Source organism: Poeciliopsis prolifica, unplaced genomic scaffold (genome assembly GCF_027474105.1).
Source record: "Poeciliopsis prolifica strain line A6 unplaced genomic scaffold, Auburn_PproV2 SCAFFOLD021, whole genome shotgun sequence".
Classification (NCBI taxonomy): Eukaryota; Metazoa; Chordata; class Actinopteri; order Cyprinodontiformes; family Poeciliidae; genus Poeciliopsis; species Poeciliopsis prolifica.
In genome coordinates, this window is record NW_026562396.1 from 5,112,986 (window position 1) to 5,234,881 (window position 121,896).

Sequence of the window (121,896 nt, forward strand, 5' to 3'; positions counted from 1 at the left end):
AACAGACATAACACTTGCAGGACAGCGGGTCACACTCGCAGGCAGGCACATGCACGCTGTCACAGAATAATATTCCCTGGTGCAATCAGGAGATTTTTGGACTTGTACACGCCAGTTTACTTTTTTTGGCACCTGATCTTAAGCTTTGCTTCCATATCAGCATCACACCCACTTTCCCTTTTCGCCAAACCAAAAGATAAACATTACCTAGCTAATCCCCACGCAATCACTCTTTTGCTTTTCTCTTTGTCCTCCTGGCTCTTTGCAATTAGGCAAATGGGTCATTAATTAATCGCTGCAGGCAACAGGACACACAAGGAGTTAATCAGGCTGAATGGATGGACTGCTGGGAAACACGGCGACACACATACACACCCTCGAATGCCGACTATTGATATTTCAGAGAAGGGAGCCTCCAGTAAGATGTGCATGAATAAAATTACAGCAAATAGCAGGAGCTGATGAAAAGCAGCTTGATCATTGATTCCTGTTGTCAAACTGTGCTGAGTGGCAGTTTTTACCACACGGAAATTTAGCTTGAATTGTAAAAAGGAGATGTTCTCTTGCTCCTGATGGCGTTCGGCTGAGCTTTGGGTGTTACAGCTAAACCACGCTGACAAATCTTTGTATGCAGGGTGTACAAATAAGACTATTTTTGGGAGAAGCCAAACAGGATTTCTAAAGACTGGATTTATATTGTTCAAAGTACAGTACTTGTAAGTACAGCTCAGTGCTGAGGCATCAGTTTGGGAGCAGAAGCTGAGTTTTATTGTGAATGCAAACGAATGTCTTAAAGTGTTTCCGACTTAAAGATGGGCTTCTGTACAGACACATTTCACAAGGTTGGCATAAGGCTGACCATTTCTTTTTGGACGATCTTTCGTCTATGTCCTCTCTTCTGCTCTTCCATTCTCATCTCATCCGACAGGTTATCTCTGTTAATTTGGGTCATCATCTTGCATTTTCACACCACTGGTATGGTCTTGCAGATTTTAATTTAAAATGTGCTGGTATTTCAAACACACTTTGCACACTTGATTTTTGATAATTTATTTTTAAATAACAAGGAATGTGTTTGAGATACAGTATCTGGACTGTCAGTCAGTCATCGTTGGATTGGTGGCAAAACAACAAACTCAAAGGCAACCACAGTAATCCCTTTATGCAAAACAAATGGATTTGAATTTATGCAGACTATATCAAGGTTTGTGAGGAAGAAAACTGGGCATACAGCATCACAGATCCTTCAACTTACTTAACAAAGAGCATTGGTGTTTTTCCATATGCTTTTCATTTGGTACATGCCAGACCCGACTAGAAAATTAAATGACCCGCATTTGCACTGGTTGGACAGAAACGTTTTTTTTTTTGTTTTTTTTTACTTGGCTCGCTTCCTAAACATGTCCTACTAAACAAGAAACTTTAGTCCACTTAAAGTGTTATTTCTATTATTATTATTATGAGATCTGAAAAATGTAGGTTGGTTTTTTTTATATGTGTATGTATATGTTTAGTTAAAATTATCCTTGAAAAGACCTTTATGTTTTAAGTGCCAATAAACGTAAAAATTAGGCCCATTTTTAAAACTTGCCAATTTGGCACAATAGCAGCAAAGATACTTGTTTGTAAAGTAAGGAGAAGGACATGAATCATGCTGTTAACTGAGCTGATGAGGAACTTTATGGGTCAAAACAGAGGAGTAGGTTTTCACTAGAAAATTTTCACATTTTAAACAGGGCGTGCTAAAGTGTGCCACGCTGTAGAACCCAGCGTCTGAAGCTAAAAAATTGCATCAATGCTAAAGTTAGCTACAATGTACTCAATAGCATGTGGAGAGTCACATGTATGTTGAGTAACATGGACTTACTTCATTTAGTATGTTAAAATTAGTGTATAAGCTAATTATACACTAACGTTAGCCAAAATGCTAATGTTAGCCTAAATGCTGCTAGTGGCTTGTGGTGTATCACTAGCATATTGTCTTCCATTTAGTGTGCTAAACATGGCTAATAAATAAATAATAAAAAGCTTACTTTATTGAAAAGGCTACAGCTAATGCAGGCAGTAGCTACATTAGCAATATTTAAGCCAAACATTGCAAGCCCATCTGATTTTTACTTGTGCAAGTAAAAATCAAGACGTTTACTTTGTGGCACTTCGTTACCAGAAAACGTGCTCATCTCTTAGCAACAGAATAACAACAAATACTGTTATTGTTCAAAAAACTAAATTTTTTCTGTTTTTTTGAAATACTACTTATATAGTGAACTTAACAAGAAGTCTGCAGTTGGTGAATTTTGCAAAAAGGTGATTAATTGGTGGTAAATATATTAGAAAACAGACATTCAACACAAAAATAAAAGGCGGATTTATAGTTGGGCAGTTTGTTACCAGAAAAAAACAAACACTAATCTCTTAACACCAAATTAATTATTGTTTATAAAACATAAGCTCTTTTGAAATACTCTTTTTCTGCTTAGACACAAGAAATTTTACAGTTGGGAAATTTTGCAAAAGTAGAAATCAGATGTTCACTTCGTGGCACTTTGTTTCCAGAAAACGTGCTCATCTCTTAGCAACATCTAATGATAACAAATATTGTTATTGTTCAAAAAACATAACATTTCTTCTGTTCCTTTAAAATACTAATTATTTTTATACTACCTAACAAGAATTGTGCAGTTGATGAATTTGATAGAAAAATTATTTTTTTTAAAACTTTGTGGCACTTAGCTACCAGTTTAATCAATTTTAATAATCAGGTATTCCAAGTCTGCTCTTCAATAAACGCAGACTTGGAATATTGAATATTTACTTTAAGTGTAAAATAAAACATTGCTTAATTAAAAGTTGATACAAGATGAATAATGTGTATTATACTTTCCATTTTAAAACTCCTTTAATTGATCTACATCTTTGGACAGCCCGGCTCCAAAAAGCAGAAGATATAAGATATAACAATTCTGCAAAGAAGAGTAGGTCAACATTCCCAAACAACAATGGAAAAGACTCATTCCCAGTTGTTACAAGCGCTTAATGCCAGTTGTTATCAACTGGGAATCATTTTGGGTTTATGGAGGAATCACTTTTTATAACAGGATCATATTCATGTGGATTGTTTATTCCCTTGATAATCAAATTCAGCTGACCTGCGTTGCATATTAAAACTTTGTTGGATTATCTAAAACATTTAGGGGATCTAGAGTGACAAAAAGCAAAACCAACACATTTGAAAGGTGGAAAACTCCTTTTCACATGCAATTACTTTTCTCCAGTAGGTGGCAGGCAAGAAATGTCTGTAGTCTACTAAGGATTCCTAATAGTCTAGATTTAATTGTTCAAATGAATGCAGCGCAGCAATAATGACAAGAAGCAAACAAACAGATGATGAGGGCCAGCTTTTTCCACCTACTACGCGGTTCTCTCGCATTGTGACAATGCTTCCTTCCATTGAGTGAAAGGGGAAGAGATGTCTCTTCCTCAGACATCCTCTGATTCGCTTTGACCCCGCTCTCCTGCCCTTTTTCTGTCAGCAGGAAAGAAAGAGCAGAGCGGACTGAGGCGGGAAACATGTCAAAGGACCGGGCAGGAGGGGGAAGTAGCAACAATGACACAGGATGAGATTTGCCCTGTCCGGTGCACTCAGCAGTATCTGTTCTGCTGGACAGATAACAATGGGAAGGAAGAGCTTTAAACCTCAAGTGGAGGCTATAAGTTTCCCTCCTGGACAAAACCTGAAATTCAGCACCTGCAGTTGGTTCGCGGCATGCATGCGTAGATGATACCAGCAGCAAAGCTACAGTTTAGCCAACAGTATGAGCGAAAGCTTTGTGTGGCATTCTTTGTAACTTTATTTCTGTGCATTTTCACTTCATTAGTAAGCTAATGAAAAACACGTTGGTTCCACACAAACAAGAGGATTGTGATCCATCAGTTTATCTGAGCAGAATATAAATGTTTTTGGGTTTGTAAATTACTCACTGCATGACAAAATGGATCCATTTAGGTCTGACTGCACTTTTGTAATCTAATTTCTCCCCCTCGTTTAGATAATTACTAAGACAGTCTGGGACGAGAAAGAGGCTGAGACAAGACTTACTGTAATTTGATTAGGAAGACTGTCTTTTGCCCGGCTGAAGCAGCGCAGCAGAAACAGAGACCGCACGCAAATATGCGCGTGCGTGCGTGTGTGCTCAAGCAGAGATGAAAATGAGGGAGGCCTGTGAGCTGATTTAAAGTTCACGAGAAAAAGATGAAGACCGGCACCCTACATAAAATTAAGTTTTCTATTTTTACTCCAGAAAATGTGATTATTCTGTGCATTTTGACTAGAAAATCCCTTGATATCTCGACACAGCAAAAATAGAAAGGCCAGGCAGTTAAATGCATTGAAGGTCATTGTCCACCAGGTGGTGCTGCAAGACAGCCATAACTGCATCCACAGAGAAGGAAGACCTGGGTTTGAGTATATTTAGACATAAACACCTCTCCGTTTTCTGTCTTTGTCACCCGGGTGCAGACCACCATTCAAGTTTATTTGTTGACAACTGAATTTTATGTGCTGTAAAAGAGCAGATAAGCTGCAGTTAATTCCAGTATTTTGACTCTTATCAAGAAACTGAAGGTCAAGTTTGGAATTAAGGCGCAGCCACCAACCACTGTGCCATTAAATGAAAACCTTCTGACTCAATTTTCTCCTTAACAACGGCAATAAATCAGAGGAGCGACGCTGCTGAGCGGAGCAGTGCCTCTAAACCCGGAGCTTGCCAGTGGTTTCCAACCCAGCCAGTTAGTTCGCTATCGATTCTCTGTCTTGATGTTGTGCCACTATAACCATCTGACCTGGGAGCGCAGGACTCACAGCAGAAAACTGAAATTCAGAACATGCTGCCCAGAAAGGAAGAGGAAACGCCATGAGAGGCGAGACCCACATCTGTGCTTTCCGACTGTAGTGTTGTCACAGGAAACATCTTGGCTTGTTATTCTACCTGCTGCTGCCTCAACACCTCTCAGCCAACGTTTCTCAGCACTCGCACAGGTAGCGCTGAAATAAATCAACATCTGACTCGTACCGAAAGTCCCTGAGGCACAGAAAGTACTATTTAATAGGAAATGATTGTGCGTGTGATCTTCGCCTGGAGTCTGTGACAGGATTGGTTAAGTTGAGAAGCACAAATAAATCAGCAAGAGGTTGTAGTTATTCTTTATTTGTTTTAGTTTATGGATAAACAGGTTGTTGTTGCAGACGTGTAAATAGTTAAAATCCCATTATTCATTCAGTACGCCTGATTGGTGCATTTCTAAACTTTAAAATTGTGGATCCTTCTTTGTTTCTCAGTGAAAATGTTTAAATAAAATTTAACAGCCAGAAACATCCCTAAAATATCTGACTGCTCACCTCGTATTCACACTTGAGGTAGTGTCTGCAGCAGAGTACTGTGCAAAAGTTTCAAATCAGCCCTTTTTAACTATGCTTCCAAGACAAATCTTAATTAGAAGGCCGTGGTACAAGTTGTCTGGGTTTTCTGGAGATCTTTCAAAGTGCATTTTTCTCTAGTCTGATCGTGATTATGTTTTTTTTTGTTGTTGTTGTTTTTTGCAGCGTGCTGTGATGGCACGTGAGAAGGCTTTAGTCCTTGACGCGGCCGTCGCAGGTTCGAATCCCGGCCTGGTGACCTTTACCACATGTCACTAGAGTAAAAAAAAAACCTTAAAAAAAATAAGAAGTGCAGGAAAAAAGGGGAAGAATAAAGCTTTAAAAAAAACTGTCTGCATGACTTGCAGACAGCAAGTCATGCGCTTGAGAAATTTATGAAAGATCTGACAGACCACCTGAGAGCTCTGTCACTTTAGTTGATCATAATCTGCCTTGTGCTAACGCTTACGGAGTAAAAAAAAAGCTGCCAACCTCTAAATAAATGAGAAAGCCTGTGGAACTGTTACTGAAGGTCACATTAAGGGATTACGGTTTTGTCGGACTGTCTGGAAGCCAAACATAAGGAAGGGAGAACTCAAAGAGTTCTGCATTTGTGGCCACAACCCGTGACGTTACAAAATAAACAGTCTGAAGAGCAAACACCACCCACCTAAAGTTCTTTAATAAATTATTACCAGAGGCTTTCATAACCACCCAGGTCTATTAGAGGCTGGACTGTGAGGACACTCAAGAGCTTGACAGAAAGCTCATGGAAATATTATGCTGCATATCTCGACCTGTTCTGTCAGGCCCCTTTCACTGGTGCAGTGCGATGATTATCCAGCTCAAGCTCATGGTTTCTGTTCCCACCTGGGCAGAGGTAATTATTGTTTCCCAAGCTCTCCCAACGGCTGAACCCAAAACTCGCTAAGTAAGTGAAAACGTTACCACACGCACACACCTTTCTGATGCACACGATACACTCTCCCCTCTTTGACACACAAGTCCGTGCAGACATCTGTTGTTCAGAGTTGGCCTCATTTTGAGGGATTTATTGAATTCTTATAAACATCAATGTGATTTAATACAGAAGTAATAGTTGTGTTTACAAGTCAATTTAAGACTCCTGGAATCTGTAAAACACCTGTGAAAATAAATCAGCAACAGGAAAGGCCTATTAAGTACCATATTCAGCACATTCAAACCAATCAAAGAAAGAAGAAAGCTCCATCATTTACAGAGAAACATGTCTATATTGAGATTCATATCGGCTCATTAAGAGGAAGACCAGGTGAACCAAATAAACTCTCAAATGTCAAATGAAAACCAGGAAGACAGAGATTTTGTGCTTGGAAATCAGTTCTTTAGACATGGAAGATTACACAAACATTTTGCATCGCCTTATTATAATAACAAAAAATGTATATTATAAATTAAAAACAGGCCCAAATATACATTTAAAGAACAATAATGCATTATTTCCCCACTATAAGAAGAAGACATTCATTTCACTGCCATATTTAGGCTTATGCCAGTTCCAGCACAAACATTTCCAAAGCTCCACAGCTTTCAGGTGGTTTTTTTTCTGTTGTTTTTTTTGGTCGTAGCAGTGCAAAGTGAACCATCCTGCTTCTCCACTCAAGGGCGTGATCACCAGGGAGTGTATGTAAATAATGTGCTGTTGCTTGAGTCAAAATGGAAAGACCTAAACCAGTTTTAACAGGGACAGAAAGAAAATGAAACAATCAAGTTTGTCGATGAATAGACATTTGGTTTGCTCATGAGGATTCGGTGAATTAGCTGCAGAGAGTTAACTTGAGCTACAGGAAGAAATTTGGCCACAACAGCAAACAGATATTCAAATCCTATACCACACCTTGAGTCCATAAACATTGCCGACTGTGCTTGCTATGCAAAGCAGAAAAGTGACACTTGTGTCACTCTGCAGCTTATTGGCTTTCATTGCCATCTACTGACTACCATTCTATTACTCATTCATTCATGCTTTATAACCAAAGGAATAACATAGCAAAACCCCAATTAACAGCATCTTTACTCTTCACATAAATTCTTCAAGTTGTTTCTGTTTTAAGTATGTCTGGATTTGAAAAATCCTTCTTTTTTTTATGGGAACCTTGATTCCACTGTCCTCGTTCATTTCAAAGGATTACAGTTGTTATGGTTCATTGTTTTCTTCCTGTTGTTTTTGCTCATCCTCTCGCAGCCTCGGAGTCTTCCTCAAAGGCCCTGTTGTCATAGCGATGTTGCTGTTGCTCTGGTTCATGGCTCCTGGGTTCGTTCAGTGGGACTTCATACAGAGCGTCTCCTCCTGTCACTGTGATCACAGTGACCTCTGGTGGAGAACTCGTAGACATGTTGTCTTTGACGTCCTCCTCCACTCCCAGGGCCTTCAGGATGTCGCACTTGCACATGGGGCAGGTCCTCCTCTCCAGCAGCCAGGGTTCGATGCAGGCTTTGTGGAAGATGTGGTCGCAGGTCAGCACCGTCACCACCTCGCCCGCTTTGTAGGACTCAATGCAAACGGCACACATAGCGTCGGACGTCGTGAGCTCATTCCCTCGTTTCAGAGTGATCACCTCCAGGCGCCCAATGGCCTTCTTGGCCTCGGATTTCAGCCTCTTCTCGGTGCGCATGTGCCTGCTCATGCTGTACAGACGGTTTGCGGAGATGAACACAAAGTAGGCGATCGAGGCGGCTGTCACGATGAAGAAGGCGATAGACAGGAAGTAGAGCCAGTACGTGTCCATCCAAGGTCCGTGAGCACTGCCCGGCTTAATGAACATTTTCACAACAGTTCCATTTTGCACCAAGTTGGCGATCTCTGTGCCCTGCAAGTTGCCAATCATGATAGCGATAGCATCACCTGTGTCTGGGTGAGACATGAAAGTGGTGCTATTTCCACTGCCCTCCACATTGTACACCACCACCCCGGCTGCTCCCTGCTTCATGGCAATGTTGATCTTTTCGCTAAAAGTACAGTTGCCCCTTTTCACCAGCGCGATCCAATCCTCGCTGGAGTTCCGGCCGTAGAAAATGCCTGAGCGACAGCCAGTGGGATCTCCTTTGGGAACAGCCACACAGCCTGAGAATGGCACCGCTTCAGAGTTACGGCCATACACTCCACACTCACAGGACTTTACCACGGTGTCATTGCTGCTGTGATAATATTGTGTTTTCAACGAGGCTGTCCAAAACACGAAAGCAGCAGAACGAGGAACAAGCCCCGACATACACAGCAAAATCAGCAACAACGACGGTTGCGTCTTCTCACCCATGGTAACTCTCACCTTCAGACAACAGAAAATCTGTGAGTAGTCTGTGAGAAGTCTGTGAGTTGTGAAAATCTTCTCAAAAACTCCTCTTATTAGTCCCAGTTCCTGTTTTGCTTCAAGTCACAGCGATCTGAAGGCAGCTAAAGTTTCAGCCAACCTGCTGTCTCCGGTAATATGATCCTCTGGTAACATAACACAAGCTCTGCGTCAGCCACTCACCTCTCATTATCTTCCTGAACCTTGAACACTAAGCAATCCACGTAGAGGGCGGGGTGGTGCTATTCAACAAGTCTGAAAAAATACAGTCAAAGGTGTGCTGTCAGTGAAAGAAACGAAATGATGTTCTAGAAGAAACGCTGGGATAAGTCCACTGATAAGGAGAAATTTGTAGATCAGTAACTCAGAGCAAAACATTAGGACTAATAAAAGCGCCTGACTCGCTTTTGTAATGATGAGCAAAGCAACTCGACCAGTTTTTCTTGCCTGGCTTGTTTCCTTCCCCTTTTTCTCTGAGGAGACTCATTGTTCTGTGGAACAAACTGGCAAGTAGTACAGTGACTGTTCACGTCATGGTTGAGCCAAGCAAAGGCCGCCTCCACTTGAGACTTTATTAAAATCCTTGGTCTTTTTTGCAATCATAAAATTGTATCAATGACTATGAGTTACTGAGACGAACGGAGGCTCACCACCACGCTGGTGATAACTGAGATGGACCTGGGCATTGTTAAGTTTCCATTGTATCTTCTTACACAGAAGTGAAAACACACGAGCAGTGAGAGAGAGACACACACAGAGGCTTCCAGTGACAGATGAGCTGGCGAGGTTTTCTGCCAGGCTCATATTGTACCTCAACAAGAACACAAACCACAGAAGGCAGTAGGCCTGAATATCTGGCTTATAATAAAACATGACCGCAGAAATATCTGCAAATAAAAAAAAGTCATGCGTTCATTCTTTGTGCAAGTGCAGCTCAGACCTCTTGACAAAAGAAACTATGTTGATACTATGACCCTCAAATTCCTAACAACACTGGTTGTGGCGGACAGTGAATTAAAACAACAATGTTTCTTTCTCTTAATGAATTTCTCTTGGTGTGTGGAATTAGATGAAACTTTTTAGATGATCATCACTAGTTTCTGCAGAAATGCTGGCATCTGCTGGGTTTTTGTAATGGCCTGGACTAGGGCAATAAACTGTTGTGTAAGCCACACTGAGAACGATTTGACCAGATAAGGATCCCTGGCAACGGAGTGGTTTCAATGTCCAAATATTTAGAGACATTTCAGTAGCTTGTGCCGCTCATTGAAATGGGGCAGGCAAGAGAAGCAGGCACTTATAGGAATAAAGATAGCAGAAATTCCTCTGGGCAAGAGATATAGAAGTGAAGAAATGCCTGAGTTTCAGAGACAAAATATGGAAAATAGCAATATTTTTTAGGTCCCATGTTGGTTCAAATAACGGCAACATGAGAGGAACCAAAACCAAAACTGGTGACCACACTGAAAGACAGTTACTTTAACTGGTCCAATGACTAAGCTGATTGGATGTTAAGAAAACCAATGACAGAACTGAAACCAATTCAAAGACATCTGGGTATTAAAGTCCAACATTCAGCTATAAAAACCTATAAAATAAAGGCCCATGGTGTTTCTCAAATCTCTGTCAAAATGTGTTTGTTTTGTTTTTTTCAATAAAAGAATGTGTAATGGCAAATGATTTCAAATCTTTTGCTTACCACTTTTGATGTGTAATATTAGATGAAAATGCAAAAAGAGTTACAGTATAACCCGGCTGAATGAGATGAGATTTTTAAACCAAAACTTTCTTGAAGCACCTTGTAGAAGCAGGACTTCACAAAAACACATCACATGTTGTCTTTACATGTAACGTGTGACAATACACATTACATGTGTATGAGAGGTGTTACGATACACATGTAGCATGTGTTACAATATTTTACAATGCAGCCTATTGCAAAAGTTTCCAATCCTCTCAGGTTGTGTGGGAATCTCCCCTCTTCAACCGGCCCAACAAGTTTTCTGTCTGCTCTAACGCTGCTCCAGCAAGTCTATTCTAAAAATGGACTTTCTTCTGGTGAAGCCATTCCTTTGCTGGCCCATATATGCATGACTGAAATTCCAGAGCATCACCACCATATGATGTATGTTGTGTAAAGATCATTTACATCATGATTTATTAGACTATAAAATGATCTGTAAAGATCATTTTCTGTTAAATATCTCCAGTATTGTTTTTGTGCCAGACACTTTTTTTTTTGGAGGGGTGGGGAATCTTTTGTGGTTCAATCGTGGTGTGATCTCACATAATAAGCCTTGTGCACCAGCAATGGGGGTCTGTGGATGGAGAATCACCGAATCAAGCATTTCTCTGTGTTTCAGCAACAGACCGAGCGTCATGACGGTTCAAATCCACTAGGGGGCGCCGGTGACTCAGAGATGTTTATGAACCGGAGGAAATGCACACCGCTGTTTACGTACAGACGTGCATTACCGACCCATCACAACACAACAAGCGTGCGCTTTATGGACAAACCGACATGCAACACACACAATGAATGGATCAATGTCACTTCTTTCAAATATATTTAGGCTGATATTATATGCTCCTGCAGTCCAAGCCACAAGCAATCTTAAGAGTAACTCGCATTGGAAACTAACAAGCAAACTCACCCACCACTTCTGTGGATCAGTGCTGCAGAGCTTCACTCTTTGCTGAATAATTCCAGATGTTACCAGGGATCTGGAATGAGAGCTGTGGAGAAGCTGCCTGCTGACCTGAGGCATGTCCAAGCAAGTCCTGTCCATCAGACTCTGAACACACCCCCTCTCCTGACACAAGGCTGGTAGTAAAAAGTATATGGCCAGGCTATCTTACAAATAGTGTCAGGAGTTTGCTTTTATTGTCAATAAGGCGACTTTGCAGGATGTTGTCTCAATATACGCCAAGATAAATCCGATTGCAGAAGATATGGAGACCATAAATCATTATTTGTTCTCATTTTTATGGGTTTATGCCATCAGTTGGGAAAAAAGGTTAAATCTAACCAATGGCAGTGTTAACCCCCAGAACTTTCACTGCCACTCTTTCACCACTGAAAAAATAACATGTTTCCGCCTGTTTAAAAAGTGGTAGATCTGCACTCAAGCCTGCTTATGAGGAATTACACCCTCTGATGTGCCTCAGGCAAGAGTCCGTTCAAGTCAAGTGGAATGACTCGCAACTCGTGATCACCCCCCTCACTCTCACTGTGGTACCACCAGACCTTAGAGGATGCTTCCCCCACTTTGATATCCTCTCTGTGCAGCTTGTAGTTTAGAGTAGAGTTAGATGCAGCTTCAACAAGCAGTTCCAACTTTCTTTGAATCCCTGCAAACGAATTGAACCAAGACGACACATGGTTCCCTGGGAGAGCTGCTGATTCCAGTTTGTTTTATTTATTATTATGGATAAAGCTCCAGCTGTGGAGAACAAAAGGAGAAAGGATTTCATACCTTACTTTTTGGGCTTTGTGCTTTTTTTGTATGCATGTGTTCATCTTGTGTCATTTACAGCAAAAGCTGCTGAGGAGAACCAGTCGGTCAGGGTGCGCCGGGCTCTTGGTAAGCACATGCAAATATTCTGATTTGTGTGGCAGATTAAGGTTTTGTTTGTTCATTAAACCCTATAGAAATAGATTTTCTTCAATTAATTCCATAAGATGTTTTTTTTAAAGCAACATGTGAATTAATGTGTCATCATTTTTTTCTTTTTAAACTAATGGAGCTGGAGTAACTTGGCTAAATTTCACATTTAGAAAATATTGTTTGTTCTAAGTTTTTTGACCAACTTGTGAAATGCAATCATCCTTTTGAGACTGAAATGGAATATTCTGTTGTAGCTTGTTGTTAATGGTTTAAACAACACAGACAGACTGCAGCATCTGGACCTGCTCTTACGAAGGTATTTTAGAGAGCTCCCCAAATTCCCTTAAACACATTAAAGACCAGATTTGCATCGTACCAGTAAATGTGCCTGTAAAAAAAAACAATTAAGGAACATGGAGATTCATCATAGTAAGACAAAGTTGCAACAAACAACAATGCTATAAAATTCTCAGGAATAGTAAAAGAAAGTTGGGAAAAAAGATTACAAGAAGGTGAATATTAGGAGTAATGGTTCAATGGAGTTCTTAAAGAAACAGTAGCCATATTTTGTCATATTGGCTTAAATTGCTGCACTTACACATACACCTAAGGGAAACATTAAAATTTATTGAAACATATAAATTTGTAGTCTACTTTTAAGCCTAGTCCTAATTGTTTTTTTTTTATCCGATTGATAAAATCGGATAAAAAAAATCCAAAGACTAAGATTTATTGAGCTGAAATAAATCTTAGTCTTTGGATTTACCTGACATTTGCTCATTTACATTCCAGCTAAAGCTGCATATTTCAAATAGGTTACAAAGAATCAACATCCATCATTGCACAAAGATCAGTAAGAGGAAGGGAGCAATCTTGCTTTGCGTTTTCATTTGTAAAGTGTCATTGAGTACTTTAAAATGGGCCTTGTGAAATAAATATGTTCTGAAAACAGAAATGTGTAAAAATCTAATATTTTATTTATTTTTCTTTTCCACAATCAGTGTCCTATACAAAACATGCAATACCCCTGTCATTACTTATCACAGACTTTTCATAGGACTTCATATTCAGCAGTTCCGTATAATAACAGCTAATTTGTAAACCTTTTGTACAAAGAGCACGTTTAGATTTTTCCCTCAGAAACACGTGAAACATAACCAAATCTAGGGTTGTTAGAAGATTTAATCGTGGGCTAAAGATTAGCCTGATATTTTATTTGGCACAGAGTAAATTCCATCAAGAATTCAGACAATCTTCCCAGATTCCCCAAACTGCTTGAGTTGTTTGATTGAGCAGATTGTCTCAGTGGTGGCTCTGAAGGAGTGTGTCTGTGTGTGTTTTCTGTCGTTTTAGAGAATGAAACAGAATGCGTCGCACCGCAAGCCTCTGAGTTTCCTGAAGGCTTCTTCACGGTGCAGGAGAGGAAAGATGGGGGCCTGGTCATATATTTCATGATCATATTCTACATGCTTTTGGCTGTTTCCATAGTCTGTGACGATTACTTCCTGCCGTCTCTAGAAGTGATAAGTGAACGTAAGGGCCAAGATTATGTGATTGAAAATTTGTGTGCTGAAGATGTGCAAATGCCACATCATGTGTTTGTAATACATTTAGTCCTTAAGTTGTTAGGCAAGCAAGAGTTTATTGGATTATATTTTTAATCAATAAATTATTTCCTGTTTAATCAATTATTTGAAGTATTTGATGTTCAAAGTAAGACAAAAAAAATGTCAATGCTTTTACTTAAGAGTGGTTATGTTACTTTGTGTTACATGTTTGCTTTATTAAGTTAAATCGATTTGGTGTTCAAACTGCCTGGCGGCCTGTGACTTTCATTGATAACTGCTGTGCCAGGACTAAAGTGAAGCTGATTGTGTCCTTGGCATTGTCTTGGGACTTTTGCTTAACCTCAGTTTATTGGCGCTGAAGTTCCTGTTCAGCCCGTCCCTCACCAGCCACCGCAGCGCCGACCTTTCTGAAGCCTGATCATTTGCCCATTGTGCATTTCACACAACCACTTAAATGATCTATGTTGCATAAAGTTATTGTTAAACACTTGCGATTATTAGCTCACATTACTTATTAACTCACTTGCAGTGATTAGAAGATCCCAGCTGTAACAATAATTGTGAAGATAAGATTGTTTTTCTGACATAATCATTTGGTGTGGCAATACAGGTTTCTCCTCTCCTTTGAAAAGGAGAAGCTAATTATTCATACATTAAGTTGTAAATAATTTATTACATGATTTACAAGACAATTGCCTTGGAAAATCTGATCCCAGCAGAGAAGGAAGCAGCAGAGCTGACTACAGCTGCAGTGATAAATTATGACCTCTACAGCACACTTATCAAACTATGACATTTTTTTCTTTAGAAGTTTACAACTTCTGCATTATCGGAATATTTAAAATCTGCTATGCAAAAATCATTAAGCTTAAAAGTCATCTTATTTCTCAAACCCATGTGACACGAAAGCAATCTTTGTGGTGCCCTGCTTGATTTCAGTATGTTTTGGGCCGGCACTGCAGATAAAAATTCTGCATTCCTGCTTCAGTAAATGGATTTCAGTGGAAATCTACACATTATCTTTCTTGCTATTTTTTTTTTTCAGACAAATAGCTTATTATTTTTTTTTTATTTCTCGGGTTTCTCTCAGGTCTGGGACTTTCTCAGGATGTGGCAGGAGCTACGTTCATGGCAGCAGGGAGTTCTGCACCTGAATTGGTCACAGCCTTTCTTGGTAATCATGCAATCAACATTTGTATGTACATTATACTCTATGCAGTTTGGATATGTGTTCCCCGACCTGGTCTGGCATGCTATTTGTCTTTTTCACTGTTTTTAGAAATACTTCCTCATTGCTCCTGGATCCAACATCAAACTTTGCTGTGTGCTTCTTTCATTAGGGGTGTTTGTGACCAAAGGGGACATTGGAATCAGCACCATTGTGGGATCCGCCGTGTACAACCTGCTCGGAATCTGTGCAGCCTGTGGACTTTTGGCCTCTATGGTACATTTTAACAACAAACCCAAAGATCCCAGCAGAGATTACCCCCTTATCGCTTCCTTGTGTATGAGAGCAGCGTCTTTACTAGGTCAGAGATTGTCTGGCTATGTTGCTTTGTATAAAATATAAACCATTTATTTTTGTTTCCCTTATCAGGCAGGGCGTCTCACCTGCTGGCCCCTGTTCAGAGACTGCCTGGCATACGGAATCAGTGTTGCCGCTGTTATTGGGATCATTTCTGATAACAAAGTGTTCTGGTGAGTTTTTGTGCTTGATTTATGTCTCAGCACCTGACGGCTACATGATCTTCAGACCTTGCACAACATACGATGGTTGGTTATTAAAGACAAAAATAGATGTTTATTGCAAAGCTGTGACCTAAAGAATATGAAAATAGATCACAAAACGAATGGACAGTCTTCTTACTAACCTTCTAGTATCACTTTGACTGCTTAACAGTCAAAAATAAAAAATAAAACAATCAACATAACAATATAACTACAAACGTGTAGTAAAAGATCAAAAGATATGTATTACTTTGTATATAAGCTAGAAATAACTGCATATAAAATCCAGAACAATAACTTTTGGACAAAAACGTTTTTATTGTTTAAAGAAGCATGCATAGTGAGATGCTGCCATAATTTTTGGCTTTATGTTTGGTTCAGTTTGCCTCAGATCTGGGAAACATTGTCAAGCCAAAGTTGTTTTGGTGAAATGTACTATTAACTGTTTCTCTCTATTTTGTGGATTCAAAAACAAAAATAAAAACATTTTGATGTATATAGATGATATGATATGCATCACTGCAGACCATCGGTAGTGCTGATAAATAGTTCATACCTGCACCCTTCACTTTGTTGTTTATGTGAAACAGCCACATCGAAGCCTCTCTCTTTACCACCCTGTCCAGATTGGAAAGCTTTTCCCTTCATATCATTTGAAAACGTGTTTTGTATTTATCCATTTTGGGTATTTGTATTTGCCTGATATTCAAATTAGTTTGATCATTTGAAACATTTAGGAGTGCCAAAACAGTATGCACTTAAGAGAGATATGAGAGGTGAAAATCCTGTTTTTTATGGCACCACATGTCCTTTCTTTGAAATAAACCGTAAGTTATTGGGTTCAAATGTCCTGGAAACTATATAAATGTAGACCTTGCTTTTTCTGTTGTGATTTGGAGTTGCACCAGTTCAATCTGGTTTCTGAAAATTTCAGTGCCCCAAAATTAAATTCTTACCTGAAAATATTCCAAAACTAGCTTTTTAACTGAGTAGACTGTTTTGTTTGTTAGTGACTTGGAGTTTATGGATGGCAGGACCAGGTGCATTGGGCTCAAATAGTGAATAACTGTAACAGCACAAGACAGATGAATGTTTGGGTTTTTCTGAGGAGAGCATCCCGCAGAGATCGATTCAGATATCAATTCAATTAAATTTATAAACCACCAATTCTCAACAACATCCCAAGAGACTCACAGCAAAATGAAAAGTCAATTTAGTCCCAACACACACATTCAAAGTGAAGTACAGACATTCCAATTGTAACACTTATCAATCCAGTCAAGTTCAGTTTATTATCCAAACTGGTTAAAAAAGTGTTTTGTCTTGGAAAACCCAGCAGACTGCATCGAGTCACTGACTTGCAGTGTTCACTTTATTTAGATGAGCATGTAGGGACAGTGGCCAGTCACATGCCTGGTCATTGGCTTTGAGGCAATCCCTCACACTGACCATTCATGTTGAGAAACTTGAGGGAAATGTTTTCCTTAAAAAAGAAGAAACCCAACTAAAAGACGTGAGGCTCTCCATGAAGCACATGCTTAAGGGATTTTTCTCCAGCCAGTGTTGAACGTTTGCGTCCATTCTGCTGACAGGTACGAGGCAGCCTGCCTACTGCTGGTCTACGGGGCCTACATTGTGGTTCTGTGCTTTGACCTCCGCATCAGCGAGTTTGTCCTGAGGAAGCTGAGCCCATGCTGCACCTGTCTCGGTTCGGGTTCTGCTGAGAAGCGTGAGACGCAGCCCCTCATGGGCTGGAACGATGATACCAGCCTGCGAGTCCGTGGACGTTCCAGAACAGACAGCGGCATCTTTCAAGACGACTCCGGGTATTCTCACCTGTCGCTCAGCCTGCATGGTCTCAATGAGATTACTGAAGGTACAAAATACAAGGCCTCCTCAGCGTGATGTCTTTGACTGTAACTCTGATCCCGAGTCTCAGATCTTGTTGTCAACCTTCATCCCAACAGAGCAAAGAAGTGTCTTTGCTGTACCGCAGAGCGACCTGAAAAGGATCTTGTGGGTTTTGTCTCTGCCAGTCACCATTCTGCTCTTCATCACCATCCCCGACTGCAGGAGACGCTTCTGGAAACAATGGTTCATGATAACCTTTTTCATGTCAGCAGTCTGGATCTCAGCTTTCACATACGTGCTGGTCTGGATGGTCACAGTTGTAGGTAAGTTGCCTGTTTTAAGGTGATTTCAATACAATTTTGGAAGATCCTCACTTTATTTCAGTGTTATACGAAGCATTTCTCAAAATTTAAAATTAGACTACCAAATTCAAATTATCCTGTACTCCATAGTTGTAGGTTTTCAGTATGAGGAAGGCTTAAACCAGCAGGATCTTAAGCCATAGTGGATCACAAGTGTTTGAGACTTGTGAGAAAAACGTCTACTTTGCAGAGTCACATGTGGGTCTGCTGGTTAATTCCTGGGATGCCATTGTCCCAGAGAATGGGGGGTTATTACAGTGTAGCCCCAGTGGGCTGTGCGCCAAACCAGTCATAGAAGGATTATGACCCTGAGGAAAGCAAGTCATGTGAGCGCAGAATGTACACACAATACCCAGCAAGTGTTTTACGAACAGATTCAGTCTCTAGTCACAATAGGGATTTGAACTACAAAGCTGAACTAAGATATCAGGACAGATGTCATGCAAGAGCCATGGGTTCCCTGAAGCATATTGAGATTAGTAGTCCATCAGACAAGAACAGTGAAAACAAAAGGGCATGGACAATAATTATGTGTTTTTTAAAACTAATGAACCCCAAAACTTCAGATGAAAAAGACATCAAACTATGAAGACTGATTACATGACTGGATGTTCTATTAGATATCATGCTCTGGAAGGTGTGTAGAGAATCAATAAGATTTATGGTAACTCCTTCCAAGCCTGCTTTTGTTGGTGGAGATGTAATCTGATTTCTTTTTGCAGGTGAAACCCTTGAGATACCAGACACAGTGATGGGACTCACTTTACTCGCCGCTGGAACCAGCATACCAGACACAGTTGCCAGTGTGATGGTGGCGAGAGAAGGTAATACTGTCAAGAAACCCGGCCAATGGGAGTGGAATTGGAGCAGCATCCAACCACATTTTCTGTTTTTCAGGGAAAGCTGACATGGCCATGTCCAACATTGTGGGCTCCAATGTTTTTGACATGCTGTGCCTGGGCCTGCCTTGGTTTATCAAGACTGCCTTTCTGGACACCAACACCCCAGTCGAGGTCAACAGCACTGGCCTGATCTTCATTTCATCGACACTACTTCTCTCCATCGTCTTCCTTTTCGTAGCGGTGCACGTCAACGGGTGGAGGCTGGACTGGAAGTTGGGAATTGTCAGTCTTCTTTGCTACATCCTCTTCGCCACTCTGTCCATTTTATACGAGTTGGGGATTATTGGGAATAATCCCATACGGTTGTGCAGTGACTGAGACCTGACCTTCTTAGGACTGAACACGTTTTGTGAGGCCAACAGCCCCAGCACACCACCAAGAGTGTTAAGCTGTTGAGATCAACAAATGTCAAGGAGCAAAGGCCCCGGTTACAAAACTACCAGTCTACAGAGGCACGCTTGGTTACCTCTTTAGATCTTTACCATGTAAGATTTTAACAAAAGGTGGAAGTGTGACAAGTTCTAATAAACATGTCCAAAAATAAACTGAAGATATCATTTAGTATCCGCTTTCAATGTGTTGAGTCAGAAATGCAGCCTGATAAGGTTTTATCACCAGGGAGGACAAGCTATAAATAGTAAAAAAAAAATCATTCATCCCGTTACAACCATCTTAAACTCTGACAAGTCATTCATGTTTATGACTGGAAGTAAAAAATCATCAAGCGAAATGATTAAAGAATGGGAGTTTATCCTCCCCCACTTCCTCAAACATATTAAACGTTACTAATTTGAAACTGACACACAAGGGTGTTGAGAAGTGACACTCATAAGAGCAAAATCTTAGGTCCAACTTACAAGTTGAAGATGTTTCCAAGCACACAGTTTAAAAATTAAAAAGTTTATTTATTCAAATAAACTGACAAATCATAACTGGGTTTATAAAACAAAGATAAAACAGCTATGTCGTATACCAACAAAACAAATGAAACATGAAGTCATAGTGTTTTTAAAACAAAACAATGATTGGTACGGGGGTCTGAAAGTGTAAAGTGAGTTACGAGGGGGTTTCTACAAAATCTCTAAGCGTTGCGATCAATGCGGACGTCCACCTCCCGGCCGTTGATCTTGGTTCCATTCATCATCCTGCAGGCCTTCTCTGCGGTCTCTGGAGAATCAAATTTCACCGTCCCGCAACCCTTTGACCTCCCATTTTCCATTTTGATTTCTGCAAACAGCACCTGACCTGCAGGAAACAAGAATCAGCAATGACTGAATGACACAACTAGCATCAATCACAATGAAATGTCAAAGGATCAAGCAACAAAAAATGTAATTCATACCACAATGACTGAACTTGTCTTTCAGTTTTTGCCATGTCAGGTCATAGGACAGCTGCAACACAGATTTATCAATCAGCATGTGACAAAGAACAGTATGCAGATGCTGAAAAGAAGTATGTAAAATAGAGATGCACCAATGCTTTCAAAGAGAGATTAAGATTAGCCAATTTTCAAATGATTAGCTCCAACTCGTGAGAGGAAGGTCAAATACTGAAAAATCTGACACCTCAAACATACGAGTGCTACGAACATTAATAAAGTGAAAAAAAAAAAAAGAATCAGTTAGCTGAAACTTTCATTACTAATATTTACTAAATACGATTTTAGCAGCCTTTGAAGCCGTCAGCCACACTTACATTTCGTACAAATATCTGGCAACCGCCTTTGGACCCTGAGCTCCTGTCCGACATGCCTCCACCCATGTGTCCACCACCTCCGTAGCCTCCAAAGCCGCGGTTCATGTCCATTCCAGACATGCCTACACGGTCGAAGCTGGGGCCCATTCTGTCCATGGACATGGTGCCCATTCCACCACCTGTTATACAGAAATGTGAACGCTTTACCAAGGTAATGGACTCCAGCAGTGCACCATCTTTATGTTTCAAATGACTGGGATTTTAATACTAAATATCACTGGACAGTGCCCAAATAGACTTTTATTCTATTTGAAATAACCAGGCCCCAATGTTTAGTTTGAAACATGATTAAATATGAATAAAAATGTAGAGGGATGGAAACTGCCACACAAATAACATTGTTTTGCAATAAAAATGTGGCCATGAAAGCCATATATTATTACACGAAGGCTAAACAGACTAGAGTTTTACATGTCATGATGCTTAAATGACTTTCATAAAAATATTTATTTCAAGTTACACCTGAGAGTTGTGAAGCATTCAAAATAATTGTTTTGAGTTCTTACTGTACCTAAGCCACTCCCCATGTGTCCCATGCCTCCTCCAAAACTACCACCTAAAGGACAGAAGGTACATATTCAATTCATTTCACAGCTAATTTACACAACTTGTTGGTTGCGATGACAAATTCAAAGATGTCATGAGACAAAAATTTATCAATTAATATGAAATCGATGGATGAATGTCATTCTTACCCATTCCTCCAAAAGAATCCCCGAATCCTCGGCTCATGGGCATGTCAAAGTCCCGATCCAATCCGCCCATTCCTGATCGATACAGATCTCCACAGATTAAAACCTTCCCTCAGCCTGAAGTGGCCAGTACATCTGTATGTGACTGAACTGACCCTAACCTGTGTGCATTTTGAGTGAAAATGCCCACTTACCTCCCATTCTGCCAACTGGTGCCATGTCCCTGCTTCCAAAGACCCCCATGCTGCCAATGCTGTCCATGCTGCCGTAGCCGCCACCCCCACTCATTCCTGTTAAAAACAACATTAACTGGAATCAGTTTAATCGTTAACAGGGACAATCACAACTCAACCCGAAAACAAAATCTTACCTCCAAGCCTGCTCATTCCTCCATAACCTGAATCCATAGCTGTGGCAGAAGAACGTCTCAGTGAGGCCACATCAAAGCGATGCACAAAAATGTATGTATTTATGAAAACCTTCTTTAAAAGAGTTTGCATTTGCATCAAAATAGGGAGAGTATGAAGTAACTAAAACATGTTTTTGACTGACCTCCAGGTCCCATGGAGCCCATTCCTCCTCCACCACTAAGGCGGTTTGCATTTATGGGCTGCCCTCCCGGCCCCAGGCCCATGCCAATGCCACCAAGGCCCCCTGAAACACAGCAAAAAAAAAACAAAAAAAAAAAAACATGAAAAACAGTTGAAATTTAAAAGCACTTCAGAGATCACAATGAAAATATCCTGCAATGGTGCTTTCCGTTTACCAACATCTCTAATACTTTCAACATCTACGTTAGAATTTTCTGAAGTACAAATGGAGCGCAAACAATTCACTTACGGGGCAACTGTGGTGCTTTTTCTACTGGGAGGAAATCATCAGGGGGAAGAGACTTTTCATCCTACAAGTCCATATATAAAATGTTAATTTTTTTATGATCTCTGCCAGTTCAGAAGCAATAATTTCAAACAAGATTTAAATTCAACATACAATTTTAACGTGCATCTGCCTTTCAAAGAGCATCTGGCCGTTGAACATGGCTGAGACAATAGTTAAGGACAAAAGTAAAATGATATATTTACAGGGCTGTGTGTTTATATTTAGATTTTAAAGGATACATATGGCCTGCACAGCTTCCAGAGGCTGATCAAAAGTAACCGTTCCCATTCCACGACTCTTCCCGTCTTTGTCCTCCTTTACATCAGCTCGCTTCACCACGCCTGCCATGCTGAACACCTCCTTCAACTTCTTCCAGCCCACTTTGAAGTCCAGCTGCAGAACACAAGCACAAATGTACCTTCAACTAAACCTTATTTACTTGGATGGTTCTGTGGTTCTGTGCTTACATTAGCCACAAACACAGTGTTTCCTAGTCTGCCAGCCTGCAGCGCGTGGATGACCTCAGGCGGGATGTTGGGGTTGTTGGCAATCGAAGGAGGAATGTTCATCCCACCAGGCACCATGTCCTGCCCACGACCCCCCTGCTGACCTCCTCCCATGCGCTGCAGAGCACGCCGGGCGTGTTCACCGTCATAGTCCTGAAATATAAAACATATTTCAAGACAAAATAATAAATAAAATTGAAAACATAATCTCCAACTAACGGCTTAAAGTTTAAACTTAATGCCACTTGGCAAAAATTAAATATATCAAATATAGTTATAAAGATGTTCCCTTATGTGAACTAAGAGTGACAAAATAAAGCTGAAAAACTATTCAAAATTTTAAATGTAGCCTTTTATTACACTGGATGTGACTTGAAGGATGAATATTGTCACTCAGCTAAAGAAATTTGGAAAGTGCAACAATTTTCTATGAGGACATCAACAAAGTGGTCTTAAGAGCAATCCATCATGTGGAGATCAGTTTATACAATATCAACATGATCCATATTCTGCTGCAGATTCCACTGCAGCTACAAAAAGGCTTCACTGATAAATCAGACTGTTTTTACAAACACAAAGGTTTTAGCCTGGCATTTATGCATTTTATTTATATTTGTGTTTGAAACGTGGCCCTAAAAAATCTGAGAATTATACATGCATAAAATATGAATTTTTGCAGCTATCATTCCTACATTAAAATATTCTACATGATTAACATTTATAATCTTTAAATTTTCCTAGAATATAATTTGTTTTTGTGAGCCACTATAGCTTTATGTATCGTTAAAGCCACATTACAAACTTAACTCCAAATTTGAAATCTGTTATGGCGCCCACAATGATTTCCCCTTAAATTAGGACGCTACTAAAAGTAAACCATGAAAACATTTGGTTAAAACTCATCACAAATAAACTGTTTAGACAGAAAATACTTTATGCTCACCTCTTTGATGTTGAGCGGTCTTCCACTTAAGTCATGCTTATTCATCGCTGACACAGCTTTTTTAACATATTCTTCGTCTTTGAACTCTACTACACTGTTATAAGCAGATAAGAGGAGAGACATGTTTTTTTTTTCCTTTTTAAAAAAAGGGAAAATAAAACATTGACAATCAATTTGAAAATATAAAGTAGATTCTTACCCACAACCCTGATCAGAAAGCAGCAGGAGAATCCAGGTGGCACCCAAGGAGTAAACAAAATACATTTAATATCATGTTTAAAGTCAAATGGAACAAAATAAATGTAGTGTATGCATCAACAGGTTTCTACAAAATTCAGAGATGTATTGTCATACTATGCAAATTGGTTTGAGCTGGAGGTTTTTGGTTGTGTTTGTTGAAAACATTAAAAGCATCATTTTATAAATATTGAGCTCATCTGTGATAATATACAGTAGAGTTTAAAAAGTAGACATGACATTTTGGTTCAAATTCATTGAAAAGGCATTCATATGCACAGCATATTACTATCAGTTAAAGCCTTTACTTTGCAACACAGTTACATTAACAAAAAAAATGATTTGAGCAACTAAGGAAACTTACATTAGTATGCAATTACTTTCTGAAATGCAGTTGTGCAAATTAATAAAAAAAACACTGAGAAAGAAAAAACAAATGCTCAAAACAGTTTCGCTCCACTGAAGAGAAAGCTGTGCCATATTGTGAAAAATAAGATTCTTTGACATGAGGCTCAACCAATCAGATAAAAAACCCACAACCCACATTCCAGTTTGGAGAAATGGCCAAAAACAATCAAACTTTTAAACCAATTGAAATGACAACAACAAATGCAAAAATTTACTCGGCAGAGTTCTTTGCGCTACATTTTCCAAAAGTCTACAGGACATCTCCCATTTAAATGAAAAATCGATCTTTATCCGTCTATTAGGCTCTAAAGACAACATACAGTATCTCCAGTTCAGTAGAGCCAAAGGATCAAAACCTAAAAGAGCACATGATTAATGAGAGCCTGCTGAGGGCATTTAAAACCTCGTGCAGCAAGTTGGCCACATCACTTACCCTTGACTTTCCTTCAGCATCCTTAAAGAGCTCCACGTATGTAACCTCACCAACTACATGAGACATACAAAGGAAAAATACCAAAAGAACAAAAGTAATTTAAGTCACCAAGTCTTCAAGTCGCCGCTGGCCTTGGCAATGCCGCTACGGATGGAGATGTCCCATTAATGATCAACAGTCAGCCCAGACCAACATCCCACCAGACAACACCATGCCTTTCTGGGCAGTGACTGAGACACCCAAAGGCCAAGGCCAGAGAGAAACACAGCTACAATCAACCTGGGAAATTCAAAACACTTCAACATGATCAGTTTAGCAACAGATTCCATTCATGGCAGTAAGAGTGTTTAATGCTGTCATTTAAGCTCAGAAAAGGCTTCTTGACTCCCCCCTAAGTTAAAAGTGAAAACATTACAATATTTTTGATTCACAATCAAGATTTGCCTTGCAGCACATACAAAAAAAAGTAAATAAACATTCAACAATCAATTCTAAGACTGGTTTGGAGATTCACTTTGGAGCTGACAATCCCAAAAAAAACAAGTGACAATGTAACCAAGTTCATCTCCCAAACTGAATTTTACTAAAACACCATTAACCTAAAAATCACACTGTCGTATTTCTTTATTTCTTTATTTATATATATATTTTTTTGCTATAAGAACTACCACAGAAACTACAAACTAAAAGACTAGAAGGAAGATGTCCCATCTGGTAATCAGAAGGTCCAGAACTTCTAGTCAGATCAGATGATAGAAGGGAAGACGCCATCCCCATCCCTGGGGACATTACCTTTATCACGCATCAGATCTTTAATTGCCTGCCACTTCATGTCATAAGGTATATTGCTGATGAACACTCGATTCCTATGAGCACTCTTCTTCTCCCCTCCATGTTTCTCCTTGTAGGGATGATAGCGATTCCCTCTTTTGCCGGAGGACGATTTCTCTTTCCCATCATGCTTTTCCTTGCTTTGCTTGCTTTCTTCGCTGTCCCTAAGAGGCGACAACAGCCAAACATTAAAGAATAACCCATCGACAGACAGACAACATATCGCAGTCATGCAGTCATATTAGGCAACAATATGAGTATAAGTAATTGCATTTTTTCTTATCTTTCACTTGAAAGCCAGTGCATTTTAACAGTACTTTTGCTTTATACAGTATGGGTGAGAAAATTACAATATAAGTGATATATTTTTAACACTGCTGTGCTGCCAATCCCAAACCAATACATTTAGTCAACATTATAATGTCATATTAAGTCTCAATTCAATTAAAATTTACAGTCTACTTTCCCAGAGAGTTGGAGACATATTTGTTTTTTGTTTTGGTTTTTAATTACAGATGCTGATATTATTTAACAATTCTATGTGACCAAATATAGACACAATCAAATATAATTTGTCTATGTGTGTGAACATTTTTTAACGTCAATAATGTAGAACAAATGTTTGAAAAAATACTTAAACTGAATTTTAACATATCTGATAAGCGGTCTCATTCTCATATTTTCGGTGCGATTTGGTGTGTGGTGTGGGATTTTGACAAACTAACATGCTAACAATCTGCTAGCTCATCATCACCGGGGAGCTAATCTTTGCTACCTGGCGGCCACAGAAAATAAACCTCCGAGTTAATGCAGCGCTGCAGTTGCGTGCTTTCGACCAACACATTTTTATCTACGAGCCTGAAATACGTTTATTATATCGCTAAACAAGATTTGTTTCCAAGCACTGAATTTTAAGTGTTTGCAAACCCTTTTTAGCTCAAACGAACTGATATTTAGCATAGCATACCCATTGCTATGCGTTTTAAATCAGCACTACGGTCTTAAAATCTGTGAGGCAACTCTTCTGACTTAAGATGGTGTATAAATATAATGTCCGCCACACAATCGAAAGTATAGATTTTTTGGGGTTTTGCAGCAGAAGTCGGTTACTTTTAGGGCAACAATAGTTAGCACCCGGAGCCTCCATCTTAGCTCATGTGGTTAGCAGCTCCTGAAGGGAGGAGCACAACACCATTGTTACTCACGTTTTCACGCCGTTGGGTGTTTCCTGGGATGTCTCGTCCGTCTCGGAGAGGACCGATGCGGTTGTTTCCTCTTGCTTTGGCTCCTCGTCAGTAGTCGCAACGTCTGCCATGCTGAGATTTTCCTAAAGGAATCTCTCACACTTCACGAGATGCTCCTACGCAGTTGAAATGTGCAGGCTTTGTTCCTCTGCTTCGTGGCGCGTGAATAACTGGAGGTTTGCAAACCAACTGAAAGGCGCGTTACCGCCACCTGCCGGGAGGAGGTCAAATTCATTTACAAAAGTATTACGGGGGAAATGTTGTGACCATAGTTAGTAAGGATTAAAAACAATTACAAATCAGACATATGGCATCCATTTAGGGGGCAAAGGTAAGCTTCTTGAACAGGATCAATCTAAAAGACAGCGGTTATATAAAACAACATAAAAAATGCAAGCAAGAAACTCCAGAGTCATCCAAGGAGGCATCCTGATCAGACGTTCAAACCACCTGTTGATCCAGGTTCTTCCCCTGTATTACAGGAGGAAAGCAAACACAACTCTTGCTTTGGTTGTGTCGGGATCTATATACATCTGGACTGGACAATTAGTATGTGACATTATAAAATCAAAACAAAACAAACAACCTGAAATGAAACCTTGGGGTGCCCACTTTTGAAGGGTCGCTGTTGGCAAACACACCATCTGGCTCAACGGACTAGCTGCACTGAAAGCATCTATTAAATCCTTAAAACCTTTTCTGACACAAGTGAGAACCCCTTTCCATTTTTCAACACCTTTTATTAAACCATCATAATTTTGATGTTTAGGTAGGTGAATTTGTTTTATTAGTGTTTCTTCACTTCTTCTGAAGGCTGTAAACACCATTTGTCATGAGTGTTGGTTTATTCTTATCTAAATTGGTAGTTCAGACATTTTCTTTGTTTTTGGTGGATTCAAATTGCACACAAGCAAAGAGTAACCTGGATTTTGTAACATTTCAAGAACGGGCAGAGACTGCTCTGAATATTCTCAGAAACTCTCTTCTCAGGCTTATCTTCAGGGGGCAATGAGACACTGGAGTCTCTCCTCCTCCACACAAATCCCCTATTAAGGTATCTGTCCAATTATGCAGTAAAGACAGTAAAACTCCTGCAATAAGAGAAGAAAACAATGATGTTATTTTATTGACTTTTCAGTAAGTAAACATAAAATCTTTTGAAATGTTGGGTGAGATTTGCCTGAAAAAATTATTTTAAAATGAAACGAGTTTCTACTTTGCTGCAGAAAGAGCGTGCAGAGGAGATACGTTCTGCACTGGAATAAACCTTAATACAGCTATGCCTAGTGCCAGGAAAGGTGACCCCTCCTTAACTGCTTGTGTAATAGGTTGTAAATTATATTTCATTTATAATACAACAGCATTTTAATTTCCCTTTTGGGAAATATAAAAAAAAGTATTTAGGTACTATTCTATTTGTTTTTAGTTTCAGAAAGTAATTCATGCTACCAGCATTTCCCTAAGCCTACACTTAAGCAGCACAGACACAGTGTCAGTTTAAATGCTCTCGTTTATTGATTGTAATGCACTGCCAAGTCAATTTATAATTCCCAAAACTATTGACTGATGCATTTTTTCTTCACTGGAGGAATAATTTCAGTTCTTCTATACGCACAGCTTTCATATCTACAGAGGCCTGTTAAACAAGTCAGAGAAAGCTCCACTGCCAAATAAATACAGTTACAGCTGACTTTTCAATTACCAAACAATTGTTCTAAACAAGAAATGTGACAATTTCATAACAGCTGCAAGGAGTAGCAAAAAACAAATCAACTTAGTTCATAAGCAGAGTGATGATTATTAGATTAGCATCGGCAAATAAAAAGGTAATACATTCATCCAAACTTGACCTAAAGAGAAACTTTCTTCATAAGCCCAGAAGCAAGCGATGCACAGGACAGTAACATTTTAACATGTAAGGTACATGCATGACTTTGTAAATGAAATTGTAAGGTCAATAAATTGACTTCATGTTTCATGATTCACAAGGTGTTTTCTGAGTAGGTATTCTGCAGTTGAATGCTGCACACTGAAATAATATCGGCTTGCCTGACAGATAAACCTGATTTGCGACCCTGGAGTGAAACTCAAAACTATTGACTGAAACTGAAAATATTGTCACATTTGCAGATAATTAAGTCTTAATACTTGGGGAGAAACCATAGGGGTGGATGTAGATCAGACGTCTCACTGTGATTTGTTAATAAAATACCACTTTCAGTTGCAGCCCTTAAAACTAAGTCTGCATAATATTTATTTCATTACAGTCATACATCAAAATGTTTTAAAGCTTTTTCTTTTTCTCAGAGCTATGTATATTTGATGAAGCTTGGCCAAAGTTAGTTTCATAATGGCTTCAATTGTGTTAGTGGGGGTAAGGGGCTGACGATGCATTTAAAATCAGCATTTGTCTTTGTACTTGCTTGTAATATTTTATTATTATGCGGCATAATGTCCACTTAAAGAAACCTTAAAACAAATGTTTTAAGGTTTCCAGTATCAGCTTTGTTCCCAACCTGTTTGAATAAAATAAAAGTCTAACAATCTTTCTCCATATGTCCTCTGGATGCTGGATAACACTGAAGTATACTTAACGCAACAAGTTTGTGGCCCTGCAGTTTCTCTTTCAGTGTCAAAAGATTACAATCTCTGCACTGAGACACAATGAAGAAGGCGTTCTCCTTTTGTCTACTTGCAGAAAGGAATGGACCAAGGTTGAACTGGGTACTGAGGAGAAACTGATTTGGGAGCACACCTTTGGATAGGACATTTGTCCATCAGTCACTACAGCTCAGTCTTTCTTATTTATTTTTACATGGTAAGTAGCCTGAATTTGTAAAGTGCTTTATTAAGTTCAAGGAATCCAAAGCGGTTTACACAAAGATTAGTCATTCACCCATTGGTACACACATGGGTGTGTACCCATGTACAATTTCTCCTCTCTCCCTGTTTAAATCATAACTTTGACTTCCCGCTGGTATAGTACAAACGGTGCCAGCTACATTGTAGCTTACTGCCATATTGGCTGTAGTAAGCTACCCTGGTGCAGACTGATAAAAGAAAAACTGACATAAAATCGTTGCTTCCACCAGGATTTACAAGTGTCTTGCCCAAGGACACATCCATGGAGACGGATGGAGCAAGGGTTCGAACCAGCAACTCACATATACAGGACAAACTCCTTTTGCCCTCACTACATTTAACCAGTGAACCAACAAGGAGTTCCCTTGTTATTTGACTACCTAAATCAGACTGTATTATTTGCCATCTAAAAAAACCTGGAGTGTTTAGGAAGGTGAAAACTTTACATAAATTGTTAACTAAATTCTGATGAGGCTCGTTTGTCAGATCAAACGTATCTTTTTAAATACCAACTATTAAACATATCTTACATTAAGCCTACATTTCTGTCTTTAACTGAAGTGAAGGCTTGAACACTGTGTGAATATCTTTATGTAATTAATCTATGTAACATGTTTGACTTATTGAAAGAAATTAACTTTTCCATAATTTACTAACTGTTTCAGTTTGACCAGATCAGTTTGTTTCTCAGACACACACATTTGCAGTGTGCAGCGTTTCAATCCCAACTCAAAGTTCTAAAAGAAAGAAACAAATTTAATTGGTTGTCCTTTCAAGGATCTACGCAACATTGAGCACAAAATGCCAATTACTTTACAAACCGTATCAGTGTGCTCGAATGTGACCCTTTTTGGACATGAACATTAAAAATGCTGAGCTGCAAAAAACCTATAACTACCAACACAATGATTAATGAGTTGTGTCTTTAAACATAAGACACATGTCAGGTGTTGGGTGTTTCTTTTGGCATTTGGTATCTTCTTGCTTCTCTTCTTTTTCTGCAAGCAAATTATTTCATGCTTATGTACCTGACAAAACATAATCATGACATGTTTTGTCAGTGGGGGCAACCTTTTTGTTGAAAGTATCTTCTTTAAGTACACAGATTATGTGAGTTTCTTTCTTTTTATCTGCACTGCAAGTAAAAACAAGCAGCCTTTAATTAAGCAAAGTAAAAAGAAAAGTATGTTGCTAAGAGCTTCTTGATTTTCAGGATGTTTGTGACCCTCCTTACTGTGATAACACTGAAGCCCAAACACCATTTTAATTTATGAAAATATATATATTTGCTGATAGCTCAAATTTGCAACTTTTGTGAACTGCAGCCATAAAAGCCATTTTCTCCTCTCTCCCTGTTTAAATCATAACAACTTTAAGTGACTTCCTGCTGGTATATTATAAACGGTGCCATCTAATCCCATTTTCTTGGGGCAAGCAAAAATATTTTCAACAGCTGGTTAAAATGTGAGTTGGTAAAGCAAGCATGAAATGGGCCCTTGGCATCTGCATTCACACTTGGCTGGAACACAGGTTGGCCACAGAAGTGGGGTATAAAACAAGAAAAACTACAAATATACGAAAAGGTGAAATGACCAATGAAAAACGAAACAAAAGCTCTTGAACATACTGTATACAGTATGCTGTATGGGCCCCCCACCCGTCTGAGGGACATGAGCATCGGCTCAGCTCGCTTTGCTACTGGCCGGCTCTTCACATGTTATCAAGAAAACAAATAGAAATCTGACCTAATTATAATCTGCTTGCTCATGGCAATAATAGTAACAGACTACTTCAAGCCAGTCTCGAATGTTCACTCACTGTAAAAATAATTAATAGTCTAATCAAAATAGTTGACCATTCATTACTGCAAGCCATAAACTGCAAGTGTTGTGACATCTCATGACGTCCCAGTAAATTACAGTGTAAAACAGCCTCATTCTGTTTCAAGAAAAGTCTGTGAGTTGAATGTAAAATCGAAAGGCAGCTCGTTTGTTCGTATCCAAACCTGCAACACAAACACACACACACACACACACACACACACACACACACACACACACACACACACACACACACACACACACACACACACACACACACACACACACACACACACACACGTGTATATATATATACATATATATATGTGTGTGTATATATGTATATATGTGTGTGTGTGTGATAATTACTGACGCATAAACTTGAAAGGGAATATTATCTCTGGGAATCGTCCAGCTGTGCACATCTGAAAAATTAATGATGCCATGAATTATTGTACATCACATCCAGTTTTATGAGCACCTCCCTTATGACATTTGTTATCTGTAGAATAGTATCATTCAATTCGAAACTCCTGACAGCAGACAAATTGCTGGGTTTTTCTCTCTGCTGCAAAATCTTGCTGTGGACAAACAGCTGACCTGCTGTTTGGTTTCCTGTGTGATGCTGCTTTTCACCCCCTTCTGAAAATGCTCCTCTTTTTCTCCTCAGCAGGTTTAGGTTACCTGCATCTGTAAGTCTTTTGAGCTGGGATTTGGTAGGTCTAATTCAATTTGTCCCCAGACAACTGCACCAATTACGGACACATCATAAAACCAGGCTGTGCTGTACCAAAAATACCTTTGCAGCAGGTTTTCGTGGGCAGCAGCAGCCAGGGATGCTTTCCTTAAAGCGTAATACTCCTGTCCTACAATACACAGAAAGATGCAGGTTGCTTGTTGTCTGCCGCTGCATTCGTCCTGGCATTGCTGAGATGGGTGTGGGTTGTTTTGTGTGTGTGTGATCTGTTGTGAATGAGTGAGGCAGCAGAGCAGCTGAGTGAGACTAACAAGTGGTTGCCATGCAGCAGGAGCAAGCGTGCGTGCTTCTAGAGGGAGAGATAGAGAAACAGAATGATAATGAGCAGGAGGCAGCAGCAAGCGCTAGGACAGGAGCCGCATCTCTCAGGAGAAACGCGTAGAACGGATTGATCCAGCCCCACGCCTCTGCTCCTCTGTCTTCTCCTTTTTTTTCTTTACCCTCAGCTTTTTTTAAATTCATTTATTTATTTATTTTTTGCTCAGATGTGAGCTGCTAGCCTGGCGCATCCAGCATGCCAGCAATGGGTGGATTAACTGATACACGTCTGAGAGCTCCAAGGAGGAGGAGGAAGAGTTGCTTGCAGGAATCGGCAGCAACAGGTCTGTAAGGATGGCATGGAAATGATGGTGAGGCATCTGCATTTTCTTCCTCAGACATCCTAACTAGAGAATCTGTCAATGCAGTGCTTCTCTTTCACCCTTTCCCCACTCCCGACTTGTGCAGTGTCCTCCTCCTCCTCCTTCTCCTCATACCACTTCCTTCCCCCCCTCTCATCTCTTTGTGTGTATTTCCTAGCCAATCCACCCCACCTCCCATTATAACTTCACCCACCTGCTGCTTGCCATAGAAGCAAATTTGACTGATGGAGGCAGACAGTCCACTGGTGTGACTGAGCCAGTTTTGTGATTATGTGTGGTCAATTACAGTCACTCTCTTCTCACTGCCTTACAGAATTACACTGTCTAGTAGGCATCTTGCTCACACGCAACAGGTAGAGATGCGATCCTCCACAGCCAAACAGATGCAGGGCTGCATCTTCATGAGAGGTGACGCTTTTTGTTGTTGTTGCTGTTTTTTTAAATTCGCACATCGGCTCTGTTTGTGTTTTAACGGCTGGCTGTGCACTGCGACACACTGTCATTCTAACCTGACCTGAAGGAATGCATATAGCCACACAACCTTGGCTCATTTTCCTGCACCCAGTTCGCAGGAAGTCTTTATCGCAGCACCTCTGTGCTTGCTGCTTGCAGCTTTCTGCAGAGAAATCCCCAAAGGGGCAGAGCTGGACAGATCTCTGGACATCTGCTTGATGTCTAAATCAGAAGAAGCTATTTAAAGATACCTGTAGTGCTTCATGTTTTATTCAGATCTGCATTTAAATAAGAAAGTTCTGCCTGCCTCTCACCACGTCAGCACTCTTATTCCTCCTCATGTTGTCAGTGCTAATTGTGAGTTATGAGGTGCATTACACAGATCTCCCCCAGACAAGAGGCAAAACAGGACTAATCCGAGTAAATCCTTTAACCCCTGTTCAGGTGACATGCAGGCTTCGAAACGCCTGATCCCATCTGTGAAGAGATGAGGCACCTAGACGTGGGCTTACCATGAGCAGCGTCCACTTCAACCACTCCCTTGCTGCCATGAGTGGAAACGACATAATGGCGCACTCTCTGACTCTGGAGCAGAAGACGGCATTTGCCTTCGTGGGGATGCTGCTGGTGTTCTTGGGACTGCTGATAATACGCTGCTTCAGGATCCTGCTGGACCCCTACAGCAGCATGCCCTCCTCCAACTGGGCCGATGGCATCGAGGGGCTGGAGAAAGGGACGTTCGAGTACGCCCTCACCTAACGATGGGACAAGAATACACACAAATTACGAGAAAAGATGCCCAAGCCTACACAACCACCGCTCCCGACACTCCCATTAAGACACCCCCAAGTGATGAACCAAGCTCAAGCTGCGAAGCTGTTGTGTGATGTGCGTGAATTGCTCGGTGAGAGAGCCTTTACTGTATATGAATATATGCAAACAGTGTGTGTGTCTGACTGGATGTGAGGCAGATGCTGTGTCACATTGGGTGACCTTCTGCCAGAGGGCGTGTATTTTAGCTCATCAATTGACACAGAACTTGGCTGTAGCTCCCTTTAACCCACACCAACAAGCTGAATGTCATGACGAGGTGGATTTCTGTGGAACAGGGTGGGAGACTGAAGACTCAGGGACAAGACGCCTATCTCGAACTTAGAACAGAAGACAGCGCGGTTGCACTTCTGCACAAGTGGAACAGTTCAGCACAAGACTGCACCTGGATGGATACAGGGTATTATGTCATTCTAGTGCTTTGTGAGTTATTCAAACCCAGTTTGTCGGGAATCTAAAGGAAGCAGCCACTTTTTGTTGGATCAGTCGTTTTTCTGGTGTCTTGCTTCCTGACGTCCTGCGGCAAATAAGCAAACTGTGACCTACATTGTGGTATTCCTGTTTCTAAATAGTGCAAAATGAGCTCAGATTGTACCGCTCCTGCGTCAGAGCGATGGTGAAGTAAAAGTGGCCAAAGTTATATGGACTGATTGATGAGCATAAGACAAGAGACTTTTTTTTTTTTTTTTCCACTCTCAGCACTGTTGTTCCAGATCACTGGGAGGAACTCACTCAGCAGAGGTGTCATATAAAACAAGGATGGGATGTTTGTCAGATCCACACTTGACCATATTTTCAGACCATCCCAAAACTCCCTCTGATCCAATCTCTTCCTTCCACTTGGAGGAAGACGGAGCGGTCCGGTAAACAGACCGTTTAGAGTCTGGACTGTTCCGTTGATAATTTTTACAGTCTACTGTTTCTCCTTAGTGCTGTGAATCTGCCTTACTGTGACCTTCAATGGGTTTATGTGCCTTCATCTAGAAACATTAGAGCACCTGTTTGTGGGTGTGTGGGTGTGTGTCTGTGAGTGAGTGTCACATCATAATGACAGGCCAGTTGCTTGCTCCGCTGGTGATAGAGATTTTGCATTGATTTCATTTGATTTGATGATGTGAAATAAAAAGGATTTATTCACTTTAAATGTTGCAACTCAGTGTTTTTGCTTTTTGGGTGATTAATGAACATGTTTACTAGCATATCCTACCATGGATGTATGAAAAGCTTTTTTAAAAATCTGATTTTGCTGCAGTAGCATGTTCTCATATAGAAAATGTAAAGAAAATCACACAATTTAAGAAGGAAGGAATCTATAACATGAAGAAATAGCTATTTTTATCATTAGTGCTACATAATTGTCACGTTTGCTGCAGATACTTTATATTTCCCCTTTTTCCTGTTGGACATCACATCATCTTCTTCTATGTTACTGAAAAAATTGCTTGATTTACATTTATTCAAAAAGGATACCAATAATTGTGCGACAGAATCGTATTTCTTTCAGAAATTTATTTTCTTTAATCCTTTGAACAAATGCCTTGAAACTAAAGGCAGGTTTCTCCAACAGGTCTTAATATGAGATTATATGAGATTATCCTATTTAAGTAAAACCTGAATCTCTACCAGAGCTGCCAATTAATGCAGCAAGCACTTTATAATTCGTGGTGTGACGGTGACCCGTTCTACATCAAAGTTTCACATTAGGGATTTAAATATTTGTCCAATAAGGAGAGAGTGAAAAAATATTTAGTTTTCGTAATAATCTTCATGAGGCTACAAGCTCAAACACAATAAATGTGAATTCTGTGTAAAACATACGGATCCTGTGGAAGAAAGCTGAGAGGGAGTCACTCAGGTCTTCATCTATCTGCAATAGGACTCATCATGGGCTCGTCCCATGCACTCCTCTCGCATCATTAGTCAGGAATGCAATTGTTATTGCACCATTGTGTATATCACTCATGTGACATTCTTATCTTTAAATATTTGCAGCAAGATAAAAACTGTTTTTTTTCCTCTACTGCAGCAAGCCTGAATGAATGAAACAAGAATTACTGAGCCATAAATTTCTTCCTCCTACATTTTCTTGTTTCATTTTAATTAAGTTGGAAACTTCTTCCAAAAGGGAAATGAAATATCCATGTTCTTTGAGATCCAATGCCGGTGAGAGGAAATGACAAAGTGAGTCGCTGAATTACTATCAGAAACATTTTTGTAGAAAAATCTTTGTGGCTTTTATGTTGGTTGGACAAAACCAAACTTTCATTTTAATACAAATCTCCTTTTAAAGATTTATTGCACTTTCCTTCATCACAACACATTTATTGGATTGTTTTAGTTACAATTTACTCTGAAGATAAAGTCTTAATACCATATAAAGGACTCTTAAAACTAAAGCGAGGCACGGTTAAACTTTAACCTAGGTTTTTTTTTTCAAGCTTTTTGGCTTTTTACCCTGCATAGTTCAGGGACACAATTAAAAAGTCTGAGCTATAAAATGCTCTGCTAAATTTAGACTTTTCTCCTGTCTGAAGTTCTCGCAGGATTTTCCAAGAATAAAAAAATCTAACTGATCAATCAGACTTCTGTTAGAGATGACAGAAATCTGAGATGCACTTTACCTTACTGTCTGTAGACATGCATAGGTATAGAAATAACACACTGACTGAGATCATGTGGATGTGTAACGATTACTAACAGTGATTCATAGGGATATAAAATAGGATTTCCATGAAGTCCTCAAACACTTTGAGAGTGGAGTTGTTTTAAGATAGCAATCTGCTCCGCTCTGACCATCGATTGGTCGCAAGGTATTTGTTTTTTTCTCCAAAACTCAGCTAGTTACTTACTGCAGGTAAGATAATGATTCCTATGACCTTCTCCTTAAAATCTGACAGAAAAAAATGCTCATGCTGACCTTTAGAAATGAAACTATGAAGTTTAATGTTGCTAATCCATTAGAATCTGTGATTCTTTTACAATTGAATATCACAGATTGATTAAATATATTTTATTTTAAAAAAATTTCTTAATTTCATTTGCAGGTAGACATTAAATTAATGACCAAAAATCTACCTTTGTTCTACAGTAACTAAAACCATAAATGATCTGTTTTCTTTTATTGACTGAGTTCAAAGCTTCCAGAATGAAACAATAGCATTTTTAGTCTCTCTCACTGTTCAACACAGAGCAATTAATTGCTATAATCCAACTCTTCTGAACTTTTGTTTATCTTTCTGCTTATTTATTTCTTATTTCTACTTTGTATTGCTGTGCGAAAAATAATTAATTTTCTGTAAGAGCTCATGAGAGCTTCTTGTTTCATAGAGCAGGTTGATGAGGTGGCAGAGTAATGGACCTTAACTTTGCTGATTATCAGGCATTAGCTTTATTACTTGTGGTCTTAGAACCTCACAGGTTTTGTCCTTGATGGGTTTTGTGATACGGCCAGCTGATATAATAGATATTGTATTACTTTAGTCATCAAAAGTTATGTGATTCATCTATTTATAGACTTACCACGGCAATTTAAAAAAATAGGTATTTTGCTTGAGCAGATTAGTACGGTAGTCAATTGCTAAACCTTATCAGGATTTGTTTTGTTTTGTCCAATCAGATAACAAGCTACTGGTTGCTAGGTGAAAGGACCTAGTGAGACAAGTTGAAATCTTAAATCAATCGAGACTTTGCTCAATCTGATTTATAAACTCAACCCCTCCAGTCGCCTCTGGAGTCCTGTGAGGATAGATACATAAATGCTTACCAACTTTGACATATTTTCATGTTTTATAATAGGCATTAATGATTAGAAAACTGTTAAGTTTAATTATTTACTTTAAATCGATTCAAAGCTACACTTTTCCTTGAGCTAATACATACTCTTCTTGGATTTTCTGCTATGTGGCTTTTGGCCATTACCTTAAATGAATATTAACTTTTCATTGAAGACCTTAGAGTGAGCAATTTCAGAGAGTTTATTAGTATTAATACGTATACGAAGCTTTAAAATGACACCAGATTCTTTTTGAAGATGTGTGCGTCTCTATGTGAGGTGCATAGCTGAAGGGTTTGTGTTATTTGTTTTTCTCCTCTGACATGCACTGGGCAACAACAGCAAACAGAAAAGTGATGGCATTTTACAAAATCTTTAAACCTTTGTAGTCTTTTCCGTCTGTTATCTTCTGCTTATCTGGGGTTGGGTTGCGAGGGGAACGACGTAACTAGGGATCCCTAGATATTAAATTATAGCCACTTGGGCCAGCTCTTCAGGAACAATCCTGAGGTGTTCCCAGGCCAGCCAAGAAACGTAGTCCCTCCAGCGTGTCCTGGGTCGTCCTCTAAGTCTCCTCTTGGTGGACGTGTCCAAATCACTTCATCCAAACCAGATGCCCAGGTCGCCTCAAACTGGCTCCTCTCAGTGTGGAGAAGCAGTGACTCTACACTGAGTCCTTCCTGAGTGACCGAGCTTCTCACCTTTTCTCTAAGAGAGCCCAGACACCCTGTGGAGGACAGTCATTAACTCATTTCAGCTGCTTGTATAATCAGTCTTGTTCTTCTGGTTACTTCCTAAAGCTCATGACTATAGTTGAGGGTACGAATGTAGATCAACCAGTAAATCGAGCTACCTCTTCACCACGACAGAGTGGTGCAGTCACCAAGGTCACCAACATGGATCTCTTCAACATCTTGAGTGGATCTAGAAATTTTGTCCATGAAGATTATGAAGACAATTAATGACAAACGGCAACCTTGTTGGAGTCCAATTCTCACTGGAAATGAGCCCGACTTATTGTTACAAATACGAACCAAACTCTGACACCAGTCAACTCTTTCTATATGAGGAGTAGCCTGACATGTACTAAGATAATTTGCCCTATGAAAGATGTCATACCATTTGAACTTTTTCACATTTTGCCACAATACAACCAGACATTATTGTATTGGTTGAGATTTTATGCGACAGACCAAGAGAGAGTAACTCTTAATTGTGATCTAGGTGAGTTGGAAAACTAACACGCATTGCTCTTGAGGCAACATCGTCATGGTTGTACAGATGGTGGCACCATTATACCATGGGAATGGTTTTCTTCCACATGAAATGGTGAATAAGGGACAGAGAGGTGTTATTGGACCAAGGATAGTGAGAACTATCTCATATCCCATTACTTAGCATTGCAAAGAACAGGGGAAGGTTTGGTGAATCAGCAAAAGTCTTTCCTTCCTGGCACACAGCCTCAAAACAAGCTCAAAATATAACAAAGCAGAGCATTATTCACATATTTGTTGTGAAAACAAACTTCCATGATCTGACTGAGAAGACGAATGTTAGGAGTTGTGCTGAAGCAGTTAGTCCATTATACGCTGACGTCCTTCTTTCTCCAGCGTGACTCGGCCTTTATCGCCTTTGCAGAGAATCATCCCGACCTTGTTTTGATGCCGATGAGTCCTGCTGTACACTTGTTTTTCTTCTTTCAGTATTCACATAAAAACACCTGCTGGAGCGTGTTTCTTTTGTCAGCCATCAATACAGCCAAGGTCAGATTTCAAGTTTTAGTCATTAGCCAGGCTTTAACTGTGCACATAAATCACCGTGGTGTATCAGTAATAAGGAAGTTTACCTGTTAAGAGGGCCTTTAATAGCTCTTTAGAAGTCATGTGAAGTGCCTTGGGCATATTCCTGTAATTTGTAGTCTTATATTAACTCTCATTTTCCACACAAATGAGGACATTTCTCTTGAGCCAGCCAGCTCTCTCTAAATTTCTTCTTGCAATAAACTGAGTACAGAGAGTCATTAGAGACATTATTCAGTCAGTTATATAATTATTATGGATTCAATATATTAGTACATGTCAGGCTACTCCTCCTGGCTTTATCTTTAATGATTGCATTGGGATATATACTTAGACAGAAATACAAGTTGTAAAAATGAAGACTTTTCTGTCAACCAATATTAGTCATTCGTGTTTCTGTTTTAGTTGCAGGCATCAGAAAACTTTGAAACTTTTCCGACTGTAACGTTTCAGCGTTTTTCTGGAGATTTCCGAACATATGGAGATGTGTTTGAAAATTTCCATATGTTTATATGTCCTGGTAAGTCATGCAAAGAGCCTCCACATCTGAGGAAATACTACTCACAGTGCCATAAAGTGCAACCACAGAACAACATGTGCCATTCAGCATATAATATTAGTAATCAATTTTCCAGAACTCGAGCAATGAGCGCCTTTATCTATCGTTGCCGTTTATGACTTTGGTTAATGGTTAAGCAACGTCTTTGTGTCCCTTAGGATGGAGGACATATCTGACCCCCTTCGTTAAGTTTTCTGAGGGTTGATCTGAGGAGTTAACCAATAGCTGGCAGTCGGCGTATGACCATGAATATAAAAGTGGACCGTTTGGGAGTTGGCAAGTTCATGCATTAGAAGCTCAACACAGCTGCCGAGATCTCTATCAATCTAATCACTGCCTAGTTTTTGCATTCAATAGTCAAGGATCACTGATACTCAGATTTGCACCTGCTACTGAGTCGTTGGATGTCTGAAGACTGCAGTTTTGCTATTTTCACACTGACCTCTGAGAATCTTGTCCAGAGTTCATAATGGAGAGGTTGAAGTCAAACGGAGGGGGTCATGTCAACTCGGCTTATGATTCCACCCTCGGTGACCCTCCAATCTACGAAGAGACCGAATTCTCCAACAGTGAGCACCGGACGGTCAGACCCTCTGTGATGAGTGCTTTCGGACACGACACTTTAGACCGGGTGCCCAACATCGACTTCTACCGTAATGCCGGCAGCGTGAGTGGTCACCGGGCGGTCAGACCATCCCTGCAGGAACTCCATAATGTTTTCCAGAAGGTGAGTCTGTTGGAGTCATGATACTCAATGTGAACTAGCTGACTTTTTTTTTCTTGTATCCTCTTTTCTCTTTTGTTGTGTCTTCTTTTCACTCTTAAATGTTTTTGTTCTTCTGAAACATTTCCTCAGTTTTGCTTCTGAGATACTCAGAGTAGAGTGAGTGTTGCTGCTTACATGATAAAATAAATTCACAGCCGTCTGCAGCTAACTCTTTACCTTAAACCTTGTAAAACTAAGCTGTTAAAATTTTATTTTTGAAACTAAGCAGCAAACAGCACACTTGACACACTTTATTTGCTTTTATTGCTGTTTATTTGGCCCTATTGCCTAAGACATTATGAGGTCTTGGGTCATTTAGATTTATAGCATCATACTAGATAATCTTTTATGAATGGACATAAAATTATGGATCTTTGAGCAGGAGCGCCAAAGACAATTATGGATCTTTGATTTTTGGAAAAAAAACCTCTATCATAAGATGTTAATGTTTACCATCCAAATATCAAATTCACATCCAAGAGATCTTAGAAATTTGAATAACAATCCTTAAGACGTGATGCACAGAGGGAAAGGAAATATACAAACTTCCCTTCACGAAAAGACAGAGGACAAATGTGACTGTGAATGTGTTCGACACAGATGAAACAAATTTCCAATGTAACTACTTATTTTTATTTTATTTTATTTTTCTCTTTCTTTTAAAGAATGGGGCAATCTCTGTACCTGAAACGGTGACAGACGATGGCGAGGGGAGTGAAGGGACCCCCTCTGATGATCTGGAGTCTGCTGCTCCGATTGATGTCACCAAAGGAGCAGTGAAGTTTGGTTGGATAAGGGGGGTTCTGGTGAGTTTTGCTCTTGAAGTTCCTTCTGAGTAACACAGATCTGTGCAAAAAATGCATTTGCATATTTGTCATAATGACTCTGTGTCTCAAAAACTGGAGTATGAAGCAAATTGACATTATTTTTATGTATATGTTTTTCTGTAATTATGGGTTCTGCTAACAGAAAAATAATAAATATGTCACACTTGCCATAGAAAGTGCTTTAACAAATCTTGATCTATGCTATCTAATTATTTTATTTTGCAGGTAAGATGCATGTTAAACATCTGGGGTGTTATGTTGTTCATCCGTCTGTCCTGGGTTTTTGGTCAGGCAGGCTGGGGTGAGTGAACCATTTATACTCTTTACACAGTCTTCACATTTATTACTACTTTCTTTTTTCTACTGGTGGCTTTCAAATCAAAGCTTTAGCATTTTTGATGAGTTTTATTTGACTTTCTGAGTCAAAATTCTGGTTCAGGTTCATAGTGTTGTCCAGTTAAATTCTCTCAGAATAATCAGAGGTGCTAGGTTTTTGTAAATGGAGAGACTAGAAACACTACAAAATTACACATTTTAAAGCTGAAATCAAAATATCTTGGAGCAATTTTTTAATTGCCTTTCTGAGCTCCACTCAACATGTAAAAAGTTTCCTCAGTAGCATTTAGTGAATGTGAATGATTGAGATATTATGGTCTTTAGAATTGCATAAAATGACTTAAGAATATTATTCAATAATAGTTTCGGGTTAATGATTTTAAAATCTAAAATTTTGGCTCTAAACAAAAATGAACTCTTCCAAATATCTATAAGATAGACTTTTTTTTTTTTTTTACATAAAACACTGTTTTGTTTCTTTCTTGTTGAACATGCTGGTTGAGTTATAATTCATCCTAATCCTGACGTGTGTCATGCTAACATTTCAGGTCTGGGAATCGTGGTCATCGCTCTCAGCTGTGTGGTCACCACCATCACAGGCCTCTCCATGTCTGCCATTTGCACTAACGGAGTTGTTAGAGGAGGTAGGTCAGCAAATCAGCTGCCATACAGAATATTCGGAAAAGCACAGTGACGGGATAATTTAGCGCAATTATTGACTGGCCTTCCATGCTGGTATTTTATTCATAACTTATAAGTGCTACCACAGCCAGCCTGGACGAGTAAAACATTATTTATAAGTATTCGCTGCGATAACGCACCCTCTCTGTGACACAAAATCTTTCAGTGGGAGAATGAAGTGACCAAAAGAACAATGTTCGCAGATAAAGTCACAAAGCCTTGAGACTACATCTGAATGTCACCTTTCCAAGCCTTATTCCCTTTTTTTACAGCTTTGCATTTACATAAAATCAATCAATCAGTGATTTAGTGATTAATCATCCACTACCAATATCAGTCTTCAGATGTGCAACGATCATGTATGTGGCAAAATACAACATGTGACTCTGTTGCAGATGCCCTCACCAGCCAGCAGCTCTCACACTAAGTGTTTAGAAATATGTCAGCGACTGAAACAAGGACTCTACTGGTCATTTGACGTACTATTGATTTTAAACACAAACTCATAACTAAAATTATTCAATGATGACTGCAAGTTTGGTTCATCGTCTGCAACTATATCCAAACCAGCTGCTGTTACAACTGTTTCAATAAAAAACAAAAAACGAAAAAAAAGTTTTTAAAGCTCAACAGACAAGAGCTTTTTCTAAATTGAACCCCCCACTTTTACTATATAATGCAGTCTAAAAGTTATTCAAAACCCACAAGAGCACTTTATGATCCAGTTTTGGAAGATTCTTGAACAATTGCTGCCAGAGGCAGGTCTATAAGTCTACATTTAAATATGCACACAGTTTTCTAAAAGTGTTTACTGATATTCTTTGACCAAAAAAGCAAAAATATCACCACATTCTCATAATCATCCACAATTGTATAAACCCTTTATTAATGATTGTCCTCATCAATTTATAAAAAATTAAAAGCAATCCTGACAGTTTTATTCATATTAAAGGTGATGATAACAGGAATATTACATCTCCACTGTTGATGGAGCTGATGAGCTAAATTTCTTTTCTATATTTCCAAAATTGCCTAAACTTAACCTTGTGGCATTATTGTCATACACACACATGAAAAGATGTATGACTTTCACACCCACGTTTATTTTTTAGTTTAGTAAACACATGTTTACTGCTCCTTCGCAATCACAGAATAGGTTTTCTGTCTTCCAATAAGTATATTGATAATTCTGTTTAATTGCATGCACTTTGTATTATTTACTGCAAATTTTGTTACATCATCTAATTTGTTTTTTATGTTTACCTTTAAAACAAGCAAAAAACACCTTCCATGACAGAACATTGGAAAACAATCATTTAGTTTTAAGCGAGAGTTTTTCTTGAAATTAACTAAACGAAGTAAACTAAAAAAAATCTTTCTGAACCATTTTGTTTCATCAGGAGGAGCTTACTACTTGATATCACGCAGTTTGGGACCAGAGTTTGGAGGGTCGATTGGACTCATTTTCGCCTTCGCCAATGCAGTGGCTGTGGCCATGTATGTGGTGGGCTTTGCAGAGACGGTGGTGGATTTGCTCAAGGTGTGTAATGCTTTAACGATTTGAGTGCTACAGAAAACTCGAGTGCTTATTTACCTTACCTCTATTTGTTCTGCTCAGGAATATGCCCATCTGATGGTAGATGAAATGAATGACATCAGGATCATTGGCTGCATTACAGTGGTGTTGCTCTTGGGCATTTCGGTGGCTGGTATGGAATGGGAAGCGAAGGTGAGGCATTAACATCGTGCTTCTCGTGATTACCCTGGACTTGTTGTTGTAAAGGATTAAACTTAACTCAAACCTTTTCACGTCTTTCCCCCCCAAAAGGCCCAAATTGTTCTGCTCGTTATCTTGCTGGTGGCCATAGTGAATGTGTTTGTAGGAACAGCAATTCCTGCAACTGAAGATAAGAAATCAAAGGGCTTTTTTGGATACAAATGTAAGATCCTATTAATCTACCTCAAACTTATCCCGAAAAATATTAACATTTTATGCACCAAAGTCTAAACTAATACACTCTTCTTTTCCAAATGTCTATTTTTTTAAACAGCAAAAATTTTTATGGAGAACTTTACACCAGCTTTTAGGGATGGTGAAACATTTTTCTCAGTGTTTGCCATCTTTTTCCCTGCGGCCACCGGTATCCTGGCTGGAGCAAACATCTCTGGAGACTTGCGGGTAATTTTTCAAAGCAGATGTTTCTGCGGAAGTCAACATTTTTAACGTTTCCTCACACACATGTGTCGTCTGCTAAACTACAGGACGCCCAGGCTGCCATACCCAAAGGTACACTGTTGGCCATTTTGATCACTGGTGTCACTTACCTCGCCGTGGCGCTTTGTGTCTGTAAGTGACCTGCTGTCCTTCCACCTTTCACACTGTAACTTGTTTCTCTGTTTTATTAACAAACTGAGATTGACTTTTCATAAGATTCAAAGCATTTTGTCAAAAAACTCACAGGCAAAATGTTTGTCTTTTGTACTTTTTTTGGTCAGCCGGTACCGTTGTCCGGGATGCCACAGGAAACATGACCGACATTGCTACTCCTGGGGTGCCTTGTAACGGCTCATCAGCAGTTGCCTGTGAACTTGGCTATGATTTTTCTTCTTGCGAAACAGTGCCGTGCAAGTTTGGCTTGATGAACAACTTCCAGGTAAGAAACCTTTCAAACACATTGGGGTTAGGTGATCTGACAACAGAAGGGCACCCTTCCTTTGCGTTTTCATATAGAATAAAAGCCTTTTTGCTCTCCCCTAAAGCGCTTTCGTCATCTCCCTACTTTCAGGTAATGACCATGGTGTCTGGGTTTGGTCCCCTCATCACTGCAGGAACCTTCTCAGCCACACTTTCGTCAGCCCTGGCCTCTCTTGTTAGTGCTCCTAAAGTCTTCCAGGTAGGGAACTTAATTTTTTTAAATACATTGTAATAATTAAAAAAAAAAAGGTAATTTTGTTGTTATCAATGCCTCTAATCAAAGTTCTATCTTCGTTCAGGCTCTGTGCAAAGACAACATCTACAAAGCTCTGCACTTCTTTGCCAAAGGACATGGAAAAAACGATGAGCCAATCCGAGGCTACGTCCTCACTTTTGTTATTTCCGTCGCCTTCATTCTCATTGGTCAGCAAATTAGTCCACCAACATCCTTACACTGCTGTTACACAACATCCACATCTCTTATGACGCTCCTGGTGAAGTGGGAAATCCCACCTTACATAATGTTGTATAAACATGGAAGCCAAACTTTTCAGCATGCTTATTGAGGAGGAAGGGAGTTGATGTTCAATCAATGAGCATCTCCAAAGCTCATTGATTGATTGATTTCACAGTGAGGTGATAAAAATAAATGGTTGTTTTTTTTTATGTGTTTTACATTTCTTTACCAAGAGGGGTGCCAATGAACCTGAAGACTGTTTCAATTTATCTTTCATGCAAACCTCAACTATTTGCTTTATTAACACTGTTAAAGAGCTTTACTGAATATAAATTGAGACAAAACCCTTAAATCAATTTAAGTCAGTTATCATTTAAGTTGCATGTGCACATAGAGACCTCATGTCAGTAAATTGGCTCCAAACCCCAGCAGACCGTTTATCTTAGTAACAGAGCAGTTTGTGTGACGAGCGTCACAGAATTTTTTGAATAAAAAGAAAGTCATCCAAGCACACTAATTGAGACCTTTTGGTTTTTGACAGCTTGTGAACTGTTTCAGTTCACAAGCTTCTGCTTGTACGTTTTAAGATTTAGTCCTTCTTTGTGCAGGTGATCTCAACACCATCGCTCCGATCATCTCAAACTTCTTCCTGGCATCTTACGCACTCATCAATTTCTCTTGTTTCCATGCTTCCTACGCCAAGTCTCCGGGTGAGTCTCCATCAAGGAGCTGAAAACTCAGAAGTATTTTATTTAGAAAATACAAAGTTGTTTTAAGTTTGAGGAACCAACCGCTTTGCGTGATGCTTTCCCCAGGCTGGAGACCGGCGTATAAATTCTACAACATGTGGCTGTCTCTGCTGGGAGCCCTGCTCTGCTGTGTGGTCATGTTTGTCATCAACTGGTGGGCCGCTCTGCTCACGTATGGCATTGAAATTCTGCTCTACATTTACGTCACAGTCAAGAAGCCGGGTGAGCTTGTTTGCGAGCCTGGCAGTGCTTCCGGCATTGCTGAATATTATTAGAACTAACCACTGATGAATCTAAACCTTTGTGTGCAGATGTGAACTGGGGGTCGTCCACGCAGGCGGTGACCTTTGTGAGCGCAGTCAGCAACGCTTTGTCTCTGTCTGGAGTGGAAGATCATGTCAAGAACTTCAGGTAACAATCTGCTGCACTTTTCCCCCTTTTATACATAGATACAACTCGCCAATGTCGACCTTCCTTTGCTTTCGGCTGACTAAAAAAATGTTCACCACGTCATTACATCACCGCCTGCCTTGACCACTGACACAAGGATGACGCATCAGGGCTTTCACGTTGTTTATGTCACATTCTCACCTTGCAGCTGGAAATGTTGCTGCAGTTTTTCAAATCTGTTTGAAAAAAAAATAAAAATTGGTGAGCCTGTGTGAATTGTAGCCTCAGTTCTGCCGCTGTAATCCATCTACTTCAAAGTTTTATGTGCTGCAGAGGCAGAGGTGGTATTCCTCAGGCCTAGTAATACGTGGCTATTTAAGCTCCTTCCATTCTGGCTTGACATAAATAAGGCACATTTGTCCACACAGCAACCACTCACTGGATATTTACATTTAGATGCCTAAATGTATCGATTGGCAGAGTCGTTACTTGTGATAAGAAGCAATTGAATAAATGTGCCTAATAAAGCAGTGCGTAATATAATGGTATAACAAAAGCATTACACTTGATGATTATCTGCAATGTGACATTGACATGCCCCTGTTTCTTATTCAGGCCTCAGATCTTGGTTCTAACTGGGTCAGTGCGGGCCAGGCCAGCCCTCCTCGATCTAGCTCACTCCTTCACCAAAAACTACGGACTCTGTCTCAGCTGTGAAGTTTTGGTGGTAGGTTACAAATTAATTTTATTATTTACAAATCCCCCAAAATGATGCAACAGTGCTGATTCCACACAAAGTGTTCATAGAATATCAAGCAAGAATGAGAAAAATGTAAACGCTCTGGACAATCAGAGACTAACATTTCTCTCATTTCGCATTCGGATGGGAAGTCTTGCACTCAGAACTGATCCAATCTTTACATTTTTTGACTTTTTTTTCTATTTCAGGGTCCAAGATTAGAGATTCTGCCAGAGATTAACAATGGCATAGAAAAGAACCAGCTGTGGCTCAATAAGAACAAACGCAAAGCCTTTTATGCTGCTGTGGCCTGCGACAATTTCAGGGAAGGTGCAGAAACTCTGCTGCAGGTCAGTGTGGATGTCATTTACACAATATGTCTGTAAAGAGGCAGGGAAACAAAAGCCAGTAACCTACATTTTCCACAAGAACAATGTGCAATCAGTGGGATCTCATCAAAGGAACATGGGAAATGTGTAGGAGCATGTATCACTGTTTTTACTGCCTGTGAATTACTTTGTAATGACTTATCTTGAGAAACTTGTCAGGACATCGAAGCAGCAGGTAGAAAAGTAGGGAGTTATTGAGAAACAGTGAAACATTCTTTATGGCTCTGACTGTCATCCTCTGGAGATAAGGCCTCTGTTCATTGCCAGGATCACTCACTTCAAACAGCACAGGAGATTAAAGGCTATAATTGATTGACGTTGCAGTGGACGAGTCCCTGCAGACAAAGAGAAACCTGCTGGCTTCTCTGGTCATAACTTCTGGCTGTAAAACAGTCACTGCCTTCTTGTGTATGGGACATTTTGATCATTTCTGGAAGTAGTCTCAAGTCCATCAGCCTTTCGTATCACAGTGTGACCAGGTGTCTTATTGTTTCAGCTATCGGCTCGACCCGAGCTGAGATTTTAAGAAGGCTTTTGTTTTGTTTGCAGGCTTCTGGTCTTGGCCGCATGAAGCCCAACACGTTAATGATCGGCTTCAAGAGGAACTGGAGAACGGAAGAAACAAAAGCAGTGCAGAGTTATGTGGGAATACTGCAGTATGTACCCAAAATGAACACGGAAACATGTTAAAATCAATGTCAGCAGTAAGAAATTTCAAACAGATCTGAGTAATAACCATTGTCGGTCTTTCCGTCAGCGATGCATTTGACTTTGAATATGGGACATTGGTGCTGAGGATGAACCAGGGACTGGATGTGTCGCATCTCGTAGAAGAAGAAGGTCAGCATAAAGTTACTGTGTGATTTGTGATACAGCATTTCAATATTCAAGTTCACAAGTAAATCTTTTAGGTCAAGGTTTTGAAATTACCTTGGTTCACTTTGTAAAAGACCAGTGAATGCCTCAACAATTACAGTTTATTAGGTTTTTCACTAACAATACTGGCTAGATGTAGGATTATGTGATGAGCTAATGGTTATTTACCTGCTGCTAGGATTTGCAGCACAGCTTCTTTCCACAATTCAATAGAAATAAATTGAAACTTTTCAACAGAGCAAATCTGAGTTTCAGGAACAATAATAGAAATAGGTGTTTCACTTTTTTAAACATTGACAGATTTTTACACCAAGTTGTTGGGAGAAATAATTAATCTACTGGAGACTTGGGGAAACAAATATGTTGCTCTTTGATTCATTAAAAAAATATTTCCAGTCTTTTTGGATCTCTGAGATTGTTAAGGTACAAAATAAAATAATAAAAAAAAATAGTAAAGAAAAAGTACAAAATAACTAATCCGAAGGCTGAATTCTACAAATTTGTATGTATTTTTTAAAATAAAAGAGGAATTGTAGTTTACTTAATACAAAAAGCGCTTTTGTCATAGAACTTTGATCTGCAGATTACAGAATATCTACAGTGGTCGGTCTGTTTGAGATAAAATAAATGACTTGCAGTGATGCCATAAACCAATTACGGGTTAGATGTTTTGTCGGGTCGGTTTCTTCAGCTGCACAGAAATTTCCGCTTGGCAGCGAATACAGTAATCCTTTACCAATCAACATCAAAATGTAAATGCGGAAACTGTCCAAAGAAATATCTATATTTCATAGGAACTCTCAGATGACTTTTGAAAATGTAAAAATATTTGGCTGTAAGCTTATGAAAGCATTTTACATCAAAAATTAAAAGATGCAATGAAAAAATATAAGCAAAAGTTCATAAAAGAGCTGTTGCTATGTACTTTATCTTGTGTTATATATTCCGGATTCACCAGTATTTGGTAAATCAATGACAAATGTCCATTTCTACTAACTCAGTCTTCATAGTATTGTAAAATTTGTTTGTACTTTCGAGGAAAAAGTGAATATTCAGATATATATTAACTTTATGACCTGTAAAATGCTCTGTTAAAGTTGCTCATTTTATCAGATCAGTAACAGAAATACAGGTTCCCAAGTGGGAAACTACAACCAGATCAGTCATGATCTTCCCTTTTCTTCCCTTCTGAGAAAAAGAGATGGCTTTTAGTGGAACTTGTAAAGATTAGATTTTATCCCTATCGCTGTTACTCATATAATTCTTTGAATAAGATTCAAATGTCAGAACTGAAACGCAGTAAAATATATGAAAAGAAAGCAGTAAATCCATTATTTCTAGCTAAAATGACTTAGAATGGAAGCCGAATGCAGCTTACCAATAAAAAGCGGATAAATGCCCTCAGGCACTACATTTAAATAAAAGTACCTTCTTTCTTGTCTGTGTAACTCTGATTAATGACACAAGTACCCTCAGTATCTGATCGGTTACCTGATTGTGCTTTTCAGAGGAAATGCTGAAGGCAGCGAAGGAGCAGCGGGCCCTGGATAATGAGATGATGCCAAACGGGGGGAAAACAAAGGGACTGTTCAGGAAGTCCAGGCATTCATCTCAGCAAGTGCTCACAACTAGAGGTATGGACCTGCATGACCTTTCAGCACAGACAAATCCATGCTACTTAAACAGAGGACACATCCATGTAAGATTTTTAAGTGTGCGTGAAAACCTCCTTCGACACATTGCTGCTAAATCAAAGAATGAAATAACATGCTTTCAACAAATGAAGTCACTGAACTCGCATCGTTTTCTGTGGAAATTTTCCCCACATTCCGACTGAGGTGTAATTGAATCAGCTGCTCCTACTAAATATATTTCTGTGGGCGTAATCCAATAATATGCTCCCATTCGTTCCACTTTAAGAAGCGTCTCTTAAAAGCAGTCCTGTAAGCCAGACAGGAGAGGCTACCTGCAGCCTCCCTCTCCAACAGTGAGCTACATAATGGAAAGACAGTGAAACTCGTTGGTATATCATCTACATCCCCCAGAGAGATGCTTGTGTCAGTCCATTAATGACCGGTCCACCTCAAATGTCCCACTGACACCATCCAAGTAAACTCTCCATGTACCTTTTATATTTACTGAATCTCATTTCCTGTGTCGTCTCTCCCTCTGTGTCTGCCAGTGTCGGTGTGTGCACCCCCGCCTGCTCAGGTCGCCAAAATGAACGAGAAGCTGGTGGAGGCCAGTGGTCAATTTAAAAAGAAACAGCCTAAAGGCACCATTGACGTGTGGTGGCTGTTTGATGATGGAGGTAGGTGTCACTTCTCTTCTGCTTGGAACATTTCTCACAGAGTGTGACAGATTCAGCAGGACAGACATCAGATCCTCCCTGAAAGCCAAAGTGGCAAAAAGAACAACAACAAAAAAACAGGCAAACAGTCACAGTTAGTCAATAAAATAATATAAAAAATAAAGGATTGCAAAATATATATATATATATATATATATATATATATATATATATATATATATATATATATATATATATTTTAATATACACTCAAAAAAATCAACCAAAATATTTTTTTTAATTAAATTATTTTCTAGTTAACTAAATTCAAGTTTAACGGATCCCACACAAATTAATTAAGTAGACTTAGCTTAATTTTGTTATGTTCTTTATTTAACACCTGAAATCTTACACATTACATTATTTTAACCAGGTTGACACTGACAAGAACACGAACTGACAAACAATGACAAACTTTCATCTTCAAATGTGACGTATTTGACAACATCAGCAAATTATGTGAATTTTAAATGCAAAATCCATTTTGCATGACAAAACAACCGGAAATTTATCAATTCATTTCAATTTAATTCATTTATATTATGTAGTTTTGTTGCACAATACAAATAGATGATCAACAGTTTTGCACACTTTTTTTTTCTTTTTACCACAAACCATGTGTTTTGCCTAGTAAATGTTTCTTGTTGTAATTACATATGTGAAGTTGTTACTTCTGAATTAATTATACTGAACGGAAAAAAAAGTGAACAATTTGTAACTTTTTCTACTACAATTTGTAACAATTTGTAACTTTTTAGCCAACGGTCCAAAATGCACCTTGTAACACAACAAAACAAAATGTTGCTTTATTTTGTAAAAATTTTACATCAGCTCTTATCTCATAATTATATGAGATGTTCAACACAAGGACATCTTCTATTCAACATAAGGTGTTGAACTTATAAGATGTTCTTATGTTGAACATCTTCAACATAAGACAAGTCAAACAAACAAATTCCATATTTATTTGTTGTGTCATTTCAAAGTGTTTTGATGGTGCGGTAATAATCGTAAAATGTCATATTTAGAAAAGAAGCATTTATAGAAACCTTGAGAAGCACTAGCCAATGCATAAGTGCATAATATGGTGTACTGTGCTATTACAGAATAAATTCAGGAGGTATATTACATTTTCTGAATTATTTAAGCAAAGTTGAAGTAAGACTACTCACCAATATGTTTCAAGTTTGTTGATTTCAGCATTTATTATTTTGAAACTTGTCAGAATATTAGCTGTCCTGTGCCAATCACCTGAATCCTTTTAAAAAGCACGTTGATTTTTCATTAACTTACCTGTGATATAACATTTTTGTTCTTTTGTGATCAGCACAGAATAATGTCTGATTTAAGATTAACTTTTACACAGTCTATTCAATGCCAATGAATAGCGAGAAAAGGATGGTTAGAGGGAATCCTAGGAAATGGGAATAGCATTCAGCCTTAATTCCTTTTTCCTGGAGGCAAAGTTGTGTACTAGCAGAACAAGATGATAAAAGAAACACCTTACATGTGTTTTATGGTCTTAAAACTATGTCATAAACCGGTACGGTTGCTTGGAAAACAATACCTTGTTTTCAGTTCAAGTGTCCTACTTATGTTTCCTTCTCTCAGGTCTGACGCTGTTGCTCCCCTACATCCTCACCACCAGGAAGAAGTGGAAAGACTGTAAACTAAGGATCTTTATTGCAGGGCAGCCTGGACGAACTGAGATAGACAAACAGGAGTGAGTAAACAAACTCATGTGGCAATATCAGTGAAAACGTATCATGTGAACATAAAGATGCCAGAAAAAACAGCATGTGTTTGAATAAAGCTGAATCTGTTTGCTTGGTGATTTGGTTTGCAGGATGAGGTCCCTGTTGCACAAATTCAGAATAAAGTGCAGTGACATCACCGTCATCGACGACATCCACATTAAACCCCGCGATGACAAGTGAGTAGCTGCTTTCTGCCGGGTGCAGTGGTTCGACGGGTACAGTCAGGTTTAAATGCTTAGCCATCCACACGTTATGAAAGTCGGCTCACCCTCTTGTCTGCCGTTCGTCCAGCATAAAGAAACTAGAAGACATGATTGAGCCGTTCCGTCTGCGCGAGGGATCTAAAGGCAGGGATCAGGCTGCGGGGATCCAGAAGGAGTATCCCTGGAAAATCACAGATGCAGAGCTCAGCAGCTTTGAAGAGAAGGTGAAGAATCATTAATTACGGTTCTTTCCTGGTGATTCAATGAAATTTCATTAATAAAAAAAAAGAAGAAAAGAAACAACATTTCTTCTTCTCTTTCACAGACGCATCTCCAGGTACGACTAAACGAACTCCTTCAGGAACATTCCAAATCGGCCAACCTGATTGTTTTGTAAGTACAAGTGTCAGACCACCAGATTATATCCAATTGCCTATTCCACTCCGAAAGTTGATCTAATTTAACGTTTTTCTGAACGGTTGACCCTCTGCAGGAGCCTGCCCATCGCTCGTAAGGGATCCATCTCTGATTTTCTCTACATGGCCTGGCTGGACATCTTGACAAAGGACCTTCCACCCACCATTCTCATAAGGGGCAACCACAAGAGTGTTCTTACTTTCTACTCGTGAGCGCCTCGAAGGCCAAACTCCGAGGAACAATGTTGCTGGAAGGGGGATCACAAAGGCAATACTTTGAACTATATATTCATAAAGGGTACAGGTACATGAGCTAGACTGTCTTCCAGACCCACATCAGTCATATATTCATGCTCTGATTATCAATTAGGGAAAGTAAACCAAGAAAACAAAATAGATTTTAAAAAGACAAAGGAAGTAGGATTTAGACGGTGTGCTTTAGTCAATATGACAGCTATATAAGCTGCTTGATTTGGAGTGGCTACTAAGAAATGCAACTATTTTTTTTATTGTAAGAGAGAGAAGACAGAACCAGCACACAAGACGCTGCTGGAGAGCTTAAACCGAGTGACTGTGACTGTAATATAAATGTAAATAGGACATTGTAGTGCATATTTTTTGAAGTCAAAAAGCTTTAATAATTACCAATAATAATAATAATGATGATGATGACACATCAAATTTACATATCACTTATTATTACACTCAAAGAAAAACAAAAACAACATAAAACAAGTAGCTGAAAATTGAGAAGGGGTTTATGATGGATGTGCCAGATCCATCAGTAATGATTTGCAGGTGGGTGAAGAGTCTGAGTTGCTGATGTTATGAAGAAGACAGTTCCAGAGGGGAGGAGCGGCGGCAGGAAAAGCTTGACGCCCGAGAGTACGATGTTTGGTTCTGACAGGGGTTGGGAAGTTACAGTCAGAGGAACGAAGGAAGCGAATAGCAGAATGGTGGCAAAGAAAGTCGAAGAGAGATAAAACAGAACGAGGTTATTAATAAGCTATGAAACTGGCCACTTTAATATTAGTACCTTCTTCACTGTGGTAGTACTGCTTTAATTCTTTTTTGTACATTGTTCTAGTTACTTTTAATATTCTTAAAGTTAAAACTGCATCCTGTTGTTCACCCATTCCACCTAAATTTGCTTCAACTTTTTAATTTTTTTACCACGTCTCATTTCTTTTGCTTGAAGAAAGCCGAGTGATTCAAAGGCACGATTAAATATCTTTTTTTTTTGTGGTCTTTTTATTCATCATTTTGTGATTATATTTAAATAAGTGGGATTGTTTGAAATAAAAAAAATTAAAAACTTGATTATTTCTGTTTCATGTTTTTTTCCCCATGCATGTGTTTTTTAAGTGATTATATATCAAAAGGATTTTTCCATATTCTTTTTTAATCCTACATCAGGAATTGATGCAATCTAACTGTATTCAGAATTCGCCTAAATAGTAAATGAAGTCCATCTGCCTTTAATTTGTTTTCAGTCCAGATGTTCCGGACTGAATTTGCTTAAATCCAGATGTTCTGGAGAGGCCTCAGAGGTAATTTTGAGAACAATTAGCACAATGAAGACCAAGAAACACTGCAAACAAGACAGGGATAAAACTGTGAACCTGTGAACGAGTGTGTGGCTATAAACCAATATCCCAAAACGCTGCACATTACGGAACACATCATCACCACAGGGAAACAATTGTCTGCGTTGATAAACATGTGCTTCATTTTGTCGCATGTCAGCGAAGGGCAGATGGATGAAGCTAAAGTGGGTGCAAAATTATTGAGGATGGGTCAGACATCCTGCAGGAGATATTATGACAGGAATTAAAAGTTGAATGACTGAGATCTAAAGCAGTTGGATTAATGCCCGATTCTAAACTCAATCGGGAATTTGTCTCCATCCAATCTGACTGATTTCGAGCTACTTTGCAAAGAAGAACGGCAAAATAGCACAAACGTTTCAGATTTGTTGACACCTGTCAGACCAATGGGTTTCTTCCCACTAGTGCACTGCCATGTGTTGATGTGTCAAATAAAATCTCAACATAGCATACTGAGTGGATTACACAAGATATGGTATATTTTTGCAAAACCGCCTTTATACCTCTGAAAATATTTTTTTATTATGATACACACCAGCATGTTTCGAGGAATACATATATTTTTCCAACTACAGGAAAATCTTCGGAAATAAAAATACCCTAAAAAACTGGTGTGCTTTTAAGACATGTGGCATTTCTCCCCAAGCAAGAAAATGTTAAATTTAACATAGAACTGGCCGTGTATATAGATGCATCTTAGAAATAGAAATTCACGGTGAACTGACACAACTATTCATGCGTTTTAGCGCGTTCAGGTGAGGGAGCGGTGCGTCTCTGTTCATTGCTATGCAGAACGCCTCTTCTGGTTGCGTGTTCAGGAAGGGAGAGAGGGAGGAGGATCCACGTAATGTGAGCTGCTGTCAGGAAACGAAAAATGACAGGAATACAGGTCAGAGTCAAGGACCTCCTGCGATGCTTATCGGTGTCCAAAACAGCTTCGCGTTTCTCTGAGAGACAGCGTCGCGCGCAGATGCTCTCTCAAAACAAAGGCAAGCAAGACGGAAACGCAGCGTTAGCTCAGTTAGCCTGCCTAGCATTTTGTAATTGACAAGCTTTGTTTTTTTTGTCTCATGTCTCAATACATGTCGTGCTCAGACAGTGTGTTCGCCACCTTCTTCGTTTGATTCTTGTACGTCATTTACGTGAAGCACATCTGCAGATGTTGAAATGTCTTGGTTTGACACGAGAAGCTAATGTAGCTTTAAGGTTTAGTTTGTTTACGCCCGTAACTGTCGCGAGAATCTGTTTAGCGTCATCTGTTGTTGCTATGGTAACCACGCTTCGTTGTGATTTCGTCACGTTTTTAGTTTTATTTCTTGGCCAAATTAGGACTATGTGGTTTTGTATTATAGCAGGTTATTCGAGACGATAAAGGTGAAAAGTTAGCATTTTGTGTTGTATAATTCTGTGACGTATGCAGACGTGACGTAAGGCGGGCGGAAGCAATTTGTTAAACGCGGGAAAAAGGATCTGGGGAAGCAGGTCATAGTAGATGAACAGTGTAGTTTTTAGCGTTAATTTTGCAAACACGTAGTTGCTTTAGTCAGATTAAATCAAATATTTTGCTGTCGGTTGTACGCTGGGATCACATTGCTGTCATGCCTGTCCTGGATGTTACAGATGTTACTGCAGTGTCTCCATCCAAGAGAGCAAGAACAGAAACAAAGCCTGAAGAGGCAAAATACGTGCTTAGATTTTCTAAACTTTCGGAGCATGCCACAACACCGACACGAGGTTCTGCAAAAGCAGCAGGATATGATCTCTACAGGTTGGTTTTAATTGTTTCGCTGTGGGGCTACTCTGTTTTCTTTGCAGCTATTTTTAATTCAAGATATCTCACATTGCTTTAGCAGAATAGACAGTCTTCTGTGTCCAGAAATCTTATTTGTTGCGGAGTTTTCTGCACCGTCACGTATTGAACCTTGTGTGAAGCTGTTTCAATGCTTTCTTTAGGGATAACTGCATTGCTTTTCATTTGACACAACAGTGCTTATGATTACTCCATTGGTCCCCTGGACAAGGCGATTGTGAAGACAGACATCCAGATTGCTGTTCCTCATGGCTGTTACGGCAGAGTTGGTGAGTTTCTGACATGCAGCTCGTGCTCCTCAGTCACACTTCCTGTTTGGCTCATGTGAATTCAAGCTTTGATATTTCTTCCTTTCAGCACCAAGATCTGGACTGGCAGCTAAACACTTCATTGATGTTGGTGGTGAGTCTGAGCAGAAATGTGTGCCTCTGATCCGCATAATCAGATCATGCATTTATGCATTTCGACTGCTTGTGTGTGTGTGTGTGTGTGTGTGTGTGTGTGTGTGTGTGTGTGTGTGTGTGTGTGTGTGGGTGTGTGTGTGTGTGTGTGTGCGTGTGTGTGTGTGTGTTCACAGCTGGTGTTGTAGATGAAGATTACCGGGGTAATGTAGGAGTCGTGCTCTTCAACTTTGGCAAAGAAACATTTGAAGGTGAGTTCTGTCATTGGTATGTAGGCGTAGGCAGGTTTATCAAAGGTCCCCTCAATGACAGACACTTTATGTCATTGTTGGATCAAATTAATTTTATGCCCCCTGGTGGAATACAGTGGCAACAGCCTGAAATGTTTCCCCTGGTGGCAAGTTTTTTTTCTTTTGATCTAAAAGCTAGAATGTTCAATCACACTTTTTGTAAATTCGATTTAATGTTCTTCGCATGTGTTGTGTTATCTAAAAGGTCATGTAAAATGAATGCAGACTTTATTGCAAATAAATCTTTTAAATTTTAAAATTGTCAACATTTTGCCCATGTCACTGATTTAATTTAATTTGTGCCTTTCACTTAACTCACATCTGTATTAAAGGTTTGTATCCACAGACGCATGCTGTTTATGTGAAGTAACTGCCCAAATGTCCAACAGTACAATAACTTTGCTTTATTTTTTTTTTTTCCACCAACCAGGAAATTGATAAGGTGCAGAGCTTACTGTGCTGAATGACATGAAAGGACATGCTGTCTATTGTCCAAGTTAATAATTGTCTTGTGTTGCTCCTCACAGTGAAAAAGGGTGACAGAGTTGCTCAGCTGGTGTGTGAGAAAATCTGCTACCCAGATCTGGTGGAGGAAGAGGTAAACTGCGACCATTTTGACTTTCATTTACTCGCATCCTAACCCTTTCAGATGTTAGTCAAACTGGACTAACTTGAACTGAAAGTATGTAAGGTATGAACTGAAAACAAGGGGAAAGTTCAGTCTGGTTGCAATTTTAACTCTTTGCGTCTTGATGGTTCCTCCAGTGGAAAAAAAAACAGAGCTATTATGCATCAATCAGAAGTTATTTAATAGCATCACTTTTACAAGAAAATCTTCTGGGTTTTTAAACATTCTTGCACATACATTTCCAAATTGTCTATATAGACACAAGTAAGCGAAATAACTTTTATTCGGCTTGTCTAATTTGCTCAATTGTTTTTCCCCAGACTCTCGATGAAACTGTTCGTGGTGCTGGAGGTTTTGGATCTACTGGGCGCAACTGAGGGCTCCATAATGTTACTGTATCAGCAATAAGTTGTTTTTCTATGGTAATAAAAACTAGGTGCTAATAAAGTCATTTTTGTCATACAGAAAAGTTTTTATTTTTACTAATTTCAGTTAATTGCAGTCGTGTCCATTCAATAGCCCTCCACAAGGCGAAAGTCTTCCAAACCGCCACATGGGGGCGGTAGTAGACAAGAATTCAAACTTGTGCTTCAAATCACGTTGCAAGTGCAGTTTTTCTCCAACATGGGGTGAAAGCGTGAGATACGTCAGCGTACCACATCCGGCTCTTTGACTTAATCTGACTTCCAGTGGCCAAAACATTCCTCACTTCGATCAAACAACTGCAGAGGAGGAACGTTGCGGCTCGGCTGTTATAACTTCTTGCTATTTTGACCTGGATGAAAAAGGGGGGAGGAGGAAATAAAACCACATGCAAACACAAAAAAATATGTTTTTATTGTGTGGATTTACAGCTAAACCCTCACTGATGTGAACAGAGAACAGGCTGGTCTGTAACAATGCAGCACTGATTTTACTTGTGAGAGAACATGTGGCCACAGAGACCTCAGTGCATAATCATGAAGGCCCAGGTTTGGCATCATCAAATGTGGTGTGTGTGTGTACTGCATGTCTGTATACACTGTTTACAAAGAAAGTAGTTGGTCATTATAAGCACCATTATGACCCCCTCTATTCCAGGGGCTTCCTATAGTTTACAAATGCTTTATAGATTAAAAGTGGCACTGATTATTACAGTATAAACACAATTTACATACACAGAAGAGAGCGGACAGGCTTTGATGCTAGTTGTTGCAGCGGCAAGGACGCGGAATCTTCCGAATGACCGTCGGGATCGTATTTGACTACTAAGGTTTTGGGTTTGTAGTGTACTGCATTCAGAAGTCTGTAGATGTGTTGTTAGCACCATTATGGATACGGATTATTGGATCAGTGGGAAAGCAGAGTTTAAATAGGCAGTAGGATTCATTCAAGCTCAGATGTGGTTACATCTCAATAGTCCACAGTGGGTTCCTTCCCTCTCCTAAACATTTTCAACCATTTTCATCGTTCAGCATCTAGGGAAGAAGACGTTCCTTAACTTCTCAAGGGGATGAAATAAATTGATATCAGACTTTTGTGACTCAACCCATTCTTCTCTTTCGACCAAGTAGAGTTAATAAAATAGCTTTCTGCAACCCACATGCCCTTCCAAGTGGCATCTGATTCCACATATCATCATATGACATATAACAGTAAAATAAAAACCTATTCACACTCTCGATAGTGCTCTAAACACAGCTGGAGATGTGTTTCCTTAGACTTCAAGCGAACATTTCCTCACTTAGCTGCTATTCCTTTCATAGAATGTGTTTCTATGATATGTAGAATCATCTTTGGTGATCAAATGGTTTCGTAATCCCCCCTTCCCACTTCGTCTCTTTGGTGGCGAGCCCCTAGTTGCCCCTAGCTACTTATTCAGAGTCTCAATTGTTTGGCCTTTAGGGCAGCGTGAGCATGACGCTGGATCAGCAGCTGCCAGCAACATCTGCCCCTCTCAGTCTGGTGATGGTTAATGGAGGATGAGCTGCACCCTCATCTTCAGTACATCTCCCAGCTGTCCTGTGAGGTAGTCTTTATCGTGTTGGTCCTCCAGCTCGGCCAGCTCTTTCTTCCTGTACAGAGGCACGCTGCTGATTTGAAGGTCGTACGTCCCCGGCGGGAGGACCTTCTTCTTACTCAGATGCAGGTAGCTGACTCCGTCCCTCTGGTTGATTTTGAAGAGACCTTCTTTGTTCCCATTGTCGATGCTGTAGCGCACGTGGTCGCTGAGCGCGGACAAGGCCGGGGTGAACTCCAGGATGTGCTCGCGGTTGCTGAGGTCGCTGACGTTCAGGTGCAACTGGAGCGTGTTTTCGATGTCCATGCTGGCCAGGCTTACTGTGTTATCCTCAGTGAGCTGAAGAATTAAAACAAAACTTTGTGAAGTTCGCCTTTCAAGAGAACTGATTCTACAGTCAGGTCACACTCTGCCCATTTCAGTCATGCACCAACATGATTTTATGCTTATTTGTAATTTTTTAAATGAGATTTGGTTCAGTGCTGATAGATGTCATCATTAATTACTTAGCTAATTGGTAAATCACTTATCAATTAGCTAATCACTTATCAATTATTGCAGTCCAACCGTTTCTTGTGGTCTGGAGTGATGCCAACTTGAATTTGGAACACACAGGTGATGCAGTAATATAAAAATAAAATATCCACCTCACCCTGCACACACCATCCCTACAGTTATACACGGTGTTGGCAGTATTTGTGCTGTGTAAATGCTCCTTTTTTTTGTTGTTTTTGAAACAAGGACATGTTTTCAAGAAGAGATGGATCTGACCAAATCCATCATTTCAGCAGATTTGGTCAGATCTGACGTAAAGATGGATTGAGCAAACACAGTCTAGCCCGTTAGAGACAGCAGAAGAAATAAGGGGTTAAGGATCCTGTTCCAGCAGGGCAGCAACTCTGGAAGTACAACTGGAGCACCAAAGTTTGTGATTGATTTGGGACAAAATATTTTTGGCAGAATGGTGCTTTTCCAAGGTACTTTAGAGTTTCTGGTTTCTTGTTTGCTCCCGTCATGCTCGATATGTGTGAATTTACAATAACGTATGTCTCATCATCATACATGTTTAAAATGTGTCAAAATAAAAAGTTCTTCATTCATCTTAACAGAATACAAATTCAATGTTCGAACCAATGTGTCAGAAATTAATATTTTCAGCACTCAAATCCTCCTTGAAAGGGCTTTTTCATTTGACAGACTACCAACACTAGGTTAAGCATGCTACCAGTCGAAGTTTTGAACTAATATCCTCAAGTTTTCCAGTCTTTCAAACAAATTACCTGCATGTCTTCCCCAGCACTATCATGTGTTGAGTTGACACTGCGACGTTTGCGTCCTTTCTTCGGGTACCCGTTTATCTTACACTCATAGCAGGCTTCTGGAGAGAGTGAGTTGTCATCCTCCTCACCTCCCTGTCCACCACTCACACTGCCACTCGTGAAGCCAAGACCTGTGACACAGTGCCTGGAGCAGAATCAAAGCAATCAGTCAAACTGAAAACGCTCTTATTTTTTTCGAATGTCTTAAATGTACCCTTGTCCGGCGCGGTAGTATCCAGGCGGGCATCCACAGAGGTAGCCCCCGTCTGTGTTAGAGCAGCCAAACTTGCACGGGTTGTGGCTGGTGGAGCACTCGTTGATGTCTGCACAGCCTCCACTGGACTGCTCGTAGTTGAAGCCGGTGGGACAGAGGCAGCGGAAGCTCCCCAGGGTGTTGTGGCATGACGCTCCCCCACAGATCTGGCTGTTCAGACACTCGTTCTCATCTGGGTCAAAGGAAGTTAGCGGGAAGCAAACAAACATGGGGGGAGGTCATTCCAGTGAAAGGACACAAACAATGCTGGGAAAGTCTGTTCTAAATCTCGTCAATATGTAGAGAGCTCTAAACTAGAAACAGGGGCCTGGCTTTAAAGTGGTGGAGAATCTCGTGATTCAGTTTTGCTTTTATTATTTCTATCTGGGGAAAAAAAATGTTCAGCTTAATGAGTTGTTTTAGAATATTATTTTGTCAATGTTTAAATAGGTGAATGACAATGTGTTTTAAAGCACTTTGGGTCCTCTGATCCAGATGAAGTGCTATACACTTACAGGTCATTTACTATTTAAGTCATAAAAGATTTTAAGCAAAAATAACAAGAAGGCAGAAAGAAATGTTTTCCAATTTTTTGTGACACTGAAAACATTTGAACAGCTCATTCTTAAAACACAGCCTCTGTTTGATATTTTAGCAACTACATCATCCTATGTCACAAAAGGTTTTTACGTTGCCATTAAAAAAAACCACAGTGCTCACCAACACACTGGTTCCACTGGTAGTGCTGCAGGTAGCCTTGGGGACAGCTGCACCTGTATCCACCCACTAGGTTCTGACAGCCATGCTGACACCTGTGGTTTCCGTCGCACTCGTCCATGTCTGCCAGGAAGCAGCACAAATCACCATGACTGAAAGTGTTTCGTTTCTGTTACCAGTCCATTGATTGCTCTTTTGTCTTTCAGACCTTCACAGCTCTGTCCACTGGGATTTAATGAGTATCCCCGCTGGCAGTCACAGTTGAAGCTACCCGGAGTGTTCTGGCAGACCCCGTTGGATCCGCACAGATTTGGGTCAGTTGAACATTCGTTGTTGTCTGTGCAGAGGGAAGAGGAGGTTCAGGCAGGGGAGCGAGCGGGGAGACGATTGTGACCTGGATTTACAGCTGAACTCATACACTGTGTTCACTGTTTGAAAAGACTAAATCATTTTTTCTCTTTCTGTCTGATATGAATCCAGATAGGATTTTTACAGTTTTTATGTATGCAGTGCAGGTGTAGGCAGTGCCTGGATTCAATATCCACATGACTAAAAGTTTGAATTCATCCATTCATTCATTTGTATCACGATGTATGTAGCCGAATACAGCATATGAAAATATCTGGTTTTACATTGAAATATGCCAATGAATCTGTACAAAATATGTATTTCAAGAAGGGGGTCACCACGAATGCTTCGGCAAATTAAGGTCCTCTATAAAACTGACCAGGTTCTAATATTGTTCTGAAGATGGAATAGTTGTAAATAATTTTGGAATCTGGTAAAGATTATATCATTTTTGTGTGTGTTTGCATAGGTATAACACAAGAATTGAAATATAACTTGCTTTCTTTATAGTTCTGGATCTGATCAATTTGTCGGTGTGAACATTCATCAGTGCTAATATAAGGTTGAAAAACAACAATATCTTTTTCAAACTTTTGATAAAAATGTTCTAATTGAACCTGAATGCTTCGTTTTATTCAACAGTCTTAACCATTTTCCGTAGAATGAACAAACATTTGAACGCACGAGTCAAAAGTGCAATCTCAATGTTTTAACAGCTGGTCGAGATTCCAGGTGTCCACGAAAGAGCTTTCACATGAAAGACCCTTTTGGTTCTTAAGGTTGCAATTCTGTCAAGAAATAATTTTTATTATTCATGTCACACCCATATTTTTCTAACCTCATTACTTGTACATTCTCAGACCTCAACATCGTCTATGGGGCCTTGTTGAGGTCATTCCTGATGTCCCAACTGAGGGTTCCCTGTGCTAATTTTGATATGAGGTAATGCAAGCTGCTACATTCTCAGGTTAAAAACATTTTTTAAAGTTATACTGTAGATATATACATTTTTTCTTCTGTTTTTCTACACAACACAGAAGGGACGTACAAAAAAAGGGTAGCAGCAAGATGGCGGACTGTGATGCCCTTCAAGTGCCACTTCTTTGTTTAAAAATGTTTGTTCAAATAAATCCTGCATTTTCCATCTGTTGAACCAGCTCAGCATATGGCTTCTCATTCTGGGTGCTTGACTTGGGTTTATTCTGAAACACTGGACAATGTAATCAACTGGTGGACTTCCTGAGCAGACCGTGTTTTCCACAATGATTGCTGTTTCTTTGTGAAGAGTTAAACCGGCCTCTGAGTGATGCAGCAGTGATGTCATGGCTTGCACTTAAAAACTAGGTATTTCATGATGGTTGAACCATATTTGGCAGTCAAGAATCTCATTCTTCCATTGAAAACACAGGTTCAGAATCACATTTGGGAAGTGGGTCGAGCTCTGGAAAACGCTGTCATTGGTTTGATCCTGATCTTTGTTTCTTCTCACTCAAAATCTTGGTCTGGTCTTAGTTTCAAGTTAGACTAACACCAGTAAATACAGTGACACCGAACTACCTTTAGTTGAGGTTTTCATTGCCATTTTACAAACATGAATGTTATTAAAATGCAGGTGGATGATGAGGTAACACTTACCAATGCAGGCGGTGTGGTGCTGGGTGAAGCCAGGGGGACACTTGCACGTGAAGCCGCCAATGGTGTTAACACACAGGAACTGACAATTATGCTGCTTGGTTGAGCACTCATCCAGATCTGAAAGTGCAAGGTTCAACAGGATGAAGCGTTTGCTTTTCCAGAAAATTCAAAACTGCTTGGATGTTGAACTGATGTGCTTAAAATACAGTGAAAAGACCTGCATGCTCCTTTCTGAGCTAAATCCCTGTGCTTGTACAGCTTTTGGCCTACAAATGAACTGCAAAGGCAGCAGACACCGGACACACAGAGGGATACTGCCGAGGGGGGAGGACTGAAGCTACAGTAAATAAAGATGAAAGAGGCCCTCAAAAAGGGACAGCATGAATACACTTGTTTAGACTTGTGAAAAAGCTCGATAAACAGAGACACAGACGGATGCACTGCGTCACAGTTCCTGAACACACACATGCTCTCACCTGGAAGCTAAAACATGCAAGGGTTCTTTGATTATTTCGGGGTTGTGTTTCACTGTATGTGTATGCATATTTTGTGTATCACCTCTGCAGCTCTTTCCGTCTTCCTGCAGGATGTATCCTCGGGGGCAGGAGCAGAGGTAGCCTCCCTCTGTGTTCTTACAGATGAAGTTACAAGGCTTAGGTGCCTGTATGCACTCATCCACATCTGAAGCGTGAGCAGAAAAAAACAAAGAGTGAAACAAAACGGCAGAAGAGTCTCAATGCTGCCCCTAGCAACTCCATAATGGGGCATACAGAGGCCGGCAGATCTGGGTTGGGTTCACCAACAGAGTTTCAACTCTTCACCGGACAGCAGAAACAAGAACAAGAGGAAGGATTGGAGTGTGTGAGGATTAAACAATTGGAGTGAAGGTCATGCTTACCCACGCACTGTGTGCCAGAGATGTCAGTGGTGTATCCAGATTTGCAGACGCAATTGTAAGAGCCCAAAGTGTTGAGGCACCGACCGTTCTTGCAAAGGTTTCCCATCACACGACACTCATCAATGTCTGGGAGGAAATAAGAAAGGTTTACCCCACAGACATTTACGAAGCTGAGATATGGGACTAATGTGCAAAACTTTTGACTTTGGAATACCTCTGCCATCAGTGGTGAACCCAGGTCCAAGTGGACACATCTTCTTGTACTGGGTGGTGGCAGGCAGGGGGCAGAGCTCACAGGTGGTTCCCCAGCCTCGACCTCCGTCGCAGCAACACTCCGACTTGGTCACCAGGTTCCTGTTACTAGAACTCATCTGACACAGTGTGGTCAGAACTTCGGTGAAACAGAAGCCTTCGCGGTTATCTGAACAAGGAGAGAGGCAAAGAGGACGGAAACATGAGGGAGAGACCAACAGAGCCTGTGGAAAGCAGACGATACCACCCAGACCGGACCTGACTTCACACGGCAGACGTAGATAGATAACCCACACGCCTCTATCACCGCTGTCTGTGAGGAGGAAGATAGCTACACAGACATGAGATTTAAAGTGTCCCTCAGGAGCTTTTCTCACCAAGCTTAACATGGTACAGCTGCCCAGACATGCATATTCAGACAAGGTAGGAGAGCTTTTCCTTGCCTCTGTCTGGATAGAAGCAGACAGAGGAAAAAAAGGCCCCACTTCCTACGAAGACAGCACAGCCATTTCAAGAACACTCAACGATGTCACAAGTAAGAGCAACGTCTGGGTCTGAGCATCGTCCAAACCATGATGTGAAACGCCAATGAACTTAAGACCATGAGGGTTAAAAAGGCATGCACAGTGGATTAATTAACAACTACATACCGATACATTCTGTCTGCGTGGGGTTAGCAACGAATCCTTGGTCACATCTGCAGCGGTAGCTTCCAACCGTGTTCTCACAGCGGCCATTCTTACAGATCCCTGGCTTGGCTGAACACTCATTGAGGTCTAAGACAAAATCCACAACAAAAGGCAGAAATTATGTGTTGTGTTGTCACGTTTACTTAATTGAGTGTGCTAAGATAAGATTTTTATTATTATTATTATTCCAGGTTCTGGGGTAAAGCTGTCACAACACACTGCATTCCCAAAGAAAGTCTTTAATGTTCTTTCAATATGCTTGGATTAGATCAGACTTCCATAAAAGTTACAGTTGGCCCGCTGTTCCTGTATTTTGCTTTATCTCTATTCTTAATGAGTCATCTCAAAAGCTATTGCTGCATTTTCCTTTCCAGTCTGGAGTTTTTGATGGCACTATCACTGACATTAGTTATGTATTCTCTTTTTTTTCCCCCTAATGGAAGTGAATCACTTTATTCTTTGTTTATTCTGCCTTCTCAAACCTATGGCTTCTCCTACTGAGCCTAAACTTTTCTTCTCGTTAAAAGGGAGTGGTTCCTCTCCACAGTGATGATATGAATGCATAGAACTGGAATGAATTGAAATGATTTGGACTGAATTTTGACCAAACAGAGCAATATATAAATTGGCATTGGATCGACGTGAATGGGAGCTACTTAAATAAACTGAAAAAAATTGAAATGAACAGCGAACATATGTTGTTGTTGTTTTCTGTTAAATGTTTGGGGCAGGTGTGTAGAGACATTTCTCTAAAGATTTTGTTTTCAAGTTCTTGTAATCTGGTCGCCAAACTTTGTAAGAGTAGTTGAACAGTCCCAAAGTTAAAAACTGCACATATGTCCGAAATTAGAAAATTATGATAATGTCAGTGAAAGCAGAACCAGAGCCGTGTCATATTTACCCATGCATCTATCTCCAGTAGGCGCCCGAGTGTATCCAGGTGCGCAGATGCACATGTATGTACCAATCAGATTCTTGCAAGTCATTCCTCGGCTGGCACAGTCATCTATACCGTCTTCGCATTCGTTTTGGTCTGGAAAGTCAGACAACAAGCATAAAGTCAGAAGAAGAAGCAGAGTGTTTTTTAGGAACTTTATCAGTGGCCTCACTAAGACACTCCTCAACATACTCCAACTCTGAGGTCTTCGGGATCAGCAGGCATGAAGTTGCAGATTTAACAACCTGTTTGAAGTTTTACTCTAAACAGTGATGTTACGATATCTGATGGGCTCCTCCTGTTTCAGTGCTTCTCCACAAATACATCTGTTGCTATGGTACCTAAGCTATTTTAGAGAGTGGATGTATAAACAGGGACTTGACTGGTTACAGTTGTCAGACTGTTTTAAGTTCATCCCAGACAGAGATTCACTGAGTATCTCGCTTAGATAACAAGTTATGCAACTTTATAGGTGGGGCCGCTACGTCTGAGGGGCACAGAAAGTTTCCGACCCACACTGCATGACTTGTTAAATTGACCACATACGTAAAAAACGGTGAGACTGAGTGGTTTCATTGAGGTACCTTTACACATCCTCCTGTCCTCGCGCAGGACGTAACCCGTGGGACATTTGCACTCGTAGGAGCCGATCACGTTGACACAGCGGAACGCACACAGCAGAGGATTCTGGGCACACTCGTTGATGTCTAAGGAGTCAAGAAAAAGTCAATTGTCAAGACTGCAGGACTGAGGATGGACTGGCGCCGTCTCTCATACCTTCACAGGTCATCATCGGTCCGGGCTCGAAGCCGTCATCGCACGTACACTCAAACCCGCCGACGACGTTAGCACATGTGCCGTTGCCACACGGATTTCCGATTTCACACTCGTTTTTATCTGCAACGAAGGGAGTTGATTAAACCTTGGCTTACAGGAACGAGGGAATGAGACGATTGGGTTACATGCTGACAATGTGAAACCAAATAAACCTACCTTCACATTTGATTCCGCTGATATCCGTGCTGTATCCAGTTAGACATTCACAGCGGAAGGATCCGTCTGTGTTGATGCACTGACCGTTAATGCATGGATCGTTGAGGCATTCATCGATATCTGCAATTAAAATGAATAAATAAATCAGCACAACTTCATCATAGAGCAGGAATATAGAGCAGATTAAACTTATTGTAGCTTTTGCGTAGATTATGGTCATGAACCTGAAGGGCTATCATCTGGTCCCCGCTTATATCCCTCATTTGGACACAGAACACGATAAGCATCTGCGAATAAAAAAGTAGGAAAAGTCACAAATTAAAGATAATATCTGTGCCCTTTTCCAACATTTGTATGTTTTGCAGATTTTAAATGTGTGTCAGGAAGTATATTCACCCTCATCTTTCCTGGGGCAGATCTCACAGGGACTTCCCCATCCTTGGCCAGGCATGGAGGTGCAGCAGCATTCCGCCTTGGACGTGTTCAGAGCCTTCGGTGCCAGGCAGCGTCCGTTTTCGAACTTGGTGTAGCAGTAGCTCACGCGGATGTCTGAGGGTCAAAACCCACAAAAGAGAACAAATGTAGCAGACAGAAAGGACGTCTACTGATTCAGCTTTACACAGTCCTACAAAAAGTTTAGAAAAATATTTGTTTGGAAAACTTTCGGAAACTTTTCCTAGATAGACCCAATGGATGAGCTAGAGCTGCCATCATCCAGGCGTACTTTAACTAAAATAGATTGAATTTTATTTCAAGTTGAATTAAAATGGATGCATTAAGAAAAATACTTCATAATGCTCTTGATTAAACTTTTTTTCATTCTAACTAAAAAAAATAACTTTTTTGAGACTTCTTGGTCTCACCCAGTGGATCTGAATCGGAGCATGTAGTTTGACTAAATTGCACTGAATTGGATTGATCTGAACAGGATTTAGACTGAATTGAATTCAACACGACTGGATCCGACACAGATGGACAAAGTGTTTTCAGATGACATTTGTTGTCAATTAGCACTCTATAAATAAACTGAGCTGAGTTTAATTCGGAAAACTTCTGTTAGGTCTTAGAAACATGGCATTAGTCATGCTGCGGGACCAAACAGAAGGCCATTGTTTAACTGTGTACAAGCAACATTCAATTGCAGCCCTAATGATAATGGTCTTGTTTCTCATGTGTATACATGTGTATTAAAAAAAGTTTGTGTTTTTCCTCAATAAATCAAATATGTTTTAAAATTTCCCCCTCAAGAACATAAACTGTATAATTTTCTGCACAGAGTTGTGTGTTTTTCTTGTTCTTTGACTAGGCAGCGACTTTCTTGTAATGAGAAGCACATGGCAGTGCCCTCCTGCAATCTCTGGACTTCACTGAACTCAACACAAATAAGCTTTCTTCACACACACACACACACACACCCACACACCCACGCATACACGCACACACACACACGCACACACACCTGGCTCAGAGGCAAAAACCACAAACATGAACACCTGGTGCTGTGAGAGAAATGTTCAATAGTGTCACGTTTCTTTTCGCTATAGCCGTGATTTTTCAGCCATTCCTTTGGGAAGCCTGATGGAGCTTTATGACGATGTGGTGAGCAAAAATGTCGATAACGACAGTTTTTTTTTAAAATCGGAAGCAAGAACAACCTCTTAACGGGTAAAAATAAATAAAAACCTTAAAATGAGGTTTTGAAATAAATGCAAACTTGGAAAAGAGTAGAAGGCCTGATAGTGATTGGTGACAACTGATGTAGAAAACCATGACTAGTGGTAAATCAAAACATATTAAACACAATCAGTAAAAGTTGAGCACATACCAGTTTGTTTGACATCAGAGATTGTGACGTACTACCTAGGTTTCTTCTTTACAAAGTGAATATATCGAGATCTATAACTGAGGATGACTGACTCTTAAAAATGAAAATCTGAGTAAATAACAAAGGATTTCACCATCCTTTGGAGAAGAAATAGTTTTGAGCATGCCACTTGAAATGTCAACATATTCGTTTTCCCCTAGTCCAACGATGCAGAGATTGACATATTTACACAAAATAAAATCACAAGAATATTTCATGCACAGCTGTGGCAGAAGTTCAATGAAGTGGAACCAACCCACTAGAACTCTGGTTCAGGAAAAACATAAAAAGAAAGACCTCAGAAAATTAAGTATATGACATAAAATCTACCATAAACTTTATAAATCTCTGTGATCTTAGCAAATACCTCCCTGTCGTTATTAACAGAAACACATTTTCTCTGACAGCCAGACTTAGGCTTCAAATTTTAGCACTTTCTAAAACTGTAGAGAAGAGGAACGCAAGTTGTAAAATGATGAAGTCATCACTTCAGTGTTTGGAGAGGGAACTCCCTTATAGAGAACTCAGCACAACCCCACCCAGCCTAAGAGCTCACACCATGTATGTGTAAAGGCACACATATACACACACCCCCCAGCACACACACACGCAAGTGAGGAAATGGAAAATTGATCTGCTCAGAGCCACCCTTGGTCTCGTCGAGGCTGAAGCAGCAGAACCAGCTGGAACAGAGTAAGCCGACATGAAACACCCAGAAAGCCTTACTTCATCTCTCTGCTGAGAGCTTCCCAACCTTGTCCCGTGAAGCAGATGCATGCAGTAGCGTCACAGTTTCTCTTTTCATCCACTCGCGCGCTCACCTAAGCATCTGCGTCCCGTCGCAGAGAGCTGGAAGCCCTCGGGGCACTCGCAGGTGAAGCTTCCCTCGGAGTTGGTGCATTTTCCCAACATGCAGATCTCAGGAGACTGGGCGCACTCGTCGATGTCTGACGAAGGATTAGGAATGTCATCAGCCACAGTGCTTAGAAATGAAAACTTTGAAAACGCATTTGGGATTACATTTATTTAGGAATGATTCAATGTCACAAACATTTGTAGGATTGAAATGGGCAAAATCAACAGCTAAATATGTATTGATATTATTTTATTCTACTATCGTTTCTTTGTCTTTTCACTTAGTCAAAAAAGTTACATAAAAACAATGAAATGCTTATATATATATGAAGCAAGCAGGCCATCCAACATCAAAACCATGTTTAGGGACACAATAATAAAGACTTAATTACTTTCAAAATTCATACAACCCATCCCTAATCTATATGCATTTTTCTCACAAAACCTTATTTTTATGACTATTTAAATCTGTTTAATAAATGCATAATTTTAAAGGCACACTGCTTTGTTTTCATACCAAAATTAATTTATGAATGTAAACATTTGAATAATTGAGAATGAGAACATTTTAAAAGGATATCTAACATAGTTAGGTATGATTTATTATTATTTTATGAAGTTATGAAGGTATTTCCACAGCTTTTTTTTTTTTTTACAGAATTGATGATTACAGTGATTTCAGCGGTGCATATATGACAAATGTGAAAACAGATTAATATCTGAAATAATAGGGAAATTAAAGGTATATCACTGACAGTGGTTGCTATATTTTGTTTATTTGTCTAAAAGACAAAATAAAAAACTCCTGGTGCTGCAGAGAAGTCATTGCAGTTCTCCTCCGCTTTCAAGAACAAGGCAAGAAGCAGGAATGCGTTTGGGTCTGCTGAATATGCAGAATTGGTCCAAGATCAGATTTGTTCATGTGAAAATTATCGCTTTGTGTGTGTGTGCTTTTTCTCCACTTCATAGATCCCTGCTGTTACTTGTGTTCAAGGCTTTCTGTACCTTCACATGTTTCCTCGTGGAGATAGTAGCCAGGCAGGCAAATACACCTGTAGGTGCCGTCCATATTCACACAAGTTCCTGCCCCACAAGTACCAGGATTCACTGCACATTCATTGATGTCTGGAACAAAGCAAGACATTTCAAAGAGAAATATGTAAATCTAATGAAAGATGTGCTTAGTAACAGGAGAAAAAGGTAAAGGTCATTACCTGTACAGAGTCTGCCGTCTGAAGTGATCTCATAGCCGTCGTTGCACACACAGAAGAAGCTTCCCACCGAGTTCAAGCACTGCCCGTTTCGACACAAGCCCCTCTGCGTGGAGCACTCATCGATATCTGATCAAAACAAAGGGACGTGTCAGAGACGTGTCAGCCGTTGTCCTCACTAAAGTGATCAGCGGCGCCCACCGATGCAGTCGCCGTTGTGCGAGTTCTGAAAGCCGACGTAGCAGAGGCAGTTGTAGGAGCCCACCGTGTTCTTACAGGTCCCGTTGCCACAGGGCTGCCTCTCGCACTCGTCCACGTCTGGAAAGGTTTAATCACAAACAGCATTCAGTGAAGACAAAACCTGAACAACAAGCGCAAAGAGGAAGTAAAATACGTACCGACACACATCGACCGATCGGGAGTTGTTTTGTAGCCGTTGGGGCAGAGGCAGCGGTAGCTTCCCAGCGTGTCGATGCACTGGCCAGGGTTACATATGCCGGGGTTCTCCACGCACTCATTACGATCTGAAGACATGAAAGACAATTGTCAACACTGGGTTAAACTGAGGGGCACTTTTGAAAGCAAAAAAAAAAATAAATAAAAAAGTGAATAAATCAGCTTTCATTTTTTTATTCTCTGTATTATGGATTAAAACCTTGAAATAAATTCAGCCTTTAACACATTAATATATTCTGACCCATAAAGAACATTTGTTTTTTACCAAAAATAATGAGGGCTTACATGAATAGCATCCTTAATAAATCCTATTAAGTAAATCTAAAATTATTAATGTTGATTTTTTTTAAGTGTGTTGAGTGCACTCTTTGAAATGGAGAGGATAGAGAAATGTATATTTATTGTTAGGAAATAGCAGTGAAAAAACACTTAAATGTATCCATATATATAGTCAGAACAACATTCAAGGTTATTATTATGCAAATTTGCTAAAATTTACATAAGGATTTTTACACATAGCCATTTTTACAATTGATGCTGATAAATGTGACAAAAAGGAAACAGAAGAGGAAGTCAAAGTTGATTCAAATCAATGAAAAGACCATTTTATGAGTTTCTAAATTAAATTATTGTCACGGTTGCAACATAAATGCACTCCAAATCTGTTGGAAGGCATTCCAACCCTGAAAGCTTTTTATCACGAGTCTGTTTTGTTCTTGGGAACTTCATGAAAAGCAGGAAGCAAAACAGGATGTTGATTTAACATTTTCTTATCGCTCTGACAGCAACATGTTTCAGATATGCTGAAGCACATGTTCGACAGCTCAACACATGCTTCGCATTCTCTCCTCATTAGCATCAACACCATGAAAAACTCCTGTTCGGCGCCAAATGTTTGCTGCTTCAACTCTGGCTTATCACGTGAAAGAAAATAAAGTTCAACAACTTTCTCATAAGTGAGGAAGACGAGACAATTTTTTTGGAAATAAATTTGTCCCCAGCTCATCGAGGAAATATACATTTCGGCTCTTTCGGCTGAGGGAGGATATGAAGGAAAGGAGTAGAGATAGGCATGTTCTGCTGTTTCTGGGATTAAATATCACTGTCACAACACTCTGATTTGATGTCAGATAACATGGTCAGAAGGTTAAAGCCTCAGCTGTATCTAGAGGATGCATTCATCGTCTCTGACTTTTGTTTTATTCCTGGGCAGAGCTGCAAACTGCTGTCATGGAGAGGAGGCTCTCGTTCTTGCTTTTTGTTTGTGAAGCGGTTCTTCATACGCTCGAGCGAGTCACAGCCGAGTGTGAAGCGGATGAGTCAGATCTTTCAAGTCTGAGGGCACAGTCAGAAAATGGGCCGCTACCTCTGGGTCAGCAGGCTGTCTCCGCTTCAAGTGGACGAGATTAGATATCCTGGTGTCTCAACCGCCCTCCAATCACAGCTTACATTTCCTCACAAATGACTTACTTTGCCAATCACAACACTCTTCTTGTCAATTTAGCTCCTTCTCACTCCATTTAATGCATAAGTACTATCATACAGCAGCTTATTTCCTAGAATATTTGCACATTTTAGCCTTTAATTCCATGTACAATTTAACATCCTTACCCAGACATTGTCCTGTGGGGGTGAAGCGATATCCGGCTTTACATTCGCAGCGGTAACTTCCAGGCATGTTCAAGCAATCTGCGTTCTGCTGGCACACTGGTCCGTTCTGGCACTCATCAATATCTGGCATCCGTGAAGACAGCATGTTCACACACATTAGACTTTAGCTGACCCGAATTAGTCAGTCTCCTTTGTCTAAACAGAATTTGTAAGAACGTGTGGGTGTGGACATCACCTTCACAAATCAGCAACTTGTCGTTGTAGATAAAGCCGACGGGACATTCGCATCTGAAGCTGCCTATCATGTTGATACACACTCCGTTCTCACACACACCTGGGATTTCCCTGCACTCGTCGATATCTATGGAATGACAACAACGCAGAGGATAATTTTAAAAACTTGTTTTCCATAAACAAGCAGTAGGATGAGAACATCTTACCAATAACCCGACCGGTTGTGATGTCAATGTAATATCCTGGCCTCTCACTGCCGCAGAGGATGGCAAACTCATCTAAGTGGACATAAATCATGAATTAACTCAGGAAAGACAATGTTTATACCAAAGCAACAGACGCTGGCATCAGAGCTCACCGGTGCTGGGCACAGGACACTGTTCACACGGTCTATTCCAAGCACGGCCGATGTTGTAGGAGCAGCAGCACATCTTCTTCGTCATGTTGAAGGTCAGCTCTCCATCGCAGGTCCTGTTGTCTGAGTAAAAGTTCCTGTAGCAGTAGCTCTTCCTCATGTCTTTGTGTGCGTACGGAGAAATAAAAACAGCCAAACGTGAGTTTGGCACCAAAGGTCCGAGACATTTTTCCTGCTCCCGTGACGCATTCAGACTCACCCATGCAATTGTGGCCGCCGTTGACCTGCATGTAGTCAGTGGGGCAGATGCAGGTGTAGTTGCCGATGGTGTTGTAGCACTGGCCGGGGCCGCAGATTCCCGGTTGTTCGCACTCGTTGATATCTTCATCCGGAAACAGAGAGGAAATGTAATTGTCTGGTTTGCACTTGTTGAAACACATGAATAACAACCAATAAATATTTCTATTATTGATTTATTGATATTAGCAGCAGAAACTCTGATGTAGGTTGCAAAAAAGTTTCCAAGATTATTTCGATTCAAGTTTTAAGGAACATGATATTTGAGTTTGATTTTGGGTTTGATACATCAAAAGAACAGAAAAATGCTTCACCAGTGCAAAATGGGTCAATTTGTAAAATAAATTTAACAGCAAGGGACAAACAAAACTATATATTTTGCAGCAAACTTTCTAAGTTTTCCATTACACTGAATTAAATTTGGTCTCTACCTCTTCTGGATGCAGATGTGCATAATTTGGCTGGGAACAAGATTTAAGTACACAATTCCAAAACAATATGTTTGAAAATAATTTTTATAAGCGCTTTCACTGAATGGTTACAAAAAACTAACATTTTTTTGTCCTCAGGTTTATAATTTTTTTTTGTGTGTGTGTGTGAAAATATTTAGAAGCATTTAAATACCAGTTTTGTAAATGTGATGTAATTTCCTGCAAAGTAAAAGTGGAGAAACTACCTGACAGCAATGCTAATAATTCAAACTGAATTTGACTGGATGCTAATCACAGTCACTAACAATGTTAGTTATTCCGCCATCAGCATTACTGCAGTCACTTTACTTGCAGGAAAACAAAAGAAGCATTTTTTAAACTTTTTTTTTACTTAAGAATGAACGGATGTGGTGTCCTCATTTGCTCTTAAGAGTCCAGCAAACAAACATGCGCACATAAAAATGTCACCATTGTCCTACCCACAGGTTCCTCCTTTCCCCTCTGGTCCTATTACTGTTTCTAAACACCCTATTTATTTATATTTTCCCCTTGATCTGCCATTCCTCCCATTTTCTATCATCTTTGGCCTGTCTTTCAGAAACCGAGTCCACCTCCCTGAAGAGAGGGCTGACCACATCAGAGTCTCACCCCTCCTCTGAAAGCTATGAACTCAGCAGCTTCACCCTCCTGGCCGAGCACTGCTGGGATCGCAGGCAGGAACCAGAACAGAGACATTCTGGGATAGACTCAGGAGCAATAGCCAATATTTTTATTTTCTTGTTTACTATAATCACCTCAGTTTTCTCACGAAAGCATCCTAGGGCGATTAATTGAGAGGGAGAGGTTCCCTGTGTAGGTGTATGTGCGGGTGTTCCCTATGAGGGTGTGTGCATGCGCAATACCTTCACAGACTCTGGTTTCAAGATTCAGGGCAAAGCCTCTCGGACATTCACACTGGAAACTACCAAATGTGTTGATGCACCGTCCTCCCTGGCACAGGCCAGGAAGTTCTAGACATTCGTTGATGTCTGCAGAGGAGGAAAAAACAACAACAACAAAATATCAGTGGCACCGTGTTTGGCTGTGGGCTTGTAGATAAATGACAGCATGACTTTTTCTGACCTTCCAAGATGACTGTGACAGGGTTTGGTCTGAAGCCTTCTCCTCCAGGACACAGTGTCTTGTACTCAGCTGTAACATGTAATACCAAATCACAATAAACACCGGCCACACAACGACCAAACACCAGTAAAAGTTTGCTGCATTCCAGGATCTGCCGGGAACAGTCGCCTGAAACTGGGTCACATAAAAGATGCTCTCTTTCTTTTTTTTTCTAATCAGACGTCTGAGATCTGCCAGTGAATATCGGAGTCTGGTGGACTGGACACGACTGCGACTTCTCCGAGATAACTGTCTGTTCTTGTCCCAGCAGCCGGCGTATCTTCAAGCTGAAAGGGATGAGTCATTGCCTGCATTGTTTTGGACCATCTGGTGGTAATTTCCATGTTAGCAGCACCAAGCTGTCTCATCTTTACCAGCAGCAACAATTACAGCGAACCTTCATCGCACGGCATGAAAACAGCTAACTTGCACTGAGGAGAAATTTACATTTGTGTTAAACTCTGGAGTTACTGCTAGAAATGATAAATAAAAAAGGGGAGGAAATGACTGCACTGATGGCTGAATGGGTTTTAAAACGGCATCTTGAATGAGTAGTTTGCCGAGTAACCATCATCCAAAACCTTTGGGAGTAACACAAAACTTTTAAAAAAGAACTAACTTGCTAAAGAAAATACTGAAGCCATAATATATCTTTGTCTTCATTAATTTATCTATCTTTTCAATACCTTATAGAAAAATTATGACAGAACTTTGACATTAATTTGAGAAATTAAACATGATATAACTCTTAAGGTTCAATCGTGGGAGTGTTTTTTCTGCTCTTCCGGATCCGTCTATCTTTGCTCTTTAAGTCTATGTAGCAAAGTGTGGACTCACTTGAATTTCCAGGTGGGCATAATTCACACGGACTCCCCCAGCCGTGGCCTTCGGAGCAGCAGCACGACGCCTTGGAAACCCCGACACCAATCTCATTGGAGCAGTCCAAACTCTCAGATGAATCTCCACGAAAACGCACATCACGGTAACAGCTTCCAGTACGAGTGTCTGTCCACACACACACACACACACACACACACACACACACACACACACACACACACACACACACACACACACACACACACACACACACACACACACACATACACACACACACACACACACACACACACACACACATATATATGTATGGGGATTTTTCTAGATTTTGCTCCTTGCTAATCTGACAATAAACATCACTGATCGGTTGAGATGATGCGTTGAGTCTCACCTACGCAGCCCGCACGAGTGGGGTTCAGCTGAAAGTCGGGTGGGCAGTTACAGATGTAGCTTCCAGGGATGTTGACACAGATTCCACTCAGACAAATAGCTGGATCTGCACATTCATTTATGTCTGAGAGAAAAACAAAGAGAACCCGATGAAATCCCCCATTTCCTCAGCTCAGTTATGGTTCCCTTCTTAATGTGTCTTGCCTGTGCAGTTGCCTCCACCCCTGTCCAGCTCATATCCAAGGTTGCACTGACATCTGAAAAGTCCTGGGATATTTTGGCAGCGTCCATTGACACAGATGTCATCAAAGCTGCATTCATCTATGTCTATAGGAAAGACGGAGCGAGAAACGGACTCTAGGTTAATCAATCCCTTTAAAAGCTTCAGATTGTGTCACTTATTTTATATCTTTTACACTGATGTACTGAAAAAATGAGTGAAATTGATGTAAAGGGAGGATTAAAATTTATTAGACATACAAGTACTGACATGTAGGTGTGGTTTATGTGTTGCATTTGATGCACTCCTGCTCTGAAACGTGTGTGTGTATTGAAATCAACAGTGTAGGATTCACTGTGTTCTGCTGCATCATGACCAGGAAGTTCACTGTTCATTGAAATCACTGTCTTCTTTTACATTATTTCATTTTTATGCTTTGTCGATCATCTTACTAAATTCAAACTCTTTGGGTACCAGCAAGAAAACCTGGCTACGCTAAATATTAGTGGATGTAATTTAAAAATAGGTCATCTTGTCAGGTATAAGTGAAATTTCTGATTGATCATTATTGTTAATTTTGAAACAAGTCAAATTTATCAGTAGTCCAGTCTATTTTGTTGCACCAAATATTGTCAATATAAAGAAAACATATAGAAAATATACTTTTAACTTTTATAAAACTTTTGCATTGTTTTAGACAGCAGATCCAATTTTAAATTCATATATATATATATATAAATATATATATATATATATATATATATATATATATATGTGTATACGGTAAGTATAATTAATGGTGAACAGACTTTGAAGTTTGACATCAGTTACTCCGTTGGCACTTTACATGATAAACAAATTACTAAAAGTGAGAAAACATCTTTCACAGATTATCGATAAGTTATGACTCTTAACTTTTCAGTGCTCAAAGCGATCATTTCTCAGTACTGACTGGAACGCTGGAACACCAAATCATCACCCATATTTCAAAACAAAATGAGGCAAGTTTCATTTGTGTCACTCCCAAATCAACAACTGAAGCCACTTTAATGCTAAGCACATTGCAGACTTCCTGTGTCCAAAACTCTGTTTTATGAGTCACATTTGAAAAGCCCCGTTCCCGTTGGACTGTCTGTTTCTCTAAACGGGAAAACAAACAGCCATTCACAGGAGTGACATTTTTAACACTTGAAACAAATATGGCCAGAAACTCAGAGGTGCTGGAACCAGAACGTCCATATTTAGCGGCGCCTTACCCCCGCAGGCCTTCCCATCCGGAGTGGTGATGAATCCCATGTCACACTCGCAGCGGAAACCTCCCGGGAGATTCAGACAGTGGCCGTTTTCACACAGGTTGCCGTTGTCCGCACACTCGTCGCTGTCTGCGGAGGTCAGCAGATGGACTTTATCGCAATTGGGCTTTTAAAAAAATAAAATAAAAGTTGACGGAACTTGTGTTTTTTATTTTCTTGTGTGACCTGAGCAGTAGAATCCATCTCCTGAGAAGCCTTCCTTGCACGCACAGCGGTACGAGCCCATGGTGTTGAGGCAGTTGGCGTTGTTGCTGCACATGTGTGTCCCATTTGAACACTCATCCAAATCTAATGCAAAACACAGAATAACAATGAAAAAAAAACTCATATTTTCAGCATTTCTTTTGAAATTGTCCATGTCCGTGATCCTTTTTATTCTATAATAATTATATTGCCAAATAAAACACAAAAATGTCTAGTGTCTCCTCCTTGCAGTAAAAATACGTTACATGTAAAATGTATGTGCAGAAATATAAGATATTTAAAAACATACCATATCCACACCTCTGCCTGTCTCCTTCAATTACCTGTGCATTTGAGGCCATTGCCAATCCAACCTGGCGCACAGTTGCATTTGAAGCTGCCCGCTGTGTTGGTGCAGGACGCATGCCGGTCGCAGTTGTGGGCTCCAATCTCGCATTCGTTGATATCTGGCGAGAAATAAAAAAAATTCCAAGTAAAGAAAAAAAAGAAAAAAACAGGCTCTGATGGTCCGCTGATTTGGGTCTTTTTCTCTGGGGTTTTTGGCACGGTGTCCAAAGTTGACGCTCTGCTTGCACTGCATAAAGAGACAGGCGACAGATCTAAATGTTCCCGGCTCGCTAGTTTGGTCTGATGAGAGCTGCATTTCAGGCCACAAAGACATTGTGGCGTATTCTTGATCTCTGATACTAATAGCCGTCCTATGAGGATTTAATGAGCTGGAAATTGATTGTTGAAGCGTGTCAAGAGAGAAATAAAGAGACATGTGGAGGAACAGCCGCCCTGAGGCATCAGTCTGTCTGCTTCCCCTGAACTGGTATTACTGAGGGTATAAGGATTTTTCGCTTATAAACTCTGCGCTGCTCAAATTACTTTTTATAATGTTGATGTCCTTCTTTTCTTCTCCACATTCCAGATGTTCTACATGGAAACAAAGTTTTTCCGAGTCACAATTTCTTTGAAAGTGTGATGTGAAGACGTTCATTTCAACGAGAAACCTTCACTTGATGCGAGGGAGCCCTGGACTCTAATAAACAAGTGACAGTAAATAACAGGAACAATTACTTTTGACTACTATTAAATTGCGCCCTTCCTATAAAGCCCTGAACATCCTGTAGAGTAAAGCTAATAAAGACCTCGCTGCAGCAGCTGGTGGTGATATAATGAATGGAGTGCGTAACTCTTTCCTCTCAGGGAACTCTCGGAGGAATACCTAAATACCACAGTGGGGAAAAAAAGATTCTATTTACGGCCACAACACACAACAATAACGACTTCTAATCGGAGCCCCACACGACCTCGTGTAATTGGATCCGACACAATACCTGGCCTTGAGGATAAGGAAGCGGCGCGACTGCGTGTCCTCCGCATATCAAACGCGAGCCGTGCTGCGAACTCAGTCAAGATGTTGGTGATTTAACAGCCAGAGAGACGCGTTCCCCTCTCCGCGTGTCGGTCTCTGAGAGGGTAGTAATTCAGAAACACTGTCAATTAAAGATTATGGCGCTTCTGGTTTACATTCTTCCTGAGGACAGGGTACAGTGTATTTACTCTGCATTTGATCATGGAGTTAATATGAGGCCTGGCAGCAAGCGAATCTTCCTGGATTACAGATGGAATTAATGATCGTTTCCCCACCGAGGCTTTGATGACAGAGAGCGCACAGCAGACGCGCAGACACACGAGAGGAAAACGCAAAGTGCAACTCAGAAATTGCTGCATGTGAAAAGCGCGTCAACAGTTATAGTTGAATCTGGAGCCTGCCTCTCTGTGTGTTAAACCCAGTTGATACAGACGCTTGCTAAGTTTGAAACTCATGCCTTTTAAGTAAGCTCACCCACACCTTGTCCAAACTTTAGAAGAAACATAATCACAACACAACAGTGCTGAAGTTTGATGTCTCTGCTATGGAGCAAAACAGGGGAAAGCTTTAACCACCAGCTGGGCCAAATCTGGGTCTTCAATAATCTTTACACAAATCAACGTGCCGGTAGGAGGCATGTTCCACAAAGAGTAGCAGATTTTGCCAAATTGTCTGTCAGACATCTTGCCCCGCTGAGAGGAATTAGAGCCGTATTTCTCCAGTCTGGGGATGAAATTCCAAACGGGTGATTCACACCCAAACGCTCTGCTGCGACACCAGCTTTCTCAGGAGAAGGAGAAATCTATATGGACATTTTAATGGGATTAGAAACGAGCCAGAGTGTTTGTGTGTCTGTCTTTGGAAGCACTCGTCATTGAGAGTAAGTGGGTTCAGTACGCGTCCAAATTCTGACAAAGGTGTTTATTTGTGTCTTAAGTGAGACCTGCTGCTGCTGCTCATTGACTCATTTTAAAGACAAAGCCAGAAAAAAAATCACAGACCAAAGTTACAACTAGCTTTTAATCACCAACTAAGTGGTGTTATAAATCAGGCCTAATTCTCGTTGGATGGTAAGTAGCTCCAAATTAGCAAACTGTCGAAGCAGCCGGACGAACTTTGTACGTATGTGTTCTGGAGCCGATACAGGTGATTACGTGCCGCTGAGGCGTTCCAACAATCACGTAATGTTTAACTGACCTTAATGAAAGACCAACCCAGGAATAAACAAAGGTGCAATGTGATGCATGCATCTGATGCAAGATAGTGATCTCATTGCTCCTGCTGCTGTTACAGAGGGCACCTGAGTGCGTTAACGGTGTGTTTATCTGCGTGTTTCTCATCAAGTCAGACAGAAGCTTCCAGAGTGGAATTGGTGATGTTGGCGGCACTTCTACTAACTCTGCTAGCGTCCTGCCCTGTCTATCCTCGGCTCTTTCCTTCCCACAGGGCAACAGAAAAACACAAAGCTCGTGATTTAAAGCTGGAGCATGCAAGTTTTATTTAAAAAATATATTTATATGTGTTGTGTACAAGAGACAGATAAACAGTGAAAAAAATCGAGCTGCTCTGTCTTCTTCCAGTGCTCCCAATAACTTTTGTGTATGCGCTGCTCACACCCTCCCCATTGCGCTCTGCTAAGCTATAGCTTCTCGCCCGTCAGCAGAGCCCACCATGAATGCTCAGCCGAGGAAACTTGGACAAACAGTTTTTCTGGAACGGTAAGTTGTTTATCCGTCGTTAGCACATGAACAATAGACGGGTTGATTGACAGCGCTAAGTTGGAGGAGCTTGATTTTGTCATAGATGCTCGTCTGTTTCATGTCATTGTGACTCGGCATGGTGATATTTTTAACAACCATCAAAAATCATTTTTTATTTTTTCTTTGTTTTTTTTTTAGAAAAGTTACTCAACCCAACTTTAACAAGCAGCAGACCTCTGCTCACACGCAAACATCCTTTTCACCGCCATCTGCGATTTCCCGGCGGCAGGGTGTGCAGTCCCACATGCTCACACTCACCTGTGCAACCCGTGGTTCCCTTGCGGACAGAGTATCCCAGGTCACAGTGACAAATGAACGACCCCTTAGTGTTCTCGCAGTTTCCACTCAAACAGATGTTGGGGTTCAGCTCGCACTCATCCACATCTAGACAGAGACGGGAAAGAAAATTGCAGGAAAGCAATCAAGCATGGTACTTTGCTGAAACAGACCTACAATAAAGAGAAGGTTTATGATGATTAATAAAAGATTTTTGAGACTATAAATGTTGTTTGTTTTGAAAAACCCAGCTGTGTGTAAGCGCAGATACACGCCTTTATACGAGGCGTGTATCTACGCCTCATGCAGGGAAGCCAGACGTCTAAATGTGACACATTCCTCCTTCCTTAGCGAAAATAACACAATGCTCACTAGCCCATAAATCAACAACAACTATAAAAAAGACTCCCTGCTCTGAGAGCCACACACTCACAGAAATGAGTCATTAAAACTCATTCTCATGACTCATACTTTGGATACCCTTGAAGTGGATCATTACGTTGTCTCAGTAAATCCCAGAGAATCCAAACCTCCTGGATTTAATAAGGTCAGGGCTGTAGCGTTCGCCCGCTCACCCAGGCAGGTCTTCATATCCTCCGACGACATGAACCCATCAAAGCACAGGCACTGGAACGTCCCGGGGGTGTTGGTGCACTGGCCCCCATCGCAGACCTCAGGGCTCTCCTCGCACTCGTCGATATCTGAAGATTAAAGACACAGAGGCAAATCAAAGTTGCAACACAGACCCTTCTGGCACAAACGCTGGTGTGTGTTTAGTCGGGTCAATTCAGGAAAGAGCATGCGCCGCAAATTAAACACGACACCGAAACGATGCTCTCAAATTACCACTGTAAAGCCTTGAATTCTGTTGGAAATTAAAGGAGTGAGAGCAAAACTGTGAACAGGACATGCAACCTGCAGACGATCCAGCTTTGAAGCTAGAAAGAGATAATAGCGAGGGAACAACATCTTTCATTGCCTGAAGACATTTCAAAGCAGGAAACAAAAGAAGACATTTCTTTAGATCTGTGGGTTACATTTTGAGTGCAGGTAACCATGTAGCAACATAATCACTACAGAATGGCTTGCTATTACTACTCTTACTCTCAGAAATATAGAAGAACTTCTGTAACTTTGCAAACAATGATAATAAATTGAAGCATTGAAGAGTGAGAGTCAATCCGCTCCTTATCTCATCTCAATTTTAGAAGAAGAAAGTAGAAATAAATATACAAATTAAATATTATAATCCATAAAAAATAAAAACAAAAACTTTCTCAGACACCACAAAACAAAATACACCTACTTACCAGTGCAGGTTCTTAGATCAGGCATGAGCGCGTAGCCGCTGTTGCAGCTGCACTCGTAGCTGCCCTCCGAGTTTGTGCAAAACGACTCGCAGCCACCGTTCTCAATGGTGCACTCATCGATGTCTGAGCAGCAGAATAAAAAGCAAGATGAGTAAAAGAGGTTTAATAAATCAACAAAGCAGAAAGAGTCTGAACCAGTCACATATTTTACCACGTACCAACACAGGCCAGCCTGTCCTCGCTGGATTTGTAGCCCGTGTTGCATGTGCACTGGTAGCGGCCGATCATATTGACGCACTGGCCGTTCCTGCACAACCTGTCACTCAACTCACATTCATTTATATCTGCAAAAGAAGAATGCCTCAATGAAAACTGGGCAAATTTAAAATGAAATAATAACAAAAAAACCACATGGTTTGTTAAGCAGAATTAAAAATGAGAACAGTAATTAGTCATAGAATAGCATAAAAAGTACATGTACTTGCTTATGTAAAATAATATTCACAAGCCATAATTCAAACAAAAGACCAAGAAAAACATTTACATAAATCCATATATGGTACAAGGCAATAAGTAACTTTTCTAACTTCCAATGGGAGTTAGCTTTGCTGCAGCACTAACTGTAAATAAAAAAAACAACATAGATGGATTTTTTATTCAGCCATATTTACAATGGCTACAGCTTTTAACATTTGGTTCTCATCTAACTGAGAATATTTTTGGCATTTTTGAAGCAACATTTCCATTGTTTACACATTTAGACAACACAATGCGACTGAATATCCGTTCTGACATCTTAGTGCTAATGTCAGTGGCTATTTAAGTCTTGCTGGGATTTGCAGGGTACTTTTATGAGAAAGTGCTATTTTGTGGTGGGATGGTTCCAAACCTGAGTGAAGTTGGCCCAAACGAAAATATTTGCTGCACAAACCAGCGCAAACGTTTGACACCAATTTTGTCTGATTTGAAGACAAATTCACTCAGGTATAACACCACCATGCTTTTGATGCACAGAGCAATGTTGTACCAAAAAATGACTATAATTATTTCAGAATTTTGCTGGTGTCAGAATGACCACATTTCAGATCAGAAAATTAGACGACCAAGCTTGAAAATACTTAACTTATTTATGAAAACAAAATAATTAAAAGTAAACGCTGTAAAACAGTGAAAAGTACTTAAAAACATATATTTATTTTAGATGTGAATATATTTACATTTTAAATATTTAGCAAAAAATGTCTTATCTTCCTAAAGTATATTACTACAATAGGGTTTTGTTGGTGCATCATTCACACTGATGCACCATCAGCGCATCTGTCCAATAATATACATCACATACATTAGCAGGTGTTGCAAGGCTCAGTGAGGCCACACACACATGCACACACACGCACCCCCCCCCCCCCCCCCCACACACACACACACGCACACACGCACAGAGACAGAAACCCAGCCAGATGTCCCAACGCTCCTTTTTGACAGTCCCAATTGGTAACTTCATACTTTCTGATCATTGTCCTCAGGACCTTACACACCTTAACAAAAAATCCCTAAACAGCAGAGAGAAAAGGAAGTTGATGTTATTGCTCACCTAAACATGCAGAGCCGTCAGGGGCGATCTCGTGTCCTTCGGGACAGACGCACTGGAAGCTGCCCTCGTTGTTTACACATTCACCTCCACGGCACAAGAGAGGGTTCCTCTCACATTCATCAATGTCTGGCAGCAGAGGAACACACAACACAGGCAAAATAACAGATGTGTCAGACCTCTGGCTCTGACATATTTGTTTCACAACTTCAAAATGTCAAATATTAACTGGGTTGAACATCTCGGATTAGCTTTAAGGAAGCGTCAACAGCAAGGAAGTATTTACCGTTTGCATGTTTTGTCGACCTATCTAACCCGATAAATGATTATAATGCTACACTTATTACTTCCCTTTCCAAAAGCCAACATTGCCTCAACATTGTATCAGCTTCTATCTTGCTGTTTCAGATGAAAAGTCTGTAATTTATGAGAATAACAAAAATGCAATTGAGTGCCATCGATGAGCTGAGAAGAAAAGCAGCATGCAGAGTATTGTCGAGCCATGACAGTTTGCTCCATCTTGAGGTCCAGTACCGTGGATTGTCTTCTAATAATTATAAATCTGGACCGCCCTTATGGCTCTTTGCGGCGACATCTTGGGAAGTCCAAATTGGGGCTTTTCCAAACACAAATCAGGTGGAAGAATGCTTTTAACTCCCATTTTGTATTACATACATGCTCTAGCATGCTCTAGCATGTATGTAATATGTGAGTAAAAACAGCCAAAGTAATACTAGGTGACATCACCCAACCCAAAAGTGGGCTGCTCCACATTTGGCGTAAGTGCTTATAAGCACCTCATCAGGAATTTATGAACCTAAAGGGAGCTCTGGTGCTGGCTCTGTGTTGCAGGTCCTCCCTGTCGCTGAATACAAGCTGTAATAGCTCCCTGCTTTCAGATCCTACTGCTTTGACCACGTTGAAAAGATCACTCCTGCTCTCAAACGAAGCGACCTTCCACAAATGAGGCGTTTCTGCACTCTGCTCAATCGATTTACCAGCAGCAGCAGAGCTGATCTGACTTATGAAATCGAGTCATTGCTCACCCATGCAGTTTTTCATCATCATGAAGCCACTCTCGTAGCCCTCGAAGCATTCGCACTCAAAATCTCCGGGTGTGTTAACACATCTGCCCTGGCCACAAAGGTCCGGGGATATCCGGCACTCGTCGATGTCTGCAGGGAAAAAAAAAGAGAGAAATACATTTTAGATTCTATCAAACATACTGAAAACAAGTTATTCACTTCATTTATTTCAATCACTTGTCAAAATATTTGAAACATGGCAACTCACTGTTCCTGTAAAGCTACGAGCATGAAATGGACCAAACTCAGATTCCTCAGTTTGTCACCCAAGTGAACCCACTCCACTGCTTTAGAGATCTGCGACGGCATGTTTGCACAACTCCCTCTGGTTCTGAAAATTCGTTCTACTTGGCTATTGAGCTGATGTGAAAACCAAACGAAGTTTGGAGGTTTAAGGCTTTTCACTCTGCAGATAGTTGGTGACTTCAGCACAGTGTGGTCCTCGGCGTTGCTCTGTCTTCCACTCTGGGATTTTTCCATGACTAAGCGAGCGAGGAAGTTTCATGACCCGACTTATTGCACAAGAACTATTAAGTACTACACTGGAATTCTCAGAGTACCTCAGACACAGTTTGTTGACGCAGTCGGCGGGCTGAGTGTTGGATTTTCACTCTTAAAACTGAGTGTAACAATTGAATTCAATGACTTAGAAGGAAGACGCCATGGAGTTGGTGATATAGTTTATATAAACACTTATTACTACTGTTTGTAGCTCTAGTACCCTGTAGGAGTCAATTTATGCCATTACCATTGATCTATTTCTTCTGGCTTATATTTTCATATGAAACTATTGAATATTATGGGAAATTAAGCTGCTGTAAAATTTTAGGAAAGTGTACAAGAAGAAAAATTGGTTTCTGAATTGGAGATAAATTCCTATTTTGTTAAAAAAAAAAAAAAAAAAAGACTAACACAAAAGTCCAAGGCAGGTCGTTTCCATGCCGAGCTAATGGATCGTAAAAGTTCAAATTAGCTGAAAAGAGACTTCTGCAGGAACAGCATACCATAAAGTGAAGTTAAGCAAAGATACGGTGGCTCCTCTCTCAGATTCCTCGCCAGTCTAAAAGCTTTGACCTTTTCGATTTTAGGCCGCACTATAAAACCCTTTACACTGAGAAATCAGGCTGGAATCTCACTCACCTGAGGTAACGCATCCCAAGGATAATTTAATTACTTAGAGCCCTTAAAAGAGCTCAGAATCCATAAAGTGTAATGACATTTAAACCTCAAGTGATGTGTGCACATTTCAGTTCAGCAGAAACGCAGTTCACCAGACAGCGTGGGACCAGCTCCAGCGTATCCCCAGCAGCCAGGTTCCCATTAGACTGAATGAGCTGAGTTTAAGTCATGGCTAAACATCGCTTTACCGTGATTAGAGCAGGCAGAAAGATGGGGTGAAAAGAACCGATGAAGAAAGGCTACAATAGTTGAAAGCCACCCAAACTGAATAAGTTTCAGACTCCTAACGTAAACATAGAAGCTAAACATACGTCGAAAGGCATTTTGAACCATCAATTTCTGAATTTTTTGCAGAGTTCCTACCCATTTTTATATCAAAATTTAGTATTTTTTTCTGATTTTGATATTCTTTTGGCCAGTTTTAAAAGAACGAGTATGAAACACAATGAATTGTTGAATATTTCTACAGATATTAACCTTTAAATGTGTAATTAGCCAAAGACAGGTTGTTGGGTGGATGGGCAGACGACTGGATTGTAACAAATGTGATACAAGATGTTTCACATTTTTCTTTGACAACTTTCATAAAAGTGGCTCACCGGTGCAGTTCCTCTCGTCCGAGTCCAGGGCGTAGCCGTTGTCGCAGCGGCAGCGGAAGCTGCCGATGGTGTTTCTGCATCTCCCGTTAGAACACAGAGTGTTTATCATCCTGCACTCGTTTATGTCTGAGGTTTAAAGCGGAAGGAGAAACCGGTCAGGGTTCAACCGGTCAGGGTTCAACCGATGGGACACCTTTTGTGGGGTCACACTCTACCAACAATACCTTTGAGGAAGGGTCTGCCGTTGATGAAGTCCCCTCTGTGCGAGAAGCCAGGGCCCCGCGGACACAGCTGGTTGAACTCTGGCGTGCCCTGTTCTGGACATTCATCACATTCGGGCCCCCAAGCAACACCGACGGAGCAGCAGCAGGCGTCCACCCTGTGTTTCCCTGATATGGGCGTCCCACAGCGCTCGTCGTCGTGGGTAAGGTAGCAGTGCTCGGTACGCAGGTCTTTCGATCACAGAATGTCAACATGCGTTAGATATCTGAGTTTAAATAATACACACGTCATTCAGTGACAGAACGAAAGCTTTACCGATGCACATCCTTCCACTGATGTCAACAGTCATCCCTGGAGGGCACTGGCAGAAAAAGGATCCCTGTGTGTTGACGCACTTGCCATTTATGCACACACCCGGAAACACTTGACACTCGTCCACATCTGAGAATCAGCCGGGAAAAAAATAAAAAAAGAAAACAACATCGAGAGCCGAGCTGAGTGCTCCACATTACTGAACTCAAAGGTAAAACACAATGTTCTGCATCATGAAGTCCTCACAGCAGCCCATTACCTTCACAGTTATTTCCTCTGACTCTGGCAAAGCCTTTACTGCAGATTGGATCTGAAGAGAGGAAGGAGTACAATGCCATGCAAGTCATTAGCGGTGTCTGATTGAAAACAAGGACACCACAGGTTGATGAAGTCAATGTTGGGCTAGTCAAAGTAACCGTCCTGCTCACTATGAGAGCCGCACTGCTTTGCTTTTTACAGCTTTGGTTGTTTTAAACTGGGTTAATTATTTCTGTCGATAGCAATAATTACCAAGGTTAGGAAATAAGACCTACAGAAAAAAACAATTTACCATTAAAAGTGTGGTTAATATATGCTAATTTATAAACTTGCTATTATGAAATTACCTACATATAAAACACTTAGAAATGGTTCAAGAGTGATTTGTTCTACACATGCCTGGGCAGATAACAGTGAAAAATGTAGATATGAGTCGTACTGTGTGCTGGTCCACCTTTTCAGTATTTCAGTAGCTTCTGATGCAGAATGCACATGTGTTACATTAGCAGTTGGTTTGTCAGGCGCCATATGGTGGAATATTTCCTCAATCAACATTCAGAAATACCGTCAGTTTCCAGCTGGCGGTGTTGTGTAACAAAGCTTCGGCATCATGAAAATACAGAAAAGGCTGATCACCTTTTTCACACTTAGCACATGGGCTGTTCCAGGCTTCTCCCAGCGTGGCGCAGCAGTGCGATTTCAGGGTAGCGCCGTTGATGTTGACCTCACAGCGATCGTTGACCATCTTCAGCCAGCAGGTGCTCTTAGCCGTCTCTGTTTCATAAAAGAAAATCTCGTAGTGAAGAAAAATACTTTAGCGTGAAGGGGAAAATAAAGTGCACATTTCATTTAAGGAATATTTGTGGTTTCGGCGTTGAAATGAAGCCACTCTGTTTACCAATGCACTCCAGTCCAGTGCTGTCCAAGGTGCTGCCCACTGAACACGAACACACGAAGGAGCCCTCGCTGTTGCGGCAGTCTCCGTTGATACACGGGGAAGAGTCACACTCATTGACGTCTGTGGACACAAATAGACATTCACTATCGTTCAGAGAAAGAGACAATCTATATGTGACGATGCTTTGCACCAGGGATTGAGCTTTGGTCTAACCTTCGCAGACAATGGTTTCAGTATCAAAGCGATATCCTTTCGGACACTGACAGGTGAAACTCCCGGGAGTGTTCCTGCACAGGCCGTTGTCACAGAGCAGCCTGTTCACTAAACACTCGTCAATATCTAAAGGACAGATCAAAAACCAAGACACGCCATCAGTTTTCTCCTCCGGGCTTCTGTTAGCACACGTTTACTGAAGTTCACCTACCAACACAGTTTTTGCCCGTGTGGTCCACCTCAAAGCCGTCGTTGCAGTTGCACTTGAACGACCGCAGCATGTTCTCACAGACTCCATTCTGACAGACGTCAGGGTCCAGGGCACATTCGTTTATATCTGAGAAGGCAAAGAACAACCTGCTGAACGTGTGAGAGAAAATGATCAGATCACAAACCACTTTCAGCTCACGCAGCACTGCCTGTCTGACGTGCAATTGTTTGTTATTTTCTTTAACCGGGACAACAGCTCAGGACAAGTCTGCGTTTTTCTCCTCACCTCTCCCGTCGCCTGCTGTGCCGGGACCACTGGGACACAGAGCCAGGAACTCAGCTGCAGCAAAACACAAACACACATTGGATGAAGAAAGCAAATAATTTACATGCAAGAAAAAGCAGCTTTTACCAGAGTTTAAGAAAATGCAAGGACCTTTCATACCGTACCATTATCCATTTACATGCATTCTTATTTTGCTGCAATGTATATAAAGCACCTTTTATGTGGTGTTTCTCTGGTGTCCTTTAATTTAAGCTCTTTAACTGGGAGGACTAATGAGAGGCAACTAAACAAATTATATTGCAAAGCAAGAAATACGAGATATACACAGCTGTGTCTTCTGTTTCATGACCAGATGACATGTCTTTCAGCCAAGCTCAGCAGGTGAGCTAACGCTGAACAATTGACCTGATTTGTAGAGTGCATGTAAAATTTATTTATAAAAGTCAATATAGAGTCTACTGCCCGGATTTAGACCTATATGTCTAAGTCTAGATTTAGTTTAACGTAGGCTGATGAGTTAAAAATAACTTCACATCTCTAAGGACAAAAAAAAAAAGTCGGTAACCATGTAAACATTTCCAAAAAGCATATTCCACATTATAGATGGTTATTGAACATTTTATCTATTTTCATTCATTCAATTTACTGAGTGACACATAGATGAATCACACACAGGCTAATGTTTTCAAGCCTTTTCTGTTAATTTCATAGTATTTCATAGTGAGCAGCTAATGAAAACATCACACTAGAGATTAGAAAATGACATCAAACTGAAAAACGTAAACACTTTTTGGAGGCTTTATGAAAACCATGTTGATTTTCTACTTAAAGATTATTAAAAGATGCTTTTATACAGATATAATGGGTCAATTTTTACAAATAATTATATTTTTTCTTCATTTTATTGTAAAATAGCATGTCAAAGACTATTTACATATTGGCAATTGCAAGCGATTAATTGTACATGTGAACATACCAAAAAGCGCTGTGATAGTAAAAGATGTTTGAGTTTGTAATCAGCGCAATTCATTCTTTATTTTTAATGCTCAGCTAAAACAGATCTACATTTAAACGTATCTAATGTATGAAAAACAAATTCAGATACCAAAAATAACTTTCGCTTTTAAATCAAATACAAACCAGTTTCAGCCTAAAAATCTTTGAGGCATTTAGACGTCGTTTGTTTGGATTTTCAACAGGAAAATGTTCACTGAGGATTGTTTCATCTGGTGATGGATTCTAGTTACTCTGATCTGAGTAAAATTTATTAAATGCACTGTGCATAGAATGCTTTCAAAGTCTGTCTGAAGAAGGATCGGGTATAAAACATCTGCAGGGGAAAAGAAATTTAAGTTCCAGTACCAGAGCTCTCTGGTGGGCAGGGCTGGCAGGGCTCTCCATAGGCGTATGCCGTGTTGGCACAGCAGCACTCTGACTTGGTCACCGCTCCAAATAAAGGTCGGACACACTGCCCGCGCTTGTAGCCGCCGTAACAAGAACTGCGCATATGTGTGTCTGTTTTGGAGAAGAAAAAAACACGACGGCATATATGTGAGAAACCAAAACTAAGGTAAAAAAAAAGAGAAAGATCTTAAAAGCAGATGGAAATAGACCAACACAGAGAGAAATGAATGGCAACAGTCAGCAACTCCAGTAAACATTCACAGCAGTGAAAACAAATGGCTGTTCTATCTGCTCTCTCACTGGATTTAAGGCATTCTCCTGCACTGATATCATTTTTATGAGTACCCACCCGGAGAACAACAGCGTTTCGACATGTCTCTCAAATCATAATGCCGTGTTATTTTGGGAAATGTTGAAAACATGGAGGCAGAAAACGTTCTAAGTTTCCAATAAGCACTCAACAAGACGTAACGCTCAAAAACAATCCATTCAGACAGTTGGCAGAAATCCTTCTTGTCTTCATATTAAGCTTCCCTCCACTGAAAAGGAATCATCATAAATGTTGGGATATATTAATTTTAGTAGAGAATGACAAAAACACTTGAGCAGATCTGCTTACATGTCTGCAATATTCTGGACTATTGTCGGGCTCGGAAGAAACCGATTCTGTCTACAGGTGCAGCGTTTATTAAGAGAGCTCAAACAGTTATTTCACTCTGCGGCATACAATTACATTTGTTGGATGTCAGAATCAGTAGGTGATTTGTTTATTTTCCTCACTACGGCATCCTGAGAGATTAAATTGGCCATGAAATCTAATTTAACAACAATGGCGAAACATGTTCACTTGTTACATGCACTGGCAGGTCATCTCATCTAGTTTAGGGAAACTGATCAGAGAAAAAGGATCAAATTCAGGGTTAGAAGTCACAAAGAATTAAAACTGTGTACTGATGTATTAGAAAACAGTTTAGTCAGCAGTGACTAAGAATCTAGAGATACACAAACCTCCAGCATCCCTGTTGACAATAAAAGCGTAATGAGTTGATGGAAACGGGGCTGCATGGTGGAATAGTTGTCAGACCTGTTAGCTCACAGGTGGGTTCACATCCCAACCCGTGTTTACAGTAAGTTTGACCATTCTTCATGTGCATCTGTAAATTATGGCAGTGGCCCTGTGATGGTATTTCACACTTCAGAATATCAACATCACTTAAACATGTAGAATAAGTATGACTGAACCACATCAATCATTTAAGACGATGCACTTTAACCATGCGGCAGCGAAGAAGTGGAGTCAGATTTCTGCTTGCCACATTTTATTTCACAGTGAAGGAAATGACTCACATATCCAATCAAAGCTTCTAGTATGGTAGCTCACCGACACAGACTCGTCCATCCAGACCCACCGCCATCCCCGCCATACACTCGCAGCGGAACGATCCCTCTGTGTTGACGCAGTGTCCGTTCATACACATGCCCGGAGTTTCACACTCATCAATGTCTACAAACAGAAGCAGAACATTTATTTTCTTCTCCGCTCATTTCTGCAGCAAAGCCTCAGTGACACCTGTGGCATCTCGCCGTTGAACGGCAGTCACAGTCATAATTCCCGGCGGCGATGTGGCCTGTGTGCCATTATGTTCATGTTTATGTGGAAGGAATTGAGCCAGATTTCACTGAAACACAATGAACCCCTCTGCCCGCCCTTCTCTCCCCCAGGATTCTCTTAAGCTGCACATTTCATTTGTGACTGCATACATGAGCACACTTCTCCCACGCCCTTGTTCTGTTTGTTTAATCAAATATGACTTGATGCGCTCAGCGTGGGGAGTTAACCCTGGAAAGACACATTTGAAGGGAGATTGTTTTCCATTTATCTAGAGCATGTGAATTTCATTTTTTGCATCTGATACTGTCAAGTAAAAATATGTGTATATCTGTTCAAGGACTTCTATAGTCATTTTGTTGTTTTAATGTTAAAAAGAGGCCAGGCACATTTTCTCTTCGCTCCAAATAGATTTAGACAGGCTGTTAGAGGCAGAGTTGGGCAGAAAAAGGCAGATCCTGATTGCCGACATGTCCAGCTGTCCTGTCAGGAAACAAAAGGGTTTTTTTCCCCAAGACATTTAGGGGGATTTTTTGCTTTTTACCCCGTCCGTTCAGACTCATTTAACAGCAGCAATAAAATACCAGAGAGTCAGCCACCCAGCAAACAACATGCTATGCAAAAGGAAAAACTAACAGAAGCTTTCGGCTGAACAGTAAACCGTCCCACCAACACACCTACACACATGCGTCCGCTGGTGTCCAGCAGGAAACCGGGTTTGCAGATGCATTTGAAGCTGCCGTCCTCGTTGATGCACAGCCCGTTGAGGCACATGTTTCTGATCAGACACTCGTCCTGGTCTGTGGGAAAACAGAGGCTGTTAGCGAAGGCTCCAGGTAACGTCATTTGAATGAGTCTGAAGATCCAGCCAGTTGGGGAAACTTGCCTATTTTCATCAATTAATGGGCCAAAGTTTGGTCAACTCAGGCAAATCACCATTTATTAACAAGCCAACAGAATTGTAAAAATACACTAAACCTATGAGTAACTTAGCATGGTTACCTAACAAACTCTGAGGTTTTGTATGGGCAGAGCTGCAGCACCAGCAGAGAAACCATTTTATACCCGAAGGCTTCAACCAGGGTTTGCACTAACAACAGTGCCGCCTCATGGTTCCATATATTTTCTCTACAACATGTTTGTCACCAAACCTGCTCGCTCGATTACATGTAAAGTGAAAGTAAAAACATCCAGAAGATCAATAATCGAGAATATTTTCATAGAAAGTACTTAAAACTCTCCTCTGTGATACAGGCATGTAGAAATTAGAAACTTACACATTAGTGACATCTTTTTGTGAACACCTCTGCTCCAATAATAATTTGTCTTATTAGATCAGAGGGAAAAATAGCTAAACAAATAGATTGTCATATAATACATAGACTACAAAGAAACTGCAAGTTTTCAGCTCAAATGGTCAGAAATGCAAAAACATGACCTTTTTGCTCTGTGGAAAAACTATATGTTTTTACTATGTTCTGACTTATTTAGTGCACTGTGCAAAAAAGACTCAGGGTTAGATATTTCCTGACAGTGTAGGCTCCTTAGAAGGAAAGCACAGAGATGTAAGATGCTACTTGAAGCAGAGGTGTCCAGAGTCAGTCCTCAAGGTCTGGTGAATGTTTCAGTTTTTTTCTTGGTTCAACACACCTGAATCAAACAACAGCAGGTCTCTGCAGAACTTTGTGGACTATTAGGATCAGCTGTGTTTGGGCAGAGACTCATCTAAAACTGGCATGACAACTGGAGCTCACGATTTACAGAAAACAGCATTTTCTATGGTATGTCGAGGCATGTCTGCAGTTCATTCAGAAGGTTGGGGGGAGTGAAAGACACGGAGACTCTCAGCCGATAGCAGTAAGAGTAAATGAAAAAAAAATAATATATATATAGTAGAACTGTAGAACTGTTGGACTTTAAAAATCAAAAAGTTAGAAGTCATCATTTTGTAAGGAACACAGACACTATTATACTACTTTAATGAAATGACAACGCCAGCAGCATGTCATTTTACCCTTCAACCTGGTTGAGGGTTTTTAATGTTTTGCACTTAGTTGTTGGATGAAGACTAACAGACTGTTGAACCAAAACAAAGAAAGACAACCTCATACAAAATAGCAACTAAGCAAAGAGAAAGTTGTAATGCAACTGAAACCCAAAACGTTCACATTAAGCCTACCTTATAGTCGTGGACAATAAAGGATTTCACAGTCAGCGAAAATAGTGCAAGTATTTCCATAACATTAATTACTCTGGTAAAGACTTTTGCATGTCCTCTTTAAGCTCATTGAGCTGAAATCCACATAAAATTCCCAGGATGACCTTTTAAAATCCCACCCCTCTATTCCAGACCCTGAACGAATCCCTGCTCCATTAAAAATAAACGTCACACCTACTGTGACCATTAAACCCAACCACCCTTTAAAACCTGACTCTGCTGCATAAATAAAGGTCTCACAAATTGACGGACCTTGACAATTTTTGCCATCTGGTGAAATTTCGAATCCAGCGTTGCAGACGCAGTGGAAGCTGCCTTCAGTGTTCACACAGCGCCCGTTGTTGCAGATGCGTCCGTTGGCGACACATTCATCCAGATCTGCAAGCAGCAAAAAGTACAGTAAACACACGCGGCTTCTTAAAGCGTACGCCTGCGCTTCTGCAGGGCGGGTGAGTGCGGGTGTCACCTCGGCACTCTGTCCGAGTCGCAGTCGTCTGGAATCCAGGAGGACACTGACAGATGTAAGAACCAGGGGTGTTCATGCATTCACCGTGTGGACAAGGACTTTTGCCGCATTCATCGTCATCTGTGGAATACACACTGGGCTTCAAAAAGCTTTCTCGTGTAAAACAAGCTGAAAAAAGAGGCAGCTAAACAGTTCGTACCGATGCACTCGCCCCTGGTGTCCAGCTTGAATCCCATGTTGCACTCGCAGCGATATCCAATGCCCGGCATGGGAACGCACCGGCCGTTCAGGCACAGGTTACGGAAAGCCTGGCACATGTTGGTGATATTCTGTGTCTGGATGATACCAGGACCTGACAGAAACAACAACAATGCACACATTCCACAACTGGCAATATCAACCTGGTATCATACAGTATAACAATCTGCGCGGTACCAAAAAGCATTCAGACAAAGTCAGAGCTGTGTTGCTGTAAAAGGTTGTTGAATCCAAGTTCAAGTTTCTAAGGATGTTCAAGTTTATAAGTTCGCCCGTTATAAACATGGAAACTGAGAAACAAAGCCATCAAATGAAGCAAGCCAACATACTTACATCAAGCATACGTGTGTTATCTAGAGTTGAGATGAACAATTATTAATTCTTGAAATAAATTATTTTGTCTCTATGAAGAACTTCAAAACTTATGTTCATAAGGCAACAAGTCTCCAATTTTGTTTGTCCAAAATTCACAAGACAAAATAAGCTGTTTCAAACAAAAACAGCGTCAGGACTTTTTAATGCGATAAACTGTATCTGAAATGTCCAAAATTGAATTCACAAAAAAGAGCAAGCAACCTTATATTCCTACAATTAATCATTTTTGATATAATAAACATGGAAGACTTTAAAGACCATTGAAGGCTGCAAAGGAAAAACCACATCGTACATTAATCAATGTCTACGTCCTATTGATACCTTCAGGAAAATAAACTATTTGTCAACAACACATTACTGGTTAAGCTAAAGATCAATGCTCTTTTCTACATTAGCATAGGAAAGAGCATTCTTATGGAACAGACCAGGAATATCCAGAGATGATAAATTATGTTTCCAATATGAGCTGCCATGTAAATCCGCCTGCTACTCTCACACAAAGACCAGATCATGTAAACCATGTCCGATCATTAAATTAGACACGGACTTTTAGCCAACTTGGAAACGAGGCCAATAAACAGTTCTTCCTCTCCAACAACTAAGAGCTTAAATATGTGAAATCTTCCTCATAACATTTAATCCTAAGACTGTCTGCTAAGTGTCCTTTGGCACATCTAAACCCGCTTTAACGTGAACAAAAAGCAGGTTTATGTCAAAATGGAGACATAGAAGTAATTCAGTACTGCACCAAATAATAATTTCTATACAATTTTAGTAACATGAAATAAGGAAACCTCCGTGCTCTCCTGTCTTGTCCCATTTCAGAGAGCGTAATGCAGCTAATGGCTTTTCTATAAGCAGAACAATTGAAGAATATTTTGGAAGCAAATGCGGACAGAAGAGCAAAAAGTCTCCAGAGATGGAAGGCTGGTTTATTCTGCATTTATAAAATAATTCAGAGTTGCACAAATGGAAATATTAGTCTTCAACTGTTTTAGACATATTCTGCCCATAAACCAGTTTTATGACCTCAAATGCCTTCTTGTCCGTGAGCTTAAGCAACAAACTACATCTTTTTTGTAAGAAAACCAGAAAGCACCTGGAGGAGGAGGAAGAGGTACTTGTGGTTGATACGGCCCTGGACCTTGGCCTGGAGTTATGACCGGTCTTTGACCGGGAACCTGGATGGGAATTTGACCAGGAATTTGACCAGGAACTTCTCCAGGTATTGGGATTGGGTAGATGCTGGGCAGGTCAGGAATCCCAGGGATCCGACCGGGAATCACCACTCCGTTGTTAGAATCGGGTATCTGGACGCACAATCTCTGGAACTCCTCTACAGCGATCACAATCACAAACAAAATGTAAGTAAAATATTTGGGTTATTATTTCTACTTTTTTTAAAGACTTTGAAATCACGTGTGATCATTCGAGACTCCACCTGTTCCACGAATGGGGCACATCTCCGGGGTGGAGCCATCAGACCAGCAGCGCCCGCTGTCACAGCAGCACTGCATTTTAGTCATCAGCTGTGAGTTTTGGCTGGCACAGCGTCCGTCCACCAGGCTTCCGTAGCAGTATCCACCGCGAGCGTCTGCGAAAGGCGACACGCCGTGAAGTGAGTTAAACAAATCACGCTACATGATTATGACCGGCGCTGTCCGCATGTTGAGAAACTGGCAGGAGTAGAATCAAACAGAGGTCGTCGCTTCAGACTTTCCATTATTTGGGGATGGAGGTAACTTCCAAAAGGCATCAATTCATATTTTATGAGAACTTTCTCTCCATCCTGCAGTTTCTGGCTCCTTGCTCCAGCATGAGTCACACTGAAGTTGCCTATCGACATAAAAATTCACGTTTGGTTTCATAGCCAGCTAAACTAATGTGCGCCAGCATACAGCCGTTTTCCATCACCTGATCGTTGGTTAATCTGAATGATTCCAGGTATGCATGAACTGAAAAGTTAACATTAAAAAGAAAAAGAATCTGTCCTTTAGAGTCTAGACTTGTAGCGTTGCTGCATGGGAAGTAGACTAAAATGTTTGGCACTGCAGCTTTTTGGCACGGAAGACTCAGACATTCCTTCCAAGCATGCTCTCCTGAGGGGGGTAATGCGAGCGTGTGTTTGCATATGTTTCTGTGTGCATGCATGCGAGTGTGATAATGCGCTTCAAGGTCAAATGGATTATTCCGACTCGCATTCTTCCCTGGTCTGTTTTGGTCGAAACTGAGCTTAAGGAGGGACTTTTTCAGCTTTTCTGGAAATCATCATCGCAGTTCCGGTGGACTGACAGTCAAACGCACGCACATTTCCCCCAAAAAAGCTTAAACTTGCCTTTTTTATTGTTTGCTTCGGAGAAGCCAGTGTTTCTTAGTATTACCCCAAACTTTCTGAAGGTTAATCGAAATCTGTCTTCGAACTTTGTATGCTTTTTTTTTATTGATTTCCGATCCAATCTTTGAACATCTGCTGACAATCTACTATATGTCAGATTTTAGGGACTGAGTCAGATTATAGCACTGCTAAGTGATTCAGTTTTGTCTGAACAACTGTACTATCTTTGATCATTTTCATAGAGGGTTAGGGTTAGATAATAGAAACTTTATTTGTTTCTTGACAGAATTCTGGTAAAAACATTTAAAAAAAAAGTTTAAAGAGAACAAATTTAGTTGGCTCTTTAACTGTGTGGTTTGGGATTATCGCTAAATATTTTAATTGTGACTCAAGTGCAAAACACAAAAACAACACTCTTTAGTGTTAGTGGCACTGGACTACAAATTAAGGAAACTAACAGCAAAAAATTTAAAAGAAAAACCTGATAAACTATTCCTAATGCTCACTTAATACAGCAAAAGTCTAAAGATGCATATATATAAATCAAATAAAGAACGACCAAAGACTTTTGCACAGTACTGCAGTCCATTGTTGTGGAACTACAGACAGGCACTTGACTACTGACCTAAATTCTTCCAGATGGAACGATGGATGTGTTTCAATCTTTTCTTCCCTAAGCGCCAAACATAGGACTCATGGAAAAAAGGAAGAGCTTGAAGCATCACCTTCCTGACTGAAATGTTTTACTTCCTGTGTTTGAGTTGCCAGAAACAAACAGCGTCAAAGTGGACGACACAATAAGCCTGTTTGTCCTTTACCGGGGCGTGACAGTCGGTGTGACCTGGAACTCACCCAAACACCTGGATCCGTCGACAGAGGTGTAATATCCCTGGGGACACCTGCAGAAGTAGCTGCCCACGGTATTATAGCATTCACCCACGCCACAAAGACCAGGAATGTTCGAACACTCATCCAGATCTGCGAAGGGGAGAGGGTGGAAGCGAGACATGGTCACAGGATATTAAATCCAAAGGCCACGGCAGATTCTCTCCTGTGCGAGCAAAACTCAACTTTCCTTGAAGCGCTCATAATCAGACACGGCATCTTTTAGAGAACACACTGTAACTTAGACGTGTTTCAAATGTGTTTTACACTGTCCAGAGGTTTTCCGGCAATTATTATTGGGCATAAAATAGCACATATTCTCTCTGAAGAAGAGTGCCAGAATAACAGATTTAAAGCTGGTCTGGAAATGATCAAAATTTACGCGCTTCAGAGCCAGTATTTCTCACAGACTTACTGTTTTCTTCAAGTCATGACGAAGATGGAAATATTAAACACGTTCTGGGTCGTTCTGAAGCCAAATTTAAGATTAATAAAACAGGGTGGAATTAAAATAACAATGTTCAACAAATCAGGTTTATCAACACATGCATAAAAACTTTATCTTTTCCATGTTTTTCTCATTTAACGTTGAGAAAACTCCGCAGTGCAAAGAGGGCTGGGCAATATGGTCTTAAACTGTTTTTCACAACATTTTGTGGTGATATTGTGGTAATATTGGTGTATCTGTTACTTCTTTTGTTGTTCACTGTGTTGCTGTGATTGCAAGGCACATCAACTGTTTCCCAACAAATACAAATATTGTTCTTGAGACCATTTGTAATAGTTTTCTTTAGGACACCAGTCGCACAAAGAAATGTGACTGGTTTGCAACACTAGACTCTTCATACCAAATCCATTTTATTCATCTTTTTTATTTTATTTTTTTACTTTATTGGTATTTATTGATACACTCATTGAAAAAAACAGAAGAGAAAATAAAGTAATCTTGACAATATGGACAGTTTTTAATATTATTATTATTATTATTTGGAATTCATAATGACAACAAAAAATCTAAATTCTTATCATAATAAGAAATTTATCACAAGTAAATGCGATGCGATAAATGCCCATCCCTGAGTACAATACATATCTGCCACAGGTGACACAACCAGGTGAAAGTTTTTTTTTCCAACAGACCCAGATCCATTAGGACAGTTTTCGCTCTGAAGAAATTAAATCAGCATTTCAAAACGGCTTTTCTTGTTTTTTCCTCAGCTTAAATTTGCCTGATCGGAAATATTTTTAGTAGGACAAACAGTGAAAACAGAAGATCTGAACAGTAACTACGAGGGAACTGTAATGCAGAGCAAAACGATAATAAAGCAGCATTTCCCTAAAACCTCAGCTTTAAGAGCCGTACAGCTGACAGAAAACTGACTCCTACTTTGGTTTAATTAAACTTATTTTAAGGGAAAAGTGTGTGGTCTTTTCCCCACAAAGTAAAAACCCAAATACCATTACTGAGATGAAGTAAACCACACAGACGGATGTGGTTCTCTCTTAGTGTTTAGGCTCTTTTAAATATTTTTTAGTGTACTCTGTCATTCAAGCTGACTCTGAAAGTCAGCCAGTTCACATGATCCTCCCCACCACAACTCAAAGCTTAAAACTCACCTTCGCATTTCTGCGAGATCTCGTTGAATTTGTGCCCAGCGGGGCATTTGCATTCAAAGGACCCCACTGTGTTGATGCAGTTGCCTCCTTGGCAGATGCCAGGGATGGCCTGGCATTCATCCACATCTGGACAAAGAAAAAACAAAAAACATGTAATTAATGCCTGGTTCCCATTTCATAGTTACAAAAAATGAACACATTGGGCAGCATACATCTTTTCTGGGTGTGTCCTCCTTTGACTTTTCTTTGGTCATCATTGTGATGACGGAAAAAAAGGAAAGAAAGAGAAGATTTCCTGCAGGAGGAACAGAAAGTGAAGCAAAGAAAAGTGAAGAAACATTAGCAAAGTATTTGAAGCAGGGTGTCGAGTTTAACAGAGGTTGAAGGGATACTCATCGCTGAGACAGTGCAATGGGTTTACGCGCTATGCTGATGACTCAATTGAATTCATTTAACAATTTTGAGCAAATAAAATCACAAAATGAGGCAGAAAATCTGCAGGACCCTTTGACCTTGAGTGGTCTCAAGAGTTCTCCATGTTCCAGTAGGTCTCTGGCTCAGGTCCGCCTCCCCTGCAGAGGTTCTGATGTTATTGGGTCTGACGCAGCGAGGCACAGAGCCGTCTTACCAGAAACGAGCTCTCCCACGTGGCACTGCCACTGACCCGTGTTACCAATTCTGACAGTCCTGTCACAGCGGGTGTCTGTGGGCATTCCATGCACATGTGGGAGGCACTGCCACCCACCCAATTTAACCCAATTAGCGCTAATCCTCTGCAGCGGGGGTTGAGGGCATGACAGAGAAAAAGAGGGGAAAAGCAAGTTAAGATAAAAAGGGACAGAAGTGGCTGCGAAAAGAGACAGAGGCAAGGAAACAGGACTAAATTAGAAAAAGAAACAAGAGATTCAGGCTTTATGAACAGACTTTACCTTGGCACGCCCCGGTGCGGTGGTTTGGTATGAACCCTCTTCGGCAGGGGTGAGGCTGAGCGGGGCACATCTCGCAGGGGTGACCCCACGCCCGTCCGACTGTGGCACAGCACAAGGTTTTTGTGCAGACTATCCCTGTGAGCTGGCCTTGGCACATCTGGTTGTTCACGGAGGCAAAGCATGGCCCGGTTCTGTAGTCTGCCACGAGAAACCAGCAGTATATTTTAACTCAAGACGTGTAGTTACCTCTTTACCGTCAGCACTAATTGCAAAGAGGTTAAAACACTCAGCAACCGGTGGGGCATGTTGACACAACAAAACCCATCCAAACTGTGATAAGAAAGCCAAAGGAATATGTCAGTGGGATTGAAGTTGGACTTGTTGAAGAACTGTAGCGATCCGACTTTAGAGTTAGGAGGAAAATCTCCTGGGGGGAAAAGCAAACACCATATAAGGGCCATATAAGAGCAAACTCCTTCCAGCTAAAACTACTGAAAATGAGAATCTTACTGCGGTTTGACTGAACTACCAATTAAATACTTTTTAAATCTCAGTCAATATTTGATTAGAGTTGTAATAGTAGTTTGCTGTAGTATTTTCTCAACCATGTGTCCTAAAAAAAAGACATTCTCCGCCTGGAAAAGCCACTGAAGAAACCTCTCACGATTTTAAATAGCATATTTAAGTATTTTTGGCACTTTGGCAAGCCAAAGAAATTATTACAGGATTAGAATCATTTAGAAGCACCGTGAGAATCCCATGAATAGGATTGAATAGATTATTAATCTTTAACAGCAGCTAATTTAGCATCTGCTTTTGACATGGGGACTTGAACTCTTAATGTTTTCATAAAACCTTTTCAAAACAAACTAAACCAAAACAAGATTTTGATTCCTTCTATATTCTGACCCCAATGTCAGATCTGGAGGTTTCATACCACCCTACACCACTTCACTATTCAGACAGTAAACCATCAAAAAGCTTTTTCGGTAGATTACAGGCAAACGTAGTAACTATGTCAGGCATAAACAAAAGCGCTCAGCCTGAATCCAACTTCTGCAGAGCACTTCCATCAACCGTGATGAAAGGGCCACAGATTGTATAGGAAGGCACTCTGTAATGAACTCATTGTCTGTTCTTGACATTTGAACTGGCCAGACTCTCAGGTGCATGTAACGTTATAACATTGCACTTGTCTGTCTGTGTTTGAGAAAACCCAGAGATAAAGAGGAGTTCTGGATAATCTTAGAAGACAGCTGCAAAATGTAAGTATCACCTAAAAATGTGTGATCCAAGGATGATTTCACAACCATAGTTTGTTTTCCCCACCTTTGTGATCAAACGCAGAGCTTGCCAAGATACAATCTGGTGTGTTTTTCCCACCCGACTCAGATGATATCTTTTTTCAAAAAAATTAAGCTCTCACAGTTTGCTGAAGCAGCAGCATCACCACTTGGTGTGCAGACATTCAGCAAATCAGTCCAAATCAGTTGATGAGTTCGCTAACTTGTTGTTTTTTGTGGGATGGGGGGGATAATCATGTAAAATGCAAGCAAAATCCAAACCTGCCACTGCAAACCACATGAGAACAAGAGCACTAAATGTAAATACAGGGAGCATGTACCGCGCTCCAAACTAGTAAAAAATCATTAAATGCCATCATTAGTGTGTTTCTGGCTGTTTTTCGGGCAAAATTAGAAGCATACTGAACGGTTATGAGAAGATGTCTTAACAGTTGCATCAGAAAGGGTGCGCTGCCACTGTTTGTTGGCTCGGTCACTCTACCGCATCCCACAATGCAACACATACCTGACTACAGCCAGGCGCTCAGATCAAGCTTGCACCTGGTAGCTGTGTCTGCATCAGATTCACACGATAAACCATGGACTGCTCTCGAGTTCGTTTGGAAGCATACCGAGCCCACCTCCTCCAAACGGACTGGGTACACAAACAAACCACACCAAGGAGGGAAAGGAACCAGAGTTCGCTTTAAATGGGCAAAACACCTCTGGTTTTGAGAACTCACTGGAACTACTTCAGTCCTTGTGTTGTGTCTCGTGGCAGAGGCGGGTGGGAGGCACATGTATCGTGTAGTTTGGAGAACTTTTATTTTTCCAAAGATACAAAATATAGGGGATAAGTTCTTAAAGTCAGCAGAGGCTGGCTGGCAGGGTGTGTTTCTGGAACATAGAAGGTGATTTCCACACTAACTGCAGCACCCCAGAGGTAAAACTAAATGGCTTACAACAAATATGATAGTGTGAAGAAAGTCCCTCCGTCAAGACCACTCTCCTCTCCTCCCCTTCAAACCGGTTCAGATCTCAATCCCCTGAGCCAGCGGCTGGTATGCATTTGTGCTCTCCTTCCAAATGCCACTCCTTAGTTGAAAACTCCCAGCCGATTTGACAAAATCACAGAGTTTTATCAGGTGAAAGGTTTTGGAAGATGGTAAAACACTGATAGTGGAAAAGAAAGACAAGGAAAAACACATCAGTCCCCAAAGCAATCTGGCTACGATCCAAAGGCAAAAATCATTTCCACATTTCAGAGCTTGCAGCAGACAGCAAGAGGGAGACCAGCTCCAACAGCACAGTCATTTAAAACAAACGAGACATTGTGCGTTTCCCTTGTGGACCGGGGCCCGGCCCAGGCCCGTCACGTGCACCACAGCCTCCACGGTCTCTGTGCCTCTGGCACCGGTCCTGTGTGAAACAGAACTGGGTCATCTCTCATTCTGTCCCCCTCCCTCCCGCTCAGACTCGACTGGAGTCCAAAGGCTTTCTGATTTTTACTCAACTTTCCTTCCAGGCACAAGTCAGTCTCCAAACAGCTACAAAGTAGCAGCGTTTCAATCACTCTCCAAACCGATCTGCCTCTCCACGTCACATTCCAAGAACTTCACACCCAATAATCAACTCAACATCTACAAAAATATTCTTTCAATTGTAAATAGTGATACAAAAACTGGTTGTTGTTTTGTTTTTTATAGATTTTCTGGTTTCTTCTGATTTCTCCAGTAACAATTCTGGTTTTGGAAAATTCACATTTTCTTTATTCTGCTCATGAACAAAAAGTAAAGATGGCTGCCAGTGATTAGGGCTTCCTCTAGTCTAGATGACAAAATCAAGACATTTCAATATCAGGAGATCTCAAGCCACAACAACTTTGTTTAAAATAGATCCATGTCATCAATATGTTGAAAGGAGACCAATATGAGTAAGACTTGAACACCTTTGTTAAGAATGTTGTTATTTGTCATTTTAGTAAAGATGGACAGATCCTATTGTCTTACAGAGATACATAACATCAAGAGGAAATGAGAAGAAGGGTAAGTTGGTGGTGAAACAAAATCAAAAGTGCAAGCAAAAGGTTTTTCTCAAAACCCAGTGAAGGAAACCTAAAAGCCATATTTCTTTAACCTGACATTCAAAGGTTTTGGCTAAAAACCAAATATTTTATCTCAATTACATTTACATTTTTAGGTCTTAGCATTTCTTACAGTTTTTCATTCCTGAATACTCACACTGTAAACTACTTCCTAGATTTATACTTTTTCAACTTCAAATGAACAATAGCAACAAAGTACTGTGTGAACAGTCATAATAGATAAACCAGAAAGTTCTCATCTGGCACAAATTTATGTCGAACTCATCAGATGTAATATTTGTTTTACTGTCACACATCAATGTTTGACACTATTAAAGCTCTAATTAGTGCAAGAGATTAAAAAGGACATTAAGTTGGAATATTAGAGGGGGAATAAATATAATCACGGGACTTTAAGAGTCGGCTGAGGTAAACAGCTGTAGGGTGAAAATGGTGTCATTTCATTCGTCATCCTTCAGCGTCTTTGTCTGCTGCATGCAGCTGGGGGGACCCACCCAAGTCATGTAAGTACATCTGGGAGCAATCGCTCGTGTGCGCACACACAAATACACACAAGCGCATGCAGAACTGAAGCTCATTAGAGCCAGCAATAATCTCAAAACACACCACAAACTTATAGAAATGTTGGACAGTGGAAAGTTTGTGGTGACTCCATGCAGAAATGTTTCTGCCGGGGTAAATTTAGAAATTCCCGCTTCAAAGTGGGTCAAAACAGGGTCCTGGAAATCCAAAATATAATCTATTTATACTCACAAAAATCATATAATTTTCGGAGTTGTTCCACATTGTGCTTGCGCACTTTTACTTTGATGCCCCTGAGTAAAGATAATTTCTACCCTCGCAGCCGTGCATGCATGAGCTTTTGTAATTTGTGTGTGTTTCCATTATTGGGTTATATAGTTGGGTGGGGTTTACTTATTGGCAGGTCAACAGATTTCTCCATTTTCCCAGAACAAACTAGTTGAGCGTGAAGTCGATCACAGATGGGGAAGACACAAACACTTTAGTTATCTATCCACTGAGATTTGCATCAGAATTAAACAGCGGCTGACAGAAGAAAGTCGGTGAAGCATAGGAACCGAAAGCATCCCTCAGCTGACTGACCCACTTCCCTCCAGTGCTGTTTGGAGACTTTCCTCTCTCTCTCTCTCTTTTTTTTTGACTTAGTAGCTCACGTGTTTGCACATTTTTGGCCCGTCTTCCTCCGCCATCCCAAGTGAACTCACTGGCGTCATAGCTAATGCTTTCTTTTATGGCTCCGCAGTCGAATGACTGCAGCAGGAGGAAACAGCGACGGATGCAGCAGGAACCGGACTGTGGCCGCGTCTCCAGAAATTCCTCATTCCAACCTAAATCGCATTTGCAACCAACAAAGAAGCACACTGAAGCAGCAGTCAGCTGTTCCCAGTCAGCAGGTCATCAGTCACTCAGGCAGCATGCGTCTCTCTGCTGCAGTGATGTCTTCGTCCCATTTTCCAACATCCAACAAAACCTCAGGAGTCCGGGGTGCGACTGCTCCCCTGATCGGATCACATGTGTTTAGAAACCTCGTGATTTTGCTAATGTGATAAGATCAAGCCATAATGGAGCACAGTTCTGTAAATTGCATTAAAATCAAGTGGGTTCTGCAAACACATGTGCTTTATGCATGTGCTTATGTTTCTGTGAGAGCACAATGACTTTCCCTCAGGGAGGCGATGGATTCCGGCCAAAGAAATTCCAGAAAGAAAACTCAGCCTAAAATACCACCACATCCATACATCTACCTCCTTTAGGTCTTTTTGTTTAATCAAAATGCTAAATGAAGATGGACATGAGAGAATGTCCAGGAGGAATCCCTTCACAAGTATTTTGCTAAAAAATTTGTATATTTAAAACGTAGCTTTAATCTAAAAGACAGACACACCCAAATCACAACGCTTTAAAAGTTATTTCCTCCCTCAAACATTTGTTCTGTTTTTGCTTTTTGTTGCCCTTAACAGTTTTAAATAAGCTTTAAAAAAAAAGGCAAATGGCAGGGAAGTTTTCAAATGATTTCAGTTATTAAGGGAAAAAGTGATCTAAACCAAGTGGAGGGATGTGGAAAACTATTTTAAATCATAAATTAACTGAGATTAACCACATTTTACAGCGTGGCTTGCGAATTTGAACTGAAACCATTATCCACTAAAAGAGAAAATATGGAACAATCTCACTTATCCACTCATCCAAGGTCGTGATTAAACGCTGAAAATGAGAATGGGCAGAAATGGCCAGAGGTGTAAAACGCTAAAGGAACCTATAGCAACACAAACTCCCTCATCAGACATGTGCCAAAAACCTCAGAGTTTTTGGAAAATATTCAGTGGACTGACAAATAAAAGTGGAACATTTTGGGAGAACTGGGTCCCAACAACACGCCGACAGTCAGACACGGTGCTGTGATGGTCTGGGAGACGTTTTTTTGCTGCTTCGGGAGCTGGAAGATTTAGTTTAACTGATGAGAACGGTTGAATCTGATTTCTAGAAGAAACCGCCCGGTTAACCCTTAATCACAACTTTGCAGCATGATCGAAAGGACAACGACCACAGGATATTATGCAGAATATCAAGCCAACAGAAAGCAATCAGGAAGACATGCACAATGACGTAATCTCATGTCTGTTCACACCGAGACGTAAGTTCTCTAAACAGAGTCTCAGCAAATAAAACTGTTGTTTTTAATATTGGCTGAAAGCAGTTCATTACCTGAGCCTGAAGGGTTGTTGGTTTTTTAAATGAACAGATATTATGGGCTGAGCACAGATACCAGCCAAGGTCTCCAGATTTCTCCTCCAAACACCTGGAGGGATGAAGCTGGGTTAAATCAGACCAAGCCTCCTGCAGCTGGAACCTCGCATCACATGAATTCATCTTATTTATATTTAATGATGTGAAGCTTTTTTCTCTTTTTTTTTGCCTTAAAAGTGTGACATTTTGACGAAAACAGGAGAAGGTGCTATAAAACAAAGGGTCACACAAACTTGTAAAAGTATTTACAGCCCTTGAACTTTTTATTACATTTAACGACTTTGCAAACACTGCAGAAGCGATGTGTTTCACTGAGATTCCACGTAATGGCACGTCACGAGAGCACAAAACGATGACATAGATTTCTTTATATGCATATTTGTATTGTAAATTGGTGATGTAAAGTCAGCCCCATCCACTCCAGCTTTTAAATTGTTTTGAAAATAGCCTTAGTAAGTAGCCTGTGTGAGTGTTTTACTCTCAGCTTAAATCCAGCTCTTCTATTAGGACCTTGGAGGTTCGTTCAGAACATTAGTGAGCAAAGTGTATCAGGATGACCAAAGAGCACAGCAGGCAGCTCAGGGGGAACGTTATGGAAAATGTTTGAAGAAGATTTGTGTTATAAAATACAATCACAGTCTTTGACCTGCTCATTAGCGCGCTGCTTAAGTCATTACTCAACGAGGAAAGTGCACGGCACAACCGCAAAGCTACCGAGCCTTGGCGATCCACCTATAATGATAAACATTTATCGGAGAAGCATCCAAGATAAACATGGAAACTTCGGCGGTGATCCGCGGCTTTGGTGGAAGGATCACGCGAGACAATTATTGTTTGTGTACTCTGTAAGTCTGGCTGCTGTGGATGAGTGGCTCCCATCCTGCTTTGGCTTACAGAAAGTCATGTGAGGTCCTGTTTACAGATTGCCACAAACCATGTGGGAAAACAGAAAACACAGAAGAAGATGCTCTGGTTGGACAGGACCAAAACTTTCTGATCTGCATTCCCACTGATATGTGGGCAGAAAACTTAACGTCAGCTCATGGATCTTAAGTTCATCCTCCTGCAGGGCAGCGAGCTTCAACATAGAGCTACACTGAAATGTTTTCCATCAAAGCTTAAGCAGGTTTTGGTGCAAACTAATCTGAATTAGTTACAACTAACTTAGCCATTTATTAATCCCCCTTCAACAAAACTGGCATTTCAACCTTTACAGTTCATGTGACATAATTGTATCATTTTATTGGTTGTGTTTTTATATTTCTTTCTTTGTTTTTGCTTTTAGTAGATTATATGTACTTCCCAGTAGTTTAGTTTGGGGCTAATAGTATAGTGATTTTGTTGATTAAAGAGTTTTTTAAGGCTGAAGTATTTTTGTTAATAAACTCCTGTTTATTATCAAATGAACATATAGTATGTCATTCATCTGTTATTCCAAACACAAGGCCTCATCAGGCAGGAATTTATAGACAATAACTGAGGCTGAACAGCTTTGCTGTTATTTTCTTGATAATTAAGTGGTTGCCCAACTCGGCAAATTAATTGGCCTAAAAATTTTTTTATCGTTTCTAATAGTCAAACTAGACCCTGCAGTGGCACAAACATAATGGTCTGGTAAAGGTCTGACTTACATCTAATTGAAAACATTCTGCTCAAATCCGACTGAGAGCTACGAGTATTTAAAAAATGGGCAAAACATTTAAGTCTCTCGCTACGCTTGACTGATTGCGAAAGACCTCAATAACTTTGCAGCTGAAACTGCAGCAAAAGACAGATGTGAACTTTTCAAGTATTTATTTGTAGAAATAATGAAAATCGTGTATAATTTCGAATCCAATACATGTGTTGCTTTGTGTTTGTTTGTCACATTCCGTCCAGATAAAATAAATTGAAATCTGAGGTTGTAGTGTGAAACAAGATCTTGACCTTGTTTCACACTACAACCTCAGATTTCAATTTATTTTTTTTATTTAGTATGGTTGGGTTTGCAAGAACAGTGTTTATGAAATCACTGCAGAAAAATATGACGGGATTCCAGAGTCAAAGTTACATTTCGATGCAAGATATAAATACAGCTGAGAGCAAATGGTCTGTTTGCATTCTCCTCACTCTGCTTAGCAAATCTAAGTTTTAAAACCAGATGTGCTTTTCGACTCTGCTTTCGGGCCCGTAGCCACAAACATTTGTGCAGTAGACCTTACACACCCTCTAGCCAGACTTTCACATAAAAAAAAGGCACAAACCTGGAGCGCGCAGCAGGCCACTCAACAAGATAAGGCATGGCATCATGCCTTATCTTGTACTAGTGAGTACTACATTGTAGTCACTAGTTGGTTTAAAGAAAACAATGATGTAAACAACAGGACAGAGAGGTCCATGAAGCATCGCCTTGTTAAAAGGACCAACTAATTAAGAGCTGTACTGTCAGTCCAAATATTAGTGTTGCGAGGCCATCACACTGACCCCTACAGGTCACTGCTGCAACACGCACGAGAACAAGCTTGAGCACATGCACGTTCACCTCCAACGCAGGACTGGCTGTCCGTGCTTTGAGTGTGCTTGTATAGTCTTTGCTTACGTATGCCAAAGAGCAACCACAGGCGGACGGGAGGTCTTCAGTTACCAAACAGTGCACTATCACAGCGTCGTTATGCTCCCCAGAGTGTCGTTTCAGAGCAGATGTGGAAAATAATGGTCATTTCTGAGCCTGAGCCAGACATACAAACGTCCCTCGACAAACCGACTTCTTGTATTGTGCGGCGTGACCGACCGGTCACAGGAAACGACAAAACGATCAGCGTGGAGTCACGTTTTTACAAAAGCCGCACGTGCTGATCTGAAAACCTGTCCAGCAGCAGAAGCAGCAGCGAGTCTGGAATGTGGAGGAAATCGAAACTGGGATGGATGAAGGATGAAGGGGAGGAGAAGAGAAAAGCTGTGCGGGATTCATTACCTCTCTCACACTGGGCTCCGGTGAAGCCGTACGTACAAACACATCTGTTGGGAGCCACGCACCTTCCTCCGTTCAGACAGCCATTTTCACAAACCGCTGGGGGAGAAAAAAAGGCAAAAAATAACCATGAGACGACATGAAGACATTTCTTCTAAATTAACTAATTCAATGATTGTGAACATGTGTGTGAAACAGATAAAGTTAGTTTTTATTTTTATTGTTTTCATTTAATTGAGGGGCACGGTTTGATTCTGCTTCTCCCTGAAGGGAAGTAACTCTTCAAACCTAAACGCTCAATGACTTAATCAGCTGTTTGCTGAGCTAAAGTCTTTCCCAGGATCTCTGTGAGTTATGAGGGAACAAGACAGCTTAGTCCTTTTTATGGGAGAATAAGCCACATTTCCACTCTGGGTTTTAGGTTCTATGTATAAGACGACGCGTTTAGTCTAAATTCGGTCAGATTTAACATCCTGTTTGCATAGCTAAGGCTTCATTTCCATCAAAACTGTTTACAGTCTGCTTTTATGTTGCTACTATTTGAACTGGTGTTGACAGCATTCATTCTCTTTTTGCTTTTATCAGAGTTTTAATTCCCCGCTTTAATTTTTTTAAATTTCAGTCAATGAAATTTCAAGCATACTGCTCACATTTTAGTTCACCAGTCTTGTCTCCATAGCAATCCCTTTACTCTCTTGACAAAGCTTAAATCTTCACTCTGGTCCAATAATAAATATGTCCAGCTGTTTGTGACGTCAGAAAACGTTTAATCCATTGAAACAAGTCCATGGTGAAAACATTTTGTTCTATTTATAACATTTTTCTGTTCCTTTAAAATGTGGAAAAATGTGTGGTTGAGATTGTATGTTGCTAACAGCTGTTAGCATGATGGGTTAGAACAGGAACTGAGAAACAGGACTCTATTGGTGTCTCCTGTAATATCATATAAGACAACTGGACCTGCTTCGATTGGATAAGCTCAGATAAGCAGAACCAGATGTCTGTATGGACTATTACTCTTTGAAACCAAATATGAGCTTGTTCTCCTGATCTTCTGCAAGCTAGTTCAGATTGTAGTACAGTTACCAATGATAGAAAGTTAGAAAAGTAGTGTTTTACAAATCTCATAATGTGTTTAATGAGTAAGACCAAGACTTATGAAACTACTTATGACCTGCTTACTGAATTTTGCCACTTCGGCAGATAAATACTTCACTGGTCTCAATCAGGATTTTTAATATGTTGTGATTAATGAACACGGTTTCTCCCACAAAGACTCATAAACGGGCCGACATTATTTTGACTACTGCTCTGCAGATATCATGTAGCTGTTAACAGATTAATAAATGTGAGGTCCCTGCTGTCGCCCTTGTAAAGAAAGGTCTGCTTCATGCGCCCGGATTCCTGTGGTTGCCAAAATAAGCATTAGGTTGTGTAGAAGTCTGGAAAAATATGGCCTTAATTCTCTACTGATTTATTAACTCAGTAACCCAGATCAGTTTCAAATCAAATTACGGCACCACTCACAGTAGAGAAGCTGATAAGCTGTGCAATACGCAGCTAGGCTGATGACCAAGTCAATGCTTTACAGACATGAACTCTGTTCTTTAACGTCCTTTCCTCCATTTCCATGAATCAGCAACAACAACAGCCAAAACACCAAAACCACAGCTTTAACACAACCACAACCCCCCAAGCGCTTACGCCCATATTTTGAATGGAGCTGATGGTGTAGGTCAATCAGCAAAATAAATGTGCTAAATACTCAGCAGGAGTTCATTGGAGGGTTAGAGAGCACGTCTTTGTCTGGAGGAGATGGGAAGCAGAGATGGACGTTCTTACGTTGACCACAGTGGTTTCCAACGTAGCCCTTCTGACACTGACAGTTGTCCTCCGCACACGTTCCTCCGTTCATACAGCGAATGTTGCAGTTCTGGACTGTGGGTCGAACAAAGTGAAAACATACAGTCAGACCAGCATTGGAGCTGTTTACAGATTACCCAAACAAGTTATACTTTGGAAGATGTTTAAAGAACTAATGAGATTGACAAAGCGTGTTTCTCAGCAGTTGAGCTGAGATATAATATCCAAGAGATGTTTTTGGGTTTGTTTGTTTTTTTGCTGTTTAAACATATGATGTGCTGAAGTGCTGGGAGAGAGAAAGACGTAGGAGATGTTGACTGTGGACATCTTCCAAAACACACACAACCGCAGATAGCCCGCTCACACACACACACCACACACACCACACACACACACACACACACACACACGCACGCACGCACGCACGCACGCACGCACACACACACACACTCCAACACAACAGCCCACGAGATTGGCTGCTCTTCCAAAAAACGTGATTGCAACACGTATCAATTGCTCCAATCTGGAGGCGGCGTCCTGAATGTTTTCAGACGATTCTTTGACCTAGTATTATTTTTGTCACATTAGTCAGTGCTCAGGAAATTTGATATTTACTAGAGCTAAAACTCCGCCTGGCAGTCCTGCATACTTTCAGGAGCTACACATTCTTACTGATTGTGAGATGATTAAATGATATTTTAAAACTATTTCATCCAAATGAAAATGTAAAGATAAGGGTGGGATTTGGACTGAACTCTCTAAAATCCATTCCATTCTTATCTATTGGTGTAGAGCCAGTTAAACTCTGACCGATGCACTAAATATAAAATTTTAAAAAAAAACCATATCAAGAAGAGAGGAATTGCTGAATGACCTGACTTCGATCCACAGGTTGAGGCAATCTGTCCGTTGGGGCAGGTGCACATGTTGGGTCTGGAGCAGAAGCCATCTCCGCACGTACTCCGGCAGATTGCTGAAAACGGGAACAAAACACTTGGTCACACAACACGCCGTGGAAATGTCCTCCGTAATTCAAAAGGCAAAGTATTGTGCAACTCTTGAGCTGTGGCGCCAGCGTTTGTTCTCATTATTCATGTGAGAAAATGTATGTTTTGCGTCTGCCGCTTGTCAACCTGTCAACTGCAGGTTTTACATTTCTGCTACGAGTTTCCTTTGGTGCGGCTCAGACAGTGATCTCAGCCTCAGACTGAACTTTCCTTCGCAAAATCTCAAGAAGGATCGCAAAAACATTATTCAAATTTGACAAAGCACACCTGGCACCCGAGCTATTTTCTGCTTAGAGTTTGGTTGCCAGAGAGTGTTTCCAGTTGTCACAGTCTGTTCGTTTGCTCCCCTTTTTCTTGTGTTTTTCCACCGTTTCTGGCAAGGTCCACTGCTCCGAGCTGCTGTCAGGTGAAGTCCTGCCACTGACCCCTTCTCTAAGAATCCCACTGCGAAACCATGTCATTAGAGCCGGGACCGGCATCCTGCCAGCTGCACAGCCTGAGCTTAGTCACACAGCTCTGAAAACTCCTCAAACTTTTCTGTCTCTGGATTGAAACACCGGGAGATGAAGAGGGCGTGGGGGGTAAAATAGGTAAACAATACCATCTGAGAAAAAAATAACATCAGAACCAACTTCAACATTGCTCAAACTCTCTGCAGCTGTTTTACTTCCAGCTCTGTGGAGCGCATGAACAAACATCAGGAAAAATAAATAAATACAACTCCAAGATGAAGGTAAATGTTTCTTCCTAAAGTCCCTGGGTTAATAAAATCGAATCTCTGTTCGTAAGAAATTATTAGTTTTTTTTATGTTCTGCTGCTGGAGCATGAAACAAGATCACTGTTCTTGCATCTGCTCAGTATCTGTGAAACTATAGAAATCCTCTCTCAAAAATGTGCCAAATGTTTTTTTTTTCCAGCTGGGCTGATGTCTTGATTTTCTCTTTCAAGCACATTTGTGTAAAAACGTACAGATTATAAAAACATTTTTTTCCTTCCAGAGGATCCATCTCTGTCATGTTTTAAAGATATTATAGTTACATTTTCCCAGGAGATGTGTGTATTCAGTTATTGCTCATTAGCTACATTTTTATTTTTGCGTTTTTCGTCGCTTCTTGTTCCTGTCACCATCCAGTTGAAACAAACTTCCTCATCTATCGAGGGTATTTTCCTGTTTGTTTTACTTTTATCTCCACACTCAGGACAGCACATTGTCTTTTGGCTTCCTTAGACTCACTTTGATTTGAACAAATAGCAGCTTAATTATCGCTAAGCACTGAAATGCTCTGAAAGACTCAAACTACAACCAGACCATATTTAACATTTACCTGTACCTGCCTGCATCAAGTTTGCTATGAAATAGCAACAGAAAACCAGAACTGATTTGTTACCAGATTCTTCTTGGCTTGGCTTGACTGATCCCTCAACACCAAGCGCAGCACGCACCATAAGTTCATCATCAACACTGTGAAGGACGGCTGTGGCAGCATCATGAATCTTGGGCTCCGTGACAAAAAATTATGAGCAGCTGCTGTTTCTGCTTTTTGAGTCTTTTTTGACTCTATTTGACCCATAAAGAGCATCACAATTTTGAAGGCTTGCAACCGCTTTGCTTTCTTTGGTCCAGTACTGATAACTAGCACAGTATTTACCGCTCATGAATTTTACATTCAACAGTTTGTATACAGTATGCAAGTAGGTTGCTTCAATTTTTCTATTAGTTTTAGTTTACTGAAATGTCCCTCACCACGAACAACAGTCAAAAGCAACTTGCAAAATACACATAAAGCAATCCAGACTTTTCAAAAAATGTTATGTAGAGCTGCTGCTGACTGACTCACCTGTTGTTAAGTGGTAAAAGGTACAGGCACAAGTTCAATATATAAATATGTTGGGATTTTTTTTTTCCTTTATTCATTAAATGCTAGTGAAAGGGAGGTAGACAGTAATCTGTAGCTCAGCTAACAATGCTAAATGGTTGATAATCTCACAGACTACCCACCTCTTGGAGAAAACCTGACTTTATCATTTTCTCTTAACCGCCTCAGTCGTTCTTGCCTTCCACTGACTGCTGCTGGACAGCATCAAGCTCCAAGCAGGAAGGAACCATTTCATGCAGATCCAGGGAATTCAGGGCAAATATGGATGTGTGTTTTTGGTCTGGGAGTGGGAACATTTGATTTTTACTGCTACAATCTTCGATAACACAATATGATTAATTTTGTGATTGAAAGGGCCCCAATTTTTTTATTTTTTTTTTCATTTCTGTGAACAAAAAATAAATAAATAAATTGTGGAGGGCCCCCTATTGGTCAGGGGCCCTTAGAATTGTCCTAACTTTTCCTTGCTATGCGGCGCCTCTGCCTTCAAGAACATGTTCCACAGGTCAATAAGGGATTTCTTTTGAACGTTCAAAGTTGGAAAATAAAGTCTTCTTCACTCATGTTTTCTCCAATTAAAAAATTACTATGCAATTTAGAATAAGAAGGTCATCCATCACTATTTCAAATTGTTTGGCATTTAATTTATTGTCTCCATTTCATAAACAAAGATGTTTTCTACACTTTGTCGGTGAAAGTGTGGCGATAAAAGTGGGATCAACTATCACAATTTACTCTGAACTGCAGTGAACCTGTGGTGCTGCTGCTTTATGTTTTTATTTCACTCGACTTCAGCCCTTTTTTCATAAACTCTGCTGACTGCTGCAGCAAGTCAGAGAATGTTGAGCTTACTTTTCCACTGCTGCTGATTATTAACTGAAATACATGCGATTCAGATGAAGCAACTGCGAGGCGGGACCTAAGTCCTGTCTTGACATTTCGAATCAAAGACCAGTGAATGGTGGGAGGCGGTACTTACGAACAATGCATTGGTTTCCTCCTGTAAGAGTCTTCCAGCCTGGGCAGCAGTAGGCACTGTTTCTGGAGCCGCACACATTCGGTCTGTGGAAAACAAGGTCATTTTAGGTTTCTGTTGTCCACACATTTGTCCACAGTGACTCCGTAGTGCCTATCGCTGACAGCTTCCTTGAGCTCCGGATTCGCAGCTCCGGATTCAAGTTTCTTAACATATTACACAAAGCCAATAACACGAGGATTTCAATTCTAATCCCAGTGATTTAGTTCACATTCATCTCTGTCACAGTTCTGTGGGGATTTCTTTTTCTTTATAGAAATGAGCTAGAAAATCAAACACTGTTCTTCCTGCCCACACACAGCTAGAAAACAATATCTTTTGTAGTATCCCGCGCAAATGCACAACAATACGACCTTTGAGTTTCTTTGAATGTTTGTGATTTAATGACAAGAAGCAGAAATGCATAGTTACTTTTGAGTACTAAATAAGTAATTAAAACCCAAATTCCTTCCAAAGTTTATTTGATTAATCATGACGCAGCTTTCCATAATGTTTCACTAAATCGGACAGACAGTCACATTAAATAAAAACGCAGCCCAAGAGAGCCAGTAATCAGGATTTTCCAAATAAATATACATATTTGGTTTTCTTTCAAGCCTGCATGGCTAATTTCAGATTATGTTATTCTCCTGACTGTTGAAAAAAAATGAAAAAATGTCAATGAAAAAAAAATGGTGCAGGTTTCTTGACAGCAGTAGTAGTTTTTAATCCAGCTGAAAATGAAACAATTTCCCCATCTATTCATTAAACAACACATCCCTAATCCTGGTGTAATGTTCATTATGCTCAGAAAAAGTGCATCAAAATACATTAAATGGATCAAATCATTTTGGCACAAAATCTGGGTATCGGTTTGCCCAATGAATAGGACAACTAAACCAAATGAGCTAAGATTGAGCATCTTTGGACACTTGACCCGAATGTTGTCCCATTCCAATCTCTGCCCAGTTGATTGGAGCATCTTTACAAGTTATTGTGCTTTGCATATAATACATTTGTATATTGAGCTTATTCTATTTTTCTTTTTCAAATTTTCTTTTGTGGCTTGTTCTGCTCTTAATACAAGCTACAAATGGTAAAAACAATTTTGGGTGGTTTTGTTAGCACTCAGAGGCAGATCATTTATGTCTTGAAACAGAGGTCAACTGTTTGGTCTACGCATATTTGCGGACAATCTTGTAGTTGGATTCAAAACTGCCTTCGCTGAGCATTGCAGCGCATTCCTCTCTTTCGTGGGGCTCTGTCCGTAAGACAAATGGGATCTGGTCATAAGTGGAAACAGCAATTATTACACATGTCGGCAGGAAGAAGGTGGAATGGTGTGAACTTTGAGTTGAAAAAAAAAAGAAGAAAAGAAAAAGAAAGAAAACTTCCTGTTTACCACATCTCATAAGGAAAACATCCTCCTAGAAAACACAGCGACCATCCTGCCACCTACAGGCCTGGGACATGTCAACATGTGTGAACTTGTGATCACCCGCTGAGCCCACACTGGTCCCGGAGGGAAGATGTGCATCGTAACTCGGAGCAGATCCGTGAGGTGAATAATGAACTGGCTCGGGTGTGTGAAGCAGTGGTAAGTCAGCGTGACACAGTGTGCAGGCTGAACGCACTTCCTGCCTTTGAACCCAGATGTTGCGACACGTTGAAGTTAGCCATGTCAAATAGAAACGCCTGCAGAGAGAGCTCATTGAGCTGTCTGCTATCTGACCTCCATCAGCTGTTTGCTGTCATCACTGGACGCATGCATTTGCTCCTTTCTTTATTGCTTTCCTTCTGTCTCTCTCCCTCTCTCTCTGACACACACACACACAAAATCACATTACACACAACCTCTCCAGCAGTGACCCACTGTGAACAGCTGCAGATGTGATTTATCCACAACTGGGGTGTGGTGTATTTGACTAAAAGGAGGATTAGGCTGTTAGTCCCCCCCACCCCCAGCCCTCATCTCCGCTCCCTCACCCCCCCTACCTACCCCTCCTCTTTCTGCCACAGCCACACAAGACCAATGGCCTTCTTTGTTTGGAAGTAATTTATTATTGCAGTCAGCAGGAATGCGGTATTCCTGCCAGTATTTAATTACTAAACGTTGCTCCAAACTTCCCATCACACACACACACACACACACACACACACACAATGTCACCCATAGGTCTGAGCATGCCTTATTAAAAAGACACACACACACACACGCGCACGCGCGCAAGCAAAAATGAGCTTTGACCTACAGTGTTCCTTAAAAAAAAAAAGTAGGACGGGAGGTAATGACACCTGCTCCGAGGTTCAAATAAAACATCTTAAAATGATGTCCATCTAAATAAATAAAAAAAAAAAAGAAAGAAAAGAAAGAAACGACGGACGCGTTACCCTCTGAGGACATCCGTCCCCCCTCTCCTCTTGGCCCTGTTGGCTCTGGTGTCCGTGTGCCTGGTCACCGCCTCGCTGTCCTCGGTGTCCACCTCCTCTGCAGCGCCTCCGAGTCCGCCAAGGAGCGACAGCGAGGCCAGCAGAGCCACGGCCAACTGCAGCAGCCGTCCTGCACGCTTTCTGCCCGGCATGTCCTCTCCAAAGAGCGCAACTCCGGTGCTCGGTGATATGATAATAACTTAACGGGGCTCCACTAGTTTCCCCCCGCAGCGCCGTGGGACCTTCTGCAGTCTGGAGGCAAAGCTGGAAAAACAATATTATAAAAAATAATAATAAAAATAAAACAAACAAACAAACAAATGCATTAATAAAACACAGTTACATCATCAAATAAGAGGTTTTTTTTTTAAAGAAAGAAAATCAAAGTTAACAGGGTGCTTTACCTTCTCTCCAGAGAAGGAGATTCGCCTTGGACCCGACTCAGGACGGCTTCACTCTTACTTCCAGGTAACAGCTGAATAAACGCTCTGAGTAGAAAAAAAAACTGCGCAGAGGAGGAAAAGTCACTTAAAGCTTTCGCCTGCGGCTGCTATAAGTGGATGCGCATTGTAACTTTTGGGAGATGACTCATGCGCGCGTAGAGCTTTGTGCACTGGTAAGTCAGAGCAGAGGATGCATTCCAGAGGATGGGAATGGTGAAACTCTCTGCGTCTCTCCCCCTTCTCTCCGCAGATCTTTCCCCATCCCTGCTCTGCTCAACTTTCCCCAAAAGCTTCTTTTTTTTTTTTTTTTTTTTTTTTTTTTTTTTTGTGCTCTCGCGATACAAAAGCAAGCGTGAGTTCATTTGAAACGGTCTCTTACCTAAACTCTCACAGTGAAGCTATGGAAGCCTGTTCCCACCCCAGACTCATCACAGTCAGTCATATTCTGTGAATTAGGATAT

General features: G+C 40.5%; 7 protein-coding genes across 9 annotated transcripts; 4 read left to right on the plus strand and 3 right to left on the minus strand.

Annotated features, from left to right (window-relative positions):
• Nucleotides 1-6,435: 6,435 nt before the first annotated feature.
• rnf128a (ring finger protein 128a) lies at nucleotides 6,436-9,134 on the minus strand. The gene has a single exon (XM_055044785.1). It carries the CDS (start codon nucleotides 8,710-8,712, stop codon nucleotides 7,627-7,629), a length of 1,086 nt encoding a protein of 361 aa, XP_054900760.1. The 5' UTR covers nucleotides 8,713-9,134; the 3' UTR covers nucleotides 6,436-7,626.
• A 2,864-nt stretch (nucleotides 9,135-11,998) lies between these two features.
• Nucleotides 11,999-19,299, plus strand: slc24a5 (solute carrier family 24 member 5). Its single transcript, XM_055044784.1, has 9 exons — nucleotides 11,999-12,329; nucleotides 13,707-13,886; nucleotides 15,012-15,095; nucleotides 15,262-15,365; nucleotides 15,519-15,619; nucleotides 17,242-17,525; nucleotides 17,617-17,823; nucleotides 18,585-18,686; nucleotides 18,760-19,299. The coding sequence occupies exons 1-9, from the start codon at nucleotides 12,173-12,175 to the stop codon at nucleotides 19,080-19,082; spliced, it is 1,542 nt and encodes a 513-aa protein (XP_054900759.1). The 5' UTR covers nucleotides 11,999-12,172; the 3' UTR covers nucleotides 19,083-19,299.
• A 349-nt stretch (nucleotides 19,300-19,648) lies between these two features.
• Nucleotides 19,649-26,870, minus strand: myef2 (myelin expression factor 2). The gene is made up of 17 exons (XM_055044786.1): nucleotides 26,657-26,870; nucleotides 25,413-25,615; nucleotides 24,621-24,673; nucleotides 23,742-23,749; nucleotides 23,543-23,636; nucleotides 22,561-22,752; nucleotides 22,333-22,486; nucleotides 22,205-22,254; nucleotides 22,055-22,115; nucleotides 21,767-21,868; nucleotides 21,585-21,623; nucleotides 21,409-21,504; nucleotides 21,218-21,289; nucleotides 21,034-21,078; nucleotides 20,463-20,641; nucleotides 20,107-20,158; nucleotides 19,649-20,009 (listed from the first exon to the last, which is right to left on the minus strand). Exons 1-17 carry the CDS (start codon nucleotides 26,764-26,766, stop codon nucleotides 19,846-19,848), a joined length of 1,674 nt encoding a protein of 557 aa, XP_054900761.1. The 5' UTR covers nucleotides 26,767-26,870; the 3' UTR covers nucleotides 19,649-19,845.
• A 5,584-nt stretch (nucleotides 26,871-32,454) lies between these two features.
• Nucleotides 32,455-34,102, plus strand: ctxn2 (cortexin 2). Its single transcript, XM_055044787.1, has 2 exons — nucleotides 32,455-32,763; nucleotides 33,673-34,102. The coding sequence occupies exon 2, from the start codon at nucleotides 33,742-33,744 to the stop codon at nucleotides 33,985-33,987; it is 246 nt and encodes an 81-aa protein (XP_054900762.1). The 5' UTR covers nucleotides 32,455-32,763; nucleotides 33,673-33,741; the 3' UTR covers nucleotides 33,988-34,102.
• A 6,355-nt stretch (nucleotides 34,103-40,457) lies between these two features.
• On the plus strand, nucleotides 40,458-55,140 carry slc12a1 (solute carrier family 12 member 1). The gene is made up of 26 exons (XM_055044788.1): nucleotides 40,458-40,916; nucleotides 41,621-41,761; nucleotides 42,008-42,083; nucleotides 42,667-42,762; nucleotides 44,200-44,339; nucleotides 44,418-44,528; nucleotides 44,628-44,739; nucleotides 44,851-44,978; nucleotides 45,062-45,146; nucleotides 45,296-45,453; nucleotides 45,586-45,693; nucleotides 45,794-45,917; nucleotides 46,560-46,661; nucleotides 46,767-46,922; nucleotides 47,012-47,111; nucleotides 47,706-47,817; nucleotides 48,039-48,179; nucleotides 48,768-48,874; nucleotides 48,976-49,058; nucleotides 50,603-50,728; nucleotides 51,277-51,405; nucleotides 53,056-53,167; nucleotides 53,291-53,377; nucleotides 53,493-53,628; nucleotides 53,730-53,797; nucleotides 53,898-55,140. Exons 1-26 carry the CDS (start codon nucleotides 40,659-40,661, stop codon nucleotides 54,031-54,033), a joined length of 3,132 nt encoding a protein of 1,043 aa, XP_054900763.1. The 5' UTR covers nucleotides 40,458-40,658; the 3' UTR covers nucleotides 54,034-55,140.
• A 1,060-nt stretch (nucleotides 55,141-56,200) lies between these two features.
• dut (deoxyuridine triphosphatase) lies at nucleotides 56,201-59,007 on the plus strand. 2 transcript variants are annotated; one of them, XM_055044846.1, is made up of 7 exons: nucleotides 56,201-56,316; nucleotides 57,048-57,195; nucleotides 57,415-57,506; nucleotides 57,595-57,639; nucleotides 57,815-57,889; nucleotides 58,456-58,526; nucleotides 58,877-59,007. In XM_055044846.1, exons 1-7 carry the CDS (start codon nucleotides 56,214-56,216, stop codon nucleotides 58,931-58,933), a joined length of 591 nt encoding a protein of 196 aa, XP_054900821.1. In that variant the 5' UTR covers nucleotides 56,201-56,213; the 3' UTR covers nucleotides 58,934-59,007. The 2 variants fall into 2 exon arrangements, with proteins under 2 accessions (XP_054900821.1, XP_054900820.1); XM_055044845.1 differs by having other exon boundaries at nucleotides 56,228-56,416.
• Nucleotides 59,008-59,372: 365 nt separating this feature from the next.
• fbn1 (fibrillin 1) lies at nucleotides 59,373-121,690 on the minus strand. 2 transcript variants are annotated; one of them, XM_055044843.1, is made up of 66 exons: nucleotides 121,397-121,690; nucleotides 120,954-121,256; nucleotides 118,527-118,609; nucleotides 115,537-115,635; nucleotides 114,642-114,737; nucleotides 112,803-112,898; nucleotides 103,694-103,891; nucleotides 102,765-102,890; nucleotides 101,115-101,240; nucleotides 99,369-99,521; nucleotides 99,027-99,263; nucleotides 97,494-97,646; nucleotides 97,295-97,414; nucleotides 97,081-97,206; nucleotides 95,288-95,410; nucleotides 94,383-94,505; nucleotides 92,960-93,112; nucleotides 91,598-91,651; nucleotides 91,313-91,438; nucleotides 91,102-91,227; nucleotides 90,889-91,008; nucleotides 90,627-90,764; nucleotides 89,992-90,042; nucleotides 89,736-89,861; nucleotides 89,423-89,650; nucleotides 89,199-89,324; nucleotides 87,382-87,510; nucleotides 86,339-86,464; nucleotides 84,963-85,088; nucleotides 84,745-84,867; nucleotides 84,010-84,135; nucleotides 83,417-83,542; nucleotides 80,362-80,484; nucleotides 80,000-80,122; nucleotides 79,778-79,903; nucleotides 78,506-78,628; nucleotides 78,303-78,425; nucleotides 77,909-78,076; nucleotides 77,033-77,101; nucleotides 76,813-76,938; nucleotides 75,442-75,564; nucleotides 75,186-75,344; nucleotides 75,034-75,105; nucleotides 74,829-74,954; nucleotides 74,594-74,716; nucleotides 72,925-73,050; nucleotides 72,728-72,844; nucleotides 72,530-72,655; nucleotides 72,321-72,440; nucleotides 71,282-71,407; nucleotides 68,993-69,145; nucleotides 68,821-68,883; nucleotides 68,597-68,716; nucleotides 68,381-68,500; nucleotides 68,188-68,310; nucleotides 67,568-67,699; nucleotides 66,628-66,753; nucleotides 65,940-66,146; nucleotides 65,726-65,851; nucleotides 65,386-65,508; nucleotides 64,828-64,944; nucleotides 63,053-63,181; nucleotides 62,848-62,967; nucleotides 62,089-62,320; nucleotides 61,836-62,019; nucleotides 59,373-60,894 (listed from the first exon to the last, which is right to left on the minus strand). In XM_055044843.1, exons 2-66 carry the CDS (start codon nucleotides 121,142-121,144, stop codon nucleotides 60,508-60,510), a joined length of 8,715 nt encoding a protein of 2,904 aa, XP_054900818.1. In that variant the 5' UTR covers nucleotides 121,145-121,256; nucleotides 121,397-121,690; the 3' UTR covers nucleotides 59,373-60,507. The 2 variants fall into 2 exon arrangements, with proteins under 2 accessions (XP_054900818.1, XP_054900819.1); XM_055044844.1 differs by lacking the exons at nucleotides 103,694-103,891; nucleotides 112,803-112,898; nucleotides 114,642-114,737; ... (2 more) ...; nucleotides 120,954-121,256; nucleotides 121,397-121,690 and adding an exon at nucleotides 102,977-103,097.
• Between the last annotated feature and the right edge of the window lie 206 nt (nucleotides 121,691-121,896).

What these genes read in the sequence shown, in the direction of transcription:
- slc24a5 (XM_055044784.1), top strand. Translation starts at nt 12,173, where the DNA reads ATGGATAAAGCTCCAGCTGTGGAGAACAAAAGGAGAAAGGATTTCATA. An exon ending in TCTAGAAGTGATAAGTGAAC is followed by an intron (nt 13,887 to 15,011) that starts GTAAGGGCCAAG and finishes GGTTTCTCTCAG; the next exon opens with GTCTGGGACTTTCTCAGGAT. An exon ending in TGTGATGGTGGCGAGAGAAG is followed by an intron (nt 18,687 to 18,759) that starts GTAATACTGTCA and finishes TCTGTTTTTCAG; the next exon opens with GGAAAGCTGACATGGCCATG.
- slc12a1 (XM_055044788.1), top strand. Translation starts at nt 40,659, where the DNA reads ATGGAGAGGTTGAAGTCAAACGGAGGGGGTCATGTCAACTCGGCTTAT. An exon ending in ACATCTCTGGAGACTTGCGG is followed by an intron (nt 44,979 to 45,061) that starts GTAATTTTTCAA and finishes GCTAAACTACAG; the next exon opens with GACGCCCAGGCTGCCATACC. An exon ending in GCAAGTGCTCACAACTAGAG is followed by an intron (nt 50,729 to 51,276) that starts GTATGGACCTGC and finishes TGTGTCTGCCAG; the next exon opens with TGTCGGTGTGTGCACCCCCG.
- dut (XM_055044845.1), top strand. Translation starts at nt 56,302, where the DNA reads ATGACAGGAATACAGGTCAGAGTCAAGGACCTCCTGCGATGCTTATCG. An exon ending in ACACTTCATTGATGTTGGTG is followed by an intron (nt 57,640 to 57,814) that starts GTGAGTCTGAGC and finishes GTGTGTTCACAG; the next exon opens with CTGGTGTTGTAGATGAAGAT. An exon ending in CAGATCTGGTGGAGGAAGAG is followed by an intron (nt 58,527 to 58,876) that starts GTAAACTGCGAC and finishes GTTTTTCCCCAG; the next exon opens with ACTCTCGATGAAACTGTTCG.
- rnf128a (XM_055044785.1), bottom strand. Translation starts at nt 8,712, where the DNA reads ATGGGTGAGAAGACGCAACCGTCGTTGTTGCTGATTTTGCTGTGTATG.
- fbn1 (XM_055044843.1), bottom strand. Translation starts at nt 121,144, where the DNA reads ATGCCGGGCAGAAAGCGTGCAGGACGGCTGCTGCAGTTGGCCGTGGCT. An exon ending in GGATATGAAGACCTGCCTGG is followed by an intron (nt 83,543 to 84,009) that starts GTGAGCGGGCGA and finishes GTCTCTGTCTAG; the next exon opens with ATGTGGATGAGTGCGAGCTG. An exon ending in CTCTGGCACACAGTGCGTGG is followed by an intron (nt 65,509 to 65,725) that starts GTAAGCATGACC and finishes CTCACGCTTCAG; the next exon opens with ATGTGGATGAGTGCATACAG.
- myef2 (XM_055044786.1), bottom strand. Translation starts at nt 26,766, where the DNA reads ATGGCAGACGTTGCGACTACTGACGAGGAGCCAAAGCAAGAGGAAACA. An exon ending in ACACCCAACGGCGTGAAAAC is followed by an intron (nt 25,616 to 26,656) that starts GTGAGTAACAAT and finishes GTCGCCTCTTAG; the next exon opens with GGACAGCGAAGAAAGCAAGC. An exon ending in GACCGCTCAACATCAAAGAG is followed by an intron (nt 22,753 to 23,542) that starts GTGAGCATAAAG and finishes TTTATATTTCAG; the next exon opens with GACTATGACGGTGAACACGC.
- ctxn2 (XM_055044787.1), top strand. Translation starts at nt 33,742, where the DNA reads ATGAGCAGCGTCCACTTCAACCACTCCCTTGCTGCCATGAGTGGAAAC.